Below are 144,179 nucleotides of genomic sequence, written 5' to 3'. Positions count from 1 at the left end.
ATGCTTCCCTTTTATGACCCCACACACTTTCCTCCCTCTCAACCCCTTCCTATACTCTGACAACTACTAATCTATTCTTCATATCCATATTTTTGAGAATATTCTAGAAATGAAATCATACAATATGTAACTTCTTTGAGAATGACTTTTTTTCCCACTCAGCTTAATTCTCCAAAGATTTTCCCAGGCTTTTGCGTGATTCAAGAGTTCATTCTTTTTATTGCTATGGCAATGTAGAGTTCCGTGATATGGATGTACCAGAGTTTATTTAGCCATTGACCTGTTGAGGAAATTTGCGTAGTTTCCAGTTTTGCCTATTATGAATAAAGCTGCTATAAATATGTACAGTTTTAGTATTAAATATACATTTTCATTTCTCTGAGATAAATGCCAAAGGCATTTGGTAATCGATATTTAGTATTTAAAAGAACTGCCAAAATTGTTTTCCAGAGTGTCTCACAATCAGCCAATCAGATTTTAAAAGTCACACATGTATTCACATGAAAGAAATGTCTCTGTGGCATTAGGATTAGGTTAAAGTTAAACTCTGAGAGCTCTTTCCTTTTCTTCCTCTTTTTCCCTTGCTTCCTTTCTCCCCTACTGTCTACTCCCTTCCGCTTTTTTCCCCTCTTTCCCCTTCTCTCCTTTCCTTCTTCTAAATCTTTCTTTTCTTCCTTCCTTTTTAAAAACTTCTTCTTTTCTTTTATTCATATGTGCATAGGAAATTTTGATAGATGGAATGGAGTATGTGAATCTCATCTGAGATCAAGAGGAATGAAGAATACTAGAGCTTCGTAGGTCATTTAGAAACACTGAAATCAGTTTTACAGGCTTTTAAATATTTAATAATGTCACCTGATTCTCCTTATATTAAAAAGAAAAATATATAGTTGATATTACAAACAAAGAAAATGCAGAATCACCTTTATGATTCCCCTTTTCCATTAATGGTAGCAAACGAAAAGCCAAAAATATTAATCATTTAAGTATATGAGATCCACCATACGGAAATCTGTTATGTTGTCACTGTGAATAGCAATGTATCTTCTTAGAGAAAAAAATAATATTTTGTAGGTTATCATGCCGTGCAGAATAAAGTGTGTTTTGGACTATATAATCGCAACTAAAGGATGTATATTTTACTCTAATGTACAACTATAAAGACCTAGACAAAATTGCCTACATAAAATTGTTCTACAAAAAAGATTATTGCTTTCGTACATCCTATTTTTATATACCTTAAAATCTTTTATATCATTTGACAACAAATGATCAAGTTGGTTTGGTTTGTCGTCAGGAAGCTATACCTACCAGTTGTTGATATCCTCTAAAAAATAAATTGATAAAATATATAGATAAATTTACATTTACAAGGAGAATAATAAAACCTTAGGTAATTTACTATAAACACTATAAAATTATAACTATCACAGTAATAGGTAGTCTTCAAAAAGAGATAAAAATCATTTATAATCTCAAATTTGTAGATTTATAGAATCTGGAATCAATGAGAGATGAAAGAACATTTCTGATGCCAGAAACACACACACACACACACACACACACACACATAACATTCACCCTATTTTAAAAATTTTATTATTTAATTTTTAAATGTGAAAACTGTGAAGAACATAGAATTACTTACCATACTAAAGGTGGTCATTTGAAATAAATATATTTACTATACTTGAAAATCTTGTCATAAGACTTTGTAACAAACCTTATGTAAGCTAAAAAATTGATTCTGAAGCTACCACTGTAAAAGATGATATAAGGAAAAAAAATGTTGCCCGACTGACCTGATCAATTTCTGTGAAAGAGACTGAAAGACTATTGATGGGGGTCAGACAGTGGATTGTCCTGAATTTAAACCATAACCTTTTATTCAATAAACTGACAGCTGGGGAGATAAAGTTCAGGTCACACTGGCATTATTTCCTTCACAGCTTGATAAAATAAAAAACAGCACAGTAAAATAACATGAAATTAAATAAAATGATCATCTTTATAGTGTTCTTTGAGTGCAATAGATGGTGACTGAGATAAACCTATGTGGATAATTCTGCTGTAGATGATGTGATTAGAGATTACTTAATTGGTAGAAATAATAGTTGGTGTGCTGGGCTCAACCTCTTAAACCTTTCAGAATACTTCAAGTGGGTAACTTCATATTAAAGATAAAGCAAAAAAAAAAAAAGTGTATTTAAATCCACTTAAATTGCTTGAGAAATTTTCATAGGTTATTTCTATTTATAAAATAATGGACATTTATTTCAAATACCAATGAAAGTGTCTGCTTTAAAAGCAATCCTAAATGTAGAAAGGCAATTATGTCACAGAGCTTGGAACTGACCCACCCCCACTTCTGAGGTTCACCTGTCATCACTCACCATTCAAAGGGGGGCTATAAATGGATGTTTAGGGCATCAGAGTAATTCCTCAGGGAATAAAGATGTAGAAGAGTATACCACCGAAAACTTTTAGGAAAAGAAATGGTCCGTAAAAATAGAGCCCATCAATTCTATCGGCTATATTGATTCTTTTGTCATTTTTGTGAACATAACTGCAGAAACATATGTTTATTATACTTTTGTAGAGCTAAATATAGCGTGACAGATATAGGATCATAGAATATATCTCTCTAATGTATATGTATATACATATATACATGCATGTCTGTGCATGTATATATACATACATATGCATATATCCTGGACTTGTGTGAAGTATGCAGATATCTTATCTGTAGTAAATAATATTTTAAAATCTATTTTTCATTGTTACCATTTTTGCATTGCTATTTGGGACTGTGAAGCATTAAATGTATGCTACTTTACAGAACTAAAATCAAAATTAAAGACATAGAAATTTGAAGAGTGTTGAAAGAAAAAAGAATATAGGACAAAATCAAAGAAAATGCTCAGTATCCAGTATCTAGAAAAATTAACATCGATCTTAGTTGAAACTGATTATTTAAGAGGAGAAAAAGCAAGTGGCCAGTTTTCTTGAATGTAGGGAAAATTTAGATTGTCTAAGCAGAAGGAAATGGTGAAAATATCTTTCTAATAGTTGCTTTAGTTATATATTGTCAGAGTGTAATGGATATTTCTAAAAGGTAGGAAGAAATATTGAAATTGGTTTTAGAAAGAAATGCAAATAAGTATTAACATATCCATGGAAAACGGTGTAAAAACATCTCTGATCAAAACTAGATAGTTGCATAGTATAAATGTTCTGAATTTTCTTTTCAAATAGGAAGTAAAGGTAATAATGGAATATTTTGATTTAAATTCCAATTTTATACCATCTATCCAGTTGCAACCTAAAATGAATATAGTCAACGCAATTGGTTCAAGCATGTTTTAAAGGTTGATTTTACTCTATCTTGAATTTCCAGTTGTGCCTTCCTGAGAGATAATTTGCCAATCATGAAATTCAGAAGGTACTTTCTGTTTGACAAAAGCCAAGAAGCATGGCCTACAAAACTGGCCACTTTTTCATTAAAAAGAAACATAAGAACACTGAGCAGGTGAGTTTTCTTTTTAGTAAATGAATCATTTCAAGAGATCAAAGAGGCCGAAAACGAGATACCCAATATGTAGGCGATGTTCCCGAGGCAACGATATTCCTTACACAGCTGTTGTCCCAGGCTGAAATTAGTTGCTTAGAATTTGAGTTAAATAATCCCATCTTTCAAATGACTTGAGGAAATTGGGTGTTAGGGAGACCAGCCAGCACCATTCTGTTAAGTGGTCCTTGAACAGAAAAGTACTTTCCTTTGAATAGGAGAAAAAGTTTGATCACATTTAAGCTAATCTATCATTTATTATACTCAGTGGGTGAGACAGTTAATGACTCTATTGATTTCTTTTGGTGCTTAGTTTCATACACAGCATTTAACCAATGTGAAACTGAATATGGAATTTGTTTTACATTTGTTATTGATGCACTTAAATTTTTTTATTTACACTAATACGTATTGGTTTCAATAGAGAATTTCAAAACAGCTATAGATAAAACTAGATTTTAATTCTCAGATTTTTTTGTTGTTGTAACTTTAGGTATTTTTCCACGCCTGCTTATAGTTAGCTTCAGAGCTCCTGTTACTTTTACTAGGAAGGAAAAATAACATTGAAACTTTGCCAACAATGTTGGTCACAGACATTTCGGAAATAGCTTTTTTTTTTTTTTTTTTCCTCCTTCTCTTTTCTTATCTGCCTCTGTCATATCCCTACTGTTCATTTATGTAGGCCACAATAATTATTCTTTGATTCCTCCCTCTTCTTTGAGAGTCACATGGGCCATTCCTAGAAGACTATCTGTCTTTACAAAAAGACAAAGGAAGAAATGGAAGCACAATAGGCACACAAGCGCTGCGAATGTGTTCAAACAGCACCACGATGGTAAAGGGGATTCACAGTAAGAATGAGAAGAAAGACTGAAAGACTACATACAGAATGAATATTATAAAAAATAACCAATTAAAAATTAAAGGAGCTGGGAGAGGTGATATGCATCTCAGATACTCAGGAGGCTGATGGGGTCTCCTGAGCCTGGAGTTTGAGGCCAGCCTAGGACAGATCTCTTTAAAAAATTTAAATGAAAGAAATACTAGCAATAAGATATAAGCCTGGGAACAGGAGCAAGATCTAAAATAGCATGACATGGGAAAAACAAAGCAAAACCAAATGATTTAGTCCTCCTATGACAAATAGACAAAGACAATTTCTGAGTTGAGTTCAAGAGTCTATTTTGAGTGGGAAGATTCAAGTAAGGTCTAATGGATTAGACCCGTACATGATCATAAAGTAAGTTGTTAAATTCTGAAGCTGTCTGAAATCATCATTAAATTTAAAAAGCTTAAGAATTCAAATGATACCTCAAAATCAATTCTTAACATTCATACTCATTCCTAACAAGGATTCACTGAAATACTGAATTCCTAATATATTGTCTAATAAGAATGGCTAATTAGATTAGCTATATTTTGTTGATGTGATCAATAATTAAAATTTAGACATAGCATAAACTTAATTTTAGAACGCAGGTGCTCAGAACAGCAAAATCTAAGATGTGTTCGGGCTATGAAGTGCTGGACGGTCACATACTGGCTCCAAGTGAGTCACTGTTTCCCAGCAATTGGGACTTAACACTTATTGGAACACAACAAATGTTCTCAACAATCTGTTCCCAGTTCCATATTTGGGCTGATACATTGGTAGCCTCAGTGTTTAGAGTATTTACATGAAAATCAGTAAACATTATAAATCAGGGCCTTTGCCTCAGAGAACCAGTTGTTAACTACTTGCCAGCATACTTCTGCCTTCAGATAATTATATCATAAGTTTATTACAAATTGTCGATTTAAACTACTTAGTGAGAATCTAAGCAAACTAGTTAACAGTTTCCTTAATTTTCCAATATACTAAATAAGGCTCAAAGAGCATTTTTAAATTTGATATTTGCATAGTAGCCTTTTAGTGTTGTTATTCTGTGGTTTTAATTGAGCATTTTATATGATTTTATTTTCTGTCCTTAATATCAGTTTGACTTAATTTTGTTTTTTAAAACTTTTTTTTAGTGATTGTGCTAGAGTTTGCAACATACATTTGCAACTAATTCAAGTTCGCTTTCAAATAACACGGTACCACTTTATAATATTGAAAGTACAGTGGTACAAGTATAATAATGAAATATTTCTGATTCCTCCTTCCCATCACTCTATCATTATTGTCATTCACTTTATTTATATATAAAAACATATAAGCATATGTATAGATCGACTATAGATTAATTTCTCTTATATGTAAACATATATAATCAAACTATTGTCATTATCATTTTGAACAAACTGCTATATGTTTATCAATTAAGAATTAAGACAAATAAATTTTATATTTACCTTCACTTATTTGTTCTCTGAGGTGCCTCCTTTCGTACCTATTTATCTCAAACTGAAAATTAAATGATATCTATATATATATGATGTACAACATGATGTTTTAAATATGCATATATTGTGAAATGGCTAAATCAGGCTAATTTACATATGCATTATCTTAGATATTTATTTGTGGTGAGAATACATAAAATTACACTTTCTTTATCTAGATCTGAGTTTCTGATCTATATCATTTTCCTTCTCTCTAAAGAAATTCTTTTAACAATTTCTTGCAAGACAGGTCTACTCACAACACAATTCCTCAATTCCTGTCTGTCTGGAAATGTTGTTATTTCTCCTTCACTTCGTAAGGATAATTTTGCAGAATACAGAATTCTAATTTGGTAGGTAAGATACCTTTTTCTCTAGCTTCTTTTGATATTTTTCCATTAGTTTTCTAAATTTTGAACACATCATTTCTATTTATAGGGGTTTTTTGTTGTTGTTGTTGTTGTTGTTTTGCATTTATCCTGCTTGATATTCCTTGAACTTCCTGTATCTGTGGTTTGATGACTGGCATTAACTGGGGGAAGATTCTCAGTCATTATTTCTTCAAATATTGCTTCTGTTCCTTTCGCTCCTTCTCCTGGCATTCCCGTTTCACAAATGTACACTTTTCGTAGTTGTCCCATAGTTCTTAGATTTTTTAAATTTTTTCAGTATCTTTTCTCTTTGTTTTTTATTTTGAAAAATTCTGTTGTCATATTCTCAAACCAAGAAATTATTTCCTTATTCATGTTCATCTACTGATGAGTCCATCAAAAACATTCTTCATTTCTGTTAAAATGTTTTTGACCTCTAACATTTTTCTTTTTAATACTTTCTTAGAATTTCTATCTCTCTGCTTATATTATCTATCTACTTTTGCATGTTGTGTGCTTTTTCTATGACAGCCCACAGTGTATTAATCATAGCTGTTTTATATTCCTGGTCTAATAGTTCCACATCCTAGCAATATCTGACTCTGGTTCTGATGCTTATTCAGTCTCTTCGAACTGTTTTTGTTTTTTTGTCTTTCAGTATGTTTTTTGTTGAAAATGGACATAATGTATTAGGTGAGAGGGACTCAGGTAAATCGGTCTCAGTGGTTTGGTGGTAAGGTGTGTGAGAAGGGGAGGCACTCTGTACTTCTGTAATTAGGTCTCAGTGTTTTAGGGAGCCTGTATCCCGGGACTGTGAACTTCACCAGTACTTCTCAATCTTTTTAATCTTTTTCGACCCTTAAGTGGGCCAGAAGGAGGTATTTCAAAGACAATATTATGGCAGGTAAGAAATGAACATATTCTCATATTTAATATTCAATAAGTAATGATTGTAAGCTATAAAATTTAATATCTGTCTTTACTACAAAAGGATATTCTTAGAGCATTTAGACAATTCAACATACAGGCCCCCAAATTCATGTTTAAACATTAAAAATTCCTAAGACCTTTAAATAAGACAAAAAGTAAAGTATAAATATTTGCATTATATTTCGGAAAGAGCTACAGGTTTGCACATAAATATTTGCTATATGCATTTTGATGCATAATGTCTCAAGTTTACATGTCCACAAAAGGGTATCTTGACTTCCATGCCTACCACCAATACACATACATAACAAATCTCACCAAAGAATTGAATCCTCTACCTTATCTTGCAAACCAAAACCTTAGGAGTCATCCTTAATTCCCTGCCCCAACCCCTCTAATATGGTTTGGCTGTGTCCCCACCCAAATCTCACCTTGAATTGTAATAATCCCCGTGTGGCAAGGGCAGGGCCAGGTGGAGATACCTGAACCATGGGGGGCGGTTTCTCCATACTGTTCACATGGTAATGAATAAGTCTCAGAGATCTGATGGTTTTATAAATGGGAGTTCCCCTGCACAAGCTCTCTCTTGACTGCCACCATGTAAGACACGATTTTGCTCCTCCTTGCCTTCTACCATGATTGCGAGGCCTCTACAGCCATGTGGAACTGGGAGTCAATTAAACCTCTTTCCTTTATAAATTACCCAGTCTCAGGTATGTCTTTATTAGCAGCATGAGAATGGACTAATACATACATGCCAAATCTCACTAAAGAATACCATCCTCTACTTCATCTTGCAAGCCAAAAATTTAGTCCTTGATTCCCTGTCCCAACCCCTCCTTTCTGCATTTCACACATCCATTCAATCACCAAGTATTCTTGGCTCAGCCATCAAAATATACCACTACTTCTCTTCCTGCCATTATCTGTCACTTCTTAATCACCTCTCATCTCTCACCTGGACCATGTCAATAGCCCTCTAACCAGTCTCCCAGCCTCTGTGTTCCTCTTTCTTTATACTCTGTCCTCCAGAGAACAAACAGAGTGATTTCTATTTTGCTTCAAAATAGAAATTGGACTTAGTTTTCCGCTTGTAACTTTAAATGACTTTCCACTATATTGAGAATAAAATGAAAATTTCTTCTCCTGGTCCGCAACATCGTTCACATGTTTGTCTTACACTACAATTTGGGCCAGTTTCCCCTTTGATTGCTGCACTGAACGCTAGTCTTTCTCTTCAAATTATAGGTCAAGCTCATCCTTGTCTCTGCAAATAGCATTCTCTTTTGTCTGGAACTCCTCACTCCTGTCTCTGCTGAACTGGCTCCTGCTCATCTTTAGGTCTCAACAAAAACGTCACTACACCACAAAGTTCCTCCCTAACACGGTATCTGATTCCGTCTAATGACGACAGCCTTGGTCCCTGAGTAATTTTACTGACATTTTCTTTTTTAATCTAGCACATTTCAAAATCTGAACTCAACGTTGTACATTGATATGAATACCTATCAAGTGTTGTCTCCTTTTACTCGAATATAAACTTCGTAAGTAAGAACAAGGCTTGTATACATCATCATTAAAATAATTCCTATTATCTAGGGCAATGTTAAGTGTACTATTCCATAGATGTTCAATAAATATGTTCAATGATGTAGAAGTATGTTACATGTGTAGCAAATAAACAAGTAGCATAAATATACCTTGAAACAGAAATAGTGTAGGTGTTTATGTTTAAGGTGATCTTTTCATATAAAAAAGCTTCTATTATCCAGAAGATAATGTTTCTCATACGTTGTTTCCTCCATATCAGGAAATGGAGTGAATGAGAAAGAAAACAGATAGAAAGAAAGAGAAAAAAGAATGTGGAGGTAGAGGGTGGGGACAGAGAAAAGACCAAGGAGGTACAAGAATATGTGAATTGACCCTTCACTGCATTTCTAGTGTAAGACAAAGAAAGCATGCCCTCATTTTTAATTGAATTGTTCAAAGAAGGAAAATAACACTGCTTTAAGTATCTGCCAAATCCTAGGAAAATCATGTTTATTATATGCATATTGTGTAATAATCATTCATTCATTAATGTAACAAATATTTATTGTACTTCTATTACAGGGTCAAATCACAAAAACACATAATATGATTTTTAGCCTGATGAAGCTGACAGTCAAATGGGAGGAATCTGACAAGAAACGGAAATAATAGAAAAATAGAATAATTGCAAACTGCCAGAAACAAACAAGACACTTACACCATCATGCAACAAGGGATCCATTTGGAGGGGCAGTGTCAGGAAATACAGGCTTTTCTGAGATGGTCATATTTAAGCTGAAATCTGAGGAATTAAGAAACAGCTATCTGAATATTTCAGCAGAAGACAAGGCATGTTCAAAGGTCCTGAGTTGGAAAAGACTTTGGCGTTTCCAAAGACATTAAAACAAAAACAATAGCCCATTTGGAAAAGTGAATGACGTTCAAATCTGGCATCTTGCAAAGGTCAAATGATGTAGAACATCATAGGCAATGGAGGACATTCCATTACACAATCCTACTTACATTTTTAAAATGCTACATTGACTGTTGTGTGGAGGATGGTATGTGTGCGTTGAGGGTGAGTGAGTGGTAGTAGTGATGGACATTTTGAAATGCACATTTAAAAATTTTGGAAAGCAAAGTTTAGGAAAAAATATAATTCAATCTGAAGACTTCCACATAGAAGAACCACACTGCATCAAGTCGCTAATGCTCAGTCACTTAAACCTATTTTTATCAGAGAGCAGAGGACTGGGTGTCCACTAATAAAAGTTTCAACAACAGCAACAAAACCAAGGACAATTAATTTTATTTAGTGCTAATTTTGAGTATCACAGCAAGTTGAATGCAAGCTCTATGTTCCAAGCAATTTAAACATTGAAATTAAAAGAATCTTCCAACTACTTCACAGAAGTTAACATACCTAAGGATCCACAGATAATAATCAGCAAAGCTTTGAGTTCAAACTGTTTTCTCTGAATCCAGAGCTCATATTCTTATCAAGATTAGAGAAGGAATATTGTATCTGAATCTAGAGCTCATATTCTTATCCTTTCTGAATCCAGAGCTCATATTCTTACCAAGATTAGAGAAGGAATATTGTTATGTTATCTGAATCTGGAGCTCATATTCTTATCCTCTCTGAATACAGAGCTCGTATTCTTATCAAGATTAGAGAAGGGATATTGTTATGTTATAGTTAACATGTTGGTCTGAAAGCTTATTACAGAAAATAGCAAAAGGAATAATAATTTGAGAAAGTAAATTCAGCTCCCCCTCTACAAATATATTTGTCTGTTTAATAGTACTGTGATTTATTTCTGTAGCTCTTTACATATTTATTTATTTGAATATATATTAAATAATAAATTATATATAATATAAATATTGTTTATATGTAATACAGATAATATATTACTCAGATACAGTGAACTCGGTTTTAACATATATCATTACATTTTATCCTGAAAAATATTCCATGTGGTATGCATGACAATTGCTGTTTCATCCATTTTACTCCTTAAGAAGTGGTCTCATTGAACTAAGTGATGTATTCAAGGACATAATCAAGTATTTGCTTCTTAGAGAGGCTGTTGCTAAAGACCCACTCTTAGTAGCACCCACTAGTCATTCTTTATTTTACTTTCTGCACAGTATTTGTCACTATCTGAAATTATCTTGCCTTTAACAGTTTCTTTCCCTACTTCCCTCATTAAAATTTAAGGACAATGAGATAGACACTTTAATCGTCTTGTCATCTAGCATCTAAAACCTGCCCACACATAATGGGTTCAGAGTAAACATTTGTTGAGTGAATACTGCTTTAAAACATGTAATATTAATAAAAAATGACAAACTCAAGACGACAATTAAAGTCTTCATAATCTTGGTGAATGCTCATTCCATCACACGATACCATCATCTCAAATCATGGTCACTTGAGACCATGTAAGGTCACCAATAACTGAAATGACTACAAATTACATTTGTAAGTCATTTTTGCATTTCAAAAGCAATTTCAAATAGATAAATTTTTATTTCAAATTGACCACAGTTATACATCTTTGCAATGAAGTTTTTCCCCTTTGTTTTCTGTATTGCACTTCATACGAGAGAAATGACCTCAGTCAACATAGTCACTTGAGACTGATCAAAGTATAAAGCATTGCATAAAACAACTCACATTTAACCTTTGCAAATGAATAAGTAAAGGGAAATTCATTAATTTTTAAAATATTGTCCCTTGATGCAGATATCAGCCTGTTTCTGGTTTTAGCATAAATTCACATGGGCATCTTTTCCACAGGCACTTTTATTTTTCCTAAGCAACTGGTATTCCCATTGAATTTTGTAAAAAATGAAAAAAAGGCAAGTTTTAAAATAACATACTACTTATCAATCCTGTAACTAGGCTGAATAACATTTAGAAAATAAATTTCCTTTTCGCTTTCCAAAGTAAGCTTTTAAAAGTAAATTCCTTGAGCATTTATGTTAGGGTGGAAATTTGTTTTACCTCCAACAATTGATATTTGCAATCAGTTTAGCACAAAAGCGTGTAGAAGAATAAAATAATAACCACCTCCCATTTTTTATTTGTTCCCTATTTTCTGTGGTTGAATTCTGTGACAGCTGCTCCAAAGGCAAGGATGAAAATAGACTTAACTACAGCTCTGCTTGGGTATACACATGAGTGCCTCTCAAAGGACACATTGACTCCTATTGCCAATGATGCATGTGGTTCACAAACAAAGATAGCAGACTACATCTATGTCTCAAACACTGAGTAGCACCAGGTCACTCCGCACAATGCATAAGGCAGGCAGATTTGAAAAGATCTACTCTTTTTTTTTTTTTTTTTTTTTTCTGGATTGCTGTATTGCTTGCTAAGTCATATTCTACAAAAAAGAAAAAGGGCATTTTCTGTAGAGTATAGAGAGAGGGATAAGCAGTCTATATAAAAGTTGATGTAGGTATTTGGGAAGTAAAGTAATTGCTCTTGTATTGAATTGTATTTATTTCCTCGAATTAAAATAAACAGCAAACAAATACAAAAACACCAAAAGTCAAGCACATTAATATCTACAAAGAAAAACTTTTTCCAAAGATAAGACCTTTTTTCTTTGCCTAAAATTGTGTAGTGACTCAAATTTTTTTTCATATATGGCAAAAGTATACTTCTCGGGACGGAGAGTTTGTCTCTCCCAATTACTAGTAATGCTAGAGAAAAACAATCTCTCTTCCCTGCTTCAGTACAGTCCACAGTACATGTGGCAAGAACTGTGCCTCACATTTCCCCCGTGGATTATTTCGTTTATTCCTAACAGTACCCTCAAAGGCAGGTGCAGACATGACTGCTGTTCTGTGAGCGAAGAGACAAAGGACTCAGCAATCAGAAAGTGTCCAGTTCGCACAACTGGAAAGTGATAGAGTCAGAACTTGAACCAGAGTCCCAGGTCTTAACCAAATTGTCTTGCAAAAATGACTTACAAAACTAATTTACGTTAAAGCCATGAATAAAGTCAGTTCTTCATTTTCAACATTGACTCCAACTCTCTTTCTACAATCCATCATGCACTCGGCTCCAAGAACTAACAAGTGCCCACCAAATAATTCACTTCCCAACTTACAATCCTGAATGCCTTCAACAGTCATTTGCAGTTTCTCTGCAAAATCTGAAAGGTTCTTGATCATCTAGCCACAGCCAGCTTTTCTGGAGGGCCATTCACTCCTAAACACCCCTAGTCCTAGCCATGCTACTCATACTTCACTTAAAATGCCTTTCAACTTCTGTCCCTGACGGAATTCCGTTGATTCTGCCCAGCTCTGCTTCACTGGGACTTCCTTTCCTAACCCCTCTTGGAACTGTTTGTCCTTTTCATAGTCAATCCAACGCATGCTGCACCTACAGCTATAGTAAAAATGACACACTAGATCATATGGTTTTGGCAATATTTATTGGTTATAAATTAAATTCTGTAGAGAAAGTGACACACTGGATTATACGCTTTTGGTAAGTATTTATTGGCTATAAATTAAACTCCTCAAGTGCAGAAATTTATTTATTCTGGTACCCCTTTCATTTTTCACATTGTTACATACTAAGTGACCAATAAATGTTTATTGATAAAAATAGCATTCTATTTGAAATATGTCATTATAAAGGAAAACGATTCATTTTTCATGTTTTCACTTCAGTTAATACAATTTAGCTATCTGGCAGCAATTCAATTTGGTTATGGGGTAGACAATTCATCTATCAAATCAGAAAAAATATTCTAATTGCCTTTTGAGCAATACTTTAAGGGGGATGATCTGGACAAAAGGTCCAATGATGAAATGATTTAAAACACAGAAAAAAATCTAAATAAATATGCTACTAAAATCATAAGAATGACATTATTTCTATATTTAAGTAGTAAAGTATAATCTAGTCCAGTTACACATAACTTTCCTGGATAAATAAGGAAAGTAAATTATTGAGGTTGGTAAGGGGAATATGAATTAGGATGTCTATAGATTCCTTTACTTTGTTAAGCCTCTTATAATTGTGCTTTACTAATAGTGCCACGTTCATATACTTAGAAAGTATCATCTGGTTATGGATTCTTTCAGAGAGCACACTTCAGACTTTGTTCTGTTCACTCTCATCGAGTGGGAAAGGGCAGCAAACTGCACACAGAACTGTAAACATCCATTTTCATGACCATCGTTTAAAATAATGTGTACTTTTATATTCACATGTTAGCCTGTGTTCTCTCTCTGTCTCTTTCTCTGTGTCTCTCTCTCTTTGCCTATTTTGTTGCTGCCTTTATGTTAGAAATAGTCCTCTGGGGAAATGTTTGGGGGGCTTTTTCCCTGTACTTTCTCTGCAATGATTTGGTGAGCACATACAATTTTTTATTGTCTACCATCATTGACAGGTTGGCCTCAAGGCACAGTGTTCTGCATAGCACATCATCGTTTATTGATGAGCAATGGGAACTGAAGCAGAGTGGTGGAAGCTGGCACACCAGTTACAGATCCTTGTTTAGAAACCAACTGGGCATTCAGTAATGAGACCAAGTGGTCTCGTTTGCAGTCCTCAGCTCAGGCCAGAGAGCTGTCTAAGGATGTGTTGGAAGGGAAAAAAAAAAAAAAAAAAAAAAACACCCCTATATTTTAAGTAGCTTCTGCCACCAGCAGTTTAAACCTAATGCCATATACTTATCACATTTTCAGAATTCTTCAAAGAAATGTTTAGGATGGAACTAAGAGTAAACTAGGTTCTTGGCCCAGAGTTTGAAGTGTACAATAAAAAGAATATGAGTTCATTTTTTCCCCAGAATAACTTGTTCTAAAAATTAAAGTAGTTCTACTTAGCTGAAGAAGTAATATGTGCATAAAGTAAAATTTTTAAAATTCAAACATTACGAACAGATAATCTAGGTTCCCACAGATATATTGGCTGCTGCCAATTGTGCAACTCCTTTCAGAAATATCCTATATTCATTCACTTTTGAAAGCCACGAAGTACATGGAAGCACATTCTCTAAATTTAATTAACAATACATTTGGATTATGCTCCTTATCAGCCCACGCATTTTCTTTATTTTTATAGTGCTCCATCATATGCAGATAGCAGTTTATTTAACTGATCCTTGCTTTCAGTTAATAGACAATGCCAGAATGAACATTATTATATATAAGTACTATGGCGAGTATATTTGTAGTTTTAATTTCGTAAAAGAAAAGGGTACATCCCTCTTACATTTCTACCAAGACTTCAGGACTTTATCTCAACACTCCTGCCAAAATGCTAAAATTTTAGTCACATAATAGTTGAAAAATGGAATCTCATTGATGTAATTTTCTTGATTATGAGTAGAGTACCTTTCAACATTTTTCTGCAATCTATCTGCTCTTGTATTTGTAAAATGTCCCACTGAAGTTTTAGTTTTAAAATTTATTCATTTATATATTAATGATAAAATATATCATATATTTTAATATTTACATATAATAGTATGTTACACATATATTTTCTGTAACGTATGTCTCAAATATTTTTCTAATGTATCTTTTAATTTTTCTTAATTCTATTTTTATGCAGAAATTATTATTTCATATATTATCACTTATATAAGTAATTTCCTTTAATACTTCTGTTTTTTTTTATTTGTTTCAGGTATACATTCCCTTCTCCAAGTTGTCAGTCATTCTCTTGTATTTTGGCTAGATAACTGTTTCTTTGTATTGTTTAAGTTTTGGTCCATTTGAAATGAATTTTGTATTTTGTTGTAAGGACTGAAGCAAGTTTTAGCTTATATATTTTTTTCAAGATAATCAACACCTGTCCCAGCATTATGTGACATATATCTTTTCACCATGTTGCAAATTCTGTCTTTACCTTGGCCTCTATTGCATTGTGTTATTCTATTTAATCACGAACCAGCTTCACTCTATATTCATACCATATTTAAAATGGGCTTTTGTATTTACTTATAACACAAATTTCTTCTGATATTCTATTATGTAAGCCTGCTGTTTCGGGTTGTGACAATTATACAGAAAGTAGTCTCCAGATTTAAGACAAATTTATACATTCCTACATTTAAAATAGTTACAAATATAGATTATATGCCATTCACTTCTTTGGAATGAAGATAAGACATTAATGCATGACTAAAGTGGAATTGAAAATGAATGTTTTTGGAAGAAATAATATTCCCCACATTATTCAAGTAAAATTTGTATTATTGTGAAAGACAAAGTAGATGATCTGCAAAAAGACTTGATTTAGCATGAGAAGACGCAGCTTATTGCGCAAGACCTAATGCCTCTTAGCTACAGAATCTTAGTAAGTGATTTGGCCTCTATCGACCCTGGATTACTCTTGAATAAGGAAAATGTTCTCAGTCTACCTCATGAAATTGCTGTCAGGACAACATGCAATACTATAATATCAATGTTATTTCCAAAGGGTAAGTTATTATCTAAATCATATCAATCATCTTTATAATAATAATTCTAAATTATGCGACCTATCATTTAATAAAGTTTGTATGAATAGTGCTGTGTATCCGAATCTTCGTTAAATCTGTATTACCCAGGTTTCATTGTGCTCCTGAGGAACTTAGGCATCAAAGGCCACTTTTACTTTTGACAATTAAATAGTACAGGTGACCACTACATCATATGTTAGTCTAATTAGAAATGTTGAAGTTCAGACCAAGTGTTTGAAGAGACCTATCCTTTGATGTTTGGTACTGAGGGAGTACAGTTGTATCATTGACTGAGTCTCCTAGCTTTATAAGATTGACTATCACCAATTGTCAACTTGCAAACTGGCAAATTAATAGCCCTCATATTCAATCTATGTCAAGTCCTTCAAATGACCTGAATAAATGACTTGTACTCTGACAATTTGTACCACATCCATTTATCCTATATACTATAATGATTCTTACGTTTCTGAGTCCAGGCTTGGGCACTTGATTTGGGTCTGGCCATCAGATTTGCACTCCCTGGCCACAGTGAGAAGTTCACAGATGGGTATATTGGCAGTCAAAGCCAATGAAGAATGATGAAGCTTTTACTAAGTTTTCTGGAAAAGAAACTGTTTCTTGTTGTACTTGAATCTGAGTGGATGCAAAGGCTAGATCTAACGTAGCAACTCTCTATATCTCAGAAAAAATCACACAGAAGGATGTCAACAGATAGAGAGTAACCTCTTCCTGAGGACATATTTTAGTTCAGATTCTAGACATATGTGATGCAAAATATTCCACTGGAGTTGAAATCAGCTTAAGGCCATTTTTACTTACAGAATCCAATGAACAATTTAAGGTTATTCGACACTATTGTAAATTATACCATAATAATTGATTTCTCAAGTGTTGACGTTAACAATATTATTCTGCTCATTGTCTTTTTAAAAAAAAAGTGTGTGTGTGTGTGTGTGAGTGCATGTTGTAGCATGACTATCAAACAAACTTTTTTTCAGTAAGGTCTCTTAATTGAGTTATAGTTTATCAAAGACAATTTTAAAGTTAGGCTTTCTTTAAAAATCCTTTAAAATGAAGAATGCCAAATTTTGCAGATGTTTTCATTGGGAGCCAATGATTACTAGCTCATAAATTTATCCTTAGTATGGCAGGGCCTTTGTATAGACCTGTTCAAAAATTGGGTGTTAACTGAGGGCATATTGTAGGTTCTATCAACATTTCCGAAACACTGTTAGAGCAGCTTGTAAAGGGAACTGCTGTCTGACTCTAATTTTCAATGTAGTGAGATATAAACTTGTAAAATTTAAAGTTAACACCCTAGAATCTTGCTATTTTTCACATGATTGACTGGTCTATTATGTCATTCAACTAGTTGTCCAGATAAACTGTGGTTTTACTTAGAAACCCCATGTGATCACAGTGTAGATTTACAGGATGAACAATGAAAAACATTAAAAGAATGATCATATAGCACACACTCCAAACAAATGAAAATTTAAGAGCGCTCGGTAACAAAATTTCTAAGCAGCTGCTAACTTGTAACTGGGGCTAAGCCTCACTCCCCCAACCTCAAATAGGTAATATTAATGTTACACTAAGTCATTTTCTTACTATGTATGTAAAGAGAATTAATGAAAATATATATTAAATATATTTCCCTCACGAGATAAATTTCCGAGTTTAATAATCATGTATCATTCTGATAGATACGCTTCCCTTTAAACCTCCTCATTAGAATGATAAAAAGTCAAGGTATTTCGGTAATCAAAATAGGAAAATGGCATGGAACTATAATAAAGGAAAGCCAACTGAGGAGCCTGCTACAAAACAATACCATGTATAATTGGTCCTTAATTATGCAGATTTAGCAAATGGCAGAAGGACAGTTGTATTCCTTGACCAAGGCTGCCTGCCAAGTCAAGCTGACATAAACGCAGGAAGGATCCCACTCTATGATCCTGACTGCTGCATCTCTTCCACAATGACAACATATTTTTGAGTAAGAAAGAAATCCGTGGATTTGCTAAAATAAGTCAAGTTGATGTGTTTGGTATAAGTGACAATTCCCAATAATACCATTACCAATGTTTTATTAAACATATCAGTTTTTTTGAAATCAAAGTTTTAAGGGCACCTGAAGAAAACCAAATAATAGCCTATGCACTTGTGTAGAGGATAAGTTAACTGCATGGTTCTTTGCAAAAATAATTTCTACACATAGATGAGGGTCTTTGAAAATAAAGAAATGTCATTGAAAAAGTAAATATGAGTTGTCTTTTACTACATCCATTGAAGAAACAAGCTATAGAAAAAGCTGATTATTGTTATATCTCACATTTACACCATAATTTTGTATACCTGTTAAAATATCTTAAAATGCTATTTGTAAACAAACAAGTACTTTGAAAATCATTCGTGCAGGTGCTTTACTGGGACTGCCATAGCCAGAGATAGGCTCTAATACTATCGCTCTCTTTCTTGACCTCTGAGTACACACTCACTGTTAGAGAAAAGGACTGTCTATCCCTAGCTTCGCACCCATAGGTACGTACTGATTTCCTGAGAAGGTAGAAAATACTTGGACAGAATCCAACACAACGATAGTTTCAAAATAATAGATTCAGCCTCTGATGAGCTGCAGTTAGACATATTTTCCAATCAGTCACTATGGAGGTGACTTTAACAGAGGAAAAATAAATTTAGTTGAGTAATTTCTTTCCTTCCTCTTCTCAAGTTCAATTTTTTTTTACTACTGTTTTGAATGAGGAAGAGACGTAGCATGCCTCAGCAACGTCTCGCCAATAAAATTTATTTCTCAACGTATGGTAATAGGCACTAGCGTCATTTCCTGTTTCTTGGACAGTAAAAGTGGAAAGGAGTTCCTTGACTATTTGTCAGGGCTTGAGATGCCATACAGGATCCAGGTAAAAATGTATTTCACTAGGTCAGTGAAAATCCCTGAATAGCTTAGAAGAAATAGCATCCAAAACGTTGCCAAGAATTTAAGAATAGGATAAAAGAAGGGATAGGAACATGAGGTAGAAGTGATTTAGAATGAAACTGAAAGCTAAATTAAGGTGGAACATATATGTGGTAAGGAAACGTGGTTTGAGGGATATTTCTGCCTTAATCATTACATGTTCATATGATATTCTCTATGTTAAATAACATTATGTTAAATGGAAGAAAATACGTGTGTCCTTTTTTTTTTTTTTTCTGGATGGGTGCTAGTATGCATCAAACGTTAGTCAATCATCTATCAGTCCAAAATCTCAGTGTTCACAGTAACTTGTTAAGGGTTTTAGATTTCTGTAGTCAAATACAGAAACACTTTCAATGGAAAAGACTGAAATTACGTTTGCATCAACATAATACTTTATGCATTCATAATATGATTAGCCCAGAATAGTTTTAGTATCTATGAAACATTGTCTTACTGTAAAGCCTACTCATATTCCCATGTTATCAGGTGTACATTCTTAGTGGCAAGTGTGAGATTCTTCAAATTAAAATAAAAGAAACTAGGTACTGCTTTGCAACCTGTGTACATCACGAATCACTGGTAAGAAACTGAATATGACCTCAGTTCCTGGAATGTACTAAAAAATCACATGTTTACACTGGTAATTCCAAGCCCTTTTAAAGCATTTTTCTCAGTTATTTTGCTTTGTGGGCCTCACTTTTTAAATATTATTTTTACTGTGGTAAACCCATATAACATTAAATATACCATCTTACCCATTTTTAAGTGTACAGTTCAGTGGAGTTAGATACATTCCTAATGTGCCACCATCATGATCCTCCATCCACAAAACTCTGTTCATCTTAAAGACTGAAATTCTGTACCCACTAAACAAGAACTCTCCATTGCTGCCTCCCCACAGTTCCTGGCAGCCACCGTTCTACTCTCTGTTTCAGTGACTTCGACTATTCTACCTACCTACCTCATGTAAGCGGAATCGTACAGTATTTATCTTTGTATGACTGACTTGTTTTACTTAGTATAATGTTTTCAAGGTTCATCCATGTTGCAGCATGTGTCAGAATCTCCTTCCTTTTTAAGGCTCAATGATATTTCACTGAAAGTAAGTGCCACATTTTGCTTGTTCATTCATCTGCTGATGGACATTTGGATTGCTTCCATATTTCAGCTGCTGTGAATAATGCAGCTATGAACATGGATGTATAAATAGCTCTTTGAGATACGGCTTTCTATTCTTTTGGGTCTATACACCAAAGGGGAATTGGTGCATCATATGGTAATTCTATTTTTAATTTTTTGTGGAACTGCCATACTGTTTTTCACAGCAGTTGTATCATTTTACATTTTAAACAGTGCACAAGGATTCCAATTTCTCTGCATCCTAGCCAACACTTGTTATTTTCAGGTTTTTTTTTTTTTTTTATAGGAGCCACTCTGGAAAACGATCTTATTTAGAAAAGTACAATCCTCACTTACTTGTGTTTGTTAGACAGATAAACAAATGTCATTATAAGACTTCTTCTTCCAGCATTCCCTGATTCTAAATCTGAGGAATACTGAAGACGCGATTTTCAGATTTCCACATTTTGCAAATGGCATTAGTATGGTAATGACATTGATCATTATATTGTAAAAATGCACCAGTAAGAGCTCACCCTGCAATTGAAATAATCCTTGGAAGTCACACTGTGGAATTGTTTTACAAGGGGACAGCACAGTGAAACTCTCTAAAGGTACCATTTTATTGTGCCAAATTTGATATTTAAAATGGTCCAAGGGTGGGGGAATAAAACAAAGAACCAGTGAGTTCTCAACATTATACAGTGTAAATTATTAAAGAATCAGCTATAACACAAATGTGGTCCAATTCCTTAAACAAACTCAACAAGAGTCCCTGAGTAGTCTCTAATATCTGCAGACTATACCAGGTAGTGCAAAATTAGAGTACTAATAGGCGGTTTCAAAAGTATATAGCACAGTTTCTTGAAAAGGAAATCTAACAGAAGGACACATATTTGTAAGACATTTACAGCAGAGGTTCATGTCATTTGACAACAGGTAACCTGTCAAATAATCATAGGATGAAACTACAAAATCATACGGCACCACCTCCATAATGTAACCAGAATATAAGTACGTCTCTCCTCCTCTACCTCCACTTTCTCCTTGGTCCAGCCCACCATCCTCATTTGCCTGCTGTACTGCAATAGCTTGAAATTATTTTCTCATGTACTCTTTTGCACATGAGTGTTCTTTTAAAACAACAACCTCAATCATTTCATTCAAATGGAATTCAGGTCCTGGTACCGTTCTGTTCAAAACTGTCCAGTTTCCTCTATTATGTCAGAATTAACGATGTAATTTTTGTAGCAGCTGACAAGGACTTTCACAACCTGGCTACCTATTGCCTCTGATCTCATTCCCTACTCCTCTCCCCTTGCTCTGTCTGTTCTGGCCTAATGGTTTCTTACTGTTTATCAAACACACTGCAAGTAGTCTCAACTAGAAGCACTTTCTCCAGATAGCTGCATGGCTTATTTATGGAATCCTCCACATTTTTCTCAAATATTACCTTGGCAAATCTGACTACTGAATTTAAAATTACAATAGATCCTGTCACACCCCACCCCCTAACCTGATCTTTGTTTTTTCCTGATACTTACTACACTTTAACTTGCTTTAAAATCTAGTTGGTGTACTTATTGTTTATGTCATATCCCTGCCAGCCTGCATTACTGGATTGTAAACTCCATAAGGACAGGAATTCTTCATATTTGTTTACTCATCAATGCATGCCGAGAGCCTGCCCGGCACATGGGGAGATGTTCAATAAATGTTTGTCATTCACATAACAGTGAAGCTCAGTAACTGTATTAGACTCAGTGTGTTTTGATCAGAAGACCTCACTCAACCATAGTGTTTATAGTAGTTCTGTACTTGTAGATATCAGGCATAGATGTGGCATTATAAGCAATGAGCTGAGGTACTTCAACATTATCTTCCTACGAGGCACTTTGTAAAGTTGACTTTTTTCAGCATTAGAATAATTTACCTGTTTGAGATTCTTAGGAATGTGCTGAGTGAACTCAGTATTCCCTCCAAGAGACTTTTCCATTCCTCATCATAAGGAGATTGTCTACCAAGTCTTTTGGAATAAAGCTGATTTGAAGATTAGAAATCAGTGTCAAAATGTCTGTACTATTTTCCAATAATGGGGAGCAATGGATTCCCTAAGGATTTCCACAAATTTTAAAGCCTGAAAGAACAGAATTTCCTCTGGATTTATAAATTGCAAAAATTCAAGTTTACCCTAAAGAAATAGCCTACAGAATTTGGGTATCTATAATGGCACAATGTGTGCCAGACCAGATGCACATATCACATAATCTATCATGATGGTCCTTTTGATGTGTCAGCTTGGATAGGCTTCAATCCCCAGATAGCCAACCCAACACTAATGTGGGAGTGGCTGGGAAGATATTTTATTGAAGTGATTAAGTCCATAATCAATTGACTTTAATTAAGGTGAATTGTCCTGGATAATCTGAGTGGGCCTGATTCAGTCAGTTGAAACATCTTAAAAATAGGGCTGAGGCTTCCCTGATGGAAGAATAAATTCCACCTGTGGAGAGCAACTTCAGCCCATGCAGGAGACTTCCACTCTACCCTTCCTGATGGCCTGTCCTGCAGACTACAGACTTGCCTAGCCAACCCCCACAATAGTGCAAACCAATTCATTGCATAGATCTCTTTATGTGTATCTTCTACTGGTTCTGTCTCTTAGACTGAACCCTGACGAATACAGCTATTAATGCCCCAGAGTAATGTAAGACTTAATGAAGATCATAAAGCCACAGAAAATTACATACTTAATCTAATGCCTACAGCCAATTCATTTCTGTTAGAAAAAAACAGAAATTGGAGAATCTTTACAAACTTGCCCTTGAGTAAATTTTGGACAGCTGTATTATTTATAATGGTTATGATGGTACTGCAGATACTGAATGTTAATTACTCATCTTATGCCTTCAGTTGGATTTTTTATTCTTGTAGAATTATCTCCTGCACTTAAGAAATCCTCTTTTTATAAATAATTTAGAGACAAATACATTATAAATATTTCAATTATGTGATCAACAGCTTTCATAAAATCTTCCCACTAGAATGTAAGTTGCAGGATGGAAGGCAAATTTTCTATTTTTCTTTCTTTCTTTTTCTTTTCTTTTTTTTTTTTGAGAGGGAATCTCTCTGTCCCCCAGGCTGGAGTGAGCGGCGCTATCTTGGCTCCCTGCAAGCTCCACCCCCCGGGCTCCCGCCATTCTCCTACTTCCGCCTCCCGAGGAGCTGGGACCACAGGCGCCGCCACCACGCCTGGCTCATTTTTGTATTTTTACTAGAGACGGATTTTCACCGTGTTAGCCAGGATGGTCTCCATCTCCTGACCTCGTGAGTCGCTATTTTTCTTAATTTGTTCACTAATGTATTATCAATGCCTAAATCAGTAAATGATTCATAATATTTGTCGAATGAATTAATCACCTAACAATTTTATGGATAAAGGAATAATCTTCCAAAGACACCTTCTTAGGCTTCTGAATTAATGCTACTACTGCTATTCACTGTGGGTGAGGCGATGTGCATGTATCCACCTGTCTCCATGTTAAGAACAAAGACCGTCAGAATTCTGGCTACTCAATTTCTAATGATGTCCTAATCGTGTCTCCTCAAAGACACAACCAGTGCCAAATCACTTCATTTTTCCCAGGTCACGGTACTGCTGATAATATTGATTATCGAATTGAAGAATGGTGTTTTAGGTTTGAAAGTTAATAGCAGAAAAGCATTTCCTAATTCATCCAGAGCATCTATACTCATGCTAGTAAATTTTCTTGCAATTAAAATTCTTGGTTTTTTGTTTGTTTACTCTTCACTGTTTTTGTTTGCTTGTGCCAAAAAAATTCCAGAAGTTGCAAGGCAGCAATTTCTTCCTTAGCAAGAGGAACACATAGAATTTAGCCTTCTGTTCTGTTAAAACTGCTTTGTGTACATCCACACTGTATCTTTGTCATGAAATCATGTCACTGTTCCTTTCTTCTAAATTCCTATAACTTACATCTTCAAAACACCTGTAATGACTGTCATCATTTTGGGGATACTCTCTTCATATCAATGATAAAACTATACAATGGCCTTTTAATAGGGCACTTTTCGTTTTATCTGTCCCAACTAGTTACTTCCCTTCACAGCACTGCTTTATCAATTAAAAAAGAAAAACAAAAATAAAAGCAAAAATATACTTTCTTCATCTCACATCTTTGTTCCAGATCTTACAATGACTATTAACTTTTCTGCTAATGCAAGCTGAGCATTCTGCCTTGGTAATTACGATGTTTTAAGAACTTGGGATCAGAAGTCAGAATGCCTGAGTTTGAATTTTGGTTTTGAGGTTTATTATTTGCATGACTCAGGCAAGATTTTTGAATGCATTGTACTTAATCATCCTCATCTGTAAAACGGAGACAGAAATAGCATCCATTTCATGAGAGAGGTTAGGAGGATTGAGGGAGTTAATATATACATGGGAAGAATTTAGAATGGTCACTGTCAGATGATAACTGCAGAATAAATTTTAACTATCATCATCATCCATATTAAAATAATTATTTTAACTTGTACCACATGTTGGTCAAGCATTATTTGCTATTTTGGGGAATGTATACTTTAATATAGATTCAGGCAATCTGCACAGCCAGGGACGGAGAGAAACCGGACTTAACAGTATTCTTTAGATTTGCTGGCACAACTCTACTGGCCTGTGTGTGATTTGGCTAATTGCGCATTCGGAGAAGAGCCAACAGTAACAGTTTACCCAATGAGAGGAAACATGCAGCTTTAGTAATCGCCCTACTAAAAGAAATACTTTGATGCTGAGTCAGGAACTTTGGCTTTATTTAAATAAATACCATTTCTTCTAGGGAGACAGTTTTTGTTTTCAGAAATCCTTAAGAGAGTTTTTCTTTTACAAAAAATCAATGACAAGAATATTGTAATTCAAAGCTGAAGTTGGCAGAAACTCCTTGGCTTTCTGAAAATGACCTTTGACCTGACATGGTAAAATGCATACCCATTTTATCTTTCTTCCACTAAACCCTAAAATCACTGCTCTGGCTAGTTCATTTTACTGATTCCAAACTCTCCTAGTATAATTTTTGCCTCTACTATTTTGCTTATATTGCTTTTAGCTTTGTGGAAGTCTCTCTCTAATGTTTGGAGGTTAAAGTCATATTTTCTGTGTCCCAAACTCTTCAATATCTCTAGTCACTGTCAACCTTTCCATTTATGTACTTAGTTAGGCAACAGTGACTGTGTGCTCCCTGTATTTCAGGCGCTGTTTTAGGAGCGTAAAATACAGGAGTAGATAATAGACCAAGGGTGTGCTCGTCCTCAAAGGAACTTGCATTAAAGTGAGGAAAATGTGGCGGGTCATGCACAAGATGGCCGAATAGTAACAGCTCCAGCCTCCAGCTCCCAGCATGAGCGACACAGAAGATGGGTGATTTCTACATTTTCAACTGAGGTACCAGGTTCATCTCACTGGGTCATGTCGGACAGTTGGTGCTGGTCTGCAGGTGCAGCCGGACCAGCGAGAGCTGAAGCAGGGCGAGGCATCACCTCACCTGGGAAGCATAAAGGGGAATGGAATTCCTTTTCCTAGCCAAAGGAAACTGAGACACAACACCTGGAAAATCGGGTAACTCCCAGCCTAATACTGTGCTTTACCAAAGGTCTTAGCAAATGGCACAGCAGGAGATTATATCCCACACCTGGCCCAGAGGGTCCCATGACCATGGAGCCTCCCTCATTGCTACCACAGCAGTCCGAGGTCTAACTGCAAGGTGGCAGCAAGGCTGGGGGAGGGGCGCCCGCCATTGCTGAGGCTTAAGTAGGCAAACAAAGTTGGCGGGAAGCTCGAATTGGGTGGAGTCCACTACAGCTCAAGGAGGCCGGCCTGCTTCTGTAGACTCCTCCTCTGGGGACAGGTCATAACTAAACAAAAAGCAGCAGAAACCTCGGCAGAGGTAAATGCCCCCAACTGACAGCTTTGAAGAGAGCAGTGGATCTCCCAGAATGGAGGTTGAGATATGACAATGAATAGACTGCCTGCTCAAGTGGGCTCCTGACCCCTGAGTAGCCTAACTGGGAGACATGCCCCACTAAGTGCAGACCGACACTTCACACCTCACATGGCGGGGTACACCCCTGAGACGAAGCTTCCAGAGCAAGAATCAGACAGCAACACTTGCTGTTCAGCAATATTCTATCTTCTGCAGTCTCTGCTGCTGATACCCAGGCAAACAGAGTCTGGAGTGGACCTCAGGCAAACTCCAACAGACCTACAGCTGAGGGTCCTGATTGTTAGAAGGAAAACTAACAAACAGAAAGGACACCCACACCAAAACCCCATCAGTACATCACCATCATCAAAGACCAAAGGCAGATCAAACCACAAAGATGAGGAAAAAGCAGTGCAGAAAAGCTCAAAATTCAAAAAATCAGAGCACCTCTCCCCCTCCAAAGGAACTCAGCTCCTCGCCAGCAATGGAATAAAGCTGGATGGAGAATGACTTTGACGAGGTGAGAGAAGAAGGCTTCAGTCGATCAAACTACTCAGAGCTAAAGGAGGAACTAGGAAACCAGCGCAAAGAAACTAAAACCCTGAAAAAAGATTTGACAAATGGATAATTAGAATAATGAATGTAGAGAAGTCCTTAAAAGAACTGACAGAGATGAAAACCATAACACGAGAACTACGTGACAAATGCACAAGCTTCAGTAACTGACTCGATCATCTGGAAGAAAGAGTATCAGTGACTGAAGATCAAATTAATGAAATGAAGCGAGAAGAGAAGTTTAGAGAAAAAAGAGTAAAAAGAAATGGAAAAAGCCTCCAAGAAATATGGAATTATGTGAAAAGTACAAATCTACGTCTGATTGGGGTGCCTGAAAGTGAGGGGGAAAATGGAATGAAGTTGGAAAACACTCTTCAGGATATCATCCAGGAGAACTTCCACAAACTAGTAAGGCAGGACACCATTCAAATTCAGGAACTACAGAGAACACCACAAAGATACTCCTCGAAAAGAGCACCTCCAAGACACGTAATTGTCAGATTCACCAAACTTCAAATGAAGGAAAAAATGTTAAGGGCAGCCAGAGAGAAAGGTCGGGTTACCCACAAAGGGAAGCCCATCAGACTAACAGCAGATCTCTTGGCAGAAACTCTCCAAGCCAGAAGAGAGTGGGAGCCAATATTCAACATTCTTAAAGAAAAGAATTTTAAACCCAGAACTTCATAGCCAGTCAAACTAAGTTTCATAAGTGAAGGAGAAATAAAATCCTTTACAGACAAGCAAATGCTTAGAGATTTTGTCACCACCAGGCGTGCCGTGCAAGAGATTTTGAAGGAAGCACTAAACATGTGAAGGAACAACAGGTAACAGCCATTGCAAAACCATGTCAAAATGTAAAGTCCATCGATGCTAGGAAGAAACTGCATCAACTAGCGAGCAAAATAACCAGCTAATATCATAATGACAGGATCAAGTTCACACATAACAACATTAACCTTAAATGTAAATGGGCTAAATGGTTCTATTAAAAGACACAGACTGGCAAATTGTATAAAGAGTCAAGACCCATCAGATTGCTGTATTCCGGAGACCCATCTCACATGCAGAGACACACATAGGCTCAAAATAAAGGGATGGAGGAAGATCGACCAAGAAAATGGAAAACAAAAAAAAAAGCAGGGGTTGCAATCCTAGTCTCTGATCAAACAGACTTTAAACCAACAAAATCAAAAGAGACAAAGAAGGCCATTACATAACGGTAAAGGGATCAATTCAACAGGAAGCGCTAACTATCCTAAATATATATGCACCCAATACAGGAGCACCCAGATTCATAAAGCAAGTCCTTAGAGACTTACAAAGAGACTTAGACTTCCACACAATAACAATGGGAGACTTTAACACCCCACTGTCAACATTAGACAGATCAACGAGACAGAAAGTCAACAAGGATATGCAGGAATTGAACTCAACTCTGCACCAAGCAGACCTAATAGACATCTACAGAATTCTCCACCCCAAATCAACAGAATATACATTCTTCTCAGCACCACATCACACTTATTCCAAAATTGACCACATAGTTGGAAGTAAAGTACTCCTCAGCAAATGTAAAAGAACAGAAATTTTAACAAACTGTCTCTCAGACCACAGTGCAATCAAACTAGAACACATGACTAAGAAACTCAATCAAAACTGCTCAACTACATGGAAACTGAACAACCCGATCCTGAATGACTACTTGGTACATAACGAAGTGAAGGCAGAAATAAAGATGTTCTTTGAAACCAATGAGAACAAAGATACAACATGCCAGAATCTCTGGAACACATTTAAAGCAGTGTGTAGAGGGAAATTTATAGCACTAAATGCCCACAAGAGAAAACAGGAAAGATGTAAAATTGACACCCTAGCATCACAATTAAAAAAACTAGAGAAGCAAGAGCAAACACATTCAAAAGCTAGCAGAAGGCAAGAAATAACTAAAACCAGAGCAGAACTGAAGGAGATAGAGACACAAAATACCCTCCAAAAAATCCATGAATCCAGGAGCTGGTTTTTTGAAAAGATCAACAAAATTGATAGACCACTAGCAAGACTAATAAAGAGGGAAAGAGAAGAATCGAACAGACACAATAAAAAATGATAAAGGGTATATCACCGCTGACCCAACAGAAATACGAACTACCATCAGATAATACTATAAACACTTCTACACAAATAAATCAGAAAACTTTGAAGAAATGGATAACTTCCTGGACACTTACACACTCCAAATTCTAAACCAGGAAGTAGTAGAATCCCTGAATAGACCGATAGCAGGCTCTGAAATTGAGGCAATAATTAATAGCCTACCAACCAAAAAAAGTCCAGGACCTGACGGATTCACAGCTGAATTCTACCAGAGGTACAAGGAGGAGCTGGTACCATTCCTTCTGAAAATATTCCAATCAATAGAAAAAGAGGAAATCCTCCCTAACTCATTTTATGAGGCCAACATCATCCTGATACCAAAGCCTGACAGAGATACAACAAAAAAAGAGAATTTTAGACCAATATCCCTGATGAACATCGATGCAAAAATCCTCAATAAAATACTGGCAAACCGGATTCAGCAGCACATCAAAAAGCTTATCCACCATGATCAAGTGGGCTTCATCCCTGGGATGCAAGGCTAGTTCAACATATGCAAATCAATAAACGTAATCCAGCATATAAACAGAACCATAGACAAAAACCACATGATTATCTCAATAGATGCAGAAAAGGCCTTTGACAAAATTCAACAGTCCTTCATGCTAAAAACTCTCAATAAATTCCGTATTGATGGAACGTATCTCAAAATAATAAGAGCTATTTATGACAAACCCACAGCTAATATCATACTGAATGGGCAAAAACTGGAAGTATTCTCTTTGAAAACTGGCACAAGACAGGGATGCCCTCTCTCACCACTCCTATTCAATATAGTGTTGGAAGTTCCTGCCAGGGCAATTAGGCAAGAGAAAGAAATCAAGGGTATTCAGTTAGGAAAAGAAGAAGTCAAATTGTCCCTGTTTGCAGATGACATGATTGTATATTTAGAAAACCCCACCATCTCAGCCCAAAATCTCCTGAAGCTGATAAGCAACTTTAGCAAAGTCTCAGGATACAAAATCAATGTGCAAAAATCACAAGCATTCTTATATACCAGTAACAGACAAACAGAGAGCCAAATCATGAATGATCTCCCATTCACAATAGCTTTAAAGAGAATAAAATACCTAGGAATCCAACTTACACGGGATGTAAAGGACGTCTTCAAGGAGAACTACAAACCACTGCTTAGTGAAATAAAAGAGGACACAAACAAATGGAAGAACATACCATGCTCATGGATAGGAAGAATCAATATTGTGAAAATGTCCATACTGCCCAAGATAATTTATAGATTCAATGCCATCCCCATTAAGCTACCAATGACTTTCTTCACAGAATTGGAAAAAACTGCTTTAAAGTTCATATGGAACCAAAAAAGACCCCGCATTGCCAAGACAATTCTAATCCAAAAGATCAAAGCTGGAGGCATCATGCTACCTGACTTCAAGCTATACGACAAGGCTACAGTAACCAAAACAGCATGGTACTGGTACCAAAACAGAGATATAGACCAATGAAACAGAACAGAGCCTTCAGAAATAATACTACATATCTACAGTCATCTGATCTTTGAGAAACCTGACAAAAACAAGAAATGGGGAAAGGATTCCCTATTTAATAAATGGTGCTGGGAAAATTGGCTAGCCATAAGTAGAAAGCTGAAACTGGATCCTTTCCTTACTCCCTATATGAAAATTAATTCGAGTTGGATTAGAGACTTAAATGTTAGACCTAAAACCATAAAAACCCTAGAAGAAAACCTAGGCAATATCATTAAGGACATAGGCATGGGCAAGGACTTCATGTCTAAAACACGAAAAGCAACGGCAACAAAAGCCAAAATTGACAAATGGGATCTAATTAAACTAAAGAGCTTCTGCACAGCAAAAGAAACTACCATCAGAGTGAACAGGTAACCTACAGAACGGGAGAAAATTTTTGCAATCTACTCATCTGACAAAGGGCTAATATCCAGAACCTATAAAGAACTCAATCAAATTTACAAGAAAAGAACAAACAACCCCATCGAAAAGTGGGAAAAGGATATGAACAGACATTTCTCAAAAGAAGACATTCATACAGCCAACAGACACATGAAAAAATGCTCATCATCACTGGCCATCAGAGAAATGCTAGTCAAAACCACAATGAGATACCATCTCACACCAGTTAGAATGACAATCATTAAAAAATCAGGAAACAACAGGTGTTGGAGAGGATGTGGAGAAATAGGAACACTTTTACACTGTTGGTGGGATTGTAAACTAGTTCAACCATTGTGGAAAACAGTGTGGCGATTCCTCAAGGATCTAGAACTAGAAATACCATTTGACCCAGCCATCCCATTACTGGGGATATACCCAAAGGATTGTAAGTCATGCTGCTATAAAAACACATGCACACGTATGTTTATTGCGGCACTATTCACAATAACAAAGACTTGGAATCAACCCAAATGTCCATCAGTGACAGACCGGATTAAGAAAATGTGGCACATATACACCATGGAATACTATGCCGCCATAAAAAGGATAGTTCATGTCCTTTGTAGGGACATGGATGCAGCTGGAAACCATCATTCTCAGCAAACTATTGCAAGAACAGAAAACCAAATACCACATGTTCTCACTCATAGGTGGGAACTGAACAATGAGATCACTTGGACGCAGGAAGGGGAACATCACACACCGGGTCCTATTGTGGGGAGGGGGGAGGGGGAGGGATAGCATCAGGAGATATACCTGATGTAAATGACGAGTTAATGGGTGCAGCACACCAACATGGCACATGTATACATATGTAACAAACCTGCACGTTGTGCACATGTACCCTAGAACTTAAAGTATAATAAAAAAATAAAGTGAGGAAAGTGCATCATTATAGTTTATACAAATAATTAATTATAGATGTTATGAAAGAATGCTAGAACATTTAAGAAGAATGTTGTTACGAAAATCCTAAATGAGAAAGTGACGCTTAAAGTTGAAAACTTGAAGAATTAAGTTGAATTAGTTGAGCAAAATTCTAAAGATAAGGAGAAAGAGGATGTTTGTAGCAATGAAAAGAATGATTTATGTAGAAGCAACAAGTTTTGAAAACTGTAAGATGGGAAGAATCATGGAACTATTAAAGAATTGAAAGAAATTCAGTGTAGCTGCAGCTTAGATAAGCAAGAAATAGCAAGGCTATGACACTGTACCAGGAATGACTGGGATCACTTCAAGAGTACATATTAGTGCACATTTGGATTCAAGATCTTGACATATAATAGTAATACATATTCATTTTATTATGTTATAATCTACATTAACTTTATATCCCTCTAAACAGTTAATGCAGATTCCAAACAAAGGCTTTAAGGTGGAAGCACAGAGTTCTTGTCATTTATTTTTTTTGCTTGCCACACAGGCATATCATAGGCAAAAATAATTACTTATTGAGATTATTCTACAGGGTTCCACTTTATCCTATTCAGTCTTGCTTGTTTTGTCTGTAGGAATGGACACACACACACACACACACACACACACACACACACAGTTTCTTAATATTACGAGGACAGAAGAGTTTTCAAATAAAATCCAGATACCTGAGTAATTACTTGGACTACTTGATTTTAATCAATGTAAAATATTATAAACTTCCATGACTGCAGATTCTGGTTGAAACCTGGAATGAAATCCTCTGATGTAGGCATTATAATAAGATCCCTTAGGGTGGTGAAATTTTGTAAGTTCTTAACCATAAAATAAAACCACATAATAAAAATGGTTCAGCTTTGGTGTTACCATTTTAGGATCACAGCTGTTATAAGTGACTAGTGAGAAATAAATACCCTATGTCCATTTTGTTATCTCAATTCAAAATTTCTCAAGTTTAGGTCTTAATACCAAAGGCATAACAAAAGGAATGTCCTCAATTTATGGACATGGAGTATATAAAAATAAGAATAGGGCCTACAAAACTCTGAATTTCAAGAGGCAAATTATATAAACATTTGAACATTGAAATTATTCAGAGCTTTTAATGTACAAAAATGTAAATAAATGTTTAGGTTAAAAATCCTAAAATGTACATGTTTATAGTCAGAGAGAGAGAGAGAGAGAAAGAGAGAGAGACAGAAAACACACTCTTGGTCTTTAACAACAAAGGAAATAATAAGTGCAAGGCCTGGGTCTTAGCTATCTGCATATCCTAGAGGAGGGCTCTTTCATGAAATATTCTCACTAGATTAGAGCTCAGGGCCACTGTGCCAATCAAGAGTAAAGGGGCAAATGGGACCTTCAAGCTTTCATCCCAGGGCCTCATTTACCTACTAATTACTGATGAAATCATTATAAGGCCTCCATCAGTTAACACACCACTCACTTCTGTTAACACGTGAATGCTGTCAGAGGCCATGGTGTGCTATTTAGGTTGCTATTTATCAGAACATTTAAATGTGTTTCCAGTTCAGTTAACAATCAAAAGTCACTCTTCTTAAATTAGTCCAAGTAAAGTAAAGCAAACATACCAATATCAATTCATATAATCCACCAATCTGTTCCATTACCTAGATATGTAAGAATTTTTAAATACTTCGCATTGAAAATAGGAAAATATGTGAAATGTTCAAATAACCTTGCCCCTAAATTTAAAATTATTATCTTCTTTGTACATTAAACTCAATTTCCTGTCCTTGTCTAAACTAAGGCAATACAAATTTTTGTTACTTTGCTGTAAATCTATTTTAGAGACAAAAAATGTTGCCTCACACATATATTTGGTCACCGATGTTATTATTAGCAGTGAATTAGACAAGTTTTTTTTTTTTCTCTTAGGAATTTAAATACATGTTAAATAAGCCTGCCAGTAAATGGTCAAGGAAGGCTAAGGGATAAATCAGTTAGGAGGTGAACAGAGTTGACTCTTCATCAACTTTATTTGCATGTTGAATACTTGCATCAGTCTGAAGTAATTTGTTTTTCATACTTGTGTTCATTTCTTTTTAACAGAGTAATTTACTTTATATATACCTTTCCTTCATTCAGAAAGGAAGAAAATACCATGTAGCCAGCCGTGTGCTGGATTCCGATGTACTAGTTCACAATAGTCAGTTGATACATTTTCAGGGATATTTTGAGTTAGTTCTTAAATTCGTTAAAGTTACTTTATATAATAATGACTTTATATAAAAGTATTATTTTATATAATACTTTCATTCACAATGATGAATTTATTTAAATTATTTAAATAATATAAATGTATAATTAAATATCTTATGTTAAAAATAAAGCTTATAAATTTATAATTACACATATTATGTTAAAAAAGCTTATGAAAGTCACAATTTTGTAATTGTTTTACTTGTTAGTATACTTTATGTCTTTGATATTGTTTTAGTATTTTTATTCATGTGCTAGAAACACTATGCAAGAGTGTGCTTGGCAGCTCTTGGCACACTCTTGCATGCCAAGCAAACTTTACGCTTGATGATGTCACATTAGTAGCCATGGTGCAAGTATATATGCCATGAAAATTGTTTTAAAAAAAAAGCCATAACAAAATCTGGGCTTAATTTTTTCTTTCGTTGATATTCTAAACTTAAGAAAGTGATGAAGAAAATATTTATAAAACAGATTAAACTTAAAATTGTGTTATATCAGTAGAGATTACATTGTAAACAGCACACACATACACAAAGGGATAAAATATTCTTCCTTAAAAACTATTAACTATTTCAGTAAAGAAGTCATTTACATGATTGAAAAACAAGTGAAGTTCTGGCATATATCTTTAGTTGTACAACTTTGTCTTACTTGTTACATAAAAAAAAATCAACTAACATTCATGTTAAAACTAGAAATAACTTCATAGGGTGGTTATGGATACAAAAGCCAGAAAAAATTAACAAAAACATTCTCTGAAAATCAATTGCCTGTATGAAATATATAATAAAATTATGATATGTAATATTATTACTTATAAGTTACATTGTACACATCTTCTTGTCAGTATTATACTAAACACACACAAACAGGTTTCCTTTGGAGAGTCCATTATTAAAACATTTACAAGCATATAACTGATTATATGAATATATAAAATATAACACTACAAAATATAAATTAAAAGTATGTGATAAAGTAAAACAAAAGTAGAGGCATAAAAATCAAGCCAGAAGGGAGACTTTTAACAATAACAAGAGCAACAACAAAAATGATCAAAACCTATTAAATTTCTACGGGTACCTCAATTTGCTCTAAGCCTCCCTCTAATCACTTTGACGAATAAGATCCAGTGGCCTACTCATTCACAGTATTTATCAGATGAAAGCATTTCAGTCACTTAGGAGAAACTACTTTTGATCCTACATGTGTTTTCGCAAGTTGGGTCAAATTCCTATCATTGCAGGTTATTATGAGTGACTATAAATGCATACAAACAAATACATTGGAAAATATTCCTTCTATCTCTAAAAGTAAAGAATTTTTAGTGTATTAACTAAATCTCTAAAAAATGTTGTCTCAATTTTCTGTACTTCGTCATCCCCGCGGGAGCAGAATTCCTGGCAAGTTGCTCTTCCTGGATTTCCCCTGTAAGAACGAACACACTGCACAGGCACAGTGGATTTCAAAGCCCTTCGAAGATGGATTATCACAGATTGTCTTCATTTTTGTTAATTTGGAGCAATCCTAGAAACTTCACATAAAGTTGTATTAAAATTAAGCTACAAACTACACCTTTTTTCCAATTATATGTGTGTATACCATTATTTTCCATTGTTTTGGATCCTGAATTATCTTTCCAGCTATTCCCTTCTACTGTGTCTGCCTTGATCATTGCATTATTGATTAAACTGAAATGCTCACCAGTTCTACGATATGTCATACATTTAAGCACATTTTATTTTGCTTATGACATTTGTTCTTTTAGTTTAGAATACCTTACACCCTTATTTCTGATCAAGGAATTTCTGTGTACATTTAATACTTAGGGTTAAGTGCTAACACTTGATCCTCCCAGGAAAAGTTAATATCTTTTTCTTCTCTGATCCTAGAAGATATTTCTTATATATCTATTTTTCAGCATCTTTTAAACTCAGGATTTCAGTTGTATTCATATCTGCCTCTATAACACTGAAGGTCTTTAAGTTGAGGTCTAGGTCTTTATCTCAGCCACTGGGAGTAACAGAAGTGCTTTACATGGATTCAGTGCTCACAAATAAATACCAATCCACACCAGTGCACAGTGATGAATGGAGACAATCACTACCTTTACATTAGCTTAGAATTTTACTTCATAGCGCACAACTGTCAACTATAATAGTACAGACAAATAGCAACACGTGGGTTCATTTTCCTTACAGTGAGAGCAAACAGTGAATACACTTGCTAATAATCAGATATAAGAAACCTTACCAATTTAGAAAAATCCTCAGTTTTATGCAGAAATTTTTAATTGACAGTTTTAAGGTAAAGCTTTGGATAAAGGCTAGATAGTAATAATCAAATGACAAAACCAAGGTAGAAAAAAGTTATTTTTTAGAAAAAATGTCAGGAAAAACTAAATGTCAGTTAGATTTTGACATTTAACTTTATACTGTTAATATTTGTTTTTCATTTTAAATTGAAAATATTTTTTCACGTTATAGTAATTTACCATTAGCTGGATATTTTATTTTAGGGTTCTCTCCTATCCCCAACAGAAACACCAATGCACCTAAACATCTTTATTTCTCAAACTTATAATAAAATTAGTATAGTGTTTATTGATAATTTTTATACCCACTTGCACTTATTTTACTTTAATTCAGTTAGAATCTATTTTTAGTAATCCTCAGTTACTTTTACTTTATTTTATTTTTTAATAGAAATGGGGTCTTGCTGTGTTTCCCAGGCTGGTCTGGAACTCCTGGGTTCAAGCAATCCTCCTGCCTTGGCCTCCCAAAGTACTGGGATTATAGGCATGAGCAACTGTGCCTGGCCCAACACTGCATAAATCATAATTTGTCTGCTTGGGTCAAATTCACCTTAGCAGTATTATTGTTCTTCCTTCCTTCCTAACACTGGAAAATTTTCCTTGAGTTTATCTAGGTCGCATTGTCCACAAACATAAGCCAAATAGTACCTAAAATACTTGCTTATTATAATTCTTACTGTAATACTCAGAAAAAATTATCCTACAACAAATGCAACAGAAACTGTGGCTTTTTTCTTCTTCCAGGTGACTGAGCATATTCTTCTAAAACATGCACTTCATATTTGGCCAAGTGACAAGAACAATTTTCAGCCACATTGATTAATTTCACTAACTTTATAAACATGATTGGCACGTAGTTCTTATTTGACCCACTGTTATTTGCCTTTCCAAACAACAGATGAAATGGTACAATGCTATATACATGTTGTATGAACTGTATAACTGAGAAAACTAAAAGTGACAATTTTCCAAAATAATAAACAAAGGAAGTTCTGGCAATGTTCTGGTTATCTTCTACTTTCCCTGCCTCCACTTTCATACTCAACCCCTTGAAGGTTAGGCTGATCAACTGACTACTCTGGGGGTGGGGCCATTCTGGTTTATATCTAAAGAACAGTGAAAAAATTGAACTGAGCCAGATCTCTAAGCCCAAGGGACTTCTGGCTGCCTGAAGTCTTCCAGGCTATGGATTGTCAAAAAAGTTTCTGAAGTGCAAGAGTGTGTTCAAAGGACACTCTTTTGCAAGGCACACACATCTTTTGCATTAATATTCCCTGATGCGTATTTGTCACTCCTTATATCTAAAGGTAAAGCTTCAGAAGACATCTTCTCTCTCTGCATAATGTCATGACTTAAAAGAAAAATTATCCATTTTGTTCAGCTTTCTAAATAATATTAAGAAACAGCTAATGTATTATATTTTGTCATCAAAATCATCCAAGTTAGTGATTCCTGACAATTATTTATTTAAAATAATTTGTAGGCTTGTGTATATCTGAAGATTATTGTTATCATTATTTGAGATGGAGTCTCTGTCACCCAGGCTGGGGTGCAGTGGTGCGATCTCAGCTCACTGCAGCCTCTGCTCTCTGGGTTCAAGCGATTCTCTTGCCTCAGCCTCCCAAGTAGCTGGGACTACAGGCACATGCCACTACATCTGAGTAATTTTCCTATTTTTAGTAGAGTTGGAATTTCACCATTTTAGCCAGGCTGGTCTCGAACTCCTGACCTCAAGTGATCTGCCCCCCTGCTCGGCCTCCCAAAGGGCTGGGATTACAGGTATGAGCTGCTGTGCCTAGCCTGAAGATTGTTATTTTAACCAGTATTATCTTCCTCCCTATTCAGAATGCTACAATATATGTTTTAAGATTCACCTTAAAATGGTATTATATTTTCAATGGACAGAATATGAAATCTTATTATTAAATGTAAACTTTATATTCTACAAAACATATTAGCTCATAGTGCCATTTATTACCTATCTAATTAGTTAATGCATAGTAAGCGTCTATCTCAATACAAAATAAGGGCAAAATAATCTATATTCTTGAAGACAATGTAGCAGATAATTTGGAAAAGCTTAAATGAGATATTTTATAGCATTCTGATTTTTCTCAAAAATAATTAGCTCTACAAAATTTCAGTATTTTTATAAAATTTTTCATTTCTTGATTGCTATCCTAGCCACTCCTAGCATCTCTAGGCAGGGCACTGAACTGAAAGGGAAACTTAGATTCTTCTTTCAAACCAGCAGAATAATAAATTTACGTCTCAAAGGTGGTGCAAATACAGGGTTGTGTCCACTATTTAAAATCAGATATATGTTTAACTCTTCCTGAAATTGTTGAACTTGGTACTTCTATTGATCTTTATTAGTTGCTACCATTCTGGAGTCAGGATTCTTAGTGCTTTGACAACAAGTGCATTACCTCAGATGGAACGCTCTTCCGGCACAGACCAGACCCCTTTCCAGTAACCTTCTCCTCCCTACAAGGTCAAGGGGCTAGGGATATATAGGATGGGCGGACCCTTCTACCCCAGCCTTTCCCCTGCCACCCTTCACTTCTGTCACTCATGGTTCCCAGTCCACTCCTCCCCCACTTTAAGAGGCTACGAAGAATTATTTCCTCTCATGGACTGAAGGACAACATTACAGAGCTATCTTATCTTACACTCAGAAGAAATCTAAGCCATTTGAGGAAGTTAAGAATGGCTTTGATTACTGAAGCTATTTCTTTCCCATAAATTGAACATGGCATAAGAGATTCTTGAACTTGCTCAGAGAATCTGCCCTCACCCTTGCCCTTCTTGGTTTTCTAGAAGGGATTACTGACTTCTGCCTAGAGTCCTCCCTATATTACCTTTTTTTAATCATTACAACTTGATGCTTATTTTTAAAGGCTATATATAAACATAGAAACTCTATTTTATTTTAGTTCTGATTTCACTTATAATGTAAGAAATTATATCAATCAATTTCCTTTTCAGAATTAAGATTCTTTTTGAGAAACTTTTGAAGTCAAATACATTTGTCTTACTGTATACAAGATCATGTGGCCAGTTAACAAGCTCTCTTTTACCTGCAAAGGTGAGAAACATTTTAAAGTAGAAAAATAAATCATTACTAAAAATTGCAACGGAAGTAATCAGCTTTTACCTCGATTTTTGTCAATTTGACTTTGGTTGCCTGTCCATCTGTATACCTATATATCTAAAGAAAAACATTGGCTGGTAAAAGACGCTTCTTCAATAACACTGTACATGTTATATTTGTTCCTTTTTCAAGGGTTCCTATTTATTTATTTAGAATATGAAAATATAATGAACAAAACTAGTGTTGAGAGTAATACATTTTAGAGAATCTGAAGTATGTTTGAAAAATAGCAGTAAATTAAGAAAGTATTAAGAATTTATTCTGTAAAAACCTTATAAGAAATTAATTGCATATGTTTCCACAAATTCCCCCAATGTGCATAAACATCCACATAATGAAATAGGAATTAGTACCCTGGGCTCTTTTTCTTCATTTGATTAACATGCTTATTTTAGGAAAAAAAAAAGCAAAAAAAACACTGGTGAAAGATATGGCTTTTGAATGAAAAAGAGGGGGTAAAGAACCCATAGTGTCACAGATGGCTGTCAGAATAAAATGAAGCATGGGTCTGCTGAGAGAATCAAGCATCAGTGTGAAATCCGAACAGAAAGGTACGGAGCAGAAGGCAACATTTCAAAAGGCATTTGGCACCAAGTGGCATTGTGAGGGTTAATTTACTGCCAGGAGCTGCTGGGCCTTTCATTCTCCAAAGACACACAATAGACAGATCCCCGAAGTGCCCATCATAATCACAGATGCTGGGGGATTAATGCTAAGATGAAAGCTTCATGAATATTAAAAATATCAAAACTGATAATGATGTAGCAGAGTTTGAAATAACATTCAATCTCAAAATCTAAGAGTATGGCACGCAGGCATAGTAAGACACTGTCTTTTAAAAACTGATTAAAACCTACTCAGTTTGTAACAGAAAGAAGCTTATGCATATTAGGACCTGAATTGGCTGCCAAACTTTACAAATGGCACAGACTAATTACCATAATTAAGCCTTGGATTGAAGAAGAAAATTCCATTTATCTCAGGCTGACTCAGTGGAACTTCAACAAAGAAAACACTGACATCAGATGGGCTTTTCCCTCAAACGATGTTTCAAAGCCCACTAAAAATAAACAAACAAACAAAAGAGGTCCCATCCTCTTAGAAGCAGGAAGAGTAACCATTCAGTTCCAAATGGAGTTGAAGGAAAGGATTGTTCAATGTTATAGATACTGGTTTAGGTCGATTTAGTCTACTGCACATGAGAAGCTCCATTTAAAAATAAAAGGAATTCCTTAATTTAAAAATCCAAATTATAAATATTTATCTAAGATAATTGATAAAAACTGAGTAGATTTCAATTTATTCAACGACTTAATAAATAGTTCTGTGATTTAACTGTGATTTAGAATTTAGTTGGCTTACTTTCCGGTAAAGATGAAGTTAGAATAACTTGCTAAATATCTTAACTGACTCCTATTGCAGACATCAGTAATAACAGAAGTAAAACAGGTTAGACCACATTTTGTTTATTTTTAGACTTTCTTAAAACATTTATAAACAGCCATGTCAGTGAATATAATGGGTATTTCCATGTGCTGCCTAGCCTGAATTCAGTTAATTAGTTTATTAGTGAATCAGTGACCTTTGGGAAAAAAATTGTAATCATGAAAGCTGAGTGATAACGTTGCTACAATAATGAATACTTTTGAAGCTTGTTTCAGACACTGAATACCCAGAATAAAGGATTTAAAACAATTACATCTGATTATGGGAAACATTAGTTTCCCATAAACATAGTTAGCAAACTAACTTTTAATCAGTGTTTAACATTTGGTTTATATTTTGAAATGAATTGATCTTGAATTAGAGTAAAGCATTTGCACTGTTAGTTTACAATAGTTGCTTGCAGAGATTGTAAAACTGGCCATATGTTGATTTTACTGGTTGACATGTGGAAATGTTTTTGGTGTGCTTTCTCCTATATTTTAATAATTTAAAATATTCTGCTAACATAGTTTTAACTTGCCCCCTTTCTCTTATCCAATAGTATCTTCTAATCTCAATTTATCCAGTGCCCTGAGTCGTGCATTCTAGTAACCTGCTCTTCAGAGTTATTTAAGTTTCAAATACAATCACACTGGTTATCTTCCCTTCCTCAACGATTCGTCTTTAGGATGAAGTCCAAATTCCTTAGCACAGCAAACAAGGTCATTGTATCTGGCCATAGTCTACTCCTCAGTCTTCATGCCTTGTTAACCCTTTCTCATTTATTAATTTATTTCCTGAAATGAATTTATATTTCCTGAGGGTTTTGAAGACCTGTATTTCAGGCACTGCCATAGCCACTGGGGATAAATATTAACAAACAAATATGACTCCCTGCCTCAATGAAGATAATAGTTAGGTGAAGGAGAAATACATTTTAAAAAATTGTCTCTTTCTCCTTTCTCTCCTCCACCACCCCAGACATGTGCATAGGCATATGTACTTTCTCACTTTCCAACTGCAAATCGAGGTGATAGAGCACAGTGGCTAAGGACATAAATTCTGAAGTCTTCTTCAAATCTTGACTCCACCGCTCAATGACATTGAACTTGGGCAAGTTACCCCACCATACCTATATGCCATTTCTCAAGGGTTGTTGTGAGGATTAAATAAGCAAGTACAATTTAACTACCTGAAACGGTCTGGCACATAGCAATAACAGCCATGATTATTATTAGTGCAGACAGTGCTAGAAAGGGAAAAAGTCAGTGTCATGATGGGTCATGACTGGGGGAAGAGCCCTAACTTGGTCTGAGGAGTCAACAACAGCTTCTCCCAGGAAGTAACTATGGCCTGATTTCGGAAGGATGTGCAGTGGGAGGGGGTGGAAGTGGGTGAGGATTCGTGATTTCCATTCAGTACGCACTTTCCTGAGAACATCTTGAAGGAGCCAGCATCCTGGGGTGCCCTATGGTCTGAACGAAGGCTGGTGAGATTGTAGCACAGAAGCAAGTGTGTTATATTGAGACCGCCACTCTAATTTATATTTGTGAAAGTGCTGTATTTTTCTCTCATTTCTACATTTCCTAGACTTTCTCTCTCCAAGCCATCTGTCTCTCATAGTCTTCTCCAATCCCTACTTGTTCTCCAGAATATAAATATGTTTAGCATCTCCTTCAGGGAACCTCCCCACGGACCCCACTGTCCTCACACCCTTTCTTCTCTCTATTCTAGACTGGGCACTTCCATTCTGTGGGAACTCACATCAGATCATTTATTTCTCTGCATTTTCCTCATGTGCTACTAGATGGTGAGCTACCTAATCACAGAGTTTTTGCATTATTTGTCTTTGAATTGACACTGGCCTGGCATTTAACATGTACTAAGGTATAAAGGTTTGCCAACTCAGTGAATTAATATATGCACCCTCAGCGCACACCCTAAACTTTGAGGCTTGTACAGTCTATGTATCATATTGAACTTAGATGCTCACAAATTCAGGGTGGGAGGCATCAAAATTTACTTATCTTGTGAAATCTAGGATTTTTCTGGTGTGTAGTGTTGACACTCATTTTAAACTCTTACACTAACTCTTTTATTTTTAAATGCAAGACAGAGTTGGCATTCCTATTGTAAATTATTTTTAGTGAGGAATATGAGAATTGTAATATTTTACCTTAATGTAAGAAATTTTCATCAGATTCATATTTCATCTCTATTATCACTCAGCCTACCCAGACAAACACAAATTTAAATACAGATTTAAGAGACATAGGGAGACCCCATCTCCACTAAAACATTTTAAACATTAGCCAGGCACAGTGGTGGTGACTGTAGTCCCAGCTACTTGGGAGGCTGAGACAGAAGGATTGTTTGTGCCTAGGAGGTGGAGGCTGCAGTGAGATGTTGTCATGCCAATGCATTCCAATCTGGGAAAAAGAGCGAGATCTTGTGCCAAAAAAAGAAAAAAATTAAGAAAATTGATTTTATTCACTTACATATATTATATATTTTATTCACTTTAATATATATTTATAATGTAGTATTGGAAATTGTATAATTTCTTCCTGTATGCTAGGATATATTAATTGCTTGTTTGTATTTATCTTTGCTTTTTCCTTCTTCCATGTGAACTTAAAATTACTAAGTCACAGTTGACAGTCACTATTTTCGTATGATGCAACAATAAATTTGCGAAACTAGAATTGTAGATAAATTGCTCTTCAGCATCTACAGCTCTGTCCTTTCCTCCACTTTCTTCCCGTCTTTTTTTCTATTTAGTGCCAAATGCCTTTTGGGTGGAGAGAGATTCCATAGCTGATTGCCACTGACTGAGTGCCAAGCTCCAGAAACTAAAAATGCCTTTTCCCCTCTTAGCACCTGTCCTGTGAGCCTAAGTGCAGAGGACCGTGTCAAGAAACCATCTTTTCAGTTATTTCAGCCTATAAATAAAAATGAAGCATCTACGCTGCCCTAAATAGGGATTCAAGGTTCAGAGAAAAATGTTGGGCTATGATACATAATGAAATAGGTCTGCCTTCATCAGCACTGGGGCACAGGTGTGTTCCTGTGTGTTTGTGCGCACATGCTCTGGTGTGGGGATGAGTAGGAGATAAGGCTGAAAATGTAAGTTTAGGGTTGTAAAGGGGCTAAATCCTAGCGGACCTATAAAGAGGAGCAGACTTTCTTAACAAGGGTTAAGTGAGAAATGTAAGTCCTAAAAGAGAAAAAGCTTCAAGTGACTATTTTCCCACTTCTCCCAAGAATGGTACTTAACTGGTACCAGTTAAGATACATAGGCCGGGAGTAGTGGCTCATACATGTAATCCCAGCCCCTTGGGAGACTAAGGCAGGCAGATCATGAGGTCAGGAGAGGAGGTTCACTATCTTTGCCAACATGGTGAAACCCTGTCTCTACTAAAATACAAAAAATTAGGGAGGTGTGGTGGCACGTGCCTGTAGTCTCAGCTACTCAGGAGGCTGAGGCAGGAGAATCTCTTGAACCCAGAACACGGAGCTTGTAGTGAGCCGAGATCGTGCCACTGCACTCTAGCCTGGGCAACAGAGCGAGACTGCATCTCAGGAAAAAAAAAAAAAAAAAGATATGTAGAGAGAAATTAATTCCTTACACACAATTGCTTTTTAATTTTAATTCACTAAGGCACATTTTATTTTATGATTTTAATTTCTTTTTTAGAAATAAGGTTCCACAAATTTTATAAGATTTGTGTCATCAAACTGGATCCACCATGAAAATGGCGTAAAATAGAATGGTTTTGACTTAGGTCCAGTTCTCTCTCTGAAACACCAGAAAGAGGGAACTCTGGCAGTAGATGGATGAATGTGAAGAAAGAGAAGCTGCGAGTTGAGGGCAAGTTTATCTGCAGAAACCAAGACTGTCAGAAGTGACTCAGTGGATCTAAGACACTCTCCAGGTTTGGAACAGCCTCTTGAGGAATGGAAAATGTAGCTGACTGGAAACATGTATTTGAATTAATAAATTCTGGTAAAAGCCCACATGGGTAAGGAAACAAGAAATAGATCTGTCTCCTTGCTAAGAAACATTCTCCAGGTTTACTGGGAAGCGGTGGAAGAAAAAAAATAGAAGAGCTGAATTAATGTGCGGTCCTTGGGGATGACTGGGTTACAAAGATAGAATGAGAAGGGACCTGCTTAAGGTAATGCAGTTGGTTAGTGGCAGAGTCTAGCCTGGGCCCAATATTGCCCCCAGGGTTATCCAGTAACTGAAAGGAGACACATAGCTAAGCTGATAATGGGAATTCCCTGTAGCCATTTGATGATTTCAGTGATTAGAGATATAACATGAGTGAATTATCTGAATTTTTGTTGTCTATGAAGGAAAACAGCAACATGACCCTGAATGTATTGATTTAAGAAGAACAAGGGAAGTTGTCAATAAATACACGCATTTTTGTTATTTCAGTCAATGCAAACTTGTTATTCGATGATGATGATGATATTATTATTATTATTTCAGTGAATGCTTTTCTATGCTTCAAGTTAAAAGTAAAATGTGTTTTGCTTAAATCCTGTAATCTTTTTGTTTCCTCCAGAGTTTGGCTCTTTTAATATTTGCTGATCTTACCTAATCACCAGTGATGTCAAGCAGAAAAAAATAAAATAAAAGTATTGGCAGGATGCAGTGAACAGAGTAAACATATGACTTTTAAATACCCCAAATGAGAACGCTTCGTCTGCACATTATTGAAAGGATATTCTACAGATCGTTAATGCTCTTCTGTTTGCTCACATTCATTCCCTCAATCGGCCTCTTTTTTTAAAAGACAATAATCCTATCAACAGAAACTTGAAATGTAGGTCTTTCTGGGCTTTGAAAACAGAGCTCTGCTCTCATTTAAGACTATGTATAGATTTCCAGTGCAGCAGACAGTAACATGCTGTCAACTGAACTAGTACAATAAATTCCGAGAATTTTACAGGGAGTCACCACACAACCTACAGTTGCTTGTGCTTTAGAGAAGCAAGAAAGCACTACTCAGCGGCAGAAATTCCATCTGGGTGAAAAGGCTCCTATTTCTCTTGGTCAGTGTGGACAGTGGAGTTGGTTCAGGGCCAGGACTTACGGTAGGTGAGTCAGCTTGGGTTTTTCCTTCAAAATGACCAAGATTGGAGAAGAGCTGTATTAATGGGGAAAGGAGTTTGTGCTCAAGTCGTTGTATTAAGGGAAGGAATCTCTCTCATCTTGTAAAGTTTCCAGACTGTCGGAGCTCTGGAAAGGATCTCTGAAAAGTGGGGGAAATTGCTGGAGCCCTTTGATTCTACGCATTCCTTTCAAGAGTTTCCTTCTACAATATCCTTTCAATACAGTCTCTGAGCTCCATGAGCCAGACTGATTATCAACACAACCCACAGCATCTTTCAACTGACCTGGAACAAAAGTCAGGGTCCCTTTTCCTTCTGTCCTTGAGTAGTGGAGGGAGCATAGGTTTGATAATCAGCCAGATTCCTCCATGTCCACATTCTGGCTGTGGATATTTGCACAAGCTACACAACTTCAAAAATCTCAGTTTCTTTCTCTGTAGAATGTGGTTGATGACTTCTATGTCATAGTGCTACTCTGAGAATCACAGTGTCTACCAGAGGAAGCACACGTACAACAATACTACTAACTGGACAACTTCTATTGAAAAAATAACTACTAATCCGATCTAAATAACTCTGTGAGAAGGGAACTATCATTTTGGGGCTCAACTCTTTCTCTGGTCTCTATCTCTCCAGGTGTCTTTGAGTTTTATGCTGTGGTAGTAACCGATTGTTTCCTAGAAACATTTCCTTTTACAAGGAGATAGTTATAGAGGTTAAGGGTTTATTCTAATGGAATTTCAGCCAGTCAGTAGAGATTTAGGACAAAAAGTTTCATTTTCACTCTTTTACTTACAAGTGTTTCCCTATAGTATAAATACATAGAGATACCATTTGTTTTATGACTCTTACCATCTTTAATCTTCAAGGTCACTTCTTAATCATAAACTTTATTCATATTTGATTTCCTATTATGTATTCATTGTAGATAATAACTGAGCCAAACAGTTGAGATTAGAAATAGTCACATTTCTAATCTGTCTCCAGGGTACTTGTTTAAATCCTGTTAGATCAGTGATGACAGGAAGTCAATAAAGACCCATGTAACTTGATTGCAAAATTTTAAATTAATTTGTTGTTGTCATTTAGTATCTAGTTCCATTTAAAACCATCTGGCCTTTTAGGATGGCCATCTTAGAGAAGCCACACATTAAATGTTTCATCTTGTGATGTGAGCACAGCTTGGCTTCCTTTTCTCATATAGGACTTATTAAAATGAATTTCAGATTATAGAATAATAAAATTCTCTATGTTTATATCTCTGCCTGTGTGTATGTATTTATATATAATGTGTAAATTTTATGTCACCAGATCTGCTAAATACTTTTCACCTGACCTCCAAATTTCATTAAACGTTACTTAGAATAAAGAATATATTCAACATGGAGTATTGAAATGTTTAAGTTTCAAGCCCTTTACTTTAATGATGAGGAATACAAGAGCCAAAGACATTGAGTGACCTGTGTTCAAAGTGACCCTGCTACTTAGTGACAATTTTTGTGTTATTATTCTGTAGCCCAAGCTCTATATTCTATCCACATATAAATCTTGGCTAAAGAATGATACCCAAGTTAACTTTATTTGCTCTTGCACATGTATGAGCATATGCGATTTTCATTACACATATATATGTTCAACTGTCCTTTACTGAATGAATCCTGTTCTTCCTCTCTGATTTGTGTATATCTACACACACATACATATTTATAAACACACATGTGTTTTACATCTACACATACATATCTATATACATGTACATATACATGTCTACAAACACATTCACGCACACACACACATGCGGCTAATCCTCTTCTCCATATCCCTTTCCAATATGTCCATCTTCTCTATTGCATAGTTGTGCCGTTTAGGTGACAAGTTTCTCAATCTAGGCCCTGCCACTTGCATCTTTATGCCCAATTTTGTAATCACTGGGGTCATTCACCACATATTCTGCTGACTGCCTTTGGACACATTACAGGATTAGGTTATTTCAGCCTTGTAAGTTAGGTATGACCATGTGGCTCACTTTCAGTGAAATGTGAGCAGAAGATTAAAGGGCTAGTCCATGATTTACCATCCCCCTTCCTATCGTTGCAATAGTCATGGACACATTTTGAGATGAGGTCTCTCTCACTCTGGGTTTCTGGATGGCAACAATGGGACAAGTGTAAAATAAACTACGCTAAGTAGCCTCTTATTAGGAATATCACATAGGAAATATTGAGATTTCCTCGGACTGACTGCCCAAATACAGGACTGGGAGTGTAAGTGATAACCATGATTTATCTGGGAAAGCTTTACTGCAGAAGTGCATTATGACCTACATTCTGACATATGTGTAAAATGGTGAAAACGTAAAGCATAAAACCTTCTGATGTGAGTGAGAAGATGGATAATTCACATCAGCATTCTGCTAGTTTGAGAAGAATACTGTCTTCAGATTAGAAGAGATCCAAAGGTATACAGCTATCCTTTAAATATCTTTTAAAACTTCTATTAAACACTAGTTCTCGTAGGACAATACGTAATGTATTCCAGAGAGGTCTGAAGAAGAGGTAATATATGGAAAAACTTTCTGAGCATTAGATCTGTCCCCAGATGGAACTGGCACTCTTGTAAAAGGCCAGATGACCATCCGGAAGAGACACCAAATAGGAGTTTCTACATTGTCTCTAAATGTCCTCCAAGTGCCCAGCATCTGCGATCATCTCTCTCTACCCTGATGATTCTAGATTTTCTCTGGAGCTGCATGGATCCTAATCATATGTGCATTTCTTAAATACTACTTGATAGTGAGAATCACTCTCTAAAGCATGATCATTTCTAATTGGATATATTTTCTCAATCAATTACTGTACTAATTTAAATGTGGAACTGAGAATAAATTTTGTCCAACACTGAATAATTCAGTCACTCGAGGGGGAGTCATTGAAATGCAAAGTGTTGACAGAACTCTTTTGAACGAAACTTCCAAAACCGATCCAGAAAACAGATGGCCCCAGGATGAGCTCACTCTGCCAGAATTTCTGGGACACATTTTAATCTGGCTAGTACATAATCTGATCTGTAAAATAAAAATCTGGTTTCAGGCCCAGCGATAGCCAATTCTATACAATTAATTAAAATTTCTTCCGGCATAGTCACAGAAACAAACCTGAATTTATTTTAAGCTATCCTAATACACCATATTCAGCTCTATTTAGTTTATGTGATGGAAGCGAGCTGGTAAAAAAGAAAACTGCCTGAGGAAGGAGGAAACCTAGTTTGTAATTGTGGTTTTGCTCCTAACTCCCTGTGTGATTTCAGGCAGGTTGGGATCCTCACTGAGCTAAAGGTCTATTCACATATCAGCATTCTATGAGAGTGCTATTTCTGTGATAAAAACAACAGTTTATCTTCCTATTTTTATACTGAGGGCAGAATGCTTACAGATTGCAGTAGAAACCAGCCAGTCCTAAATTCCTGCTGCTCTGTAACAGGTGTGATGGACAAAGAGTGACAAAATGTGTACACAAACAAGTGTTAGGAAATTGTGTTTAGCCTCATAGAGACATTTTTACTGTTTTTATAACTATATTTGTAATACTTTTACATGAAAATATCTTTAAGTATGTGTGTGAGTTCTTAACGTAGAGAAGAAAGGCGGTTGCTTCTTTGATTTACTGCATAAACACAACAAATAGCAGTAGTTATGTTAATTTTGGGGGGGGCACAGGATACTTCTTTCTTTTTTGTTACTATAATAATAATATATCATCAGGACAGAAAAATAAGAGAATACAGAAAACAACAGCAGTTTGTTCACGTCTTTGTATGTATTAACCTGGGGCTTTTAAGATAGGTATATATACTATACATGTTTGATCACTTCTACTGTGTTTAGATATATACATTATATGTGCCTTTGCACACAAACACACACACACATACACGTCATCTTCCTGTTTGTAAAAAGAGAGTTGTTTCTTTCACTCATTCTTTTACACTTGGATTTTTTGAAAATATGAAGATGCCCTTTCATTGAACCAATACATTTCATGGAAGCTGAGCATGTGTTTTGGCCAATGTGTTTGAGTACTATCTTCTGAGAGCAGAGATCTTGTCTGCCTTGTTCTCTACTGTATTCCTCAAACCAGCAGCACCCATAGTCGTTTACTCACTGTCTGAATGTTTTTGTGTCCCCTCAAAATTCATATTATGTAACCTAATATTCAAGGTAATGATATTAGGAGGTGAGACCTTCAGGGTATGAGTAGGTCATGAGGGCAGATCTCTCATGAATGAGATTAGTGCCTTTATGAAAGAGGCCCGGCCGGGCGCGGTGGCTCAAGCCTGTAATCCCAGCACTTTGGGAGGCCGAGACGGGCGGATCACGAGGTCAGGAGATCGAGACCATCCTGGCTAACACGGTGAAACCCCGTCTCTACTAAAAATACAAAAAAAAAACTAGCCGGGCGAGGTGGCCGGCACCTGTGGTCCCAGCTACTCGGGAGGCTGAGGCAGGAGAATGGCGGGAACCCGGGGGGCGGAGCTTGCAGTGAGCTGAGATCTGGCCACTGCACTCCAGTCCGGGCGACAGAGCGAGACTCCGTCTCAAAAAAAAAAAAAAAAAAAAAAAAAAGAAAGAGGCCCAAGGGAGCTTGTTCACCCCTTCTGCCATGTGAGAAGACGCCTTCTGTGAACCAGAAAGTGTGACACCGTGTATCTAGTGGCATTGTGATCTTGAATTTCCCAGCCTCAAGAACTAAACACATACATTTCTGTTTTTATAAGCTGCCCAGTTTATGGTACTTGTTATAGCAGCTGGAATACACTAAGTCATTCACTGAATATTTACTGAGTAGATATATGAGATTGAAAAGCGCATTTATGAACACTCATTATTAACACTAGGGATACAGTTGCACAGATCTGCTTTAAGGCCACTTCATGGATGTCTCAAGTAAGTTTTAAAATATTGACAAGACATAAATTTATTAAATACATAAAATAATTAAAAATAGATACCCACCCACACACCAATTCTGGATGACAATTTTCTTTGAACTTAATAAATGTAAATATAAAATTGAGTGAGTATAAGCAGAACAGAGAGAATGAGAAAATTAGCACTAAGTCCATGTTATGTTTGTCTATGCTGCTGCTCCTAAGAAAAGGTGAGGGGTATGTGTATCTATGTGTACGTCTGTGTATTTCTGCATAGCTATAAAATGCCAGCATTAACAGAGAAAGTTTGAGTATTTGATTTAAGGAATATTTACCCATATTCCCCAAAAAGCAAATATATTAGGCCAATAAATCTGTACTTTTGGTGTTAAAATATTATACCATGAAATGCAGTCAAAATAAAGTGGCACTCTGATGCATTAAGCAGTTCACCATATTACTTCAGGAGAATGATAAAAAAAGTAATATAATACACTTGTAACCTATTTTAACTTGACATCTGAGTTGTAAGTTCAATTTGAGATCTTAAGATGAAACAGTTTAAAGAAACATAAATATAGCCATTTTTTACTTCAAAAGAACAAATACATGATATAGAATTTGTAAATTGAACAAGTACAGTAGAAAGTTAAGAGAATACACTAAACGGATTTTAAGAGAATGCACTAAACAGATTTATACTAGCCCTTTACAATTTAATGATACTGAAGCCAAAATTAGAACCACAGATTTCTCTACTACACATCCCAAGTATACAAATGAGTTGTGTTACAGAATTTTATGCGTTCATTGTTTTACTTGGTGTACTTTCTGTAAAGAAATGCTTTAAACAATGGTTCTAATTTAAAGCATCTGTAACACTTCAAATGTATCCTATAACAGTACCAATAATTATATAATATATTCTAACTAAAACTTACCCTGCCTTATATATTGTTCATAAATGCATTCTGATTCCACATAGAATGCTAGAAATGCCTCTCTTTGGGCTACAGAAATGAGGATCCCTCAACGGAATGCTGTCAAGGAGAACTTTCTGTGTTGGCAAAAATAGTCTGTAAACTCATGTGTGTTTGGCTATTGAGTACTTGGCATGTGGCTAGTATAGAGAAGAACTGAATTATTCATTTTATATAATTTTGAATAACTACATGTGAAGAGTGGCTATCTTATTGAACAGTACACAGGTAGCTCATATTTCTAAGGCTTTTTCACAAATTAAGTATTGGAGAGTAGGGTAGAAAGGTAGGTTACTCTTACTTGTTTCTGATGACGATGGGGTTGTGTAATTTGGTTTTAGGCATCTTACAAACTCACTATCTACAAATAAATCAGTGCTGTTGCACTGTTTTCCATTCCTGTTTCACAGTTTTCTCCTTCCTCCCCTGAAGACCTTCTCTGTCTTCAAGATCCAACTTGGATATTCCCTTTGTAAGCCCCCTTGACTCAATTACTATATTACACACATACTTAGAAATTAAAGCTTATCAAATGCCTCACATCTCCAAGCTTTTTTAAAAAAAGTTTGTTCCACAAACTTTATCTTACGCAGATAATGTTCTTCAATAATACCATTGTTTCTAGTGAAACTGTGATTAATGACTGTGTGAAAGAATGAATGAAAAAAATCAAACTGAACTCTTCCCTTTAAGGTGTTTATAACAGAGATACATATAAATAAATTTCCCAGTTCTCTCTGTGATCCATCCATTCAGATATTTTTAGGACAGACACATTAGGTCGTACAGTGAAATGTACTATGTAAAACTGTAAAGAAGAAATGAGGAAACTCCTATTTGCTGATAATAATTTTAAAATTTGTAGAAAATATTAATTAAATGTTGGTTAATACTTGTGGCTTTTGAGTATGAGGGGCACGTCATCTTATTTTACTTATCTTTACCGAAGATTTATTGTTCTTTCCCTAAAAAATTGTTTGCCTTGTGATAACTCATTTTTCCTACAGTTTTACTATTATTAATTATGATAAATTTAATATGATTTATGGTTTGATTTTTACATAAGGCATACCATCATATTATATAGTATATAAATTATCTGAGAAGTGAAGAAGACATGAATAACTCACTATTTTGATACCAATGCACTGTGACATCAAGATCAGACAGTACATCCGAGTGAGTTCTTAGGGAGGAAATGTGCTCACCCACTACGACATGATTTACAAGCTTCTAAAACTCTTTGTATTATTTAGATTATATTTCACTTACAAGAACAGATTTGCAGTAGGTAATTAACTGTGTGAAGTACACATTAAGGATTCAGACAATAAAATATTAATATAAAATATAAATTATTAATATACTACACATATTGTGTGAGCGAGTTTTAAACATAAGGATATGTATTTAGTAATCTCTCATGGAAATTAATGTATGAAATAACAGTCTGCTCCAACCTTTCTTCACATGGGCCCATCTCCAGGGAGGAATCTGATTAATGGGAGCAGTTATAACATGTATTATGCTTTAATTAATGTACTTTAATTTTTCTAAAAAAATCAAAGGGTATCTTTTTTGCACATTTAACAATAAAATGTTTATATTCTCCAAAACATCTCATTCTTTTAGTTTTAAGATCTCTTGGTACAAGAATTTCTGTAATCTGGGACAAGGACTTATATTCAGTAAAGCTTCACTAGTTGATAACTACTTTATTTTAAAAGAGGCTTCACTAATATAATATTTTATTGTGCAGAGGGACTTCTTTATTAAAGGAAATCAAATAATAGTTTCCATATGTACCAGGAGAATATATAGTTATTTAATATTTATCTTCTTTCCTTATTTTTAGGTTAATAGATTGGTAGTACATTATTTTTAGAGTTATCTGTCCAAAAGTTAAACTTAGAAATACATCCCCACATTTGAACAGAATTCATTCTCAATTCTATTAGTAGCAATCTTTATGCTGCTAAATGGCTTTGGATTGTATTTGCTGTCATCTTGTCATGCATTCTACAGACTTGCCGTTTCCACTACTGTTCTTTCACAACCACCACCTAAAACACATCACCGTGTTCTCCACAGGTACTTCCTATGGAAGCCTCCTGTTCATTGTTTGTATCTCAGCTCATACCTCATGACAAGTCTAAAAGCCCTATGGATAAGACAAATCTTCTCATGTTGAAGAAATTCTCAGAGGCCTGGGTTGGAATATAATGCATGAGAAGAGGAATTAGAAGTCGGAATCTGCTGGAACACCCAAGACGATCTAGGCTACGGGAAAAAATAATAATCTTTCACTTAAGAGGAATAGAGAACTACCTGAGCGTATTCAACCAAGTTATCTATACTTTGAAAAATGGTCACTCTATTTAGTGTGGGAAGGATTCGGGGGGTAGGAGTTCACCCAGAGTTCAGAATATTAGTTTATTACAGGTAAGAGACGATGGAGTCTTGGACCACAGAGGCGGTAGCAGAGATGGAAAAAATAGTTTGATTCAAAATACACATGGTTACATGTGGAAAGTGAGAAGAACGAAGTTGTAAGAATGATTACAGTGTTCTGGCTTGCAGATGTTGGTTGCCAGAGGTGACGTTTACAGAAATAGGAAAGACTAGGAGTTTTAGGTTTGAGGAAGGTGTTCAGAGCTGGATAGATATAGCAAGAAGTGGAGACATGCTAAACTTGAAATGTCTATGAGACACAAAAGTAGATTCCTCAAGTAGACATCTAGTTATTGAAATGTGAAGTTCAGATGAGAGCCTTGGTTTGGATACAAAGGTTTGTGAGTCTTTGACTGTGTGGATGACATGATTATAGCAGCAAATTCAGGACATACTTTTCCAATCACCATCTAAAACAATTTACATATATTATCTTATTTAATGGTAATGACCTCATGAAATAGTCATTATTATTCTCATGTTAAAGGAGGGAAAGCTGAGGCTCAAAAATCACCAGCTAGTCAGTGCAGAGCCAGAGGTAGAACAACAACAGTCTGGATTTAGAGTCCATGCTCCCCTCTACTGCACTCTGGTGTATTTCAAGAAAGCCTAGATATATTACCCTGTATTTTATGCCAAGGATACAGCTTTGCTTTTATATATATATATATATATATATATATATATATATATATATGAAAAGTAGAAATTGGTCAATAAATAATAAAAAGCAGAAATTATTGCCTACCTTCCTCTGATTTTAGGATACATTTCTAATCTCAATTACCATTCTTACACATGATGAAAATTAATGTGGACTTGATATCAATGAATTACAGAGAGAGGAAAGAAGACACTCCAGGACTGAGCCCTAGCGAACGTCAAACTAGTTTGCTAGAGAAGAGAAGTTGGCCACGAAAGAGAAAAGTTTAGCCAGAAATGAAAACACAAGAATGTACAATTATAGAAACCAAGAGAAAAGAGCTTCAAAAGAGAAAAAGAGGTCAAATGTGTACACCGATGTTAAGAGACCTAGTTAGGGTCATTACAAAATGCAAGTTTTTAATAAATCAGTACCGATTTGAAGGAAATATATTGGAACAGCTGTGAGCAATAGACCTCCAGTTTTAACTCCAGCCCTGCCATTTCCTAAATAAATAACATGGAGTGGATCTCCTAATTTGCTGAGATTATAGATTCCTAATCTGGAGAATAAATATAAATAAAATTGTCTCCATGGACCTATACTTCTCTTGAATGTTATTTTCTTATTTATGGCCTATCAATATTTTACAATAATGGTAAAGTATTTTGTTTTTCCCAGGTAAAAAGTAACTTCTCTTTTAGCAAACATTGTATGTACTGTTGCTTACATTCACAAGATGACTTGCTACAGACAGCACACTTCCAGTGTGGGAATTCAGCTTACACGGAGATGTCACGCAAAAAAGTCATTTTTGTCAGTGGTGGAAGTTACATTGAGATAGGTCACAATAGCATAGATTCAAATTTCTTCATGCAACATCACTTTTTAATGCTATTACAATACATAATTCCCACTATCTACACAAAAAATACTTGGACATGAGGGAGCCCTGAAGGTTCTCAAGTGCCTGGCTTTCAGCCTTCAAGAGTTGTTAAATTTGGTGAATTTCCTATGTACTTGTATGCTTGACATTGGCATGTATATAGACATGTAAATGCTGCATTTGCTAAAGAATGTGCACTCATCTGAAATTCCAAATGGCATTCACATTTAATTATATCTTTCTGTCTTTATGGCCTTTCACTTATTCTTTTATTATAGTAGAATGATGAAAACAAAGAAGATCATCTTATTCTTTACAGGTATGTAGGGGATTGGTTGCCATTCAAGTAAATGAGAAAAAATACCCAGTATTTTATGTGGCCCCATAAAATTGGAAGTGTACCATCATTCTTCTGATACGGACAAATGTTCTGCCTCAATAATAAGTGGGTTTAATATGCTGAGTTATGAATAACAAGTAGGTTTGATATTTCTACTTATAAATATTCTGACTTAGAGGGTGATGCAGTGCTAAAGGATTACCTGGAGATAAAGAAACAGGTAGCCCATGGAGTCTCTGTTAACACACCAAAACAGTGTTTTTAAGTTTTATCTACTGATAGAGAAGACACAGAGTGATTATGATTTCAGGTGACTTTAGGTTTAACTTTCTGGGTCTATCAAATGCTAATCGTTTGATCTGTGGCTGGTCATTTGACTACTCCAAAGATCAGTACTGTCACAATTACAGTGGGAATAATAATGATACCTCCCTCAAAGTTCTGTTCAGAAAATTCAGCAAGATAACGTACATAAAACTGTAAACACAATGCTGGGCATATAGTATGTATTCAGTTGTTGGGAGCTGTTTTTTATTATTATTTTACTGTTACTGTTACTGGGGTTGTCCTAAAATTGCAGAGTGATATATGAGGAATGAGCAACCAGAAACTTTAAGTGGCAATTGGCAAATATATGTTATAAATAAAAAATCAGTACAGATTGACGTCAAAAGCAGAGAACCACTTATTGATATCTTACCACATTATTATTTCCTTTTTATAGAATTTTCTACTTTTTGAAAGTTATCAAATAAAAAAGATATCTGATGACTTTGTTCTTGTACTATAAAAAAGGACTTGTGAGATGAAAAATATTTTCGGTAAGTTAAACCTTGAAATCAAAGACAATTTTGTGTTGATAACAACATATAAACAGAAATTTGGTTAATAAAATTGCTTGTACTTCCTATGGTCAATAAAATCCTGTTTCAACATTTGAAACTGTTGTATTTAGAATTTAGTCCTTTGTTTTTTCAGAAAACCCAAAGGCCAACTCAAAAACATTATACTGCAAACTAGATGCTAATGTCTCCTTTTTAATAAATTCAGATTATCTTCCCTTATAGTTTATTTATTAATGCATATCTTTTCTATTAATTGTGAGCTCCAAATGTCAGGAAAAGGAGATTATAAAACATTTTGTACATCTCTAGAAGGCTAACCAGGTTATTAGGTTATAATAATTAACAGACACATTAATTTAGTTACTTATTAAATAAGGAGTTATTGAGCACCTACTTCATGACAAGCGTTGAATAAAGCATAGTGGACAAAAAGATGAAAAGTCATAGACTTTCCCTGAAAGAATCTCAGTATAATTAGAAACCTAAATATGTATGTAAGCAATAATAGTATAAGCCAGACTGCAATAACGTAAGTGATGGATAAGGATACACTGTGGAAAAGGTTTCTATCTTTCCAAGAGACTTGGTGGTTTTCTCAGAAAAGATGGCATCTATCACTTCGCATAGAGCTAGAAGGATGAGAAGAGGTTTTTGTTTTGTTTTTTCAGTTGGGGAAAAGGGAAGAAAAAGATGAGGTGGGAAGAAGAGTATTCCTAGAAAATTAATCCATCACACACACACGCATACACACATACACATGCACCAAGAGAGAGAGAGGGAGGGGGAGAGAAAATAAAGAGCATGGAAACAAAAGGTGAGTGAATGAGAATAAAAACATTTGCACAATCCAAATTAGTACAGCCAACTGTATGGAGGTCTTAATAAAAATATTTTCACAACTCAAATAAGTCAAGCTAACTACATGGAGGTCTCACAGGGTTCTTCTCAAGACTTGCTAGTGAGTTAAGTTATAGTGACCACAACAGCTACCCAATTTCAGTCATATTGATAGTCAAAAGCAAACAGAATGAAATTTTTAAAAGAACATAAATACATGAAGTTGAGCCTCATAGGAGAAGAGTTTAGAATGTGTAACTACTAATGATCAACCTGCTTTTTAATTTGTTTCTCTGTGATTTTAAATCCAACACTTGCAGACTATCAACTGACAGAATCCATGGAAATGTATTAGATGCTTCAGGTTAACCCTTTATCTTTTCAGAATACAGAATATTCAAATATGTGATATCTGGATAGAAAAAATATTTCAAACTATTCCTCATCTTTGAATGCTTCAGATAAGGCTTTTCTCTCTCGGAGTTCACATTAATTAGATGATACTGTGTTTTGAAATATCCTTAATCTGGTGTTTTGTGTTTCAGTGGTGTGACTATCTACATAGTTTACTTAAATTATACTGTTTTTCCCTATTTCCGTATGGTAACTAGTAAATATATACCTATCTTTTTTTGTGTTATTATACTTTAAGTTCTGGGGTACATGTGCACAACATTCCATGTTGGTTTGCTGCACCCATCAACTCATCATTTACATTAGGTATTTCTCCTAAAGCTATCTCTCTCCCAGCACCCCACCCCTGATAGGCCCTGGTGTGTGATGTTCCCTTACCTGTGTCCATGTATTCTCATTGTTCAACTCCCACTTATGAGTGGCAACATCCAGGGTTTGATTTTTGTCCTTGTGATAATTTGCTGAAAATGATGGTTTCTAGCTTCATCCATGTCCCTGCAAAGGACATGAACTCATCCTTTTTTATGACTGCATAGTATTTCATGGTATATATGTGCCACATTTTCTTTATCCAGTCTGTCATTGATGGACATTTGGGTTGGTTCCAAGTCTTTGCTATTGTGAACAGTGCTGCAATAAACATACATGTGCATGTGTCTTTATAGTGGAATGATTTATAATCCTTTGGATATATATCCAGTAATAGGATTGTTGGGTCAAATGGAATTTCTAGTTATAGATCCTTGAGGAATCACCACACTGTCTTCCACAATGGTTGAACTAATTTACACTCCCACCAACAGTGTAAAAGTGTTCCTATTTCTCCACATCCTCTCCAGCATCTGTTGTTTCCTGACTTTTTAATCATCACCATTCTAACTGGAGTGAGATGTTATCTTATTGTGGTTTTGATTTGCATTTCTCTAATGACCAGTGTTGATGAGCATTTTTTCATAAGTTTGTTGGCTGCATAAATGCCTTCTTTTGAGAAGTGTCTGTTCATACCCTTCGCCCATTTTTTGATGGATTTGTTTGTTTTTTCCTTGTAAATTTGTTTAAGTTCTTTGTAGATTCTGGATATTAGCCTTTGTCAGATGGGTATATTGCAAAACTGTTCTCCCAATCTGTAGGGTGCCTGTTCACTCTGATGGTAGTTTCTTTTGCTGTGCAGAAGTTCTTCAGTTTAATTAGATCCCATTTGACCATTTTGGCTTTTTTTGCCATTGCTTTTGGTATTTTAGTCATGAAGTCTTTGCCCATGCCTATGTCTTGAATGGTATTGCCTGGGTTTTCTTCTACATTTTTTATGGCTTTAGGTCTTACATTTAAGTCTTTAATTCATCTTGAGTTAATTTTTGTATAAGGTGTAAGGAAGGGATCCACTTTAAGCTTTCTGTATATTGCTAGCTAGTTTTCCCAGCACCATTTATTGCATAGGCAATCCTTTCCCCATTGCTTGTTTTTGTCAGGTTTGTCAAAGATCAGATGGTTGTAGATGAGCGGTGTTATTTCTGAGGCCTCTGTTCTGTTCCATTGGTCTATATCTCTGTTTTGGTACCAGTACCATGCTGTTTTGGTTACTGTAGCCTTGTAGTATAGTTTGAAGTCAGGTAGCATGATGCCTCCAGCTTTGTTCTTTTTGCTTAGGATTGTCTTGGCTATGTGGGCTCTTTTTTGGTTCCATATGAACTTTAAAGTAGTTTTTTTCCAATTCTGTGAAGAAATTCAGTGGTAGCTTGATGGGGATAGCATTGAATCTATAAATTACTTTGGGTAGTATGGCCATTTTCACATTATTGATTCTTCCTATCCATGAGCATGGAATGTTCTTCCATTTGTTAGTATCCTCTTTTATTTCCTTGAGCAGTGGTTTGCAGTTCTCCTTGAAGAAGACCTTCACATCCCTGGTAGGTTGGATTCCTAGGTATTTTATTCTCTTTGTAGCAATTGTGAATGGGAGGTCACTCATGATTTGGCTCTCTGTTATTGGTGTATAGGAATGACTTTTGCACATTGATTTTGTAACCTGAAAATTTGCTGAAGTTGCTTATCAGCTTAAGGAGATTTTGGGCTGAGATGATGGGGTTTTCTAATTATACAATCAAGTCATCTGCAAACACAGACAATTTGACTTCCTCTTTTCCTAGTTGAATACCCTTTATTTCTTTCTCTTGCCTGATTGCCGTGGCCAGAACTTCCAATACTATGTCGAATAGGAGTAGTGAGAGAGGACATCCTTTTCTTGTGCAGGTTTTTATATACCTATCTTTTATATAGATATGTGACAATCAAAAATAATGGAAGTTAATGAATGACGTAGTCCTTGAATGTCTTATAAAAAATTCATGCAAAATTCACGTTGTTTTGTATTCCTCTTACTGGTTAGATTTAAAGCATTGAAATGTTATAACATGCCCAAATATAGAAAATTTATAGTTTATTGTTTTAAAATATTTTTAATGAATCAGAAGACTCAAGACATTTCTAAGAAGAGAAATGACCAAACCAGGCACTTCAAACCAATTGTAATTTTAAATCATCGAATCTACTGGGATGTTTGGGAGAACTGACTTTCACTCCTTAATAATGCTGAAATGGCTCCACCTGTAATTTTACAAATTGTCTCTCATTCAGGTAGGTGTATTAATTCACCTTCTTCAACATGTTCCTGATGATTTATCTTCATATGAATGGCTCAATCTTTGATATGTATTTGGATCAAGGGTTACATAACTTTAAAACCCAATTACCGTTTTTGCTGTTGTTGTTGTTTCTATCCTTTCTTCCTGGATGCCACAGTAGTTAAAATAAGATTTCCATGAGATACATATTTTTATAATGCTACTGTAATCTAATGAGATATATATATTTTTAGGATGTGACGTATTTTTCTATGTGACTTGAGGATTCAATTGTAGTATATTATTGTCATAATCAGTATAAAATTTTAGTTAAAACTCAGCTACTTGTTTTACATATATAAACTTCTTTATGGCAATGGCAAAGAGATCTTGCCCTGTACTGCATAAAGTGAGGGTGAATAATGCAATATTTTCTACATTTCTATCAAGCGTAAGAGCTATTTAAATTAAATTCGAATGGCTATTCTGACTGTAAGGAGGGGACAGAAGGGAAGTAGAGAGTAAAAACAAATATCAAAGGAGAGAGATAAAAAATAAGGAGGACCATCAAAGCTGTAACTGTAGGAAGACAAAAAGCAGAGCCATTTATATGAAGCAAAGCAGAGAAATAATCATGTAAAGGGTCAAAGCAGGTGAAAGTAAGAAGCGAAAAGTATTGTAATGAGTGGAAACAGAAAAGGATTAGTCACCATTTAAATTCAAATTTAACGCAGTCTTGTGGTTGGCAATTTTTGTGTGTATCTAGGAAGATGAGAAAGGTCAGTAAAATTCACACAATGTAATTCTGAATTTAAGGACCACCCTTGACATATTTTATTATGTAAAAATGTATTTGCAGAAAATAGGTATTTATTTATTTATTTATTTTTGTTTTTGTTAACTATTGACAGAAAACAGTGACTTTAGGGAATTCCTTTTCAGGATTAAAATATGTGTGTTTATATATATATATTATTCTTGGTACCCTAATGTTGCTAACTCCTGTGACATCAGTCTAGATGTATTAGACAATAGGTGATAGGCGTAAAAGAAGGAAGGTTAAATATTACATACTGTAATAAGAAAACACAGCCTGGACAGGATTACAAAGAAGTGCCAATTAAGTAGAAACTTTGAGGATGGGCAGGAGTGAGCAAAGAGTTTTCCAGAAGGAACAAAAGCACACAAAAATATGGATGTGCAATTTTTGGCCAGAGAATGGCATGTACTCTAATGTAGCATGAAAAGTCCATTAACTGTGAGATAACCAAACAATGTTTAGTCATATTCTCAAGTGTGTAAAATAAAGAGAAAAACACATTTTAGAAAAGCTTAGTTCAAAGACGTTTTTAAAAAAAATGTTTTGTAGTTATAGTTAAATGCTTAGCTCTCAGGAAAGTGCCAGTGCTTTGCATTTCATGAATCACTTTGACATATTTGTTGCTGTTAAATTACGTCTTTGCTATGTAAAATGGCTCATGTGCTAATGGGTCTAAATAGGTGAAATTTTCTTGTGAATGAAAACAGCAAATTCCAGATCCTACAGGAAATAAATGTTTTACATTGAATATATGTCTGATTCCTACATTGTTAATGTAACCACAAAGGGTGTCCTTCCCTTCTTCTTCTTATCCTTGTTCTTAATATCCTATTCTGGACATTATCATCCTAGACCTGGATGCCTGTAAAAACCATCTAATAGTTTTCTGTTTATAGCCAGGATTATATTTTACAATGCTTTACTAGTTTTTAATTCTACTGTTTAAAACCACAGTGAACTACAATAGTTCTCACAATAAAACTGCAAACCTTTCAGATAGTCCTGGTCTTATCATTTGACACTGTCACCTTTGCAGTTTATTTTTCTGTCAGTAGAGATGATATGTTTGTAAGATTTAATACAAATAGAACAATAACAAGTACTTTTATAGTGCTCATGCAAAGCACATATTCTATTAAATATGTTATGTGTATTAGCTCGTTTAGTCCTCACAACAATTCTATGGGGGAGGTAGTACCACAAATGCTATTTACTAATGGGGAAACTGAGGCAAAGGCCAAGAAACATTTTCAGTTTTACTCAGTGAGAACGCTGCTTAAGCACTGTCTCCACAGCTGTGCTCTGAACCACATCTGGGGCTTTGGAGTTGGCCAGATCAAGCCTTAAATGTCAGATCTTCCTCTTTTCTGGATTGTAACATTGGACAAATTATGAATAAATATAGTCCTCATCTTCCTCAACTGAAAAATCAGTATAGTAACCTTTTACAGAGGGCTATTGTGAGGAGAATTTGAGACAATGTTTTTTAAGTTAAATTACAGGACTTAGCACCTAATAAATATTCATAAATGCTAGGTATTACTGTTGTAATAGTAATTATTATTCATTGCACAGTATTATATAAAATCTACATCTATTGCTATTATATGTTATGTAATATATAATTATTATTTATCAGGTTGGCTCTTTTATATAATACCTTGTGAAACTTTACAAATGTTCTCCTTGCTAGTAGGATTTCATCCCTCAATTTCCCTTCTTTGCCTCAATAACTCTTATTTGCCCTTCGGGTTTCATTGTAGACGTCCATTCTTCTGTGAAACCATCCATGATCCCTCAAGTCTGGGCAACAGCCCTCCCAAATTCGTAGAATGTCGTATTCTTTTCATTTACTCTACTTTATTTAGCTGTTTTCCTGTCTGAATCCTCCAATACCAATAAGCAATTTGATTTTTACAGGATTGTTTCTCATTCACTCTTGGTACCTTTAGTTTTTGAACACTGGTTGAAATACAGTAAATTCAGTAAATATTTATTAGCAGAATAAATGAGTCACCTAGATGGTACTTAAAGATCACCTACAAACATCCCTGGATTTTACATGTGAAGTCTAAAAATAATCTAATGGAATCTAACAGAATCTACATGAATCTGGATCAAATATAAATTCACAGAAAAGGGTTATCAATGAATGAGAAAAATTCACTCTTTGACTTTTACATTATCACTTTCACAATACATCAGAAATCATGAACAAACTGCCCATGAACCATCAGGAACATTCTATGAATCTATATGAAAAATCAGAAATGGAGTTGAGATCAGCTAGGAAATTAAAAAGAAACAGAAGCAAAACTTCACTCATTAAAAACAAACAAAAACAAAAAAACAAAAAGAAAAAAAACAAAGAGAAATACTTTCAAAGAAGTTGTTGTACACTCAAGCTACGGGTACCAGCACGGCCCATACCCTTTCAAGTTTTTATTTCAAAATTTTGGTGTTTACTTGTAGTCTTACTTATTAAACCCAATCAATTGGAATATGCAGCAGAATATTTAAGAAACATAATTTAAATGTCAAAATTTATTTTTTAGTTCCTCAAACCTTAATTAATTTTGGTTTCCAAAACCTTGTTTTTCATTCACAAGCTATAAAATTTCCTTTAAAATTTGCTTAATGGTAGTGTCAAATGAGTTCACCATTTAATAGGATTGACTTTTCTCCTAACTGCAAAGGACTGTCCTCCACCCTCTCATCCAGCTGCCTGGCCTTGTGTAATTCTCATTTCCATTCCCAATTGCTTTAGTTCCTCAAGGGGAAAAAAATATCTACCTACCTCCTATAGGTGTTGCAAGGATTAATAAATTGCAAAGCACACAGAAAATTTGGATCAAATGTCCTCTGACAGACTGGAATACTACCATAACTGCAAGTATCATTTCCAGATGCAGCAGCTACAAGGACAAGAAAGCAGATCTGGAAATCGCATCCAAGCCTCCCACATGGAGGGTTATTGCCCGGCCAAAGAGTTACATTTTGATATTTAAATATCAGTGGTTTTATATCAAAGCCATCTTGCTGAGAGCGGTTTGTCTGGGAGCATAAAGTGCCTGAATTGGCACAACAAAAGGCAACAGCCCTGAATCATTAAGACTTTATAACCACAAGCAACAGTATTCCCAGGATACGGTTTATCTCTGTTAGAAATCAAAGAGAACTTTCCTTTCTGTTAAACAGATAACTCAACATTATAAATAGCCAGCTTCAGTAGACTAGCTCTTTATGGAGTCAAGTGGGTTACAAATTCCTTGAAATCTGAGAAGTCCCTCTGAAAGGGATACTGAACTTAGGTTAGTGCTCCCAAGTGAATCTTGGCGTGGATTTTTGTCTGGGAATTTAGATTTTAGATGTGAGCAGGCTTACTGTTTCAAGGAATTCAATTTAACTCATACATAGAAGTGTATATGGTGAACAATTTGAATATCAGTAAAACTGGTTTTCTTCTTTTGGAACCACGATGTGTAAGAGTTCACAATTTGCATTGTTTTGTTTTTGCACCAGAGGTGAAGAGGGTTAGGTGAATTACACTCCGTAGTTACCTGGATATCATAGTAACATCACTGGGGTGTGGAGCCCATCTTACACTGGGTTTATTTATTTTTTTCTTTCTATTCCCATTCTGATTCCCCTTTGCCAATGCCACCCGCTACTCAGGATGTCATCCTAATGTGTGTGATTGGTATCCTTTTATTTTCATTTGTTATTTTAAAATGTTGTGATATTGAGTGCATGTGTTTTAATAGGCAGAAATATTTGTTATAGATTTGATATTTTTCTTACTTTTTCACTCAGCACTGTGTTTTAGAACTTTTGTGTTTATATACGATAGTTGTACATATTTTTGAGGTACATATGATATTTTGATGCCTGTGTACAATGTGTAGTGATCAAAGCAGAGTAATTGTGATATTCATCACTTCAAACGTCTATCTTTCCTTGTTTGGGAACATTACAATTCTTCTCTTACAGTTATTTTGAAATATTTTATAAATTATTGTTAACTATAGTTTCCTAACTGAACTATCAAATACCAGAACTTATTTCTTGTATCTAACTGTATAGATAAAAGTATCCCCCTGTATAACATGGCTGTATGAATATCTAGTGTGTTGCTTCTAGCTTTGATGAGGTATTCTTTAGTGTGTAGCCGCCATTCTTTATTTATCTATTCCTCAGTGGCAGCTGCCTATATGGTCTCTAACCTCTTGTTAGTACAAATAACATGATGAAGAACATTCCTATATGTGTTCTGTCATAGCCTGTGTGAGGATTTTTCTGGGACATGCTTTGTAGTGGGTTGTGGGAATACAGCAGGTATGTGAACTTAATTGGATTAAGACTGGCCACAGATTGCTTTTCAGGATGACTGCACAACTCTACACTCTGTGCAGGAGGTTTCCCATTTCCGACGACTCCTTCCAACATTTGGCATTGTCCAGCTTTCTACATTTTGCTAATCTCATGAGTGTAAAGTGATATGCTGTTGTTTTAATTAGCATGTCTTTAATTCCTAATATTCCTAATGGGTTTGAACATATTTCATGTTTGTTAGTCTTTGGAGTTTCCTACGTTGTAAATTTCCTTTTTCAAACTTTGCACCTACTTTTCTTGGCCCATACTTTTCTGGTGGTTATATGTTTTTTTGTTTGTTTGTTTGTTTGTTTGTTTGTTTGTTTTTTGACAGATTCTCGCTCTGTTGCCCAGGCTGGACTGCAGTGGCATGATTATGGCTCACGGCAACCTCTACCTCCCAGGTTCAAGCTATTTCGGTGCGGCGGCCTCTGGAGTAGTTGGTATTATAGGCACGCACCTCCATATCCGGTTATTTTTTTCTATTTTTAGTAGTGATGGGGTTTTGTTATGTTGGCCAGGCTGGTCTCAAACTCCTGTCCTCAAGTGTTCTCCCTTTCTCGGTCTCCCAAAGTGCTAGGACTACAGGTGTGAGCCACTGTGTCTGGCCTCTAGAGGATAAATGATTAGATTAGGGAATTGTAAAGGTGAGACTCAATTCCTAGCAGTTTTACTTATAAACTGTAAGAATTTGGATCAAATAATTAACTTCTCTACATGTCCATTTAATCAACCAGATCACATGGAGATACTGTTATCTACCTTTTCTTCGTGCATAAGAAATACATAATATTGGGCCTGAATAAGATGGAGCTAACCAAATAATGATTATTATTGTTGAATAATTACATCATTGTTTCATAGATACCCAGTAGTAGACTCTTTTCCTTTCTTCTGGTTCCAGTCCTACGTTTGTTTGAACAACTACCACTCTTGCATTCTCTGGGCATGTATTTGGCAGGGCACTACCCGCTCAGAAGTGTTCTCTGGGCATGTATTTGGCAGGGCACTACCCGCTCAGAAGTGCTCCCTGGGCATGTATTTGGCAGGGCACTACCTGCTCAGAAGTGGAGTTTATGAATTACACTCAGGAGAAACCAGTCATCCCCTTTGCACAGTAATTGATTCAAAGTTGAATATAAGACCCAATTTAGATCCACTGAAGTCTACAAAACTGATTTCTGGAACATTGGTTGCTGCCATCAGGAAAGTAGGTGTAAGGATAGGGTATAGCTCCTATGTTCCAACACGATCATTTATTTGAGAAAGTTAAAAAAAAAAAGAAGTTGGGTCCTTGCGACAAGTTTCAGTCTAAATTAGACCTCAATCTGAAGTCACCTAAAGGATGATTTCTAGGTAGGTATTTGAGCTAGTAAATTCGTTTTTAGATTATGGTAGTCCCAGTTACTAGTAGCTTCACGTTCCTAGTTTTCAGTTACCTGTGGCCAATGGTGGTCTGAAAATATTAAGTGGAAAATTCCGGAAATACACAATTCCTACATTATCGATTGTGTGCCATTCTGTGTAGCATGACAAGATCTCACACTGTGCTGCTCAATCCCAGCTGGCAAGTGAACCATCCCTTTGTCCAGAGTAACCACATTGTCTATGCTACCCACCAGTTCCTCACTTAGGAAGTGAGGTTATCAGATTGACTGTCATGGGATTGTAGTACTTGTTTTCAAGTAATCATTATTTTACTTAATAAAAATAAGACTCTATTTGGCGTATCCAAATTGCCAGCAAAATATCTCAAACCACAAGACTGCTACGCTGGCAATTTGGATATGCCAGTGAGAGCAATACAGTATTTCTTTGAAGTGAAAAGGTGAAAGTTTTCGACTTAAAGAGAAAAAATATTGTATACTGAAGTTGCTAAGATCTATGGTAAGGACGAATCTATGTGAAATTATGAAGAAAGAAAAAGAAATGAATGCATAGTACATACAGAGTTCAGTACAATCTGTAGTTTCAGGCATCTACTGGGGGTCTTGGAACTTATCCCCTGAGGACAAGGAGAGATCATCATATATTCTTTTAGATTGTGTTCCCTGTTGCTTGCAGCTGAAAGAGGCCTTAAGACACTATCAAGCAGAGAATTTAAAAATATATCGCTTCCACTAGAAATTTAAAATAATTTTGATTCTTTTGGCAATAAATGACAATGGAAATAAATGATCAGATTCTTGAAGAAAAAGCAGTGTTCCTAGGAATGCTGAATAAATAAATTAGTTTTGTTAAAATAATTTAATTTTAACCATGTTAGAAAACTATTTTAGAGATAATTTCATTAACTGCATATTAAAAACACTTGATTCATAAAATATGTTACAATCTGAAGCTATAAACTGTCAGCGGATAAATTTCTCAAAATGACACCCCTACATGAGTTCAATTTGCAAAAACATATAAAGATTTCAAGTAAATTTATGGGAAGTGCATTTGCAAGATGATATTCAGTAAGGTTGGATCAGAGTCACTTTTAACTTTAGATTATTGCATTACATTAAATCTCATTTAAGGTAAATGAACCATGAGAAAAAAAAGGGTAAAATTGTTGTTAAGTATAGAATCTTGGGCCAGCGGGTGGGAGGTGGGGAAACATTGATCAAACAGTTGATTTAATTGGAATAAATAAATTGTCTCTTGCATACCATTTGAAAAGAAAAATCCCATTTTCCAAAAACATTAGTAGAAGAATTTTACATGTCATAAAATAATGTCTCCTATTTGTCAGCCTTTTTTGAAGGAGGTCAATCATGGCCAGCTGATCTATAAATTCTTTCAAGTTAATCCATTGCAGAAAGGGCAAGTTTTAAGCTCCTCAATATTTTACCATCACCAAACTCCATCTACTTTCTAGCCATAATTGATTGGACTGGAGCTGAGTGCACGGCCTAAGTTAAATGATTCACATTCCTTCTTCCAAAATGTTGGGATTTCTGTAATGAGAGACTAAACCATTGTAATAATAGTGAGAGCTTGCTTTTTAGGTTGTATGGAATCTGGTCTAGTGTTAGGTGCATGAAAAGCCAATGCTATCCATCTATTTTTTTTTTTTATAAACCATGTTTATTTCAGCTGTTTGAATTGTTTTCTGCTTCTAACAACCAGGAAATTCCTGTGAAAGCCTTCCGAAGAATCTCCCTAATTTCTTTTACATGGAGATTCAGGTAAGATTGAATTGGTGACCTTTAAAACTGAAAAAAAAATCCATCTACTTCAGTTCATATCTAATTTTGAGTGTCTAAATCATTAGTAATCAGATAGAATTTGATGTACTTATGGCATTCTGGGACTTGAACATACCTTGAGACATCAAGTAATTTATTTAGATAAATCATCTCTTAATAATTCAGGAGGTGAAAATATCTGACATATTTTTAGGAGCATTAGTAAAAGAAATTCTCCAAAAAAAGTTTTATTTGTAAAAAATTAAATCATCTTAATGTCAAAAATTGATGATAATTGATGATAACAAATCTAAGTTCCTCATGCTCAAACCTAAGTAGATCTTTCTGGAGTTTGAATATGGTTATCCATGATATTTAGAATAGTTTTTCTAAACTGAAAGACTATTGAAAATTGCCTGTGCCATCTCTCAGCCTTCTCTCCAGTATCATTCATGACTAGGTTACGTGTCCTCCCAACTCATAAGTTTTATTTACTCTTTTGTCTCACTTGACACCAAATGCCTGGTAGACCTCATTTTACTTTCCCCCTTTGCTTGCCCCCATCCTTTTCATTCTTGCAAAAGTTATTAATGCTTACTATGTCATAATGAATCTGTGAACACAGTGGTGAACAAGAAGTGGGCACTGCTATCAAGGGCTTCTTTGGCAGAGTCAGATAAACAAATAGGTATTTACAATGGTTGGATAGACTTGAAGATAAGATAATGTGGGTGTCATTAAAAGGACACATGGCTTGAGAGACAGTATAAGAAGGATTTCCATAGAAGGTGAATATTCACCTAGACCTAAAAGAGGTAGAGTGAGAGAAGGATAGGATAGCAGAGAGATGCATTTATGCAAAGGCTAAAAGTAAAAGTGAACACGTAAGCAAGGGTTTGCAAGAAAGTTACTATAGTTGTTGGTCGTGGTGGTGGGGTGTGTGTGTGTGTGTGTGTGTGCCTCCATGCATGTGTATTGTGTATGTGTGGTTGGCAGGGACGTGGTGCTGGTTAGGGAGGAGGTGAGAGATGTGAGAAATGAGGTTTTGAGCAAAGTCAGAGCCAGCTCTTGAATGACTCTGCAACCTTTCTGAGAAATTTCTGCCATACTTGAAGAGCAAGGGGCATGCTGAAGGGTTTCTAGCAAAAGAGTCACAATGAAGTCAGCTCACTCCCTGTTTATGTGGGGGAAGAGATGGGCTTCAAAAAAAGAAAGAGAAATCATAGATGACACAAACAAATGGAAACACATTTCATGCTCATGGATGAGTAGAATCTACAGATTCAATGAAATTCCCATCAAAATACCATTATCATTCTTCACAGAACTCGAAAAAAAATTATAGAATTCATATGGAACCACAGAAGAGCCCAGATAGACAATGCACTACTAAACAAAAAGAACAAATCTGGAAGCATCATATTACCTGACTTCAAATTATACTACAAAGCTATAGTTACCAAAACAGCACGGTGCTGGCATCAACATAGGGACATAGACCAATGGAACAGAATGGAGAACCCAGAAATAAAGCCAAATATTTACAACCAACTCGTCTTCGACAAAGCATGTAAGATTAAAGTGGGGAAAGGACACCCTATTCTGTAAATGGTGCTCAGATAACTGGTAAGCCATATATATGCTATTTTTTGTTGTTGTTGTTTTTGTTTTTGTTTTTGTTTTTTTTTTGAGACGGAGTCTCGCTCTGTCGCCCAGGCTGGAGTGCAGTGGCCGGATCTCAGCTCACTGCAAGCTCCGCCTCCCGGGTTCCCGCCATTCTCCTGCCTCAGCCTCCCGGGTAGCTGGGACTACAGGCGCCGCCACCTCGCCCGGCTACTTTTTGTATTTTTTAGTAGAGACGGGGTTTCACCGGGTTAGCCAGGATGGTCTCGATCTCCTGACCTCGTGATCCGCCCGCCTCGGCCTCCCAAAGTGCTGGGATGACAGGCCTGAGCCACCGCGCCCGGCCTGTGCGATTGTTTTTGTAAGGTACCTTATATCTATTCATCTCCAAGCTTTTTGGGTAACATAGTTGAAGAACTACAATCTTCAGAGGCACAATCTAATTGGAGTGATCATCTTTACATATGAGAAAAGGAAGTCTCAAGGACTAAAGGACACACAGCAAGTAGCCCACCAAGTTAGCATGAAGGGTAGGAGCAAAAGCACACCTTCTGATTGATCCTTGGTGTGAACTAGCCCACCAAGTTAGCGTGAAGGGTAGGAGCAAAAGCACACCTTCTGATTGATCCTTGGTGTGAACTAGCCCACCAAGTTAGCGTGAAGGGTAGGAGCAAAAGCACACCTTCTGATTGATCCTTGGTGTGAACTAGTCCACCAAGTTAGCGTGAAGGGTAGGAGCAAAAGCACACCTGGTGATTGATCCTTGGTGTGAACTAGTCCACCAAGTTAGCGTGAAGGATAGGAGCAAAAGCACACCTTCTGACTGATCCTTGGTGTGAACTAGTCCACCAAGTTAGCGTGAAGGGTAGGAGCAAAAGCACACCTTGTGACTGATCCTTGGTGTGAACTAGTCCACCAAGTTAGCGTGAAGGGTAGGAGCAAAAGCACACCTTCTGATTGATCCTTGGTGTGAACTAGTCCACCAAGTTAGCATGAAGGGTAGGAGCAAAAGCACACCTTGTGATTGATCCTTGGTGTGAACTAGTATGCTTTTTTTTTTGAAGACCTAGTATCTGAAGAACAAAAATTAATTGTTACCCATTTTTTATTATCTTAAAATCTTATATTAAATTGTTTGTGAATATTGTTGAAAATGAATCATTTGTGTGTGTGGTACGATTAGCTTGTAAACATAATATATAAGAACATACAAACATCAGGTCTAAATCAGACATCCTAATTTCATTTTGATTTCTAGTCCCTGTGATTTCGTGAAAAAGACTTCAAGCATACTATCTCTGGAATTAAATTGTGCTTTATTAAGTATAAAATAGGCATACAATGTTAATACATAAAAACATTTCAAACTCTATGCAATGGGAAAATCTTTATAAGATAAAATTTGAGTATCTTGGTTAATAATAGAAAATGGGGAAAAATGTTCTGCTATGGGAGGCTGCAATTAATACTAAAAATAATAATTAAATAATTTTTTTGTTTTTCATTATCCAAGTTTTTTATTACTATTTTTGCTTTTATTTCTGAATAACATGAGACAGTCAATCAAGTCAAGTGGTACTGAGATCCATGTCATTTCCCTGTATGGGGGTTATTTTTCTAAAGTTTTAGAAACAGTTTTTAGACTTAAATATATATTGGTTGCCTATGTGTTCTATTAGCTAGGATATAATTGTATTATTTATAATTTAATGAAATAAATTTTAATTTAAGATAAATATAGTTAAAAACTCATGTTCTACATAGGCAAGCACTAATCAAAACTTCTTTGCCTGCTCGGAGTTGCAAGAGAAGAGTTCTCTGCATGACCCAGATCTCACCCCCAGTGTAGGGAAAGGTGACTATACACTTGAACAGCAGAGTGGGTAATTTGAGACATTTTCTCTCAGATTCTACTAAGAAGGAAAATATTATTGTCTTCCAATTTGGGAATCAGCAGTTCTCTAAAGGAGGAATGCCTTGGGGGTGAAGGTGCCAGGTAAGGAAATGACATGGGAGGACAGTTTTGAAAAATAACTTTACCAAAGGTATTTTGAGTTGCTTCAGAGAGCTCTAGAGCTATTCTGTTGGTTCTGGATCAGAACAGCTGCTTCCTTTTCTTGCTTGACTAATTGCCGAGACCAGCCCAGTTGGGGAGACCCTAACCTAGTGGTACTAGAGGAATTAAAGACATACACACAGAAGTGTAGCGGTGTGGAGTGGGAAATCAGGGGTCTCACAGCCTTCAGAGCTGAAAGCCTCGAACAGAGATTTACCCACATATTTATTGGCAGCAAACCAGTCATAAGCATTGTGTCTATAGATTGTAGATTAACTAAAGGTATTCCTTAGGGGAAACAAATGGATGGGCTGAAATAAAGGGATGGGCTCTGGCTAGTTATCTGCAGCAGGAACGTGTCCTTAAGACCCAGATCGCTCATGCTATTGTTTGTGGCTTAGGAACACCTTTAAGTGGTTTTCCGCCCTGGATGGGCCTGGTGTTCCTTGCCCTATACTGATAAAGCCACAACCTTCAGCGTGGGCCTCATGGCCCTCACGAACATGTCACAGTGCTGCACAGATTTTGTGTATGGCTAGTCTTGGGGCCAGTTTATGGCCAGATTTGAGGGCCTGTTCCTAAGAACTAATAACAAAATGCTCAGTCTCTCTTGACTAGATCTCGCTCATGCTTTTCATTTACGCAGAAACAGAGTTCTATGTATGCATTTAATCACATACACAACAATGCAGGCTATCCTTAAGGAGCAATTTGAAACATATTTTTCTAAAATCTGAATCAAACTGACTGTCTTTTTTGGGGAATAACAGAGAAATATTTAAACCATTGATTGTAAAAATGGATCCTAGGCCAGGTGTGGTGGCTCATGCCTATAATCCCAGCACTCTGGGAGGCTGAGGGGGCAGATCACTTGAGGCCAGGAGTTCAAGACCAGCCTGGGTAACAAGGTGAAACTCACCTCTACTAAAAATAGAAAGCATTAGCCAGGCATGGTGGCAGACACTTGCAGTCCCAGCTACTTGGGAGGCTGAGGCATGAGAATCACTTGAACCCCAGAGGCAGAGGCTGCAGTGAGCTAAGATCTCACCACTGCACTCTAGCTTGGACAACAGAGCAAGACTCTGTCTCAGAAAAAATAAGATAAGATAAAACAAAATAAAGGGTATCCTAAAATGTGGTAGAGAGAATGATGATGCTTGTAGGCACAGGAAGTTTTTAGTAATAGCCTCTGTATATTAGAATGTGCATGAAAATAAAAATCCACTAGATTTATCTATAAATGGATACTAGCAAATTTTAAAAGGCAGAGTATTTTGATTGTTAGTAAATATTACAAATGAGATTAAAATAATTTCAATAATCTCTCATTAAATTTGAATAATTTAAAAACATTTTAACACATTCTGCATCTTTTAAAGAGTTATGATTGGAGAAGACATTGTCCATAGGTGTTCAAAGCCGCTTTCATAGGGATCAGGGTGACGGTGATGCACTTATTTATTAGGAGGCTTAGGAAGAAGTTGGTCTTTGCAGACAAATAAGTGAATTTACTACTTTTTACCTGGTGTAAATAATTATGAAACCCACCATGTTTACTTGTTTGCTTTTGTTTTTACAATGACTCAGAGTCTCACTGAGTTGCCCAGGTTGGAGTGCAGTGGCATAATCTCAGCTCACTGCAGCTTCCACCTTCTAGGCTTTAGCGATCCTCCTGCCTCTCAGCCTCCTGGGTAGCTGAGACTACAGGCATGCGCTACCACACCCAGCTAATTTTTGTGTTTTTTGTTGAGATGGAGTTTCACTGTGTTGCCCAGGCTGGTCTGAAACTGCTGAGCTCGTCATCCACCTGCCTCGACCTCCCAAAGTGCTGGGTTTACAGGCATGAGCCACCACACCCGGCCCCATGTTTCCTTGTATGACTTGACTACTCCAAGCTTCAACTCAGACTCAGTCGATACAACAACCTTAGCTTACATTTTTGGGTCTCATGTTTGGAGTTTTCCACATTTTCCTTTAAGTAACCTAACTCTATATCAGAGCATATACACACACACACACACACACACACACACACACACACGTTCCTGTTATATCTTAGCTTTTCTATTGTGATTCACTTCAAATTCACTTGGAAAGTAAAAGGGATATAAAATAAACGATTCTAAACAAATAGAAGTTTCACAGTATATTTCACAGCATTTTAAAGACCAGGCCTCAAATGTGATTCAGCACTTCCACAGGTCTTTAACATATTGTATATGTGTGTGTCTGTGTGCAATAAATCTAAGTGTTGAAGAAAGGCAGGCTGGGAAAGTACTACTACAAACATGTTTTATTGGAGTAAAACTGAACTAAACAGGCCCAGTTTAAACATGTTTAGTAAATTTAACTTTCCCTAATAAATCTAAACCTGTCTCAAAATTGACAACTAAGTTAAGATGCACACATGCAAACCAACTTTTGTTTTGCAAAATAAATTTTAAATTTGCAACACATAAAAACACCAATGTAGGGTATGTCTGCTTTTTCGCCTGTGTTTTTGTATAACCAAACCAAGGTTAATTAGTTTAGCTTATGTCTCTCTGCCTTCCAGGGTATTTTAATTTTAATTTTAATTTTATTTTATTTTATTCACATATGCTGGAAAGAAATAAACACGTAGAGAAATATATATATGTATATGTACACACATATATACACACTTATTACATATTGTGTTCATTGGATCAATAAATTTTATTCTGTGGTCTCTTAGGGACATTTTCCCTCAACTTTTCCAACTAGAAATAATAATAAGAGCTACCATTTATTCAGAGTTTATTATGTGCTAAGGTCTGTGCTAAACCTTTTACTGTTTCACATGTCACAATTTCAACAACACTATAAAAATTTGAGGCTGATACTCTTACTATATTTACTTTGTAGGTGAATAAACTGAAATATGGAATGATTTCATAACTTCCCTAAAATCATACAGCTACTGTGTGTGAGAACATGAATCCAAACCCAGGTCTCGTTTACTAGACCTATTCTGGGTCTAGCTCTGGGTGTAGACTTTAGGAAATTATTTTCTTACTTGTGGTCTGAACACCAATTTAATTCCTCCAGTTTCATTAAATCCTAAAGAAAAACTCTTTTAAAACGTCTATGACTGGGGAGGCTGAGGCGGGCGGATCATGAGGTCAAGTGTTCAAGAGCAGCCTGGCCAATATAGGGAAACCCTGTCTCTATCAAAAATACGAAAATTAGCCGGACATGGTGGTGGGTGCCTGTAGTCCCAGCTACTCTGGAGGCTGAGGCAAGAGAATCACTTGAACCTGGGAGGTGGAGGTTGCAGCGAGCCGAGATTATGCCACTGCACTCCAGCCTGGGTGACAGAGTGAGACTCCATCACAGAAAAAAAAAAGAAAAAAAAAGTCTATGACAGCTAAAGGTCACCAAGTTAGATCATGGTGAATTGGTGAACATATCCATATATTATTTTATTTGAACTTAAATTGTATGTAAGTTGTAAAATGTAAATATTTAGCACATTTATTTTTACACTAAAATTGCAGAAGTTTAGTGTCAAATTCATGATCCAATTTTCACAATTAACTTCCTCTTCTATTGTTTTGTCCCTAATGACTGATGTTGTTTAGGTTTAATTTTGTATGCTGCCTCCAACCACTTTGAAGATAGAAATAATACAAATAAATCTTCAATAAATAAAAATATACTAAATCAAGTCAATAAGCTGGCTGTGAAGACCTGACAAGAAAGCTTTACATTTTACTGATGCCTTCAGAAATCCAAGAGATTTAATTTCTCCCTGAGAAATCAATTTTCCTCTCTGGTAGTTTCTATAACCATTAGCATCTTAACATTCTTCCATCCACTGCTTTCCTGGGGTGTAAAATATTTTTAAACTTTGTTTTTTTTTTTTTGTTTTTTTGTTTTTTGTCCAATAAACATCTAGTAAGAGGAGAGAAATAGCAACTCTCCACTTTTTTTTTTTTTTTTTTTTTGAGAGGGAGTCTTGTTCTGCCACCAAGGCCAGAGTACACAATCTCGGCTCACTGCAACCTCTGCCTCCCAGATTCAAGAGATTCTCCTGCCTCAGCCTCCCTAGCAGCTGGGATTACAGGTGTGCACCTCCATGCCCGGCTAAGTTTTGTATTTTTAGTAGTGATGGGGTTTCACCATGTTGACCTAGCTGGTCTTGAACTCCTGACCTCAAGTGACCTGCCTGCCTTGGCCTCCGAAAGTACTAGGATTATTCTCCACTTCTTATATGGTCATAGGACTTGCTTTGAGATGCTGTGTTCCAGGTGACAGCATAGCAAATTGTTGTTGCTGTGGTAGAAAATTCTTGATTCAGATTTTTTCAATTAACCCACATTACAGTAATAAACAGTAAACTATAGTAATGAACAGTTTATTATTGTAAATAACAGTAATAAATTAATAAAGAAAAGGCAAGTGTAGAAGTATGAATTCCCAATATAGGTGTTTTTCACTTCTCTGTAACCAACTGTTGGGCCACATAACCTAAGGGTCAAATATGGAATGTGGACTCATTTGGATCTTGCTGTGCTCCCCTGCGTGACTTTGATCAAGTTATTTAACCTCCTTGTGATTATCTGGACATCAGGCAAGATGAAATTACTGACTTATAATATTGTAAGGAGAATCCAACGTGCTAATGCATATAAAGCTTTTCGTGCAATGCCTGGCACAGATGAAGTATGCTCAGCCAATGTTAACTTAGGGAAAATAAAAAACAAAAAACAAAAACACTTACGAGGTGGTTTATATATGCCAGGAGGCATGAAGGTCCAGTGCTGGTGCTTTTAGCTTTTATTTCTGATTACTGCTTCTGTTAGTAATTGCTACATAATTTCTTTTTTTTTGTTTTTGCAGTTTTGTGGTATGGTACTTAGTTTGAGGTTTAGTCTCTTCCCTAACAGCCCTCAACTCCAGTCTCCACCAAAAAACGGCATTTTGTTTGTGAATGCTGTACAAGTTTTTTGTTCATCCGACATGTGATATTTCAACTCGTCATACTGAAAACCCCATTTGTTAGAAGACAGTGCTAACATCTGTAAAAAGTTTTGCCAAACACAAGCTCCCTTTGCCAAATGACTGTGTGTTTTCCTTTATCCTGGCCTGACTAGATATCGGGACCATCTACAGGTGGGTCACTGAGTGCTAATGAATCAGAGCAAAAACCCAGTATCACGTAATCCACGAGTCTTTCTTGGAACAAGGATATATTAGCTCTGATGACTTGTACACTTATGCCAAAATAGCAATAAGTCTCAGTGTTAAATCATGTCTCTCATTATGTGTGGAAATAGATCACGTGTGACCAGTATCCTTCTTGCTGATTGATGCTCATTTCCCACATGTGGGAAAATAGAGATCTTCCACCTACAACCTTTTTACCCCTACACCACTTATTTACTGAAAACACACCCCACAGGGAAGCAAATATCATAAAGTAATTGGAGGAAGGAGTTTGTGATATATCTTCTCTTTCTGCCTCCCACACTCTGACCCAACAAACAATTTATATGTAAATACACACGGAGCTAAGGCAGACACTAAGTTGCCTAAATTAAATGACAGTCAGTCCCTGAGGACCAGCAAACATTCTCCAGGACATCAAGGATTATGGTCTTTCTCCTCAACGGCCTGACAAGACAAAGGGTTGTTTGGATAATAGACATACAGTCTCAGTTCATCTATTTGCATACATAGAAATCAAAGTCTGATTGGTGAGTACACGGGTGTATGATTACTGTATGTACAGAGGACTTTTCATTCTTTCTGCCTGTTTTGATAACACTTATTAAAATATTTTCCCCTTTCAATGGCTCAATTTGCATTAACTCCATACTTTAAATGCCATAAATGGGAAAGACATGGATGGTTTTTAGATCTTTATTTATGCCATATATCCACATAATAAGAACATTACATTACATAAATAAAATCCTCATCCTTGTTAGGGAGAAAGTGCTGTTTTGGATGTTAAAGGAAAATAAAATACACACTAATTTATCACTAGAAATTCAGAAAAAATATTTAATATAAAGATTAATTTCAACTTTTGCTTATTTTCTCTTATCCTATACCTCATCAGGCAAAGAACATCACAAATTCTCTTTTAGGTATTTGTTAATTTTATGATGCTTTTAAAATAAAATAAGCAATGGTTTTGGTATACATACATTTTAAAAAATATTTTCATCTAATAAATTTTTTAAGGAAACGTATCTTAAAGATTTAGACGACTTACTGTAGCTAGTTAATTAGAAAGCTAATTATCAGAGTGGAAATAACACATCTCTATCTGCGGGGCAATTTAGGTCACAGATATGCTGCAGGGCTAGGAAGAGGGGAACAATTTCTTGTTTTGTAAATTTCTGAGTCTTGCTTAATATTCTCTTATAGTAATATGAATTATGCATGCATGATTCATTCTTGGATTTTCATAAAAATTAGATGATTATTTATGTGTTTTGTTTAAAAAAATGATGTTCAAGGTTTAAAGTGAAATTAAGCACATTATCTTACTATAGGATTATTGATTCTAATGTTACATAGAGTTGATTGTAATGTTACATAGAGTTTCCAAACTTATTTGACAAAGGGATCCTTTTCCCTTCCTGTGGAGTACATCCAAAGAGTAATATTTTATAGAATCTGTTAACATATCATCTACACTACAAACTGGAATTTTGCATTTATTCTATTACATGATTTAGCTATTTTTTTTTGAAGTCTGTCTAAAGTTCTCTTCTCAAGGTGCATTTAAAATAATCATTCACCACTTTAATAATGAGTTAGAAGAAAATAATAATTTTAAAACAACTGCCCATTATATTCAGCTGGAATAAGGTAAAAAATAGTGGGACATTTTATCAGCCTTATATCCTTTTCTGAAAGAAGCCCACTGATAGAACCCACTTTGGTGATACAAAAGCTACTAAAAAGATAATTTCAAAGGGAATTGTGTCTAATGGTTTTGCCCTGTATTTTTTAAGATATCATTAAAGTAAGTCAATGCTAACCACATTAACCAGTAATAATCACACATTTTAGCTAATAAATTATTAATGTAATGTAGACCGTTTGTCAGCAGGAAACACTTTATCCAGTCTTTCCATTCTCTTCATGACCATTCTGTGAATAGTCTGATTAACTGTCAGTTACATACATAATTCTTGTTACAGTTTGTTTATTGCTTTTCAGCAACCCAGTGATCCTAGTGGATGAAAATATTTTTCATTTGTCACAGTGACACGTGCTGTGAAGTGAAAATGCGAACAGCTGCAGGATCCCCTAAACTGATATGACACATATTTATTTAAGATTCCACTCCATTTTAAAAAACTTCCAATTTAACTAGAATTAGCCACAGGATTAGAGTTTGGTTTCAGATATGCCTTTATTATAAGATAGATACAATATCAGAAAAAAAAAATCAGCAAAGTCTTTGTCATATCTCAAGCTTGATATTTTAACTTATTTTTTCCCTAAGGAACTTATTCTGCAACAGATTCTTTGATCAGCTTTGCTGCCTTGCCTAACTCATGGCTCTTAAATAGCTCTCAATTCTTCTACTTAGTCCAGTACACGCGCCATTTTCATCACCTTCCTATAGGCTGGCATCTTGGGTGGTGGGTTATGTTGCTTTTTTCTTGGATTATTTCTGCATTTCTACATTCTTTCTTGAGCCATGGGTCACTATTGTAGAAGTAGTGACATAGATAAAACATAAGCATATAAAAAATATTTAAAAAGAGAGTTTTGAGGGATGAGGGAGGGTATCTTATTTTTATTTCTTCTGAGAAATTTGGAGCTTAAAATAAATGCCATTTCTACCATTTTAAGTTTTTGCTATATATTTTAAAACTGTCTTATACAATTATCTTATTAAACAATCATATTTGATAGAATTCCAAGCAAAATTTACTCTAAAATAAAGATAATACATCCATGGTTCTACTGGTAGCAAAGTATACATACCCTGGTAATAAAAATTTACTTAAAATCTGATTTAGAAGACTTTTATTACACATGAAGTATAAACTGAATATGGGAAATCTTATATTTTAGAAGATTATATAAATAATAAAGTAATAAAAACAGAAAAATGCTCTGTAGATACTAAAATCTTAGATAGACAATTTAAGTTTTATCCTGTGAAACTTTCCCAAGTGAACGTAAACTGGCATTTTTCATATCCTCCCTAAATGTATTTATTTGTCTTACATGATGAGTGATAAAAATAATCCACTATCTAAAAATTAGGAAATTTAAAATGTAAACCTTGCAACCTATTGTCACCTGAGAAAGTCAAAGCTCTGGCAGCAATATGCTAGGATTCCCTTATGGAAAGAATTGGCTTTAGGGAGCATGTGCCCCCAAACCATCCCCATCATGTCCTACTTTCTTATACCTAGGCCATTTCATGCATGTATAGTACCTGCCTGGACTCTATAGGCATTGGTGTTAGAAACTGTTACTAACTAAAATAAAAGAAATATTTTGGATGGAGTCCAAAATGCATCTCTCTTATACTGAATCCTATTTTATTGCAAAGAGGGTTATACTAAATTTATAGTATATGATTAAATATTCATGTTCTAAAATAATCGCAAATGAAGTATTGCATGAAAGAGTATCAAGATAAAACTGAGTATACAATATTAGCTTTTAAGTATTACAGTTGAAGGTTTTTCTAAATGAATCTTTTATTTATATAATGTGATAGACAAAGAGACTCTCTCAAGTCCCAAGGAATACTTTCGAGTGGTACTGCCTTCACATTACTCAAAGAAAATTATCGATCAGTGCAAATTTACACAGACACTTCTCTTTATTTCTATTGGTGAAAAGGCCCAAATTCATTTCCTATTTTTCCTGTAGATATCAGGAACAAGGTAGTAGAAGAATATTATTCACTGATAGATCAAGAATTGTCTAATTGAATAGAATACTTGAGATAGTTTGCTTCCCAGGTGACGGTTTGCCCAATCCATAATCCATAAACTATATTAAACTGCTCCAAAATAATGAAGATATGACATATATTATTGACAAAATGTATTCAGTTAAATTATTAAATAGCTTCTGACTAATGTATGTTTCTGAAAAGTATTATATTCCTCTTCATGTAGTTATTTTTTAATTTAATTCTTGATTTGAAATACTATATTTTAGAATGCTTAGAAATTTCAGCATTAAGGGACAAATCAGTACCTGTTCATACTTTTCAATTGTTTGGTTTTGGGGAAAAATGTGCTAAGTATTACCTGTGTGATGGATATACAAAGTTACATAAATATTACATGAAGTTGACATCATCATAGACATCGAAAAATATGTCAAGTGATATCTAACATAATTATGACCTATTAGTTGCATACCAAGGAAGTAAATAAAAGTAGGCCAGTGCTTTTTAATGGACATGTTAGCTTGCACCATGCAAATGTGAATCTTCGGCTATCTCCTACCCCATTGTGTATGTTAACAGGATTAGCTAGTATTAGCCCCCATCCACAAGGAGTGTGATATGCAGTGTGACCCCTAAACCTCTCCTGGGATTCCAAAGGGCTAAGTTGAACCATGCATGATTTCAAAGTAATTCTCAGCACAATTATCTGCTTGACCTGCAAGATGAACAAGCATATCATTTAATTAATTGCCAAGCTCTTGTGAACAGTGCTGTTCATTTTTCTAGTAATTGCATGATGATCTGCCTTTGCTAATTCTTATGGGAATGACCAAAATTGCACATTCACTGGTTTGATGGCCACTGTCCACATTGCCATCAAACACTGCTTTCAACCTTGACATCAATGATTCTTTCTTAGGAATATCATAAAAGTATCCGAAAGACAGTGTTTCCTTACAGCAGTGATAAATATTTTTTGATCATCTAAAGTCATAATACAAAATCATTTCCTTCCCCACTTACTTATGAAGTACAAATGTAAGCCATATCACTAAAACTGTAAAAGTACATAATAATTTAACACCTAGTGATATATATGGTATGGTGAAGACTAATCCAGAAAGAACAGAAGTGATGCAACAATTATATTCATTTATTCAGCCATAATAAAGGTGAAATATTTCAATTTCACATAGGTGTGTGATGAGAAGAGGGAAAGGGAATGTATGCTTTTCTGCTACCAGAGAAAATATAATATAATTCTGGCATTAAGTTATTCTGATATGCAAGTTGCCATCTATTATTGTAGGTATTTATTCTAGATGCTCAATGAAGAATTTATTTTATGAACAAACAAATTAAGGAACAACAATTCAAGACAAAAAAGAAAAAAAATCCCAAAATATTTCACTCTGGAATTTGTCTACTGAATGTTCTCTCTCTCTAATTTTCATAGTGTTTATATGTCTGTTTGCCAGCTTGAGATTCTGTTGTGTTCTCCACAATCAGATCAGATTCTAGAGTGTAATAAATAAACAAAAAAATCAATGAATTAAACAGCTGAAATATCCACTTCTATTTCCAATTCATTGTGATACTCAATTATTTATCACCTGAATTTCCTGATACAGCATAAAGAGATGAAGTCAAGGTCACAGTGTGTGGAAGCAGGCTTTAACCCAATATAGACTTCTAATTGCAATGGTGTGTGTGTGTGTGTGTGTGTGTGTGTGGCGGGTGGGGGCAGGGGGCGGTATTCTCTCCAGGAAGGAGTCCAGCTTTGTATCATGGAGCAAGATTGGGCTATTGTGTATCTTTAGAGGAAAAAGAGAATGAATCCCTTATTAAATAAATCGTGACAAAATAGATTTGTCTTTGCCTCCTTATGTGACATTTTTCTAGGTAAAACTAGGTAATTGACAAATTTTCAAATGATCTCCTTAGGTTTTCTTCACTGTGGATCGGGATTTCTCAGTCTCAGCCTTATTGACATTTTGGGCTGGATAATTCTTTGTAGTAGGGGCATGGCTGTAAACTGTAGGATGTTTAGCAACATTTCTAGCCTCTATCTACTAGATGCTAGTGGCAACTTTATCCCCCAACCTGACCCCTGTAGTGACAACCAAATATGCATCCAGACATTACCAAATGCTTTTGGGAAGTTGGTGCTAAATCACCCGCAGTTGAGAACCACAGCTTCAGTAAATACTCTGAAATAAGAAACTTTGGCTCACTTCCCTCATTCCCAAAAGACACCCAATCACAGGCAATTATGGAAGGCAGGCTTTCTCTTTCAGGGAGAGCAAATAGTAATGTCCTACAGACAAGGAGAAGATAATCACTAAAAGATAAAAAAGGAATACATGGCTTCAACTACATTATATACATCATCATTTTAAATCATCGCTACAATGAAGGTACTCCTGAGATATTGAAAAAGGGAGAAGCGGGGTCAGTAATTGAAGAAAATACACTTTTATATGAATTATATGATTTTTTGACACTGATAAGAAGCAGACCCCATTCTTTTTTTTTTTTTTTTTGAGACGGAGTCTGGCTCTGTGGCCCAGGCTGGAGTGAGCGGCGCCATCTTGGCTCCCTGCAAGCTCCGCCCCCCGGGTTCCCGCCATTCTCCTGCCTCCGCCTCCCGAGGAGCTGGGACCACAGGTGCTGCCATCACGCCCGGCTCATTTTTTGCATTTTTAGTAGAGACGGGGTTTCACCGTGTTAGCCAGGATGGTCTCTATCTCCTGACCTCGTGATCCGCCTGTCTCGGCCTCCCAAAGTGCTGGGATTACAGGCCTGAGCCACCGCGCCCGGCCAAGAAGCAGACCCAATTCTATTTTGAAGTTTTAACTCAGAATGAGCCCATACAATGGAGACATACTGTCACATTCAATATCTGCTTAACATACTCACATAGTTTGCTTAACTATTTCAGATTAGTGAATTATTTTTCTTGAATTTTTATAGCTTCACGGATCCTAGCTCAAAGCTTAATGTCTGGGTGAGTTCACCTAAGTTTTAAAAGGTATATTTAAATTCCACAATGGCTTTGCCGATTCCAAATAAAAATAAATAATGTGCCACTATACCACCTTACATCAAAGGCAGTACATACAAGTTTATGTGAAGGGGTGAAAATACACATTTTTGATACTTAATGACTTTTTAAGCAACATTTTTAAGCCAGTGTAATAAACTATAAGGATCCATATAAAAATTCAAGGAAACATTAATAGATCTCATAATTATTCTAACTATGTTAAATTAATATATATTTGCTGCAGAAATAATATGGTTCTCTCTCTAATAATATGGTTCTCTCTCTGAGAATACTGGATAGAAAATGTCCTTACATATGTATACAAATACTGTTCAAACATACAGAATTTTACATATTAATTCTAATTATGTTATGGTAAAAATATCTTGCTTATAAAATCAAAGCTGACAAATCTGGTGGGCTTTCGATAGTGTGGCAAATATTTCTTAAATGAAGAGTTTGAGTTTCCACTGAGCATACTGTGATTTCCTGCCTCTCTGACAGATTTGTAGCTCTTCACTATAATACGCATCTTTTTCCTGGGATACCATCTTCTCTTCGTATCTCTTTCCACTCATCATAAACATCATCTTATTTTTAAGTTGTTACTGCTTTTGCCACTATTTTCCTAGATAAAACCAAGGAAATATTGCATGTGTGATGGAAATGGAAAGAACTCAGTTTTTATCATCAGGTATGTGAACTTGGCCTATTAAATAACTTCTTGAAGTCTCAGTTTTTTCATGGGGAAAGTGAAGTTGCCTCTTATTTCTTATATTTATGCCTGTATTTCTTATATTTATGCCAATTACCAGATTGTTACCAGATTTTCTTTCTGGTTCTCAATATGTCACAGCTATCTGTCCTCAGACTATTATACAGAAATTAGTAACCAAATGATTCAGAGACATTTTAAACAAATGGTAGACTTAGCATGAGTTCTCCTGTAGGTACTAATTGGAAAAGGGACAAAGAAGTTTCAAAGCAAAATTATGTTTTATATCTGCCTCCTGCATTTCCTGCTCAATTTTGGTCAAAAGCTGAGTTTCTTCAAACTTGAAATCCAGTTCCCTTGGATAGCACACACTGAGACACCAGGAAGCATGAGACACAAAAGGAACAGTGAATACTAGAGGATCAGAAACATCTGAATTGTGTCTCATAAATCTAGGTTCCCCTCTTTTTCTTCTTCTGCCTCTCCTTCTCTTCTCTTTCTTCTTTTCATTTAACTCTGAAGACATTGTTGATGAACAACAATATCTATCTTATTCGAGTAAAACCTAGAGGAAACTGTCCAGCTGTCTTATCAGTCTCTCCATAGGCAAATATAAAGAATCTGATCCATCTCCTGATACTTGAGACCTAAAGGCAGCAATAGGATTATTCTGGGACCAATTCTTTCTCTGGAATGACTTGAAATGTATATGAAAAAGCATGCACATTAGAAAGCTGAATGACTGATGGCACAGGACTCATCCATATTTATCTTCCCAGGATTGGACAGGCATCCTATTGATTCATACAGGTCATTACACAACATGTTTACAATCCAGTACCATCCAATTCAAAAGGAAATGTGAATTAGTGATGGATCTACTTGCAGGTCTATACCTAAGGCACAAGATAGCTAATCAAGCATCACCCTAGTTTGACATCACTGAAATCTCCCTTAGTTTAATATCAGTCGGTCTTATATAGATGACTCTAAAACGATGAAAAATACTGAGATTGTCTAGTTAAAGGAACATTTTAAAATGGCAAGCCTTTTCATATAGCCACTATATTCTTGACAGAAAATCATTTCTGGGAAAATGATCTTGTTTTATTCTAGGACAAATGTGTGTATGTGTACATCTTATATATATAAAAGGAAAGTTTTACTAAGGTCATTTAAAAATGAAATAAGCAAAACAAAAGAAAGATAAAATGCAGATGCAAACACAATAGAAAAATCAGGATTAGACACCATGATAATCAGGTTTGAAATTCTCAGTAGACAGAAAAAAAGTCTTGACCATTTTTATAACTAACAAAACAAAGTAAAAATAGGTTATGAACACCAAATTATATTCAAAATTCAGTCAAACAAAATCTTTACTTTCCAAGTGGGATGTTGAGAAGTTAAGAATAGCAAAATAAAGCTTTACTGTCTTTAACAATTTTCATGCTTTCGGAGGGCTGTAGCTTAATTTTTGCAGTTGCCGAAAGTGGCACTTAATCTAAGTCTGGGTCCTGACATGCCCGGAGGCACTCAGCTGCAAACTCAGGCTCACGCAGGGTAACAGCACTGAGCTTTATTTAGTTTTGAAAATTAAACCAAAAGGAGACTATTTAGTGGGCTATTCGATAGGGAATTAAGTTCTCAGATGACATTAAAATCATCTTGTAATCCAAAAGTGACTCTGAAATAAAGAGCCCACTTTACAATGCTCATAGTACCATTGATTCATCCACATGTGTGTTATGCCCTCCAACCCTGGAGGGTCCTGCATTTATTGCAACAATGTATTCATTGATCGAGATATTTTTGTAACTTCTTTTTTGGAATTATCCCCAGGCCCCATTGCATTTCTCTGTCTATGAATTTACATGTGTATGAACTTGTTCATCTGGCAATTATTTGCTGAACCCTAAGATGTTTCATGCGCTGCTCTAGATGCTGGTGATACCACTGTCAATGAAAAAAAGATGGATGAAAAGCCTGCCCTCTAGGTCCTCGAATACCAATGTGAGGAGAAAGAGGCAAAAATAAATACGTAAATCATGTGGCATGCCAGAGGACAGAAGTGCGGAAGAGGAAGATGAAGCTGAGGAGGAGGATGGCGAGGGCTTGGGTGGGAATGACTTCCTGTAGAAGCTCCTCAGAAAGTGTGTCATTTGAGCAAAGATCTAAAGGTGGTAAAAGAGTGAGCCATGGAGATACTTTAGGAAAGAACATTCCAGAGAGAAGGAATAGCATTTGTTTTATGGCCTTTTATGGTATTTTTTTCAGATAAATTTAAATAGAAAGTACATTTAGTAATTATTTGGGGAGAAATAATTTTAAAAAATCCCCAGCCATAGACTAGTTTATAAAGTTAGTGAGGAATCTTCTTGCAGGTCTGTGCCTTGTGCATAAGATAGGTAATCAAGCATTACTCTATTTTGCCATCACTATAGTCTCTCCTCATTTAATGTTAGTCTTACATACATGACTCTAAAAGGATGGAAAATACCAAGATTGTCTAGTTAATGGAACATTTTAGAAAATATGCTAGCATAGAAACTATCCCTTAAACCAGTCCTATGATTCTCCCCACTTCCATACACGTTTGCCGTGTGTTTAGAACCAGTATTCCTGAATGAGCAAATTCTAAATTACTATCAGCTTCTTGGAGTTTCCTCTCTGCCTCCTTGTCTTAACTGAAATTTGGCCCACCTTAGACACCACCAAGCCTGCAGCATTCTCAAGTTCTTTCCATTTATTGTCTAGTATCATGGGTATTTCAGGGCTAATGGGTTCATTCCTCCACAGTCCTTTTCATACCTTCTAAAACGTTACTTGCATGCCCTCTTATTAAAAGTAAAACAAAACAAAATCAATAAAAAGTCTTGCTCCTGCTTCTAACATAACACGCTCTCCTCTTATTTACTACTATCTCAAGCCTCTCAGTTGCTACCCGTTGTATTAAAAGAGCTAGCAATGGCTCAGAGACATCCTCAGACCATTAATTACTCTCAGCATCCAGGGCACCATGTTCTTTCAGGTGCCTCGTTGTCTTCATTGAGGGAAAAGGTCTCCCATCCCATCTCTCAGCCAAGCTCTCTCAGGCACATAGCATTGTCTATGATTACTCTGAATTTTTAAAAGATCACAAAATCGCAAAAAGCACAACCTCATGTCTTACAGTTAGCCTTATAAGAAAACTGTTTGTTGAACCTCATATGAACACTGTCCACTTTATCTACTTCAAATCACCACTCTTAATCTTCATTCACTTTTTCATAATGGGTGTAGTTTTCCTGGCCCGCCATTTTAATAATTCTAGTAGGACACCTTAATTCCCTTGTCTTTTTATCACATCTGCATGGCAAAGATTCTCCATAAATCACCTGCTTTCCTTAGCTTGCTCAGAGCCACGTGGGACTGAGAAATGTCACACAACAAGGCAGACATGCTCAAAATAAATGTGTGATCTCTAACTTAAAGAGGAACTAAACACTGTTCATTTGACAGAGAAATCCTCTGCAACTCTTCTTAACAGCACACCAACTCTTCTTTGAGTTCCTGTAAACAACTTCCATTTCTGTCTTCACCCTGTATAGATGATTATAGCTCCTATATCATAAAGAAAATTGTATTTTTCCAGAGAGAATCCTTCAACTTTCTGTTCATTTTTCTGTTTCTTTCTTTCTCTTTCTTTCTCTCTCTCTCTTTCTTTCTTTCTCTCTCTCTTTCTTTCTTTTTTTTTTTTGACCGAGTGTCCCTCTATCACCCAGTCTGGAGTACAGTGGCGTGATCACAGCTCACTGCAGCCTTGACCTCCTGGGCTCAAGCGGTCCTCCCTTTCTCAGCCTCCTGCATATTTGTGGCCAAAGTATGTGCTGCTAGTGTCACCATGCCCAGCTAATTTTTTGGTTTTTAGAGACAAGGTCTTCCTATGTCGCCCAGACTTATCTTTAACTCCTGGGCTCAAGCAGTCTTCCCACCTTGGCCTCCCAAAGTGCTGGGATTACAGACATGAGACACTGCACCTGGCCAACTTTCTGTTCCTTTACTCACAACTTCTTTAACATTTGTCTCCCTCCTTGTCTTCCTTTCGGTTATAACAAGACGGCTGCGTCTACACCTAAGGCCAATCTCATCTACTCTGCTTTGAATCATGATCTGTTTCTCCCTTCTCAGAGAACTGACATTTAAACATACCTTCCCAATGTGATTCAACTGGATAAAATCACCAGTACTTTTGATCCATACTCTGAAGTTATTTTATTTTTCACACTTAACATCTTTGTCCTTTTTGCAACTTTTGACGATGGTGAATATTTTCTAATTCCTTTAAGCACCGTCTTCCTTAGTCTTTGTGACACCCCTGTCTGGTTTTACTTCACCTTCACTGGCTCCCTAGCAGCTATTTTTCTCCAAGCCTCTTTGTAATCTAACCGTCACCAACCAACCACTTTAAGGTGGGAGTATTCAAAGCTCAGTCCTAAGTTCTCTGTTCTCCATTTGCTCTAGGGTCTTCCTAGGCAGTCTCTTCCATATTCAATATTTCTTCTATCATCTATATTTAGGAGATTCCCTTCATTGGTTTTCTACCTCGGTCTTCCGTACTGAGCTTCAGATCTGTGTATCTAATGCAGTATCGTTATCCATATATTTAAGGGAGTATGTCCCAGCCAAACTCTTGACCCTCTCTCCACACTACCTGGTTCTCTCTCATCCTTGGCCAGCTCAGTGAAAGTCGTCATTGAGTCACATGTGCAAATCTGAAGCTTAAGAGTCTCTGGTTCTGACCTCCAGCTCACCCCCCTGTTCAATTAATCACAGAATCTTGTCAATTTTACTTCCCAAATTACACTCAGATTAATCTCTCTACCTTCACTGCCAACAGCTTAGTCTAAGCTACCATTATCTTGATTAACTATTTGACCTCACAGGGTGAATTCCATATGCTCAATTCAGGTAATGTCAAAGAAACAAACGCGTCAATATACTTTATGGGTGAATAGTTTTAAATAATAATTAATTAGTCTATTTATTTATATACCTTAGCATGTTTATTAGAGTGGTCTGAGAGATACAGGAGTTTTCTTCTGCTGAGTTGAGCACTTAGATTTAACGGGAAACTGGAAATGTCATGTTCAATAATTGTTCTATTTTCTTAACAGATTGTTCTATTTTTCTTAATCAGAATAAACAAATACAGCCTCAACTATTTTGATTAGCTTCCTAGAATATCTAGTAAGATTTTCATAGACATTTCTTCCATGTTAAAGTTTTCTTTCAGATCTGTTTATTTTAACACAAGCCTCTCAACTAAATCGTTTGTACCAAAAACTTTAGTTCCACTGTATGCTTAAAATGTTGATGTCGTAAAGGACAAAGAAGGAAAAGAAGAAGAAAAAGGAGAAAAAGAAGAAAAAAGATGTAGGGATATAGAAAAGAGAGATATAGCTCAATTCAACTGCAAAATTGGATAATTTTTTGCATGTAGTTATAGTTACTCTACCTAGTGAAGGGTCAACTGAGGTTCTACAATTGTAGGAAAAGATTAAGGGTCATTCAAAACCGTGTGAAACATCAATACCTGCGGATAGTATTGCGATTAATGCAAATGTGAAGTGCCTGCACCTTGTGATAAGGACAATAAAAATTTAAAGGCCATTTGATAATATATTTGGAACATTCAGACTATGAGATCTGACCTTGAGATACTTGAAGTTTAGTGCCAGAGATTGGTATAATTTCCATTTGTCAGGTAGATTGTTTAAAAACCTATTCATTTATAAAGGCCACTGATTTCATTGCCATAAATGGTTGTAAATATTTCTCCAAAATTAGGAGAGGGCTGAGGTTTATGTCTGCAGATGGACTGTAACTTATATAGCTCTGTATTGGATATTGTTTACTAATACATATAACTCAGGCTAAATATGGAGAGATTTGTTATCCTTAAATTTCTTTGAAATAAAACCATATATCCTTTCAAAGACAAGTCTGCAAAATAACAATTAAATTTGTAATAAACTGATCATCCATAGCAGATATTAGACTAACTGCTAATAATACCAAGTAATTTCATTTTCAGAAAAAAAATCAGTTCATAAAAATATCTATTAGATATTCATTGCAGTGAACCCCAAAGCCAATGCAATGTCTTCATTTCTTTTTTTTGTTTGTTTGTTTGTTTGTTTTTGTTGTTGTTGTTGTTTTTGAGACGGGGTCTCGCTTTGTCACCTGGACTGGAGTGCAGTGGCCGGATCTCTGCTCACTGCAAACTCTGCCTCCCGAGTTTACGCCATTCTCCTGCCTCAGCCTCCCGAGTAGCTGGGACTACAGGCGCCGCCACCTCGCCCGGCTAGTTTTTGTATTTTTAGTAGAGAAGGGGTTTCACATGTTAGCCAGGATGGTCTCGATCTCCTGACCTCGTGATCCGCCCGCCTCGGCCTCCCAAAGTGCTGGGATTACAGGCCTGAGCCACCGCGCCCGGCCGCAATTTCTTCATTTCTTAAAGTATTTTAAAAACAGTAAAGATGGTCTAGTTAGTATTCTATAAAATATTTTTTCAAAAATCTAATTTATAATGAAGATACTCAAATCGCCATAAGAAACATGGTTTATAACTCACTATAATAAAATATATATTCTGTGCAAAAAGTTAACTTATATTTAACTTCCTTTCTACAAACGGCTCTTGATTGATTGCATTACAGGAAATTAAGTATGGACTTTAAACAATTCTAAATGCACTGCTTTATTTTAATAATGTTTGGTAGACAATTCCAAACACTTTTTCATTTGTTTCCATGAAGAAGAATTCTCGGGCTAAAAATTCTAAATAAACTGAACTGACTACTGTGTAGGAGAAGCATCAGTCATACGAATGACATCAGGAAAGGATAAAACTGTACCAACTGCAGGAAAAAAATCACTTTGGTTTCACAAGTGACTGAAGAAGTTCGGGTGTTAATCTATGTGTATAATAAGCTAACTATCTTTTGTGTTTTTTAGAGATGGGATCTTGCTGCATTGCCCAGGATAGAGTGCAGTGTGGTGTGATCATAGCTCACTGCAGCCTGGAACTCCCTGGCTCAAGAGATTCTCCCAAGCAGCTGGATTACATACTTGAGCCACAGTGCCCAGCTGATGTTTCTATTATTTATTTATTCTTTTTGTAGAGGTGAGGTCTTGCTTTATTGCCGTGACTGATCTCAAACTCCTCCCAAAATGCTGGGATTTACAGGCGTGAGCCATCGTGCCTGGCCTGTGCTCATGTTTGAAAGTTATTTTGCAACATGATAAAAATGAGATGAAAAATAAAGTCAAATTTTAGCTTCTTTTATTCCCGATAAATCTTAGATTATATTTATTCAAAATATATATGATGACCTTAATTCTCAAATTGTAATTTTTCTTATGAATGATCTTTCTCACTAATAATTGAGAGTTTTCTTGATTTCAAAAACTATACGTTTGTCATAAGTGACTCTTTCTTTCAGTATATCTAGTATTAAAATGTAATTTCAAGAAAGTCTTCCAATCAGGGTTCTGTGGACTTCCAGAAACTAACCTTAATTTGAATAGCCGCCATTATTTCTAGGTGTTTACAGAAGGAATCCTCAAATTTAGCAAAATGGCATGTCCATTTTCCCACTACCCTCCAATCCTCTGCACCTTCAATCTACACCCGTAAATGCATGTCACTTTTTGGTCTATCCAAATCCATCCTATATCTTTAATAACCCACTAAAGTCCAGTCTCCCTTATGAAGCTTTTAAAGGACTGCAGACTCTCTTTCTTTTATTGAATTCTTATAGCGTATATCATAATAATATAACATAATTATATATGTTTTATACTATTTTTAAACTATCAGTCTTCCTAATATAAAACCACAATTTCACCACAATTTCTGGTCTCACATTTTGTCTCTAGTAGATTGCTGTGGTGATAGCTTCAGTGTACTCATGCCTCAACCCTATTCACCCATTGCAGAGTCCCCTCTCATGTTGCCTCTGGGCTTGGTCAAATGACTTGCTTTGGTCAATGTGACAATAGCAAATGTAAAGTAAGCAAAGACTAAAAAAAAATATTTACACTGGCCTAGGGAGGTGCAAGATCTCTATAACAACTATAAGCCCACTGCTTAACAAAATCAAAGATGACACAAACAAGTGGAAAAAAATTCCATGCTCATGGATAGGAAGAATCAACGCTGTTAAAATACTACTACTGGAAGCAATTTATAGATTCAATGATATTACCATTAAACTAGCATTGACATTCTTTATATGAGACAAAGAAAAAAAAAAAAAAAACCCTGAATGCAATCCTAAGCTAAAAGAACAAAGCTGGAGGTATCATGCTACCCAACTTCAAACTATACTACAGGGATACAATAATGAAAACAGCATGGTACTGGCACAAAAAGAGACACATAAACCAATTAAACAGAATAAAGAACCCCAAAATAAGACTGTACACCTACAACTACCTGATCTTTGACAAACCTGACAAAAACAAGCAATGGGGAAAGGATTCCCTTTTCAAGAACTTATGCTGGGATAACTGGCTAGCCATATGTGGAAGTTTGAAGCTGGACCCCTTCCTTACACCCTATACAAAAATCAACTCAGGATGCATTAAAAACTGAAATGTAAAACCTGAAAGTATAACAACTCTGGAAGACAACCTAGGTAATACCATTCAGGACATAGGCACAGACAAGGATTCATGATGAAGACCCCAAAAGCAATTGCAATATAAGCAAAAATTGGTAAATGGTATCCAATTAAACTAAAGAGCTTCTGCACAGCAAAAGAAACTGTTAGCAGAGTAAACAGATAACCTACTAAATAAGAGAATATTTTTCAAACTATGTACCTGACAGAAGTCTAATATCCACCATCATTAAGGAAATTAAATAAATGCATAAGAAAAAAACAACAACGTTAAAAAGTAGGCAAAGAACATAAACTGACACTTCTCAAAAGAAGACATACATGCAGCCAACAATCATGAATAAAACTCAACATCACTGATCATCAGAGAAACGCAAATCAAAACCACTGTGAGAGATCATCTCATACCAGTCAGAATGGGTGTTATTAAAAAGTCAAAAAAATAAAAAATAACAGATGCTGGCAAGGTTGCAGAGAAAAAGGAATGCTTATACACTGTTGGCAGGAATGTAAATTAGTTCAACAATTGTAGAAGACAATGTGACGATTCCTCAAAGACCTAAAGACAGAAATGCCATTTGACCCAGCAATCCCATTACTGGGTGTATAACCAAAGGACTATAAATTATTATATTACAAGAACAAGTATGTTCCTTGCAGCACTATTCACTATAGGAAATACATGAATTCAGCCTACATGCCCATCAGTGAGTAGACTGGATAAAGAAAATGTGGTACATATACATCATGGAATAATACATGGCCATGAAAAAGAACAAGATCATGTCCTTTGCAGGGACATGCATGGAACTGGAGGCCATTATTCTTAGCAAACTAATGCAAAAACAGAAAACCAAATTCTGCATATTCTCACTTATAAGTGGGAGCTAAATGATGAGAAGACATGGACACATACACACAAGGGCCTATTGGAGGGTAGAGAACGAGAGGGGCAAGAGGATCAGGGAAAATAACTAATGGATACTAGGCTTAATACTTGGGTGATGAAATAATCTGCACAACAAATCCCCTTGACACAAGTTTACCTACATAACAAACCTACAAAGGTACTCCTGAACTTAAAATGAAAATTAAAAGAAAAAGGAAGTCACGACATCCTCCTTGATTTAAAAAAAAATGTAAAATATCTCTGCACATCTAAAGAGATAACAAAAAAGAAGATGATGTTTAAGTATCTCCTAGTATGCACTAAAAAAAATAAAGTGGAAATATGAGAAAAAAATGAAAGATATAGGGAGTCAATCCAGGAGATCTAACACTGGACAGCTAAGATATTCTTACAGAGAAGAAAGAAAACTTAAGAGAGAATAAAAGCAAAAACCACAATCAAATTTTCTAGAGCCGATGGAGAACGCTCGTTTTCAAGTAAGTTGAAAGGGTCAACCTTGTGTAGAGAAAGATGAAAGGAAAAAGTACGCAACTCTGAACATTCTAAAGAACTGCAGAAGATTCTATAACTTTTACAGAGAGAAAAATAAAGCCCATCCACAAATGAAAGGTTATTCAACTTTCCATCAGCAAACTTAGTGCTGGAAGTCAATGGCATAATATCTTCAAAGTTAGGAAGGAAAATAATTTTGGGCCTAGAATTTGATACACAGCCAATGCATCAGTCAAATCTAATGGAAATTTCAAGACAAAGGAGAATGTGAAAAGTTCACTTCTCATTCATTCTTTTGCAAAAAGTTACTTGAGGGTACAATACAGCACAATGAGGAATACGTGAAGCAGGAAGATACGAGTGGCTCAAAGAGGGTTAGACTTCAGTAGAGCATTGAACTTATGTTTTGATACGACAACAGTTGGCTTTAATGTTATAAAGAATAGCATGTTATATTTAGCAAGAAAATGAAAGGCCACTGATAGAAAGATTTTATGACTTTGTGTTTTAATAAAATAACCCTTAAAGGAAAATAAAAAAGAAAAGAAAAAAAGTAATAAAACAAAAAGGCAGTGAAAATTGTAAGAAACTTTTTTCAATAAGTATATTTCTTATAATAAAAAAAGAAAGCAAAATTCAGAGGAGTAAAGAAAGATAAAAAGAGAAACAGAAGGAAAGGCAAAAATCTGAAATTTAAAATTTGCAAGAAAAAGCATGGCTGAAATATGTTTATAAAGCCCCCAAATGGGACTTTATTTCTATCTGTGGGTGAAGTGAAAAAATGGTGATGTTAATGACAAAGGAATTGTAGACAAGGAAATATAATCACAGAACACCAATAAGCCTTGCTTTATACAGTTAACCTATCAATAGTAGCAATAATGCACATTCAACAATGATTTTTAACATTCAGGTAGAATGTATAGATAAAGCATATAAATAACTAAATTAAAAATAAAAGGAGTATAACTTATACAGAAGTTGAGAAGTGGACCTGATTACAGGTTAACTAACAAATGGGATCCAACGCAGAGAACCCAAAGTCCTTGGCTTTGCTTTCCTGGAGAAAACTTCCTGTCATTCCAGAAGGCTACATCCATTGAATTCGAAGTGTAGCATTCTTGAAACAAGCAAGGCAACAGGAAGTCACACTCACCTGCATTCTTTTTTTTTTTTTTATACTTTAAGTTCTAGGGTACATGTGCATAATGTGCAGGTTTGTTACATATGTATACTTGTGCCATGTTGGTGTGCTGCACCCATCAACTTGTCAGCACCCATCAACTCGTCATTTACATCAGGTATAACTCCCAATGCAATCCCTCCCCCCTCCCCCCTCCCCATAATAGGCCCTGGTGTGTGATGTTCCTCTTCCCGAGTCCAGGTGATCTCATTGTTCAGTTCCCACCTATGAGTGAGAACATGAGATGTTTGGTTTTCTGTTCTTGTGATAGTTTGCTGAGAATGATGGTTTCCAGCTGCATCCATGTCCCTACAAAGGACACAAACTCATCCTTTTTTATGGCTGCATAGTATTCCATGGTGTATATGTGCCACATTTTCTTAATCCAGTCTGTCACAGATGGACATTTGGGTTGATTCCAAGTCTTTGCTATTGTGAATAGTGCCGCAATAAACATACGTGTGCATGTGTCTTTATAGCAGCATGATTTATAATCCTTTGGGTATATACCCAGCAATGGGATGGCTGGGTCATATGGTACTTCTAGTTCTAGATCCTTGAGGAATTGCCATACTGTTTTCCATAATGGTTGAACTAGTTTACAATCCCACCAACAGTGTAAAGTGTTCCTATTTCTCCACATCCTCTCCAGCACCTGTTGCTTCCTGACTTTTTAATGATCGCCATTCTAACTGGTGTGAGATGGTATCTCATTGTGGTTTTGATTTGCATTTCTCTGATGGCCAGTGATGATGAGCATTTTCTCATGTGTCTGTTGGCTGTATGAGTGTCTTCTTTTGAGAAATGTCTGTTCATATTCTTTACCCACTTTTTGATGGGGTTGTTTGTTTTTTTCTTGTAAATTTGTTTGAGTTCTTTGTAGGTTCTGGATATTAGCCCTTTGTCTGATGAGTAGATTGCTAATATCCAGAACCTACAAAGAACTCACCTGCATTCTTATCCAAATCATATCCATTGCTCTATGTGTGCTACTTTAAAACATAAACTCTGTTTTCAGTTCTTTGAGAAATCTCCAAACTCTTTTCTGCTTTTCACAGTGGCTGAACTAATTTACATTACCACCAACAGTATATAAGTGTTCCCTTTTCTCTGCAGCCTCAACAGCAACTTGTTTTTTGACTTTTTAACAATAGCCCTTCTGACTAGTGTGAGACGGTGTCAAACTGCTGTTTGGATTTCAATTTCTCTGATAATTAGTGATGATGGGCATTTTTTTTTTCATGTTTAATGTCCACTTGTATGTCTTCTTTGAGCAGTATCTGTTCTTGTCTTTTGTCCACGTTTTAATGGAGTTAATTGTTTTTTGCTTATTCAAGTGTTTAAGTTCCTCATAGATTCTGGATATTAGACCTTTGTCAGATGCTTAGTTTGCAATTATTTTCTACCATTCTGTAGGTTGTCTGTTTACTCTGTTAATAGTTTGTGGGTTTTTTTGTTTTTGTTGCAGTTGCTTTAGAGGACTTAGCCGTAAGTCCTTTCCCAAGTCCAATGTCCAGAATGACTTTTCCTAGGTTTTCTTCTAAGATTCATATAGTTTGAGGTCTTACATTTAAATCGTTAAGCCATCTTGAGTTACTTTTTGCATATAGCGAAAGGTAGGGGTCCAGTTTCATTCTGCTGCATAGAGCTAGCCAGCTATCTCAGCACCATTTATTAAATAGGGAGTGTTTTCCTAACAGCAATCTCATTGCTAGGTATATTTCCAGAAGAAAATAAGTAATTCTACCAAAAAGTCACATGTACTCATATATTCACTGCAGCACTATTCACAATAGCAAAGACATGGAGTCAGCCTAGGTGCCCATTCATGGAGGAACGGATGAAGAAAAGATGGTAAATATACACCATGGAATACTAAGCAGCCATAAAAATAATGAAATCGGGCCGGGCGCGGTGGCTCAAGCCTGTAATCCCAGCACTTTGGGAGGCCGAGACGGGTGGATCACGAGGTCAGGAGATCGAGACCATCCTGGCTAACACGGTGAAACCCCGTCTCTACTAAAAATACAAAAAACTAGCTGGGCGAGGTGGCGGCGCCTGTAGTGCCAGCTACTCGGGAGGCTGAGGCAGGAGAATGGCGGGAACCCGGGAGGCGGAGCTTGCAGTGAGCTGAGATCGTGCCACTGCACTCCAGCCTGGGGGACAGAGCGAGACTCCGCCTAAAAAAAAAAAAAAAAAAAAAAAAAAAATAATAATAATAATGAAATCATGTGCTTTGCAGCGACATGAATGTAGCTGAAGGACATTATCCCAAGCAAACTAACATAGGAAGCGAAAACCAAATATAACATGATCTCACTTATAAATGGGAAGTAAACGGGTACTCATGGACATCAAGATGGCAACAACAGACACTGATGATTCCTAGATTATAGGGGAGGGAGAAGGGCAAGAGCTGAGAAACTAACTATTGGGTACTACGCTTATTACCTGAGTGACAGGATCAATCATACCCTAAACCTCAGAATCATGCAATATATTCATGCAGCAAACTTGCACACGTACCACCTGAATCTAAAATAAAATTTGAAATTATTGAAAAAAAAACAAGTAAACTCAAATAAAAGCACATTTGAACTAAGTTCAAATCTTCATTCTTACCCATTTTTGAAACTCAGTTAGAACTTTAGGGTCAGACCTACCTTGAGGAAATACAAATAGTACTCTAATTCTATTGAGAATAAAGGGAAAGATAAATGAGAAATTAGAAGACATGAGAAAAATATTATTTGTCCCCTTGAATAATATTCCAAATTTACAAAATTACAGACAGTAATGTAAACACATTGTTTAATGTTGAAATAACATCATCAGGAAAGTTTTCATTTTTATTTTTTTAAAGAAAATAAGTGGTTGCATTTAGGGAGTGATATTGGAGAACAGGTGGAATTAAGGCAAAGTGTTTTCATAATCATCATTGTAATAGTAAGGGGCGCTGTGTGGATTCCCTCTCCAAAACATATGCCCAAGTTACTGGGAGTGTTGGTAAGAACAGCTCTCAGCTGAGTTCCACTTCAACATTTGACTTGGACTCAAAAATGTCAGAATGTCATTCAAAGTCACACTTATCTGGAGATAGCTCACATCAAATGAATGGTCAGTGTGGGATCTTTTACCCTTATTTGAGAAAAATCTCAAGGGTCCGCCATATTTATAGCTTCCTGAAGCATCATCTGTGGCCTCTATTTCCTATATCACAACTTGGCTTTTCCTCTGCCCAATCCTGTTTCCTTTTCCCACCAAACATCTCAATTCCCTTTTATTTTTTAATCTTGAGGACACTCCCCAATTTGTCTCTTGCAGACAAATCTCCATGTCAGAGTCTGCTTTCCAGAAATCAATATTTAATTTTATATATTATTGTTCTTAAAAATACAAGAAGATTTTTTGAAGTTACCTCTTAAAATTACTGTAAGGGCCAAATTAATCTATAGGTATGGTATACTACATTTTTGAAAGTTTCAGAATGAATGAAAATAATGACAACAAATATAGCATATTGTTGTTCTATTTTGACAGTTATCACAGACAGGTCCCTTTCTCATGGAAAAGTTATCATTTCCCCTTCTGTAAAGCAGGGCTCTGGACTTCTGTTTTTTAGCCTCTTTGGTCATTTGATTATTTGTTAAGGGCATGTATCTCTGAAATGCTCTATGTATTCAATTATAGATCCTTTCTAGCAGCAACACGAGCACACCTATGACATTTTCATATTTAAAAATAAACAAACATAAACTAAATCACGTGATTCCTAGTATTTACTGACTTCTCTGTCTTGCACTGCAGTGAAACCACCTGAATTACCTCTACTTGCCCCCTGTACTTGCTCTGCCCATTTCCTTATCTCCCATACATGTCAGGGCAATTCAGGTTCAGTGGCAACAGTTTCATGTTCAATGTATGCCAGTTATCAATGGTTTCTTGTTGTTAAATCCCAAATGAACAAGGGCACTTTGTAGTTTGTATTTTTTTTCCTGTGTATAACCTCACTCTCATATATCATGTATATGAAAATTATATACATAAAAATGAACAACTTCCAATAACATTTTTTTTACTTCCAACAATTTAAAGTCTTCTTGTACAGGGAACGTTTAAATGATTATGTCATTTTAATATATCTTTTAAGTACTATTTTTTAAATTTTTCCTTTGATTCAGGATTTGAGGATGTATTGTAACCTCTGAAAAATGAATCCCTAATTTTGTGGTATTTGCAGAGATGTATCTAAAATAAAAAAGAAAACACAGGCTCTGTGATATGCAGAAGCTTAATCATTCTTTTCAATAAAAAAAATTGAGTAATGTACATTTCTTTGAAATTATTTGAAATTAAAGATAGTGAGCATACAGTTTAATTTGCTGGCTGACATTGCAGGTTAAATGAAGACAGACAAGGAAAGAATAATGGATAAGAGTTGAACTTTTGCTACAGTAGGAGTAAAAGTAGGAACAGCTTTTGGCTGCGTTCTGTTGGAAGACTCGACCTTGACTAAAAGATGCCAAGAGTGACAATCCATGACTTCACTTGTTTTTTAAAAATATAATGAATTTGAGCACTCTCAAAAAGTGCTAGGAAAGAAAAAATGTTATAAATCACCTCAAAATACTAATACTATAAATGCTGCCATTAACAACAACGACAACAACAACAACAACAAAAACAAGAAGAAACGCAAGCAAATAGAATACATGAAATATAGAGATTTGTGTAAAACTCAATGCTATTTATCGGTGATAGTGTTCCTGAAAGTGTAATAAAAATTCAGAAATATCCTTGAGGAAACAGAAGTCTTTGAAAAGCAAAATAACAATGGGTAAAGGGCTTATTATGCATGATGAGAATGACCTGTGGTTTCAACTGCAGAAGTTATTGAAAAAGCTAGAGTTAATTTATCCAGTGGTCATTCTATCTGAGTCACACATGGAAGTTTTGTCAAATATTATTTGCCAAAGGATGTAGATAAAGTCAATTGTTTTTGAGCAGTCTGTTGCTGCTTTTAAGTACTGAAGATATAAAAATTAAAAAGTTTACTGAGAACAGTTTTACCAGCCAAAGTTCTTGGATTCAAAAAATTTCAGTCATGGTCACACAATGATCCACTTAACCTAATTACGACCAAAAAAGAACCCTCAGCAGCTCACATTGTAAAGGTAGAGCCACACGGATTGTAAAACAGAACATGATAGAGTTCGCACCTAGAAAGCAGTGTGGTCTTCTGTCACACTTGACCTACGTGGATTATGCCATTAGGTCTTGGCAAAGCAAGCTCTCCGCTTTCTTTTGCCTTTTCCTTTGCTTAGGCTTCTCTGTGTCTTCAGGAAATAAAATTTGATCTATCTCTGAAAAGAGCCACATCAAGGAAAGAAACAAAACTATGAAGCCATGTAAAAATCCATTTAATTAGTACATTTTCAATTCTTTTTGAGTATTACCTAATTTTAAAATACAGCAATTTCTGAACTGAGCAAGTTGAACATAATGCAATTTAATCATTACCTGATGATGAGATTTTAGCTGTTTAATAGAAAGGGTACTGAAAATATTACCGCTATCCCATCCTGCCTCCAAAGTCCTGAATTTTTAAATTGAAAAATCCATACATTCAAAATTTCTGGAAATGCAATGCTCTTCAGATGATTGCCAAAATAATGTTTCTAAAGTCTTGTTCTTACGAGGTCTTCTCTAGCTTGGCTTCTTAATCTTTTATATGGCAAGGTGGACACACTTTTGGGTTCAGTATTCTACCATGTGCTGACTTTGTGACCTGAGAAATCATTTCACATATTTAAGTTCCACTTTCCTCATTTATAAAGTGGAGATAGTAATAGTTTTTGCTTAAACATTAACTAATGTGACAAAGATGAAGAGCCCAGTCAACTTCCTGACATAGTTTAAGTGCTCGATCCAGGTGAGTTATTATGATGCTCTAGTGATGGCCAAGCAAAAACCTAGGGATCACACTTGACTTCTTCCTATTTTAGGTCCTGATCAGATGTAATTGACTTCCAAGTCTCATTAATTTTTAACTGCTTAGTATTTCTCAAAGTCGTTTTTCTTTCCCTGCTCAATGTCCCTGCTTTGCTTTAGATTCTGTTGTCCATCACTTGCACAATCCCCACTGTCATGTTGCCTCTAATTTCAAATCTTCCGCTCCAAATCTATCATATTCCGTATTGTAGTTTAGTCATCTAGAATGATGTAGTCAGGTAGAAGTCAGTTCATATCACTTGCCTTAAAGATAAAATGTAAAATCCCCAACACAGCACAAAAGTCCTTTGGGATCAAGCCATTGCACATTCTCCAGCCTCATTTCTTGCCACTCTCTCCTTAGTACTATACAACCAGTAGGTTTCAACTGTGATCAAATCTCAATGAACAAAGAATAGGAAATATTGATGGCATTTGGGAATAGATAAGCAATAACAACAAATAACGGCTAATGAAAAAGTGTCCAAAAAGTGCTATAAAGTGCACTCAAAATAAACCTATTTAAAGTGCTTAGGAACACATTTACAATTAAACAGGCATCATGTAAAAGTTATAAAACAAATTACATAAAAGCAAATAATGGCACTATATTATCACATGAATGGATTAGTGAAAAATAACCAAAGAATCACTATTCACTGAACCCTGCTCTTGTACTATTTCTTAACCAAGTGCTTTTTTGATAATCACATGTTGAAGACTTCACTGAATACTTTTAGTTCTAAACATACGCTTCTAATTTCTTCATTTCCACAGCTTTCCTCTAATTGTAGATTATGTAGCTACATGTGGCTTCGTCCTGCTTTCGTAGAGTATCTGACTTCACTGCCCACATCTGCGAATGGGTTGTCAGTGGTATTATCAATGGACTAACCATCTATCTGATGAGAGAGGAAGCGGAACTGCCTGATAGGATATCTCTGTGATGCTGTGAGCACTCTTTGAATTACTATGTATAAATATTAATAAGTATCAATACACTTCAGTCTCTTTTACATCTATTTGATCTTTTCACGTTCCCAAACTGAATATTATTGCTTAGCACAGCACCTAGTATAAAGCTTTATGTAGAGTACGTATCTAATATATATGTAATTAAAACATGAGTGTATGTGTCCACAGAAGACTTTCTTTCCCTACCTACATTTTTAAAACTTCACAAATAAACTTGTATATATTTCCGGTGTGCAACATGATGTTTTGATATAGCCTTTCAATAGATTGTAGCATGTGGTATATATTGTGGCATGACTGAATCAAGCTGAGTAACATATCCATAACCTCACATACACACCATTTTTAAATTATTATCCTTTATGTTCTAGGGTACATGTGCACAACGTGCAGGTTTGTTACATATGTATACATGTGTCATGTTGGTGTGCTGTACCCATTAACTCGTCATTTACATTAGGTATATCTCCTAATGCTATCCCTTCCCCTTCTCTCACCCCACAACAGGCCCTGGTGTGTGATGTTCCCCTTCCTGTGTTCAAGTGATCTCATTGTTCAGTTCCCACCTCTGAGTGAGAACATGTGGTGTTTGGTTTTCTGTTCTTGCGATAGTTTGCTGAGAATGATGGTTTCCAGCTTCATCCATGTCCCTACAAAGGACACAAACTCATCCTCTTTTATGGTTGCATAGGATGCGATGGTATATACGTGCCACATTTTCTTAATCCAGTCTGTCACTGATGGACATTTGGGTTGGTTCCAAGTCTTTGCTATTGTGAATAGTGCCACAGTAAACACACCTGTGCATGTGTCTTTACAGCAGCACGACTTATAATCCTTTGGGTATATACCCAGCAATGGGATGGCTGGGTCAAATGGTATTTCTAGTTCTAGATCCTTAAGGAATCGCCACACTGTCTTCCACAATGGTTGAACTAGTTTACAGTCCCACCAACAGTGTAAAAGTGTTTCTATTTCTCCATATCCTCTCCAGCACCTGTTGTTTCCTGACTTTTTAATGATTGCCATTCTAACTGGTGTGAGATGATATCTCATTGTGGTTTTCATTTGCATTTCTCTGATGGCTAGTGATGATGAGCATTTTTTCGTGTGTCTCTTGGCAGCATAAATGTCTTCTTTTGAGAAATGTCTGTTCATATCCTTTACCCACTTTTTGATGGGGTTGTTTATTTTCTTGTAAATTTGACAGAGTTCTTTATAGGTTCTGGATATTAGCCCTTTGTCAGATGAGTAGATTGCAAAAATTTTCTCCCATTCTGTAGGTTGCCTGTTCACTCTGATGGTAGTTTATTTTGCTGTGCAGAAGCTCTCTAATTTAATTAGATCCCATATGTCAATTTTGGCTTTTGTTGCCATTGCTCTTAGTGTTTTAGACATGAAGTCCTTGCCCATGCCTATGTCCTGAATGGTATTGCCTAGGTTTTCTTTTAGGGTTTTTACAGTTTTAGGTCTAACATTTAAGTCTCTAATCCCTCTTGAATTAATTTTCGTATAAGGAGTAAGTAAGGGATCCAGTGTCAGCTTTCTACTTATGACTAGCCAATTTCCCCAGCACCATTTATTAAATAGGGAATCCTTTCCCCATTTCTTGTTTTTGTCAAGTTTGTGAAAGATCAGAAGGTTGTAGATGTGTGGTATTATTTCTGTTTTGTTTCACTGGTCTATATCTCTGTTTTGGTACCAGTACCATGTTGTTTTGGTTACTGTAGCCTTGTAGTATAGTTTGAAGTCAGGTAGCGTGATGCCTCCAGCTTTGTTCTTTTGACTTAGGATTGTCTTGGCAATGTGGGCTCTTTTTTGGTTCCATATGAACTTTAAAGTAGTTTTTTCCAATTCTGTGAAGAAAGTCGTTGGTAGCTTAATGGGGATGACATTGAATCTATAAATTACGTTGGGCAGTATGGCCATTTTCACGATATTGATTCTTCCTATCCATGAGCATGGAATGTTCTTCCATTTCTTTGTGTCATCTTTTATTTCATTGAGCAGTGGTTTGTAGTTCTCCTTGAAGAGGTCCTTCACATCCCTTGTAAGTTGGATTCCTAGGTATTTTATTCTCTTTGAAGCTGTTGCGAATGGGAGTTCATTCATGATTTGGATCTCTGTTTGTCTGTTACTGGTGTATATTTTTGCACATTGATTTTGTATCCTGAGACTTTGCTGAAGTTGCTTATCAGCTTCAGGAGATTTTGGACTGAGACTATGGGGTTTTCTAAATATACAATCATGTCATCTGCAAACAGGGACAATTTGACTTCTTCTTTCCCTAATTGAGTACCCTTTATTTCTTTCTCTTGCCTGATTGCCCTGGCCAGAACTTCCAACACTATGTTGGATAGCAGTGGTGAGAGAGGTCATCCCTGTCTTGTGCCAGTTTTCAAAGGGAATGTTTCCAGTTTTTGATCATTCAGTATATTATTGGCTGTGGGTTTGTCATGAATAGCTCTTATCATTTTGAGATACATTCCATCAATACCGAATATATTGAGAGTTTTTAGTATGAAGGACTGTTGAATTTTATCATAGGCCTTTTCTGCATCTATTGAGAAAATCATGTGGTTTTTTTCTTTGGTTCTATTTATATGCTGGATTATGTTTATTGATTTGCACGTGTTGAACCAGACTTGCATCCAAGGGATGAAGCCCACTTGATCATGGTGGATAAGCTTTTTGATGTGCTGCTGGATCCAGTTTGCCAGTATTTTATTGAGGATTTTTGCATTGATGTTCATCGGGGATATTGGTCTAAAATTCTCTTTTTTTGTTTGTCTCTGCCAGGCTTTGGTATTAGGATGATGTTGGCCTCATAAAATGAGTTAGGGAGGATTCCCTCTTTTTCTATCGAGTGAAATAGTTTCAGAAGGAATGGTACCAGCTCCTCCTTGCACCTCTGGTGGAATTAAGTTGTGAATCTGTCTGGTCCTGGACTTTTTTTGGCTGGTAGGCTATTAATTATTGCCTCAATTTCAGAGCCTGCTCTTGGTCTATTCAGGGATTCATCTTCTTCCTGGTTTAGTCTTGGGAGAGTGTATGTGTCCAGGAATTTATCTATTTCTTCTAGGTTTTCTAGTTTATTTGCATAGAGGTGTTTATAGTATTCTCTGATGGTAGTTTTTATTTCTTTGGGGTCAGTGGTGATATCCCCTTTATCATTTTTTATTGCATCTATTTGATTCTTCTCTCTTTTCTTCTGTATTATTCTTGCTAGTGGTCTATCAATTTTGTTGATCTTTTCAAAAATACAGCTCTTGGATTCATTGATTTTTTAAAGGGTTTTTTGTGTCTCTATCTCCTTCCATTCTGCTCTTAGTTATTTCTTGCCTTCTGCTGGCTTTTGAATGTGTTTGCTCTTGCTTCTCTAGTTCTTTTAATTGTGATGTTAGGGTGTCAATTTTAGATCGTTCCTGCTTTCTCTTGTGGGCATTTAGTGCTATAAATTTCCCTCTACACACTGCTTTAAATGTGTCCCAGAGATTCTGGTATGTTGTATCTTTGTTCTCATTGGTTTCAAAGAACATCTTTATTTCTGCCTTCATTTCGTTATGTACCCAGTAGTCATTCAGGAGCAGGTTGTTCAGTTTCCATGTAGTTGAGCAGTTTTGATTCAGTTTCTTAGTCCTGAATTCTAGTTTGATTACACTGTGGTCTGAGAGACAGTTTGTTATAATTTCTGTTCTTTTACATTTGCTAAGGAGTGCTTTACTCCCAACTATGTGGTCAGTTTTGGAATAAGTGTGATGTGGTGCTGAGAAGAATGTATATTCTGTTGATTTGTGGTGGAGAGTTCTGTAGATGTCTATTAGGTCTGCTTGGTGCAGAGTTGAGTTAAATTTCTTTATATCCTTGTTAACTTTCTGTCTCGTTGATCTGTCTAATGTTGACAGTGGGGTGTTGAAATCTCCCATTATTATTGTATGGGAGCCTAAGTCTCTTTGTAAGTCTCTAAGGACTTGCTTTATGAATCTGGGTGCTCCTGTATTGGGTGCATATATATTTAGGATAGTTAGCTCTTCCTGTTGAATTGATCCGTTTTCCATTATGTAATGGACTTCTTTGTCTCTTTTGATCTTTGTTGTTTTAAAGTCTGTTTGATCAGAGACTAGGATTGCAACCCCTGCCTTTTTTGTTTTCCATTTGCTTGGTAGATCTTCCTCCATCCCTTTATTTTGAGCCTATGTGTATCCCTGCACGTCTTCTGAATACAGCAAGCTGATGGGTCTTGACTCTTTATCCAGTTTGCCAGTCTGTGTCTTTTAATTGGACCATTTAGCCCATTTACATTTAAGGTTAATATTGTTATGTTTGAACTTGATCCTGTCATTATGGTGTTAGCTGGTTATTTTGCCCATTAGTTGATGCAGTTTCTTCCTAGCATCGATGGTCTTTACATTTTGGCATGTTTTTGCAATGGCTGGTACCTGTCGTTCCTTTCCATGTTTAGTGCTTCCTTCAGGAGCTCTTGTAGGGCAGGCCTGGTGGTGACGAATTCTCTAAGCATTTGCTTGTCTCTAAAGGATTTTATTTTTCCTTCACTTATGAAGCTTAGTTTGGCTGAATATGAAATTCTCGGTTGAAAATTATTTTCTTTAAAAATGTTGAATATTAGCCCCCACTCTCTTCTGGCTTGTAGAGTTTCTGCTGAGAGATCTGTTTTTATTCTGATGGGCTTTCCTTTTTTGGAAAGCCGACATTTCTCTCGGGCTGCCCTTAACATTTTTTCCATCATTTCAACTTTGGTGAATCTGACAATTATGTGTCTTGGAGTTGCTCTTATCAAGGAGTGTCTTTGTGGCATTCTCTGTATTTCCTGAATTTGAATGTTGGCCTGCCTTGCTAGGTTGTTGAAGTTCTCCTGGATAATATCCTGCAGAGTGTTTTCCAGCTTGGTTCTATTCAACCCGTCACTTTCAGGCACACCAATCAGACATAGATTTAGTGTTTTCACATAATCCCATATTTCTTGGAGGCTTTGTTCATTTATTTTTACTCTTTATTCTCTAAACTTCTCTTCTTGCTTCATTTCATTCATTTGATCTTCAATCTCTGATACTGTTTCTTCCAGTTGATCAAGTCAGTTACTGAAGCTTGTGCGTTTGTCACGTAGTTCTTGTGTCATGGTTTTCATCTCTATCAGGTCATTTATGGACTTCTCTGCATTGGTTATTCTAGTTATCCATTCATCAAATCTTTTTTCAAGATTTTTAGTTTCTTTGCACTGGGTTCATAGTTTCTCCTTTAGCTCTGAGTAGTTTGATTGACTGAAGCCTTCTTCTCTCACCTCGTCAAAGTCATTCTCCATCCAGCTTTGTTCCATTGCTGGCGAGGAGCTGAGTTCCTCTGGAGGGGGAGAGGTGCTCTGATTTTTTGAATTTTGAGCTTTTCTGCCCTGCTTTTTCCCCATCTTTGTGGTTTTATCTGCCTTTGGTCTTTGACGATGGTGATGTACTGATGGGGTTTTGGTGTGGGTGTCCTTTCTGTTTGTGAGTTTTTCTTCTAACAGTCAGGACCCTCAGCTGCAGGTCTGTTGGAGTTTGCTTGAGGTCTACTCCAGTTAGGCTACTCCCAGTTAGATTCTCCCAGTTAGGCTACTCGGGAGTCAGGGACCCACTTGAGCAGGCAGTCTGTCTATTCTCAGATTTCAGCCTCCCTGCTGGGAGAATCACTACTCTCTTCAAAGCTGTCAGACAGGGACATTTACATCTCTAGAGGTTTATCTGATTTTTGTTTAGCTATGCCTTGTCCCCATAGATGGAGTGTACAGAGGCAGGCAGGACTCCTTGAGCTGGGTGGGCTCCACCCAGTTCAAGCCTCTGGGTCACTTTGTTTACCTACTCAAGCCTCAGCAATGGCAGACGCCCCTCGTCCAGCCTCGCTGCCACCTTGTAGTTAGATTGCAGACTGCTGTGCTAGCAAGTAGGGAGGCTCTGTGGGCATGGGACCCTCCGGGCCAGGCGTGGGATATAATCTCCTCGTGTGCCGTTTGCTAAGACCCTTGGTAAAGCGCAGTATTAGGGTGGGAGTGACCCAATTTTCCAGGTGTTGTGTGTCCAGGTTTCCCTTGACTAGGAAAAGGAATTCCCTTCCCCCTTGCGCTTCCTGGGTGAGGCGATGTCTCGCCCTCCTTCCGCTCTCGCTCATTGGGCTGCACCCCCTGTCTGCACCGACTGTCTGACGCATCAGTGAGATGAACCTGGTACCTCAGTTGGAAATGCAGAAATCAACCATCTTCTGTGTTGCTCACGCTGGGAGCTGGAGGCTGGAGCTGTTCCTATTCAGCCATCTTGGCACCCCCTTGAATTCACATCATTTTTTGTGTGTGTGTGGTGAGAGCACTTAAAACCTTTCAGCAATGTTTAAGTATATAGTACTTGTTATTGACTATAGTCACTACAGTTATTAATATATAATACATTGTTATTGACTATGGTCACTATTATGCAATAGTTTTTTAGATTCCACATAAAAGTAAAATCACACAGTATTTGTCTTTCTGTGCCTGGCTTATTTTGGTTCACCTATGTTGTTGTAAATGACTAGGATTTCCTTCTTTGAAAAAACTGAATAGTATTCCATTATGCAGCACAATTTTTTTTGAAGGAGAAAATGGATATGAACAATTATTAACATATTTAATAAACACAAACACGGGATTGTGTTTTAGCAGAATAATGTGTTAAAACATTTCAGTCTGTTTGATCATCCAGTTTATTAATACAAAATTTTAATTGTTTTTCCTGGCCTTAAATTTTATCTTTTTGGAAAACTAGGGGAAAGAAATATGAAGCCAAACTTTTCACTGTATTCATACATGCCAAAGAATGTCTTTGTCTCTGAAAACATGTGTGTTGCTACCACTTACACAGACATAATATTATATTTATTATTTATTTATTTATTTATTTTTGAGACAGAGTCTCACTCTGTCACCCAGGCTAGAGTGCAGTGGCCTGATGAGGGCTCACTGAAGACTTGAATTCCTGGGCCCATGTGATCCTCCAACCCTAGCCTCAGTCTGGGACTACAGGCATGTGCCATCACGCCTGGCTATTTTTAAAATTTTTTTGTAGAGATGGGATTTTCTCATGCTGCCCAGGATGGTCTCAAACTCCCGGGTTCAAGTGAATCTCCTGCCTCAGTTTCCCAAAGTGCTAGGATTATAGGCATGAGCCACCTTGCCCAGCCTCATTTTTTAACTTTGAAAATATATTAAAAATTTTATACTTAATGCAAATATATTAAAATTATACAAAAACAATGTTCATCTGACAGATGAAATATTTTTATTAACTTATGCACACATTTTATTTTCAACTAAAATTGATTTCTTCTAGCTTTCTCTTCCAACAGATTTTCTCTAAATGATCTCATTGTTTCCAAATATAAAATTAAATCAAAATCACCCTCTAAGGACTGTATCGTTAAACATTTTCAAAAGACTATGCTACAAAGTCTCTAGATAGCTGCATAAAAGGAGTGTTAAGAATGTTTTGATTACTGGAAACAGATTAGAGAAAACACTGCTTTCCAAAGAAGACAATGATTTGAATATCTATGCTCCTATAAGTTTAGATTGCCATCCAGCACCTCATTTATCAAGTAAATGTATTAACTATCCTTAGTATTTATATTCAAAAGAAAAAAAATAAATTATCTTCCCTTTTTGACTTATTTTTTCATCTATAAAACCAGGAGAGTAAGTCACCTATCTCAAAGGGATGTGGTGAAATTAAGTAAGTTAAAACAGTGCCTGGCACATAACCAGTTCTCATGAACTGTTAGCTATTGTGGACTATTAAATTTTGATATATGTTTTGCCTATAATATTGGGTTATTAAACTCACCTTACATAATAGATAGCAATAACCAATATTTATGTAGGAAGAAATGATTCATATGTATTTTCCTTGAAAATGTAGTATTATGGTGATATGGGGTTACTTAAAAGTCAAGATTTAGAGTAATGATGCAAATTCCATGTAAAATCAGTCTTGACCTCTACTCTTATAGCAGGTACTACTAGCTGTCCTAATATTTGATTAGTCCTTTATTCTTTTGGTAGTAAGTCCTCTTAATTCTTAATTTTTTTTTTTTTTTTTAATGAAAGACACATTTCCTAGACTCCCTTGCAGCTAGGTGTAAAATAGAAATACATTTGGGCATTAGAATATGAAGTGAAAGGTAAGGAAAACCTTGTATTGTAGCCTTGAAAGGATTCCCGACCCTTCTTATTCCATTTATGTGATCAGAGTGTGAACGTGAGGGTAGGAATTGAAGCAGCTGCTTTAGAACAAGATGTGAAATTTCTGTGTTGAAGATGACAGAGAAATAAGATAAAAGGAGCCTGTGTCTCTGACCCCAAGAAAGCACATCAGAACTGAACTGCTTATGCTCAGATTGTGATATAAAACAAAAATAAATTTCTCTTTTATTTAAGACACTACTGTATCAGGCCCTTGCTACAATACCTATGCCTATATTCTCCACTTAAAAAAATCTATTAATTAAGGGCCTGGCCCTCCTACATTTAATATTTGCATCCTAGCTGTATAAACATGTTACTGTTATGAAGCCATAGGGGCACCAGGATAAATAAATAGCATGTGTTCTTTGCTTAGAGGAAACACCAACTCAAGAAAAGTTACCACTCTATGTTGAAATTTTCACGTTTAGGAAGGTAGGTGCCAATAAAGGCATGGACGTGGTGCTGTAGGGGTGCTACAGGGAGCCATAGATGCTTTAAACCTCAATAAAATTCACAAACTGCATCATTTATTACATTCAGCATCTATAACTTTCTTTTTGATATAAACTTCAGTTTTTAATGATTGATAACCTGAAGCTGGTTAGCAGGGGAGAAGTATTTCCTATAAAAAAATTCTGCTCTGTCCAGTGTTCTCATAATAGAGATGGTACTAGCTGCAGTGCATTGACTGTCTATGATGCCCCAGGCACTTAACCCTCACTATTTCTTTTGATTCTACCAGCAATCCTGTGAAGCAGGTAGTTTTCAGGGAAGGATTTGAACCCGTGGTTGTCAGACTCCACCGTTCATGTTCTTTCTATTATATATTCTTCCTCCTTGGTTCATTTCCTTATTACACCATTGGTGATATTGCATAACAAGGACTCATTAAGATGAGCTCTCTCCTCCCCCTCTGACTATTTGTCCCTCAATGATCAGAGCCATATATTGTCCATATAGGCACTTCATGAATATTATACAATGAAAGAATAAGTGAAAGGATGTGACAAACAAAATTTCACACTGACAGCCCTTAAAAAGAAATGATATTGGTGCAAATATAATCCATTTTTAAGCTCAGTCTTAAACATAAATACTCCCAGGATGGTTTTTAAAATATTGTCTTTCAAAAACTATTTCAAGCACTCAGGAAGTTTATTGCAAAATTCTCCATTTGTCTCTAAAGTTATTGTGCTTTGCTTTTGTGAAAAACAGTTGTCAAATGTGTTTTTGATAAGAAACATTTTCTGTGATGGCATCACGTGGCTATACCCACAGGCAGTACACCTGTGGTTAAAGTAGATAGGAGATGGGCATGTTTAGATCATAGAACCAAGTTTCGTATGCTCTGATTCTTTATCTAAATCCAAGAAATATTAAGCTTGGGTTTAAAAATGATTCCCTTACCGTATTCTGTATTTGAATAAAATATTACATACCCATACATAGGCGTATATATTATAGAAAGTATTCAAGATAATGCAATATTTTCTGTTTTTTTCTTTGTTTGAATATACTTCACTTCTTTTTTTTTCCACTTTATTTTTATTTTAAGACATAGGGGCATTTTGAAAGTAGAATGTTAACAGCTCTAACAATCTGGTTACAAGACATAAGTGGCATGAAAGAATATAAGGAGATTTTCTCATATAGTGACTTTTAAATTGACTACCACACATGATTAAATGTTTGAATTTTGGTACATTGTTTAAATGTTTTATATTCAAGACAATTCATCTAGTCATAACTTATATATGTATTATGTATATGTAATATATATTTAAAACCATTGGATCTATTTAACATTGCTTCTAAAAGATCACATAGTCTGTTATTCTTCAGTAAGAAACATCAGTTTTAAACTGATTCATCTGGACAGAATAAGATTTTTCTTTTTATTAACTCCAGATACTCTTCAGTACTGAATTTCAAACAAAATATTTTCATATGGCAAACTACTGAGAGACACCTACATATTTTTTAAAGTGTATACTTCATATAGGATTTGTAATGGATCCTTTAAAACTGCACTAGGGTTATTGAATGTGAATAGACATTATAAAGTCAAACATTTGTGTCCTTCCTAGTGCTCATTTATACATTCATCCACTTGCGTACTGGAGACTTGCCTCTGTCATGAACTCTTATTTGGTTAAGCAACCAGCTGGCTAGCTTTGAGGTCTTTCCAGATATGGGTTGGGAATGGTGGGGGAATGTGAATCCTGAGCAAGATATTACACAGAAAAATGCAGTAAAAAAAAATAAGTCATGACTCCAGTAAAGACCTCCCCACCGCTCAAAAAAGTGCAAAGGGAAAAAGGCAAAGTTACATTGTGGAAGGCAAATGAAACAAAGGAAGAGTCATTAGGAAAACTGCCAGTTCCTTTCACTGGAGACCTTGGGGGAAATGCTTTATCATGCCTAATGACAAGTAACCTACACAGAGTCAAATCTAAATGTGAAAGGTTTATCTTAAATGGATTGAAACAATAATGAAAAAATCTTACATTTTATTACTAAGTAATATGTTCCCTAAGGAGCACAGACTGACTCACAAAACTGTAATCCCACTAGGAACCACGTTTAAATACGCTTTCCCCTTTACTCAGGGAACAGCTGTATGTCTGACTCAAATGGTTCCAAGTCAAGTGTGACCCAATAACGAGTTGAAAACAAAATGTTTAATTAAACTGTCTCTCTGGTACCAGATATTTAAAGTCCATTCACTGCACTCCTTTAAAACTGATGATTAAAGTTGCTGACACTAATTTGTGTATATATATAGATGTTGCATTTTATTTTGGATATATTATCATTTTTAAACTGGTAAACAGACTTTCGATATAATAACATAACTAAAACATAACTTATGAATGAATGCCATTTGGAATGCTGTGACCGATGTATACTATGTCTTTTAATTTTCATGACAACCCCAGGAGGTAGGTATTGATATCATCCCAGTCTACAAATGAGAAAATGAAGGCAAACTAAGATGTTGTGGCTGATTAGCTGTAGAGTGAACTGGTGAATGAGTTTAAACAGTCTTGCCCCTGTGTCTAAATAATAATAGAAATAGGCTTTGCTATTGCAAATATTTATTTTTATGCTGATGAATATTGAAGCAAATCTTACTACTCCTGATTTATCATCGTGTTGGAAAGCCTGCTCAAAAGTGTTTCTACTAACGACCGCTACACTGTCTTAATCGTACAACAGTTGAATATCCGAGTCTTTTACTCACCATGGTCTGTATCGTGAAGCTCTGGAGCACTCTGCCTATGTTCAAATTCTGGTTTTGTCCCTTGTAATTTGTGTGACTTGAGCTATTGCTTATATTGTTTTGGCCTCATTTTTTCATGTTAAAATAAATAACAGCATGTCATATATAACTAGAACCGGTGGAGTTATCTGATCTATAACTAGAACCCACAGAGTGATGCCATATATAGTGAGAACCTATGTGGTTCTAGGGAGAATTAAACCAGTGAATCCATAGAAAGCCCTTACATAAATTAAAGCTAAGAATAAATATTCATTGGATGCCCACTGAGTGCCAAAGACACTGGCAAACCCTGGGGTACAAGGGTAAAGATGGCAGTTAATCCATATAAAGCACTTCGTGCCTGGCATAAAGTAAGCACTAAATAAATGCCAGTTATTATAACTGTCATTATTGTCAGGCAGTCTTTGGCTCATCTTATCCTTTTTTCCTCTAATGCTCTGTGGATCTTGAATGTCTTATTATTGCATAACCTTCTGGAGAAAAGCATTAAGCCTTCTGTTAATTTTTTTTTTTTTTTGTAAGAAGCATAATAGAGACAATGGAGAGAAAGCTGTGAACACAGATAGAATTTTAAAATTACTGTAACTGTGATTTCTTCCTTTCTATCTATGAACAGTTACATTGTTCCAAAGTGCACATAATATAAAAATAGTCCACCATTAAAAACTGCAACAACAACTACTACTACTACTGCCTTAACTGTCAGACGCCATCGTAGACTCAACAATGGCAGCTTATTAACTTCATCCCGTTCAGATTGTTTGAAAGGTTTAAAGCAGTAGAACAAAGGAAAAGTCCATTTATTTGGAACAAAGAAATTTAGGACTTGTCAGCAATTGACCTTGAAAAGGTGTCTAGAGAGTTCATTTACTAAGAGAATCTTGTTTAAGCAACAGAAAATAAACATTTTTTTTAAGGCAGGGAGAGAAAGAAAAGCAATAACGAATCTCCCCAACTTGCTTTGCTACTTTGAGCTTTGCTGACAACAGAAGCTTTTCAGCTGCTGATCAGAAATAGCCTAAAATCTCACTTCAAGCTTCAGTCCACAAAAAGCAAAATTATTTAATACTTTGTGCTACAACGCTCACAGACACCTTGGAACTTCTCTGAGCTGTAAGAAGTACTCCTCAAGTAATATGCCATGGCATAGAGTCAATGAGAAAATAATTGGTACAACAAATACAAGCAGACACGGTAATGAGGCAGAAGGACTTTCTTAAACTGGAAAGTCCCCGACACAGAATAAATAAGCTTTCTGGCAGCGGAGCCTGGGACAGACATGAGTGCATGTGGATTTGAGAATGTGTTTCCCTGCCGGAAAGCATTCAATTATCAAAATTCTTTCCCCCTGAGACTTACAAACAGAAACCTTGGCCTGTGCTCAAATATTAAACATTAATGATGTTCTCCTGATGTTTAAAGAACAGAGGGAAATCGGTGGTCTACTGCCGTTGTTAAAGAAACAGTTGGGAGGAAACTTTGGATAGATTTTGGGGAAAAATGATATTGTCATCAGCTTCCAGCTTTATTTTTCTAGTAAGAAGAAAAGTATTTCCAGCCACTCTTAATTATATTTTGAGATAGGTGATCCCATGTTTTCTTTTATGATGGTTAGTACATTTATTCATTTAACAAATATTTATTAGATGTTCATTGTGTGCCAGACACCATGGAAAACCTTGGGTACAATGTAAAGATGACGGAGTTTATGCCTAATAGATAAGGTGCTAGATGAGAAGACAGACCAAAAAAATGAATAAATAAAAAATAAAACCAGAAAAGAATAAAAGAGAAAAATGATTTCAAGTTTCATTTAAGAACATGGGAAGAAAAACAAAAGACTGACAGAAAAGACAACAGAATAATGCTTCATGCAAGTAAATATGTGGTGTGGCATTTTGATTTTATCCCGTCTGATAGGAAGTTATGGAAAGGTTTTTTAAAAAGCAATATTATGATTCAATATAAAGATAATATTGCTACTGAGTGAAGATGTAGTAAGGATTGGGAGGCAGCGCTGGAAGCAGAGAGACAAGTTAAGCTTTTGTTATAATGTTTCTGGAGAAAAGATGAGAGTGGTTTGCTCTGAGGAGGTGACAGAATAGAGTGACATAAAACTTCAAATTTAAGCAGTGTTTTGGAGAGTGAATAGGACTTGCCAAGTTATTGGGTGTGGGGATTGATGGAAAGGCATGGATCCTAGACCATCCCTAGATTTCTAGGTTGCATAACAAGACGTATAGTGTTCTGTTCCATTCACTGAGGGTGCAGGATTTTCACAGGCTCAGGTTTGGGGGAAATGGGGAGAGAAAGGGTTCGGTTTTAAACATATTGGATTTTAGACTCTAAGGAGACACTGTAGTAGAGAGACTAATGAGGTTTACATGTATATCAATATCAAGTACTATTAGAAATCTACCTGTTATCCTGTCTTCTTTTCTTTCTATGAGAACCTCATTTTGTTGCAGTTGCAATTTATCTAACTTTTAAAAATGTGCCTAATTTAAAAACAGACTAATGTCACCGCTTTCGGAGTAAGAAGTAGTCATCCGATACAGTTTTGACCAGTCCGTGTAACCTCGCAGCTGCTGGGTGGGCATTTTGAGAAAGTCCTTTAAAAAGTGGGTGACAGCTGAGCACTTGACCTGCTCCCTAGCACGAAGAGGACTACCTTTCCTGACTTGTCTGAGGAAGACACAGTATATGCCTAATTCCTGACTTAACTATGAATGCCTTGCTTTTTGGTTTCAAAACTCTCTTGATTTAGGCAATAACTTTCACGGTCATCTTACCTATGATCCCCTCCCTTTCACTTTCTCTGGTGTTGGGATGCGTTGCTGGATCTTCAACTACTATTTTGTGCTCAATCATAAGAAAAAAATACAAGAGAATGTTAAGACTTTAGTTCTGTTCTGTTTCAATACAAACCCAGACCAGGTTTGTATTATGTATCTTGCTACAACAGGGAAAACTTAAACTCCTATATGGCGTAAGCAATTGTATCTGAGTTTTCTCCTTTATGTGAGTTAGTGCGATTTTCAACTAATATAGAATGCAAGTTTATAACCTAGAAGAGGGCCTCAAAAAGAAATATGTGTGAGTTCCATCAGCATAAATATAGCTGTTTAATTACGTGGGCATAGATGTATTCTAGGCACACAATGTGGAAGAAAGTAGTGTATATGTTTCCAAACCTCAAGAACATACAGACTTTGGAGAGGTAAAAAGTAACTGACAAAATAATGAAGCAATGATTCATCAACTGGATAGAAATGAAGAAAAATGGGTGCCCAAGAAGCCACAAAAACAGAATGTTTTAAGAAGGAGCGAGTGGTTGGTTGGAATAATAAGTGAAGACCAGAGAAGTAAAGAAGTAAGAGAAGACCAGGGAAGTAATCACTAGTTTCTGCTGTGAGAGTTGTTGGAGTCTTTGAAAAGAACTATTTCAGTGCTGTGGCAGTTAGAAGCTAGGCTGATATGGATTGAAGACTGAATTACAGAATATTAAAACACATCAACACAATGTCAATCTCATCTTCAAATATGTTTTGAGCTTTGAATGTAAACATGCACTATACTAAGTAGAGGAAATACTAAGGAGCACAGTAATGGTCACTATTTTTAAAGAATTCACAATATAATTATATATTCATCTCTGGATGTCCTAATTGTATTGCTCAGGTAAATAAATGGAATTTTCTAATGAAGACATTAGACATTAAAATAGTTTTCTGCTGGACAAAGCAGTCATGTTGCAAGTAATATTAATATTTCAAAAATATGGCTGAGTACCTTGCTGAAACACCAAACAGACTTTTTGTATATTCTTTATGTCTAAATTTAAAACTGATTCTTAGAAGTTGCCAAAAGCATTCAGAAATACCTAGTTTCAAGGTATGTTTTCTGGCTGTATGTCTGAAAATTTCTAATGCGTGTGTGAGGAGTTCTGTATCTCAGTTTTAAAGTATATCTTATAAAACAGTCTACACTGCCATAGTTTTTGCACAATGATTATATTGGCAAAACAATATAAAAATGATAAAATAACCAGCATAATAAATTAGTTAATTCATTAGACTAAAAAACTAATAATTTTAATATATAAACCCTATGAGATATTTTTTAGCTATTAAAAATGAAATGAGGGCTGGGCGCGGTGGTTCACACCTGTAATCCCAGCACTTTGGGAGGCCAAGGCAGGTGGATTGCTTGAGGACAGTAGTTTGAGTCCAGCCTTACCAACATGGAGAAACCACGCCTCTACTAAAAATACAAAAATTAGCCAGGTGTGGTGGCTCAAGCCTGTAGTTCCAGCTACTCCAGAGGCTGAGGCACAAGAATCACTTGAAGCTGCAAGGCGGAGGTTGCAGTGAACTGAGATCTTGCCACTGCACTCCAGCGTGAGCGGCAGAAACTGAGTCAGACTCTGTCTCAACAACAACAACAAAAGAAATCAGTAAGTTTTGTTCATATCAATATGAATGTCTGTTTCAAATATGTATACCAAAAGTGATAGACAGAATTATATGTATATAATTACCCAAGTAAAAAGAGCAAATAAAATTTATTTAAATGGTTTAATAATCATAGAGACAGATGCAAAAGCAACACATTAAACTGTTCATGCTTATTATCTTCAGAGGAGAGGGATAGAGAAGGCAAGCAAGTAGGCAAATATTTCTTCATTGTCTTATTTGTTTGCATGCATAAGTAGTACTTTTGGAAATATTTCCTAAATTCAGAAAAGTAATTATTTACTTTTCAATACAAAAATAAATTCAGGATAATGGCTGTAAAATACTGTAGGTCAACAAATTGGGTAATAACATGTTGCATTAAAAATTGAGGTAACCAGGCTGGGTACGGTGGTTCATGCCTGTAATCCCAGCACTTTGGGAGGCCGAGGCAGGCAGATCACGAGGTCAGGAGATCGAGACCATCCTGGCTAACACAGTGAAACCCCGTCTCTACAAAAAATACAAAAATTAGCTGGGTGTGGTGGTGCACGCCTGCATTCCCAGCTGCTCAGGAGAGTGAGGCAGGAGATCCCTTGAACCCAAAAGGTGGAGGTGCAGTGAGTCAAGATTGCACCACTGCACTGCAGCCTGGGTGACAGAGTGATAATCTGCCTCAAACAAAAACAAACAAACAAACGAAGAATTACCCAGGCATGGTGCCACGCACCTGTAATCCCACCTACTTGGGAGGCTGAGGGAGGAGAATCCCTAGAACCCAGCAGGTGGAGGTTGCAGTGAGCCAAGATCGTGCCATTGCACTCTAGCCTGGGCAACAGAGCAAGACTCAGTCTCAAAAAAAAAAAAAAAAAAAAAACGGAAAACTTAGGTGACTCAAAATTCAGATTTTCTGAGAGTCTTTAAAATAGGCAATTTTAAAGAAAAAAAAAAGAGCAACCAATATGTTGTGTGATGGCAACTCTACTGTAAATTTATGCTTGAATGAAGAATGACTGTTTAGATTTTGTAGCTCTTGCTTAACACATATTTTATTATTTCTGGTCATATATTGAAATTATTAAATATTAAATAATTATGAAGCTTATTACATGTATTTGGGTGGGATAGTGTCCGCCCAGAATTCACGTCCACCAGGAACCTGTGAATGGAACCTTATTTGGAAACAGGGTGTTGCAGGTATAATTAAGTTAAGGTGAGATCACACTGATTTAGGGTAAGTGTCCTTATCCGGTGTCCTTCGAAGAAGGGGAACATTTGGACACACAGGGTAGAAGTTTGTTTGAAGATTGGACTTAAGCTGTCACAGACTAAGGAAGACCAAGGATTGCCAGCATCCCTACAAAACTGGAAAGGCAAGGCAGGATTCTTTCCTGGCACCTTTGGGAGGACCAGGACCCTTCCAATGCCTTGATTTTGGGGTTTAGCATCCAGAATTGTGAGAGAATACATTTCTGTTGTGTAAGATACCCAGTTTGTGGTAATTTGTTACGGCAGCCCCGGAAGAACGAATAAAGTAGGTACCAATAATTATCGTAGCAGCCAGCATTTATTCAGTAATCATTATGTATCAAGTATTAGGGTCAGTGAAAGTTTGGAAGAAAAAATTTCTATCAAGACTACCTATGATTTATTCACATCATAAATATAGTCAAAAATGGCTGTCTCTTTAAACAATTTTATAATCAGTTTATAAATCATAAAATGCATGTCACACAGAAGTATACAGCCACACATATGCAATCACCCCATTAATCCACATTTTTTTCACATTTGCTCCCTCAAGGAGATAGACGTCTTACGTTAAGTTATACTAGTGTTCTCCTAAACCCACTGGACCCTGAAACTGGCCCACGTGAATCAGCTGGCCTTACCAGCATGACCTAACTTATGTTAGGGCACTTGGAATTAAGCATATACTGTAGCTTTGTAATATGAAAAATATATCCACACATTTATATACTGTGCAGAAATATACATTTGTTTTTATCTATGGGGCACCAAAATAAAATGAAATTCAATACAAATCAATGATTAGCAGTGTGTAGACAAACACAAAATTGCTTGATGAAATTCCCTAAATGTTTTAATAATCCGTGTTAGTGTCGAAGTATACAGCCAGAGTCAGAAGGATGTTTGTATGGTAGCACTGTCACTAACAGACTCCAGATGTGCCATTAGAAGACTTAGAAGACCCCAAGGAATGCCCCAGCAGTTTGGGCATTAAGAGAGACTCTGTGCTAAGCTCAACACACCCTGGAATGAATGGGAGGCTATCCTTTGCTCTCACAGGAACACATTTTACTTCTCACAGTACTCAGTATGTGTTCCAATTCATCACCAAACACTTTAAAAACAACGGCCTTGAAGATGTGTGAAGGAGCTGCTAGGCCTACTTGCTAGACTTCTGGTTGTTTTGGCTTCGTGAGAAAATAGTGGGTGCCTACTCATGTTCTGTAGTTGAGGATGGTGTTCAAGGCTTGCAGGAATTCTTCCCTGCCAATTAGAACAAGGAAAGACAAAAACAACACGAAAAATTATAGGCACAGGCCAAGCAAAGACAAAATGGAACTGGCCTTAGGGCTGGATCTTCATTAAATACAAAAATCCTGCAAGTGCAAACATCTTAATAAAGAAGGAGGAAAAGAGAGAGAATAGAGTGAGTATATCTTAGATGTTAAGATTTAGTTTCCCCAATATTCCCTAAAGATGAACATTCTGACTATAACTAAGTGACTCACATGTGTAAAACATATGGATTTTTTCAAGTGATTAAAGCAAAGTATGACTGTACAGTAATTTCAGTTCTGCCACATGTCTCATTATGTGGTTTGGGTTGCAACGTGATTTAACATCTCTGCAATTCAGTTTTCTAGTGTGCCTCGTTAGGAGCACTTCTCCACCCAGCAAGAAGGCTCTGGAGTGACTTCTTGTTTTAGTTATTTACTTTCTTGAAATGCTTTCCTTAAATCTAATATTGCATCTATCTCTGGAAAATCATTCCAATATATGCTCGAAACAGCTATCTCTGCAATGATTATAAAATGGATCATTCTTGAAACATTTGACCATTTAATTCTACCTATAATCACAGGATATAAACAACATTATGTTTGATATCAACAATATTAATTTTTATCAATATCTATGCATGCTATAAGTTCATTTTAGCCCTACCTACTGTTTTGCATAATAGGAACTATTTGTCTTTTTGACTTTTTTCTTTCATTTGTACTATATAATAGATATTTATGCTATTTAGTGTTTTTGGTACTTCTCAATCTCTTTTTAATTCCTCCAGTTCTTCACTAGTATCTCTTTTCCACTAGAGAAAGGAAACACTCACACTCACTCACACACACACACACACACACACAAAATACAAGACGATTAATATGGCTGCCATGGCACAAATGGATGACAGAAACAAGAGAAGAACTAATAAAGATAATATCTGGCCCAGTGAACCTGCAAAATCAGAAGAGACGTTCATGTTTCTAACATAAACTACAGTACCATGTTTTGAACATAGCAATTGACTTGGAGAAAGAAGACTTGAATCTGAAACACCAGCTCTCCTGTTAGCTATGTAACCTCCGGAAATCTCTCTAATTATTGCAATGCCCCTTCCTGGGTGTAAGCTTCTCCAATTAGGCAGTAAAGTTCATAGTAACCAAGACTGTAGTATGTTTTCTCTACGATCCTCCTCAGTTCTCAGAGCTGTGTCTGGTATATTCTGGTAACTTTATAAAAGTTTGCTGCGTCAGTGAATGAGTATACTTTGGTCTCTTCATCTACAAGTGACATTCTGTTTATGCACGGGGGTGCATGATCAAATGATCATCAAGTGACACGAAAAAATGTATGAAACAATAACTGGCACATAGGAAATAAAACTTCAACATATTCTTTCAAATAGAAGTTGAAAAAAGTCTTCTACATTTGTTGGGTAATAGTATCATCTGTCTCAGCCATCAAACCAAGGAAACCAGCCTACTTGGATGTACGTGTCCATTATCCATATAAAGCCAGGATGAAAATTCAAACCTAGGCAGTACAGTGAGACCCTGTCGCTATAAAACAAATAAAAATAAAAATTAGCCGGGCAAGGTGGCGCACCTGTAGTCTCAGTCACTTGGGAGGCTGAGGCTGGAGGATGGCTTGAGCCCAGGAGTTTGAAGCTGAAATGAGCTCTTGCTGTGCCACTGCACTGCAGCCTGGACAATAGAGCAAGGCTATCTCTAAAAAAGCAACAACAACAAAAACAAAAACATAAGTTTCTCCTACATCACTGTTCTTCTTTCCATATCCCCAAATGCAGTTTCATCTTAAGACAAAATGGTATTGTTCTTGTAGGTGATTGTAGTGCTGAGCTGAGGAATTTTCTGAACCAACGTGTACTGGCTACATTGGAAATCTATTTGGATTGTTGGTAAAGTAGTAATGATATAAGCAAAACAAAATTATTCTGCATTTTAATCATTAGTGTCACTGTGTTTTCTTACTTATTTAGTAAAAATACTCTAGTGCTTTGGAAATACAGGTAAGCACATATTCACACACCCATCATATTTTGTAGTGGTAATATATATGAAGGGAGATTTCAGGGGTCAGAACTTAGACTCAAAACTGCATAATGTCAAATATTAATCATTTGTCAACCTCCCACTTCCCATATCCCCCTCCACCACACGGACAGCAGGAAGAAGTGCATTAAGAGAATTACTTCCCCATAAGTGAGGTAACATCTGCCTCAAAGCTGGGTCAGGATGGAGGCTGGGTCATCTCCTCAGCAAAGAGCTGTTCATGTGGAGTAAGAGAGGCAAGCAGTTTAGCCTAAGGCTCTTTCAGGATTTAGAATGCATCATTTGGTAGAAATTGTAATAAGGAAAGCATCTTTGGCACACTAGTAATCTGCATTGAATACAAACTTCTGAGTACAAAATTCACACACACAGTTTTCATTCTAATGGTTTTTGTTTGTTTGATTGTCTTTTTCCTTTTGACTCCATGAATCATGATAACAAACCTTTAAGAACAGGGATTCTTCCATCCACCCACTTAATAATGGCTTTTTGGATTTTCTTTTGGAACTTTGTGTAAAAGCTAAATAATACTTTCTAAATCTCCTCTTCTTTGGTTCTAATTAGGAAGAATCGCCCTTTCTTCCAAGCCTGTAGACACATGGTACCTATGTTCACTACCCACTTCACATTTCTAAGCACTTTACCAACAGACAGCGCTTGGGAGTACAGTCAATGGAAACAGCCTGACCATGTTAATCTAGTTGATTAAAACCAACAGACAGCACTTGAGAGTACAGTCAATGGAAACAGCCTGACCGTGTTAATGTAGTTGATTAAAACAAGTGGAACAAGTTATAAGTTAGTATTAATAAACGTTGTATACAAGGTGATGGAAAAAAGATCTTCCATAAATGTGGAATGAGGAAAAATAAGAATGTCAATAACATTTCGTCAATACTTGGGATACAACTTTCATTAATAAGACAGTTAAAACAGTTAAAGCTAATTAAATAATATTAGGATCTAGAACCCATTCTAAATTTGTGAATTCATCTAAATTCTGTCATCAAGATATTTGATGAACTCATAAGACTTGAATTTACAAAATGCCTTAAAAGTTATGAAGTACATCTACTAACTTTCTGTGATTAAAGAAAAAATTCTTATGTCAACCTAGTGATGAAGGTAAGGTAGAGATACCTTAACTTTTAAAAGCAAAAATAGATATATCCTATTTTTAATAAACATAACAGGTTATTTTGGTGCAAGAACTCCAGGCGTAATTTTTGCTGTGCACTGTAATAGTCAGTGAGCTTCTTACTGATTGAATGTGTCTTAGTTACCTCTAAATTTTTACATTTTAACTTGTAGTTTGATATGTGGTATTCAGTAGTTTTGGTTAAATCAGTTAACATACCTAAACACAGTCTTACTTTGTTGGTACAACTGGTCTTTCCATAAATATGTTACGTCTTCACAGATTAAACATTTTAAGGCCTATGGGATAACGAACACTGTTACTTTCCAGAAAATAAGTTTGAAATTGTAATCCTTGGTATAATGTTTGTAGAAGAAATCAAGTGAATTAAATTGAGTTTATTTAAGCATGTTTTTAAACTGTCAGTCTGAGAATTTTGTCAACCTGACATAGGGGTGTAAAGTTGATTTTTCAATTCATGATTCATTTTTATTAAATCTAGTTCAAACAGAAAAAAGAGGAATTTATCATGCTTTCAGAGAGCAGAATCACATAAAACCCTTCTCACTTGCTAAAAATATGAAGTGGAACTCGAAAGCACAAATTGAAGCTGACTCTCTGGGGCAGGAGTGGAGTAAATTAGATCTGGATATAATCATATACACTGGAATTCCGACTCTTTCAGCCCATTAACTAGTCCGCAGTGAATCTTTGCTCTGTACCACTCCATCATGGAAGTCTCTTCATGTTTTGGTAGAAGTGTGGTTGGCCTGGCATAGATTAATACATTTCATTTATTGAACAGCTTAGAATTGGGGTTGTTCACATTCTATTAGCTCATTTTATACCATAATGATTGTTTGAAGTAAGCAGGAAAAGGGGAACATTACTTTCATTTTATAAAAAAGGACAAGGACCTCAGAAAGATCAGGTTGACTACCCCGAGGTCATGTGGCAGGGCAATAGTTACGATGATGTTAGAATAGTGGTTTCAGATGCTCTGGTTGCTACACCAGAGTATATTCATAATATACTTGAATGCTTCTTTTCACCTTAGGATGATAATAAGAGTCTCTCTCCTAAACCAAAAATGATGACCAGAACAAGAATTTAGGGCAGAGAAACACCATAGTATATTCAGGCTTATGTCTTATTGGGGTTTAAAATTCCAACTGGAAGTAATAGTTTGGTTAGTAATAAAGCTGTAACCCAAACTCCAGTCTGATACTAGATGGTTTTCAGCCTTTGGGATGTGTCCCATTCCAATTAAACTGTTTCTTTTCCTGTCTTGAAATGTGCTAACCATCTTTAAACATTTAGCTACAATGACTTCAACCAGATGCTAAATGAAATGGAAACATTTTGGAATTTGGAATTCCCCTTTCTCCACATGTCTAATTTTATACGCTTGCTACACTTCTTACACCTACAATTGACTTCATTTTGTATTTCATCTTTGTCATTGTTGCCAGTTTAACCACACCACGTTTTACTTCTATGGTATCAATTATTTTTTCTCAGAAAATAGTGTACACATATGAAATATGTTCTAATTCATAAACATACAAGCAAATACACATTAACATTCTAAAATTAGTACAAATGATAAAAATATGACTGTGATAATTATAGATGTACTTGGTAACTTCTCCTTTTAAAAACGTAAAACTGCTCTGGGGACAGGGCACAGTTAACAACAACAACAACAAAAGCAGCAGGAACCTCTGCAGACGCGAATGACTCTGTCTGACAGCTTTGAAGAGAGCAGTGGATCTCCCAACACGGAGGTTGAGATCTGAGAAGGGACAGACTGCCTGCTCAAGTGGGTCCCTGACCCCTGAGTAGCCTAGTTGGGAGACATCCCCCACTAGGGGCAGTCTGACACCCCACACCTCACAGGGTTGAGTACACCCCTGAGAGGAAGCTTCCAAAGGAAGAATCAGACAGGTACACTCGCTGTTCAGCAATATTCTATCTTCCGCAACCTCTGCTGCTGATACCCAGGCAAACAGGGTCTGGAGTGGACCTCAAGCAATCTCCAACAGACCTACAGCTGAGGGACCTGACTCTTAGAAGGAAAACTATCAAACAGGAAGAACACCTATACCAAAACCCCATCAGTACGTCACCATCATCAAAGACCAGAAGCAGATAAAACCACAAAGATGGGGAAGAAGCAGGGCAGAAAAGCTGGAAATTCAAAAAATAAGAGCACATCTCCCCCTGCAAAGGAGCACAACTCATCGCCAGCAACGGATCAAAGCTGGTCAGAGAATGACTTTGACGAAATGAGAAAAGAAGGCTTTAGTCCATCAAACTTCTCAGAGCTAAAGGAGGAATTACGTACACAGCGCAAAGAAACTAAAAATCTTGAAAAAAGAGTGGAAGAATTGACAGCTAGACTAATTAATGCAGGGAAGGTCATAAACAAAATGACAGAGATGAAAACCATGACACGAGAAATATGTGACAAATGCACAAGCTTCAGTAACCGACTCGATCAACTGAAAGAAAGAGTATCAGTGATTGAGGATCAAATGAATGAAATGAAGCAAGAAGAGAAACCAAAAGAAAAAAGAAGAAAAAGAAATGAACAAAGCCTGCAAGAAGTATGGGATTATGTAAAAAGACTAAATCTACATCTGATTGAGTTGCCTGAAAGTGAGGGGGAAAATGGAACCAAGTTGGAAAACACTCTTCAGGATATTATCCAGGAGAACTTCCCCAACCTAGTAGGGCAGACCAACATTCAAATTCAGGAAATACAGAGAATGCCACAAAGATACTCCTCCAGAAGAGCAACTCCAAGACACATAATTGCCAGATTCACCAAAGTTGAAATGAAGGAAAGAATCTTAAGGGCAGCCAGAGAGAAAGGTCGGGTTACCCACAAAGGGAAGCCCATCAGACTAACAGCAGATCTCTCGGCAGAAACTCTACAAGCGAGAAGAGAGTGGGGGCCAATATTCAACATTCTTAAAGAAAAGAATTTTCAACCCAGAATTTCATATCCAGCCAAACTAAGTTTCATAAGTGAAGGAGAAATAAAATCCTTTAGAGATAAGCAAATGCTTAGAGATTTTGTCACTACCAGGCCTGCCTTACAAGAGACCCTGAAGGAAGCCCTAAACATGGAAAGGAACAACCGGTACCAGTCATTGCAAAAACATGCCAAAATGTAAAGACCACTGAGGCTAGGAAGAAACTGCATCAACTAACGAGCAAAATAACCAGTTAATATCATAATGACAGGATCAAGTTCACACATAACAATATTAACCTTAAACGTAAATGGACTAAATGCTCCAATTAAAAGACACAGACTGGCAAACTGGATAAAGAGTCAAGACCCATCAGTCTGCTGTATTCAGGAGACCCATCTCACATGCAGAGACATACATAGGCTCAAAATAAAGGGATGGAGGAAGATCGACCAAGCAAATGGAAAACAAAAAAAAGCAGGGGTTGCAATACTAGTCTCTGATCAAACAGACATTAAACTATCAAAGATCAAAAGAGACAAAGAAGGCCATTACATAATGGTAAAGGGATCAATTCAACAGGAAGAGCTAACTATCCTAAATATATATGCACCCAATACAGGAGCACCCAGATTCATAAAGCAAGTCCTTAGAGACTTACAAAGAGACTTAGACTCCCATACAATAATAATGGGAGACTTCAACACTCCACTGTCAACATTAGACAGATCAACGAGACAGAAAGTTAACAAGGATATCCAGGAATTGAACTCATCTCTGCACCAAGCGGACCTAATAGACATCTATAGAACTCTCCACCCCAAATCAACAGAATATACATTCTTCTCAGCACCACATCACACTTATTCCAAAATTGACCACATAATTGGAAGTAAAGCACTCCTCAGCAAATGTAAAAGAACAGAAATTATAACAAACTGTCTCTCAGACCGCAGTGTAATCAAACTAGAACTCAGGACTAAGAAACTCAATCAAAACCGCTCAACTACATGGAAACTGAACAACCTGCTCCTGAATGACTACTGGGTACATGACGAAATGAAGGCAGAAATAAAGATGTTCTTTGAAACCAATGAGAACAAAGATACAACATACCAGAATCTCTGGGATACATTTAAAGCAGTGTGTAGAGGGAAATTTATAGCACTAAATGCCCACAAGAGAAAGCAGGAAAGATCTAAAATTGACACTCTAACATCACAATTAAAAGAACTAGAGAGGCAAGAGCAAACACATTCAAAAGCTAGCAGAATGCAAGAAATAACTAAGATCAGAGCAGAACTGAAGGAGATAGAGACACAAAAAACCCTCCAAAAAATCATTGAATCCAGGAGTTGGTTTTTTGAAAAGATCAACAAAATTGACAGACCACTAGGAAGACTAATAAAGAAGAAAAGAGAGAAGAATCAAATAGATGCAATAAAAAATGATAAAGGGGATATCAACACCGACCCCACAGAAATACAAACTACCATCGGAGAATACTATAAACACCTCTACACAAATTAACTAGAAAACCTAGAAGAAATGGATAATTTCCTGGACACTTACACTCTCCCAAGACTAAACCAGGAAGAAGTTGAATCCCTGAATAGACCAATAGCAGGATCTGAAATTGAGGCAATAATTAATAGCCTACCAACCAAAAAAAGTCCAGGACCAGATGGATTCACAGCTGAATTCTACCAGAGGTACAAGGAGGAGCTGGTACCATTCCTTCTGAAACTATTCCAATCAATAGAAAAAGAGGGAATCCTCCCTAACTCATTTTATGAGGCCAACATCATCCTGATACCAAAGCCTGGCAGAGACACAACAAAAAAAAGAATTTTAGATCAATATCCCTGATGAACATTGATGCAAAAATCCTCAATAAAATACTGGCAACCGGATTCAGCAGCACATCAAAAAGCTTATCCACCATGATCAAGTGGGCTTCATCCCTGGGATGCAAGGCTGGTTCAACATTCGCAAATCAATAAACGTAATCCAGCATATAAACAGAACCAAAGACAAGAACCAAATGATTATCTCAATAGATGAAGAAAAGGCTTTTGACAAAATTCAACAGCCCTTCATGCTAAAAACACTCAATAAATTCGGTATTGATGGAACGTACCTCAAAATAATAAGAGCTATTTATGACAAACCCACAGCTAATATCATACTGAATGGGCAAAAACAGGAAAAATTCCCTTTGAAAACTGGCACAAGACAGGGATGCCCTCTCTCACCACTCCTATTCAACATAGTGTTGGAAGTTCTGGCTAGGGCAATCAGGCAAGAGAAAGAAATCAAGGGTATCCAGTTAGGAAAAGAAGAAGTCAAATTGTCCCTGTTTGCAGATGACATGATTGTATATTTAGAAAACCCCATCATCTCAGCCCAAAATCTCCTTAAGCTGATAAGCAACTTCAGCAAAGTCTCAGGATACAAAATTAATGTGCAAAAATCACAAGCATTCTTATACACCAGTAACAGACAAACAGAGAGCCAAATCAGGAATGAACTTCCATTCACAATTGCTTCAAAAAGAATAAAATACCTAGGAATCCAACTTACAAGTGATGTCAAGGACCTCTTCAAGGAGAACTACAAACCACTGCTCAGTGAAATCAAAGAGGACACAAACAAATGGAAGAACATACCATGCTCATGGATAGGAAAAATCCATATCGTGAAAATGGCCACACTGCCCAAGGTGATTTATAGATTCAATGCCATCCCCATCAAGCTACCAATGACTTTCTTCACAGAATTGGAAAAAACTGCTTTAAAGTTCATATGGAACCAAAAAAGAGCCCGCATTGCCAAGACAATCCTAAGTCAAAAGGACAAAGCTGGAAGCCTCACGCTACCTGACTTCAAACTATACTACAAGGCTACAGTAACCAAAACAGCATGGTACTGGTACCAAAACAGAGATACAGACCAATGGAACAGAACAGAGTCCTCAGAAAAAATACCACACATCTACAGCCATCTGATCTTTGACAAATCTGAGAGAAACAAGAATGGGGAAAGGATTCCCTATTTAATAAATGGTGCTGGGAAAATTGGCTAGCCATAAGTAGAAAGCTGAAACTGGATCCTTTCCTTACTCCTTATACGAAGATTAATTCAAGATGGATTAGAGACTTAAATGTTAGACCTAATACCATAAAAACCCTAGAAGAAAATCTAGGTAATACCATTCAGGACATGGGCATGGGCAAGGACTTCATGTCTAAAACACCAAAAGCAATGGCAGAAAAACCCAAAATTGACAAATGGGATCTAATTAAACTAAGGAGCTTCTGCACAGCAAAAGAAACTACCATCAGAGTGAACAGGCAACCTACAGAATGGGAGAAAATTTTTGCAATCTACTCATCTGACAAAGGGCTAATATCCAGAATCTACAAAGAACTCAAACAAATATACAAGAAAAAAACAAACAACCCCATCAAAAAGTGGGCAAAGGATATGAACAGACATTTCTCAAAAGAAGACATTCATACAGCCAACAGATGCATGAAAAAATGCTCATCATCACTGGCCATCAGAGAAATGCTAGTCAAAACCACAATGAGATACCATCTCACACCAGTTAGAATGGCAATCATTAAAAAGTCAGGAAACAATAGGTGTTGGAGAGGATGTGGAGAAATAGGAACACTTTTACACTATTGGTGGGATTGTAAACTAGTTCAACCATTATGGAAAACAGTATGGCAATTCTTCAAGGATCTAGAACTATTGCACCATATGACCCAGCCATCCCACTACTGGGTATATACCCAAAGGATTATAAATCATGCTGCTATAAAGACACATGCACACGTATGTTTATTGCGGCACTATTCACAATAGCAAAGACTTGGAATCAACCCAAATGTCCATCTGTGACAGACTGGATTAAGAAAATGTGGCACATATACACCATGGAATACTATGCAGCCATAAAAAAGGATGAGTTTGCATCCTTTTTCGGGACATGGATGCAGCTGGAAACCATCATTCTTAGCAAACTATTACAAGAACAGAAAACCAAACACTGCATGTTCTCACTCATAGGTGGGAATTGAACAATGAGATCACTTGGACTCGGGAAGGGGAACATCACACACTGGGGCCTATCATGGGGAGGGGGGAGAGATTGCATTGGGAGTTATACCTGATATAAATGATGAATTGATGGGTGCTGACGAGTTGATGGGTGCAGCACACCAACATGGCACAAGTATACATATGTAACAAACCTGCACGTTATGCACATGTTCCCTAGAACTTAAAGTATAATAAAAAAAATTAAAAAAAAAAAAGTAAAACTTTATTTTGTGTTCTGTTTTTTCCTTCACACTACGTTAACCTGGTTAAGGCATATTGTAAATATTTCAGTTGGTTTTTGAATATCAAAGATCAGAGTAGCATTTTTTATCTAATGCTGCCTATGCCAGTATCAATATTTTGTTCGCCATGTCATAGCAGCACTGAGAAAGAAACAGGCCTTCAGTGTGAATTTCCCCAGAAATTAATCACCACCTTGGCCTAAAGTATCATTTGTGATTCAATTACTCAACTCTCTAGACTGATGTTTAATCTCTTAAATATTCTATTTCCACTGGGAGACACACAGATGAGCACAGAATTTGTCATTTCAAATTGTCAGACTGATCCCAAAATTTAAACCCTTCTTCCAATATTGTATAGGTTCAGGAATGTTACTACAGTACTGGGCAACTCTATTAGGGTTGCCTAATTAGGCTATTGCCTAGAAAATCCATTTGAAAAAAATGGTATTTGTCAGGGAAAAACTTGCTGTAACTCATGCTACTATGTGCCATTCTAAAGATGTGATACCATAGAGACATGCTTCTGTTGAATAGTGGAGAAAAAACTGCATGTATAATTTATTAACTTTGGATCTTGACCCTAAACTTTAATATTCAAAGGACCATTTGCTCTAAAATTTCCTACTTTTTTCCCCATTCTCTCAGTCATTTAAATCATTTATCCTTTGAGCTGCAAACAATCCAAATACATTCTTTTTTTTTTTTTTTTTTTTTTTGGAGACAGGTCCCATTCTTTCACGTGGGTTGGAATGCAGTGGTGCAATCTCAGCTCGCAGCAACTTCCGCCTCCGAGCACGAGGGATCCTCCCACTTCAGCCTCCCCAGTAGCTGGGACGGCAGGCACGCAACACCATGCCCAGCTACTTTTTGTAATTTTTATTTTCTAGAGACGGGGTTTTGTCATGTTGTCAAGGCTGCTCTCAAACTCCTGGGCTCAAGTTTTCTGTCCACCTCAGCCTCCCATAGCGTGGGATTACAGGTGTGAGCCACCGTGCCTGGTCTAAGCACACTCTTTAAGTTGTTTTAAAATGTACAGTTAAGTTATTATTGACTATAGCCATCCTATTGTGCTATCAAATAGCAGGTCTTACTCATTCTTTCTATTTTTCGTGCCCATTAACCATCCCCGCCTCCCCTGCACTAGCATTTCCAGCCTTTGGTGACCATCCTTCTACTCTCTATATCCACCCACAGAATGGGAGAAAATATTTCCAAACTACCCATCTGACAAAAGATTAATAACCAGAATACATAAGAAGCTCAAACAACTCTATAGGAAAAAATCTAATAATTCCATCAAAAAACGGGCAAAAGATTTAAATTGACATTTCTCGAATTACCACTGACCTTCATTTTTATTAAGAAAACAGGATAATCTGTTACCCCCAATCTCTGATAAAGACAACCAAATAAGAGAAAAGTGTTCAAAAGAACTTTTCCAATTGTAAAATGCATTTGTAATTCTTGCTTCATCAGCAGGTACTTTTAGGACTCTGAGACCTGAGGCAAATGCAACTTTTTCTACCTTCACCAGTTTATCAAGTTTTAAAGAAATGTTACAATACATAATTAGAAAAAGAATGGACAAAAAATTAATGTACAGTAGTGCACCGAAATTGCCTAAATATATGTACACACACACACACACATATGTATATATATTTGTATTCCCATAATGTTATTGAAAATCAGCTACTTTAGTTAAAATCTAATTTAAACCTGTCCTAATTATACAACCAAAAATCCCCTGGGAAATTGTGTATAAAATCACGCAAGCTTCTTCATCATAAATATCATATTACTTAAAATGTGCTCTGGAAATATTCTGTTGGATGTTTTGTGAAGCTCGGAATCACTCTTCTAGAGATAAAAGAATCTAGTGTTTGTATTTTTAATGTATTCTAAATAGAAATATATCTATATTGTATATCTGCATGTGTATATATGTATGTATATTATCTAGAACCTCCAAAATTATGAAAAATAAAATTTTCTAGTACCTTTTAGTGACCCAACCTCAGAATTCAAATATTCCTTATAGAAATACATAAACTATGCTTTATAAAGAATGTTCTTCTCACTACGAATTTTAACTGAGTTTAGCTTAGAGCTTACTTAAAGTAGTTTAGTTATTATTGTGTTGTTCTTATTCTGATTATTATAGAGTTTTAAAGAAAGTCTCACAACATTGAATCAGAGAGCAGAGCTGTTCAATGGGATGAATCTGCCGCTTGAGCAGGATAAAAGCCAATGCTGTCTTCTGCTCAGTTGTAAATATTATTAGTGAAAAGTTATAGAGAACTTCTGATGGGAGCAATCCCAATTTTTTTAAATGGCATAATGAATTATCTGTGACCCAAAATTGTGGTATCTAACTTTCCATATAGCAACTTAAATTAAATATTCCCATAATTATTCACCTATAATCTACTAAGTTAAAAGTGAACTCTGCTCAGTTCTATATTTAATTTAGTATGGATTTTCTCTTACAGAAAACAAAAGAAACCACCACAGAAAGCAAGCTCTATTCACAATACTTGTACATCTTATCCACTGAAGTTACCATTTTTAGTGTTTTTAACCATTATATACAAGTAATGTTAAAGGAGTGTTTCCCTATAGAAAAGACTCTGGTACATATCAGACTGATCTGTTTCACTTACAGTTGATTTTTAAGGATTATCTGACTTTCAAGGAACACAGTATTTCCTTTTTGGATGTGTTACCTTACTAATTTGGCTGCATTTACACCTAAAGGAAACATAATGTGAATATCTCTGCAGATTCCATTTTCATATCATGTAGAAGAAAAGCTGCAAAAAACATTCATTCTATTTTGCTTTTATTTTCAAGACTAAACAGCTAGTGGATGTAAAACCCGAATAGTATCAGGCTCTGTAAAAATGGGTTGTATATATTCAGTATAATGATTTTCACACATATTGTGAAGTTAACTTGTGAGTACAGAAATGAAAAATATGTATCATTTTTGAGGCTATCTCCTTAAGAGCTTGCATTAAATCTGTTTTGTTGTAGCTTCCACTCCCCACACCAAATGTAGTAGGCTGTCTGAGCTAAGTTGCTTATACCGTTGATCAGGCTGCCCTGATTTTTTTTTTATTTACTTGCAAAAGATATTTATGAATCCCTTTGGTATAATACGCCAAGGATATTGTTTCAGATCTAAAAAGAATTCAATATCAGTCAAGTCAAATACTATATAATTTTATATCAGTCAAGTCAAATACTATATAATTTTATCAATATGTTACTGGATAAAGAAATATACTTCTGCCTAGTTTGAGAAAAAACAGAAATCAACTGGTATTACCTAGAGTGGCTTACGTTGTAACAGATCTACAGAAATGACTGCTACAGTTTACTCAAGATTGGAAAAGACCTTCCTGGACAAATGTAAAATCTGTACTCTATCTGAGGGAATTACGGGAGGCAAAAATGATTAAAGATATTCTCTAATTATTTGGGCTTCTTCAGATCTAAGAAACGTGTGCTCTTGGTCAACAAGCCAGGCTCTCATCTAAGACAGAGCAAAACAACTAAAATAAAGTAAAACAAAACAAAAACACAAATTCCTTGATGGAATTCCCTAGGTAACTCATTTGACATTTACCAAATAGTATGGCTTTTGAAGTACTTCCTCTGAGGGGTATCTCTTAAACACTCGCTCAAGTCATGTTGCTCTAGAAAATCAGCAGGAAATGGGGGCTCTTTACTTCGGCTTTGCTTTCCCATTGATTCTCTCTCCCAGCCCACATAATCAAGTTTGGGGAAAACAATGAAAATAGAGATATTTTGGTGGATAACTTTAAGTGCTAGAATCTTACCTAATCAGCTTGAATCCTTTAGAGATTGAAATGTCCAGAATCGGGCCGGGCGCGGTGGCTCAAGCCTGTAATCCCAGCACTTGGGAGGCCGAGACGGGCGGATCACGAGGTCAGGAGATCGAGACCATCCTGGCTAACACGGTGAACCCCGTCTCTCCTAAAAATAGAAAAAACTAGCCGGGCGAGGTGGCGGGCGCCTGTAGTCCCAGCTACTCCGGAGGCTGAGGCAGGAGAATGGTGTAAACCCGGGAGGCGGAGCTTGCAGTGAGCTGAGATCTGGCCACTGTACTCCAGCCTGGGCGACAGAGCGAGACTCTGCCTCAAAAAAAAAAAAAAAAAAAAAGAAATGTCCAGAATCATCTTGCTGATCTGCATTTGATATTTAAAGTACAAGAAAAGAAACTTTTCTTGCTTTAAGGCTTTCAGCACTATCTGTTACTGCATCAACTAAGCTATCCTTTCTGCAAACGATTTTTTCTAGGTAAGAAATCAAGGAAGCATAAACTTGGATTGAAGCAATAGGAAAGGAAAAGATAAGACAAAATAAAAAAACATTTCAAATGGAATAAACATAGCTTATACCACTAAAAGTACAAAGAGAAATTGCTTTTAAAAAGTGTCTTACATAAAAAATACTTTTTCATTTTACTATAAAAAGCAGTATTATATGTATTTTATATTTAAATCATAAAAAGAATAAGTATTGACAGAATATACAACGTAAAGTTGTTTCCCAAATTGGCAATTCCATAGTGTGCTCATATAAATTTCATTTATTTTATTTTCAAAAGTCCTGATAGCTCTTGAGTCTTCCAGAAATATTTGAGATGGAGAAACACCTCATATAAGATCAAGTCAACCATTCTCTAAGTTCAGACTTGAACCACAGATGTTCAATGTTGATAGAAAAGATTATAAAGTTTTAGCGACAGGTTTTAATTAAAACTCAAGATTTTACATAGGCACTCAACTTTGTCCAGCAACTGTATTTCATTTTTCTGAAAGGATTGTTTTCACACCCTTTAATACCATCCTTTTCTTATCTTCCCTTCCTTCAATTTTCCTGCAACTGTTTCAATCTGCACTCTCAACTCAGGAGATAGTTTTCAACTTTTTGAGAAAATAGAAGCTATCAACTGAGTAACACCTCCAAATTCTTGAAACCAAATCCACTAACCTATGTACTCGTTTTTTTTTTTTTTTATCTTTCTTTCTGGTATCTCCTGATAACAAAGAGCAGTCTCTCCATACATGCAGTATGTCGCATTCTTCTAGCTTTCTCAAGATCAGGGCTGGGTGCAGTGGCTTATGCCTATAATCCCAGCACTTTGAGAGGCCAAGGCAGGAAAATAGCATGAGGACAAGAGTTCCAGACTAGTCTGGTCAACATCGCAAAAACCTATCTCTACAAAAGAATTTTAAAAAATTAGCCAAGCATGGTGGCATACATAGCTTCTCAGGAGGTTTAGGTGGGAGGATTGCTTGAGCCCAGGAGTTAGAGGCTGCAGTGAGCTATGATTATGCAACTGCACTCCAGCTTGTGAGACAGAGTGAAACCCTGTCTCAAAAACAAACAAGAACAAAATACCAAAATCAACTGAGGACTTTGCCTTTTGATATTTTACTGTCTCCTCCATCACCAGTCTTCCTGTTTTGTATCTTGCTTCTTGATTGCCTTATTTCTCCTCTTCATCCTCCCATTTTCTTTTCTTTTTTTTTCCCCTCCCACTTAAAACATTACAAATAGTTTACAAACATCCTCTAATATGTAGCGGGAATAATAACTAATGGTATGGCAACTGCTAAAGACAAAAACCTGTGAGTCGTTTTTAGTTATTCCATTTCTTTGACTCCTTCTATCCTATTCGTCATCAGGTTATTGAATTTCTACTTCCAAAATCTATCACAAATCCTTACACATCTTCCCATTCTTACACCAGCTTTTGCACAGACAACAACTAAGCACTTAATGGCTACATAAGCTTTCACACATACCCTATTGGAAATAATAATTTTAAATTCAGCATTGGCAAACATCAGATGATGTTAGTCCAAGCTTTGTACCACGGCCTTACTTGAACATACAGAACCAATTCGTCCTGCTTTTTCAACCCACTGGGTTCCGGCCATCCTACATTAATTGGAGACAGTTTAACACGCCAAATATTTCCCGGTACAATTCCTTTGCACGTGTGGTTCTTCCTCAGAGAAACAATATCCTGCTTCACTTCAATCTCTCACAAAGCTAGTCTTTCTGAATTTATATATCTATATCTATAAATATATACATATAACATATATATTATATATCTTTCATCAAGGACCTTTTCTTCCCACTTACCTCCTCATTATCGTATGTTATTTAATTTTATCACAATTTAACTTTGCTTCATCTCTCTTTCCCTTCACCTATTCACACATTCAACTATTTATATATTAATATTTTATCTGACTCTCATTACGTTTCAAGGTTCCCAAAAGACAGAAAATGTGTCTTTTAATCTAGCATTCTATACCCATACCTATTGTCATGTTGGTAAGTATAAAACTTACTAAATATATGTTGAAACAATTACTCCTAAAAATATGTTCCTCACCTCAGGAATAGGATACTGGACTCAAGTTGGGAAGCATAGTTATAGACTTATAAATTTCTGGTCAAAGTTTTCTGAAAACGTTTTGAGGCTTCATACAGAAGGCATTGAATGACATTACTACTAGCTCATAGGTTGGACAGCAATAAGTAGGCACCAACATTTGTCACCACACCAAAAATCAATCTTAAGAGATATTCAGCACTTAGCAATAATCTCAGTTGTATTATATGATAACATGATCATAATTTCTTTTTGTCTCTGCCAGAAACTTTCATTTTTATGCCAAGTTGATTAAATTTATTTGAAACAGCTGGATTCCAGGTTATAGTGTCAGCAGAGCCTGGAGGAGGAAAGAACCATAGAATCAGAACACTTTGGTTTGAATCTTGGTGTTTCTACTTTTTAACCACTAGGGCTGTGAAAGTTATTTCTTATTAGAAATGCCATCCAAAATCATATTAGGTTAAAATTACTTCATAGAGTTTTGAGATTATCTAATCAGATAATATGTATAAAATTAAGTTTTAAGCCATGGAATGCAAAAGTAACATATAATTGTTTCTGTTATCTTTCTCATCAGGATAGAAATGAATATCTCTATTTTCATTTGGAGGTAGGACTAGGCTTTAATTTTCTAATTGGAAAAGCAGATTTTTTTTTTTTTTTTTTTTTTGCTGAGGTTTTTAGGTCAGAGCTTAGCAAATTGTAGCTCTTTATTCATTTATGAATTCTATACCCATTCATCCCATTCATGCATTTAACAAATTATATTTGGGAATTTACCATAAGCCAAGTACTGATGAAACACAATTATACAATGTGAATAACTCAGGCAGAAACCTGCACTAACGGAGTTTAATATCTAGAGGATAGAGTGATACTTAGTATATAAAATTACACTCAAACAATTATTTGCAAATTTTTTAAGTTGTATAAAGGAAAATAATGAGGGATTATAAATAATGAGAAAAAGTTACAACAGGTAAGGAGAGCTTTCAGAGTTAGTCACTATATTGTGATATTAATAAAAATATGAAAAATAATATTTTCTTCATTTTTCAAATATTCTCATAAATTGAAGAAACCAATATATAATAGAAGTTTGTATACTATAATGTTACCTTTTAGAATAATCATGTCATATTTTTTATTTTGTCATAATAAAAATACTTTGAGGTTTTTTTTTCTGTATAATTTTACTGCATTAAAAATGTTATATGACTCAATGGTATTGAAGATTAATATTGTATAATATATATTTTATAAATGATATAACAAAATGTGCAACAACACTAATCCATGACAAGAAAGCAAAGTATCAAACAAACAATTTAAAAGTAATGAGTAACAAACATTAGTAATGAGTACATAAAAATTTTACTCTTTTCTCCCTAAAGTTTAGGATGGATCTGTAAAAGTTTATGCCATTGTAAATCAGTGCATTTACCCATGAGCTATTATATGCGCATGTATATAAATAAATCTTTTGTCTCTTTTCTTGGAAGATTCCCACACACATTTGCTTTTTTCCACAAATATTCTTTAAGATGATGAATGATTTAAGTTGCGTGTCAGTCAGAAGAAAACCCAGTGAGAGCTCAAATACAGGTAATTTCTATATGAAGCAATTTTGATTAAGGTGTTTATAATTAAATGATATTTATTTATACAAAGACTGAAAGGGCAGCAACATGGAAAGTAATGTCAATTAAAATTCATTTGGTCACGTGAAAATTACGAATAATGAAAGTTGTAAGGTTTCCAAAAGTGAGAACAAACCTGCAAGAGATAGAAAGTATCCTTCTTAGTTAGCTACAGAATACTGACCTGTGGATCTAGTTTCTTCTCTGTGGGTGGTGGTTGCTATAGCTGCTTCAAGAATCCCAAACATTTCATGGTATATAAGAACATAGACGATGTATTTAAGCATGGACCTCACATTTTAACTAGAGGATCATTTTTCTAAGGATAGTGGGTCCTAATAGAAATATTAACACAAACTGTTACCTGATAGAAAATAAATTGATATCCAAACGCTGAGTAGGTCTATTTGGTTGGTGTCCAATGACAAAGGAGGGTTACAGCTGCATGAAGTTGTTATAAGTAACTGGTCCGTAACCATCTGTTTGAAAAGGTGCCCAACCCATTTTACACCAAAGTGAATATAAACTTTCCACTTATATGAGTTAACATTTCAACTTTTAAAAATCCTATTCAGACAAGGATACAAGTGTTGACTATTTAAAAATTTGCTCTCCCACATTATATAGAATAAACTCCCTTTAATATATTTTGAAGTTTCTCCCATTATTCTCCTTTCACTTATGTACTTTTTGTTGGCTTATGTAGTCCCTCTTCGTATTAGTAGAGAAATATGTGAACTCTATATACACAAATAGTATGCTATTCAATATGGCAGCCACTACCCATATGTGGATATTTAAATTTATGAATATAAAATGTAAAAATCAGTTTATTAGTCATACCAGACATATTTCAAGGGCTTGAAAGGTACAATAGAACACTCCCATCTTCATTAAAACTTCTAAAGGACTCTGCTGTGCTAAAAGGCTAAATATAAAATAGGAATATATAATAAATATAGGTATTCTTTACTACTTACAGTCCTGCACCCAGCTTGAATGAGTCTCCGTTCTTAGGAGCACTCTGAACTAATCTTGCCACTCCATTCTCAGAGTCGAACCCATTTTAGAACAGAAGTGACTCATACAAAGTAAATGACTTAAATCCAGTCAAGGTGATTGTCTAGGTTTTCATAGATTTTAAAATTGTACCTAGTTATGTGATGCTTTTCTCCCTCCATCAGTCTATGTGACTAACATCATCTAGACTGATGGAGGAGTGAGAGGATGGTGGTGGGAATCTTATGCTTTAAATCTATCTCTCTCTCTCTCTTTTTTTTTTTATCACTTCACTGTTGAATCTACTAAAAATTGGAAAGCTTAGAAAGACCCATCTCGTTTGTAAGCACTGCAGGTAAAATAAGTCTACTTGAAGTTTTCTTTTCCCACTTTCCCCAGTCCTGATGCAAAACAACAGGCTGACTATAAGTCTTATGACTTTAAAGGATTTCTGTCATTGATCTGTTTTTGTTGTTATTTTAAGTCTTGTTCCTGATTTATAGCCACTCCTCCTGTAACTTCATCATCTTTCTACAACTGCTTATTATTTTGAATATAATTTTCAATTTCATCTAATTTTGTATGTTTATTATTTGGCATGATATAAGAACACTAGAATTAGCAAACAGAGAAATCTGATGAAAGTCATCTAGTCATTTAGAGATTTAAGCAAATTATGAGATTCATTCATCATCCATAGGAAAATCATATTTCAGGCTAAATTAGGAGAATGATATATTTCTAGTCATCCACTGTCCATAAACTGAAAGAAAAACAGTCAGAAAAATTCATTGCCAAGTTTTCTCTTGCAAATGGTTGCGTGCAGAAAAAATAATCACAGGTACATTTTGGTGAGGCTCCTTCCTTGTGATTTTGAGTTCTCAAACCAATGTCCTCCTTCACTCCATTGGAGGTAGGCCGTAAAAAAGATCGCATTATGCTTACCCTGCTCCTGTTCTGTTGGTGTTTCAAGATTCAGACACACCAAAATTATAGATTTAAAGAAAACACAAACCTTACTAAACATCAAACCTTTATTCTGTAAGTTGGAAGTATACCATATATGATATTTAAAAATCCTCGAACGTTTTGTCTATTTCAAAAGTAAAAATGTTTTCATTGAAATATTTGGAAATGGTCTGCTCCTTTCTGTATCTTTCACCCTCCTGTGCCACATGATGAAGATACTAACAGTACGGTTTGGTCACATCAGCCTCCTTCACAGACTTGAATTACATTGTTTCACTTCCCCTTTTATGCACCCTGTTGGTTTCAAATTTACTGTTTTATCTCAAGCTGGCACTTGATTTCAGGTCAACACACGTTCTTGTTTTGATTCACTGCAATAGATTCTGGTAAGAGTTTGAATTGACAACTTTGGGAGGCCGAGATGGGCGGATCACGAGGTCAGGAGATCGAGACCATCCTGGCTAACATGATGAAACCCCGTCTCTACTAAAAAATACAAAAAACTAGCCGGGCGACGTGGCGGGTGCCTGTAGTCCCAGCTGCTTGGGAGGCTGAAGCAGGAGAATGGCGTAAACCCAGGAGGCAGAGCTTGCAGTGAGCTGAGACCCGGCCACTGCACTCCAGCCTGGGCGGCAGAGCCAGACTCCGTCTCAAAAAAAAAAAAAAAAAAAAAAAAAAGAGTTTGAATTGACAAAGTGACTTCCATACCTGTTTGGTGGATTTAGATGCTCACATAGCCTGCTTGTATGAGGAATCCCCTGGTTCCTAACCTTGCATCGTTGTGTTTGACTGACATAACCTGTGCTAGTCTTCCAACCACCCTTGCAGGAGGATTTGGACTGACATGGGTTTTGAGTATAGACTACATGGATATTATTCTGATGTTACAAATCTGGATTAATTATGATTAATACAATGGTTTGGCAATACAGATGTCTGTTATATTATTGTTTGGACATTCTATATATTTAAAACTTTTCATGATAAGTACAACATTAACCCT

The sequence above is a fragment of the Trachypithecus francoisi genome, unplaced genomic scaffold, assembly GCF_009764315.1.
Source record: "Trachypithecus francoisi isolate TF-2019V2 unplaced genomic scaffold, Tfra_2.0 Lachesis_group0, whole genome shotgun sequence".
Taxonomy (NCBI): domain Eukaryota; kingdom Metazoa; phylum Chordata; class Mammalia; order Primates; family Cercopithecidae; genus Trachypithecus; species Trachypithecus francoisi.
Note: the sequence above shows the minus strand (reverse complement) of the source record.